The sequence below is a fragment of the Ahaetulla prasina genome, chromosome 4, assembly GCF_028640845.1.
Source record: "Ahaetulla prasina isolate Xishuangbanna chromosome 4, ASM2864084v1, whole genome shotgun sequence".
In the NCBI taxonomy this organism is placed as follows: domain Eukaryota; kingdom Metazoa; phylum Chordata; class Lepidosauria; order Squamata; family Colubridae; genus Ahaetulla; species Ahaetulla prasina.
The window spans coordinates 28,945,561-29,083,654 of record NC_080542.1 but is presented as its reverse complement, the minus strand read 5'-3'; the positions used below and the strand labels follow the sequence as shown (position 1 = coordinate 29,083,654).

Genomic DNA, 138,094 nt, shown 5'->3' with positions numbered 1-138,094 from the left:
ACAGTTTGTAGAAGTTTACAAAATTCTCTGATCAGTTTAAATCTCTAAATACTGAATATTAGGGACCATATTAATATATGCATGCCTTCTCTTATCCTGATCACTCCTTCAAATACTAGAATAGACGTTGTGTTTATGTCATAATTCTCTAATGACAACATACTGCTGTGCCAGATTAACTAATTGTAAACATATGGAAAATGGAATTGCTACCATTTCAAAGCTAGAATTCCTTATAGAATTGCTAAAGAAAACATGTTTATCATGTCTGAACAATTTTTTTTTTATTGTAACCTCTTGAGAAAGAAATCATTTTTTCTGTGAATGGTCCAAAAACAAAGGTAACCAGCTATACAGGTAGTCAACTTACAACAGTTCATTTAGTGACTCTTCATAGTTACAACGGCACTGAAAAAAGTCACTTATGATCATTTCTCACACTTATGACCATTACAGTATCCCCATGGTCACGTGATCAAAATTCAAATGATTGGCAACTAGTTCATATTTATGATAGTTGCAGTGTCACAGGATCAGGTGATCTGCTTTTGGAACCTTCTGACAAGAAGAGTCAATGGGGAAGCCAGGTTCATTTAACAACAATAATGCATTTTATCACAGGAGTTTTCTGATTTCAAACATGCTTTGCAGAAATCTAGGGAGTGAGAGTTGAATTATCCTAAATTCTAGGAAATTCTTCTAAACATACATACAATGTTCTTTTGTAAGGCAGCACTTGCCCCTTCCACTCTGTTCCAATGTAATGGTTATCCATTATAAAACTACGGACCATTTTTACTATAATCCTCAAACTTTAGAAGATTGTTGTATCTTCTAGTAGATACAACAATCTACTAAAGATACTGTTTGATGGGACTTTTCTTATTGTCACATCTCACATCCACATTTTTTAAATTTCTTTTTGTCACAACAGTATACACAAACAATTGTCATAGATAAAACAACATATATTGAAGATATATATATATATATATATATATATATATATATATATATATATATATATATATATATATATATATAGGTCTTTGGTTATTCGGGTTTTCTCCCGCGTAAAATTGGAAGTGTCTTGGCGACGTTTCGACGAAGTCTCATTCGTCATCTTCAGGCTTCAGCTTCGTGCTTCTGGGAGCAATGTGTGATTGCAGCTGTTTCTTCCTTTTTAACTGCTAGTGGGGGTTTGAACTGATTGGCTGGGAGCTTGGCTGTGCTCTGATTGGATGGGATTTTTTTGTGCTCTGATTGGCTGGGGGTGTGTCCTGTTTGGGTGGGGGCTTGGTTGTGCTCAGATTAGTCTGAGTTGCAGGGGGATTTGAGCTGGTGAGCTGCACTGCTGCTGTTTGGAATTCGTGGTCGTGGTCATGCTACATCTTCATAGTGGGTGTCAGTCTGCTGCATGTATGGATTGGAGGGGTTTGAAATGGCTAATGTTGCAGCTGCGGTCCAGCAGCAGTGCAGCTCACCAGCTCAAATCCCCCTGCAACTCAGACTAATCTGAGCACAACCAAGCCCCCACCCAAACAGGACACACCCCCAGCCAATCAGAGCACAAAAAAAACCCTCATCCAATCAGAGCACAGCCAAGCTCCCACCCAATCAGTTCAAACCCCCACTAGCAGTTAAAAAGGAAGAAACAGCTGCAATCACACATTGCTCCCAGAAGCACGAAGCTGAAGCCTGAAGATGACGAATGAGACTTCAAACGCCGGCAAGACACTTCCAATTTTACGTGGAGAAAACCCAATAACCAAAGACCTACATACAAACACCCGTGAAAACCTCAGAATATATATATATATATATATATATATATATATATATATATATATATATATATATATATATATATATATATATATATATATATATATATATATATATATATATATATATATATATATATATTTGCTTTGCTTTCCAGGTTTATTTCTCTTATTTATTTATATAAATACAATCATATATTATTTATTTATATAAATACAATCAGTTCAAACCCCACTAGCAGTTAAAAGGAAGAAATAGCTGCGATCACACATTGCTCCCAGAAGCACGGTTGAAGCCTGAAGATGACGAATGAGACTTCGTCAAACGCCGGCAAGACACTTCCAATTTTACGTGGAGAAAACCCAATAACCAAAGACCTACATACATACACCGCTGAATACCTCAGAATATATATATATATATATATATATATATATATATATATATATATATATATATATATATATATATATATATATATATATATATATATATATATATATATATATATATATATATTTGCTTTGCTTTCCAGGTTTATTTCTCTTATTTATTTATATAAATACAATCATATATTATTTATTTATATAAATACAATCAGTTCAAACCCCCACTAGCAGTTAAAAGGAAGAAATAGCTGCGATCACACATTGCTCCCAGAAGCACGAAGCTGAAGCCTGAAGATGACGAATGAGACTTCGTCGAAACGTCGCCAAGACACTTCCAATTTTACACGGGAGAAAACCCGAACAACCAAAGACCTATATACAAACACCCGTGAAAACCTCAGAAAACAAATATATATATATATATATATATATATATATATATATATATATATATATATATATATGCATATATATATATGTAAAAAAATATGCAACAATTATATTAATTTGATATAATGAAGAGAACAATAGGACAGGAACAGTAGGCACTTTTGTGCATGCATGCCCCTTATAGTGCTCTTAGGAATGGGTTGAAGTCAATAGTAGACAGTTTTTGGTCGAAGATTTTGGGATTTTGAGTAGAGACTATGGAGTCAGGTAATGAGTTCCAAGCATTAACAACTCTATTACAGAAGTCATATTTTCTGCAATCAAATTTGAAGTGGTTGACATTTAGCTTGAATCTATTTTTTGCCCTTGTAATATTGTGATTGAAGCTGAAGTAGTCTTTTATAGGAAGGATATTGCAATAGATGATTTTATGTGTTAAACACAGGTCATGTCGAAGTCGATGGAGTTGTAAGTTTTCTAATCCCAGGATTTCAAGTCTGTTGGTATAAGGTATTTTGTTGTTTTTGGAGGAGTAAAATATTTCTGGACTTGTTCTATTGTATTTATGTCAGAGATGTGGTATGGGTTCCAGACGGATGAGCAGTATTCAAGAATAGGTCTGGCAAATGTTTTGTATGCTCTAGTTAGTAGTGTAGAGTTTTTAGAAAAGAAGCTGCATAAAATTAGGTTTACAACTCTTAGGGCCTTTTTTGCTATATAGTTGCAATGGGCTTTGGCATTAAGGTCATTTGATATGAGAACTCCAAGATCTTTAACAGGGTGAGGGTCGTCAGTTAGGTAATGTCCATCAAATTTGTACTTGATGTTAGGGTTCTTTTTTCCAATATGTATTTCTTTAGTCCCACTAAACCTGGCTGAAATTTGGTCCCTGTCCACCCTAGCAGCTTCTTTATATCATTGTTATTGTCTTTTACACCTCTGGGGAAAGAAATAATAGCAATAGCAATGGCACTTTGATTTATATGCTACTCTATAGTGCTTTACAGCACTCTCTAAGTAATTTACAGAATCAGTATACTGTCCCCTAAAATCTGGACCATGTTTTACTGATTTAGGAAGAATGGAATGCTGACTCAACATCGAACCAGGACGATCAAACTCTAGCAGTGGGCAGAGTTGACCTGGAATACAACATTCTGACCACTGGGCCACCATGGGTATAGTGGTTAGAACCAAGGGTTGATTCTAGCCACATAAATATTTGTTCCCATGAACTTACTAGAGCCCAATATAGAATTCAGTAATAAAGAAAAAGTAAATTAATATTTAAATTATAAAATAAAGGTAAAAGTTCCCCTCACACATATGTGCTAGTCGTTGCCGACTCTAGGGGGCGGTGCTCATCTCCGTTTCAAAGCCGAAGAGCCAGCGTTGTCCGAAGACGTCTCCATGGTCATGTGGCCAGCATAACTCAATGCCAAAGGCACATGGAATGCTGTTACTTTCCCACCAAGGTGGTCCCTATTTTTTCTACATTCTGCATTTTTACGTGCTTTCGAAACTGCTAGGTTGGCAGAAGCTGGGACAAGTAACAGGAGCTCACCCCGTTACACAGCAGCACTAGGGATTCGAACCACTGAGCTGCTGACCTTTCAATCGGCAAGCTCAACATCCTAACCCCTGAGCCACCGCATCCCTTTAAATTAAATTAAATTAAATTAAATTAAAGTATAATTTAAAGTATAATAAGCAATGATATTGATATCAAGTCCAGAAATGAATACTCTGGAAAAATCAGGTAAGATACATGAATTAAAGAAGTTAAGGAAGCTTGCCTGTTAATAAAGCTGCAGAAGAAGTTTATTGAATAGAGGAGAGAGAGAGGAGACACGTCTTGTTGAACTGGTTTGGGATGAGTTTGACCCTGTGGCTCCCGAGGACGTGGACAGGTTGTTGGGGAGGCTTCACGCCACGACATGTTTACTGGACCCGTGTCCTTCCTGGCTGGTACTGGCCACTCAGGAGGTGACACGAGGCTGGCTCCAGAGGATTATCAACGCTTCCTTGTTGGAAGGGGTTTTCCCTGCCGCCTTGAAAAAGGCGGTGGTGAGACCCCTCCTCAAGAAGCCCTCCCTGGACCCAGCTATTTTGGGTAACTATCGTCCAGTCTCCAACCTTCGCTTCGTTGCGAAGGTTGTAGAGAGTGCTGTGGCACGACAGCTACCCCAATACCTGGATGAAGCCGTCTATCTAGACCCGTTCCAGTCCGGCTTTCGACCCGGATACAGCACGGAAACAGCTTTGGTCGCATTGGTGGATGATCTCTGGCGGGCCAGGGACAGGGGGTACTCCTCTGCCCTGGTCCTATTAGATCTCTCAGCGGCTTTTGATACCATCGACCATGGTATCTTGCTGCGCCAGTTGGGGGGATTGGGAGTGGGAGGCACCGTGTATTGGTGGTTCTCCTCCTATCTCTCCGACCGGTCGCAGACGGTGTTGACAGGAGGGCAGAGGTCGGCCGCGAGGTGCCTCACTTGTGGGGTCCCGCAGGGGTCGATTCTCTCGCCCCTGCTGTTCAACATCTATATGAAGCCGCTGGGTGAGATCATCAGTGGCTTCGGGGTGAGATACCAACAGTACGCTGATGACACCCAGCTGTACTTTTCCACCCCGGGCCACCCCAATGAAGTTGTTGAAGTGCTGTCCCGGTGTTTGGAAGCCGTACGGGTCTGGATGGGGAGAAACAGGCTCAAGCTTAATCCATCCAAGACGGAGTGGCTGTGGATGCCGGCATCCCAATTCAGTCAACTGCAGCCGCGGTTGACTGTTGGAGGCGAGTTATTGGCCCCAAAGGATAGGGTGCGCAACTTAGGTGTCCTCCTGGATGACCGGCTGTCGTTTGAAGATCATTTGACGGCCGTCTCCAGGAGGGCCTTCCCCCAGGTCCGCCTGGTTCGGCAGTTGCGCCCCTTCCTTGATCGGGATGCCTTGTGCACAGTCACTCACGTGCTCGTTACCTCTCGCTTGGATTATTGTAATGCTCTCTACATGGGGCTCCCCTTGAAGTGCACTCAGAGGCTTCAGTTAGTCCAGAATGCAGCTGCGCGGGTGATAGAGGGAGCTTCGCGTAGCTCCCACGTAACACCGCTCCTGCGCAGACTGCACTGGCTACCTGTGGCCTTCCGAGTGCACTTTAAGGTGTTGGTTACGACCTTTAAAGCGCTCCATGGCTTAGGGCCTGGATACTTACGGGACCGCCTGCTGTTACCATATGCCTCCCACCGACCCGTACGCTCTCACAGAGAGGGACTTCTCAGGGTGCCGTCCGCCAAACAATGTCGGCTGGTGGCCCCCAGAGGAAGGGCCTTCTCTGTGGGGGCTCCCACACTTTGGAACGAGCTTCCCCCAGGCTTACGTCAAATACCTGACCTTCGGACTTTCCACCGCGAACTGAAGACATACCTTTTTATTCGCGCGGGGCTAGCCTAAATTTTAAATTTTATATTTTAAATTTTAAATTACATAAATTTTATTGATTTTAAATTTTCTACTAATTTTAAATGGGGTTTGGTCTTATAATTTTAAGGTTCTAGGCTAATTATAATAAGTTTTTTAATTCATATTTTAAAATTGTATATTGTGGTGTTTTGTATTTTATTGTTGCCTGTACACCGCCCTGAGTCCTTCGGGAGAAGGGCGGTATAAAAATCAAATAAATAAAAAATCAAATAAATAAATAAATAAATAGCAAGGGTTTTTCAAATTCTGGGTAGAACTTAAAACTGGATTTAAAGTTATGTAAAAAGGTATTACAGACAAGCCAATCAAAAACCATTTGGGGCATTATTTCTTTACATGGCAACCACTGCAAGGATTGACTGAATTAGCTGAGATGGGGCAATTAACTGCTTTCATTAGAGTTAATGAATTAGACAAATTTATAAGAGACTGGAAGTCATTTGTGGATTTTCTAAATGTTAAATATAATGACAAATAGTTTATAGAGGGTTTTGAAGATTAGTTTTATCTGTAGAGTAACCTGTTAATTTTTTTCTTTTACATATATATGTAAACAGATATCAGGTCAATTTGATTATTAAATAAATTGATTAATATATCTGGTATATTTGTGTATGTAATATAGTATTTTAGTTAAATATAGATGGGAAATTTATAAATATTTGTATATCTGTTATTTAATGGGAGGGGAATATATTAGATTTTTTATGTATTTTTCAGATTCAACCAAGGTGGATTTTTTCTTATATTTAATGTGAGATGTATTTGATATTTGGATGTTTTCCTTTTTTTTCATATTGTTCTTATTATTTTTATTAGTGTTGGATATTACTGTTTTCGTTCTTTTTCTTCATTTTGTATTCTATATTACTATTCTATAATACTATTATTAAATGTGATATGTCTCAAGAAATTAGGGAGCTAAAGTCAAATAAAAATGCAAATTGAAAAAGGTGCATATGAAAAAGTTTCTGCAAATCAAATCTCAAGGTTTCTTTTCAAATTTAAATAACATGGCTTCAATTATTCATTTAAAGCATATTTATTACTTAAATTAATGTCATAGTTTCCGTGTACTTGGCATAATTACTTTATACCAATGATAGTAAAAGTAAAGATAAGGTTCCGCTCACACATATATGCAGTCGTTTCCAACTCTAGGGGGTGGTGCTTATCTCTGTTTCAAAGCCGAAGAGCCAGCACTGTCCGAAGATATCTCTGTGGTCATGTGGCTAGCATGACTAAATGCCAAAGGTGAACAGAATGCTGTTATCTTCCCACCAAAAGGTGGTCCTTATTTTTCTATTTGCATTTTTTTATGTGTTTCAAACTGCTAGGTTGGCAGAAGCTGGGACAAGTAACAGGAGCTCACCCTGTTATGCAGCAATAGGGATTTGAACTGCTGAACTGCCAACCTTTCAATCGACAAACTCAGTGTCTTAGCCTCTGAGCCACCACATCCCTCATGCCAGTGATAACTACTAATTTATTTTAAAGTTTATCTTGATGTTGCATTGAATTCTGTCATGTGCAAGAGAAACACGTCCTCTGAGATTGTTAGATGTTAGATTATCAGAATGATGCAGTTAGGAATATCTTTTGAAAATCAAAACTTAATAGTCTATAAATTGTAATAGGGTCACATACATTATAAACTATCAGTTTTGTATATTAGGAACAAAGAGGAAGCACAAAGACCAGTAGGGGAATTTAGAAGATTGCATTAAATTGAAATAATTTCATGAGATGAAAAAGAAAAGTCATTATCAAGTTATACAATTAATCCTCAAGGACATGTATAATATATTACCTGCCAAAATGGCTGGTTTTGAATCTGTAGTCCATGATTCATTACTGTTTTGTATCTGAGTCCAGATGTAGACATGGCATGTAAAGCATAGGCAACTGCATAGACAGCATTGTAGACACTGTAGCTGTAGCCAGACATGGACATATCAAAAAAGAGGGCAGGGACTCTTTCCAGTTTCTCCTGCCCAGTGCAAATATTCTCCTCTTCTTTATTAATAAACGTACCTAGAAATCGGCAGTTGAAGACCTGCTCCCAAAAGCCTTTGAAAAATCCATCTCCTTTAGTAGTTTTGACTCTCAATAAACTGCTGAAATTCAGACACATCATTGGAATGGAATGCAAAACCTAAAGCTCCATGGAAAATTTCTAAATTCCAGTACCTTTGAAATCCAAAGGAAGCAATCTCCATTTGGGCTGTAGTAATCCATATTTTTTCTAGGAATTTCCTAGGTTTACTGTCTACATCTTCATCTGATAGATAAGATACAAATCTAAACAAGTCCAGGGAATGAGATTCAATATAGGCTAGTATCACTGCAACCTTTTTACTGATCAAAGCATCATAAATCTTCTCCCCTTTATGGAGCATCTCAAACACATCACTAATAAATGTTACAACAGGGATTTTTTGTATGAAAGCAAGACAGACACCCTTCTGAGAAAACATGGGAAACACAGTTTGCACAAATCTTTCTCCATTCTCATTATCCATAACCACCCCTCCAATCCATATCCATTTGAAGTATAGAAGCAGAGACAGAATCCCTTCATACTGAATCTCTTCCTTAGGAACCATCTGGTAGAAGGGAAGACCAGGAGATTTGTCCTTCATCACTGGAGTGGGACTATACGTGAGCTGTATAATATGGACAAATGGACAGTTGGAATTGAGAAGAAAAAAACTGAAATTGAAATAGAGTTGTATACAAAAGATACAAATATGGGCACATGGGAGTGCTGAAACTTGAAAACCAAGAACTATTTAAAAATTTGAGAAATAAAAATTAGAGTAATTTTTGTTAATCCCAATAAAAACATTTTCCAAATGTGGAGCTTGGATATTTTTCATGGACTAATTCAATTCTGTCATAATTAACAATACTATTTAATATAGAATATCAAAATATCATATCATATATCCCAAGCCAAAATAAAAGTTATAGACAACCATTACATTTTTAGCAAAATAATACTTTTACTGTTTAGAGATATATTAAACATAAACTGGTTAGCTACAACACACTTCAATTTTTAAAGTCTGCAGATTTAGAGAGAGTGCAATCCTCAGCTTCAGGCTGAACCAAAATTACAAGACTTAAATCTCTACTTTTGAAATTCTGTTTCTTGTTACCTCTTGGATATTTTGAAATATCTAGACTGATAAAAAGTGTGAGAAGGTCTCTCTATGAAATGCAACATATAAGAAAATTATAAGAAACACTTCAAAAAGAATGAAAATTTAGCATGAAGGCAGGAATTTTGAGAGGATGAAAATGCAGAGAAACTTTTGGTAAATGAATCATTTATTGATTTACTCGAAGTAAGAAACTAAAGAACTTTTCCTTATCTTGGAGATCACTTTATCTAACCTCATAAAGATCATATCAATAAATTTATTTATTTTTTTTATTTATTTTATTTGTCACAACAATATGTATAAGCATCACACAAAAAGATTGTATAGTATATAAACATATATATGAGGGAATATTAGGAGGTATAAGCATATATATATAACCAAAGACCTACATATATATATATATATATATATATATATATATATATATATATATATATATATATATATATATATATATATATATATATATATATATATATATATATATATATATATATAAAAGAAAAAGAATAGGACAGGAACGGTAGGCACCTTTGTGCTCTTATGCACGCCCCTTATGGTCCTCTTAGGAATGGGGTGAGGTCAATAGTAGAAAGTTTTTGGTTAAAGCTTTTGGGATAATGGGAAGAGATCACAGAGTCAGGTAAAGTGTTTCAAGCACTGATGATTCTGTTACAGAAGTCATATTTTCTGCAATCTAGATTAAAGCGGTTAACCTTAAGTTTAAATCATTGATTTACTCCAAGTAAGAAGCTAAAGAACATTTCCTTATTTTGGAGATCACATTCATCTAATCTGATGAATAGTTATTCAGACTCCAGAGTTATATCCAGTGGAAAAGGGAAAAAGTGAAGAAATGAGAACCCTCGGAAGCAATTCCTATCTGGGGAATCTTGTAAATCTCCAGAAGAGTCCTCATGCCAAGAGAAGTAAGGGAATCCAGTCCACCGATCACTCCAACCAGCTTCTTCTCCATGTTGCAATTATAGTTTGGAAAGAAATTCTCCAATGTATACAAAAGGAGCATAGTGGAATGATAGGTCCATTTTCCACTGTAGTAATTGTCAAAAATTTGGAATCCTAAAGTGATATTGGGAAGTATTTGAGGATTGTCATTAATCTTCTTTATTGCAAAGACCAAAGCCAGGATATGTTGATAATGCTTCGGAAGCATTCTGGAATAAATATTGTATTGCAGATCAAAGAAATAATTCATCCTATACTAGGACCTACCTAGTGGCACTGAGGGAAGCGAGGCGTTGCTACGCCTCCTCCCTCATTGCGTCGGCAGATAACCGCCCAGCCGCCCTGTTTCGGGTGACCCGTTTCCTCCTTCACCAGGGGGAGCGGGATGACCCGTTGCAGGGACGTGCTGAGGAGTTTAACGGTTATCTATACGATAAAATCATTCAGCTTCGGGACGGTCTGGACCAAAATTGCGGCGATTCAGATGGGGCGTCTGAGGGTGGTCTTGGTGATATTGTCTGGGATGAGTTTGACCCTGTGGCTCCCGAGGACATGGACAGGTTGTTGGGTAGGTTGAATGCCACCACGTGTTTACTGGACCGTGCCCCTCCTGGTTGGTGCTGGCCACTCAGGAGGTGACACGAGGCTGGCTCCAAGCGATTACGAGTGCTTCCTTGTTGGAGGGAGTCTTTCCGGCCGCCTTGAAAGAGGCGGTGGTGAGGCCCCTCCTCAAGAAGCCCTCCCTGGACCCGGCTGTTTTAGGTAATTATCGTCCGGTCTCCAACCTTCGCTTCGCGGCGAAGGTTGTAGAGAGTATGGTGGCATATCAGTTTCCCCTGCACCTGGATGAAACTGTCTATCTAGATCCGTTCCAGTCCAGTTTCCGGCCCGGTTACAGCACTGAGACGGCTTTGGTAGCGTTGGTGGATGATCTCTGGAGGGCCAGGGATAGGGGTTGTTCCTCTGCCCTGGTCCTATTAGACCTCTCAGCGGCTTTTGATACCATTGACCATGGTATCCTGCTGCACCGGTTGGAAGGATTGGGAGTGGGAGGCACCGTTTATCGGTGGTTCTCCTCCTATCTCTCCGACCGGTCGCAAACGGTGTTGACAGGGGGGCAGAGGTCGGCCCCGAGGCGCCTCACTTGTGGGGTGCCGCAGGGGTCGATTCTCTCGCCCCTTCTGTTCAACATCTATATGAAGCCGCTGGGTGAGATCATCAGTGGCTTCGGTGTGAGGTACCAGCTGTATGCTGATGACACCCAGCTGTACTTTTCCACCCCGGGCCACCCCAATGAAGCTATCGAAGTGCTGTCCTGGTGTTTGGAGGCCGTACGGGTCTGGATGGGGAGAAACAGGCTCAAGCTCAATCCCTCCAAGACAGAGTGGCTGTGGATGCCGGCATCCCGGTACAGTCAGCTGAGTCCACGGCTGACTGTTGGGGGCGAGTCATTGGCCCCGATGGAGAGGGTGCGCAACTTGGGCATCCTCCTGGATGAACGGCTGTCTTTTGAAGATCACCTGACGGCCGTCTCCAGGAGAGCTTTCCACCAGGTTCGCCTGGTGCGCCAGTTGCGCCCCTTTCTAGACCGGGATGCCTTATGCACGGTCACTCATGCCCTCGTGACGTCTCGTCTGGATTACTGCAATGCTCTCTACATGGGGCTCCCCTTGAGGGGCATCCGGAGGCTTCAGTTAGTCCAGAACGCGGCTGCGCGGGTGATAGAGGGAGCCCCTCGTGGCTCCCGCGTGACACCTATCCTGCGCAGACTGCACTGGCTACCTGTGGGCTTCCGGGTGCGCTTCAAGGTTTTGGTGACAATCTTTAAAGCGCTCCATGGCATAGGGCCGGGCTATTTACGGGACCGCCTACTGCTACTGAATACCTCTCACCGACCCGTGCGCTCTCACAGAGAGGGACTCCTCAGGGTGCCGTCAGCTAGGCAATGCCGTCTGGCGACACCCAGGGGAAGGGCCTTCTCTGTGGGGGCTCCCACCCTCTGGAATGAACTCCCTCCAGGACTTCGTCAACTTCTGGACCTCCGAACCTTCCGTTGCGAGCTTAAAACACACTTATTTATCTGCGCGGGACTGGATTAGATTTTAAATTTACTGGTTTTAAATGGGTTTTTATTATTTATACTGTTTTTAACAATTCGGCTATGGAATAAGTTTCTTACGTGCTATTTTAGTTTGTATTTATATGTATTTTAATTGCCTGTGAACCGCCCTGAGTCCCTAGGGAGATAGGGCGGTATATAAATGTGAAAAATAAAATAAAATAAATAAAAAATAAATACATCATAGTCAATATTTATCTTCAGATTATGATTTGCTACATCGTATTCATACTATAGTATTTTACAGTATTTACTATATCTTGTTTTTTAACAACAAATATTGTTTGTTTAACAACAATATTTAACAACAAATACCATATATTTATAATTTTATTGGAGATTAGAATTATTTATAATTACTTGTCAGAAAGACATATTTTAAATAAGGTCCAGAGTTGAAAAAAAGATGAAAAAATAAAATAGACCTTTCATTTTAAGAAAAACTCTTGGTTGCAATTATATTTTTTGAGCTGGGCAGCCACTTAGAGTCTACCATCTATGTACGCAAACAGCTGATTTGTTTGAAATAAGAGTAGCAATAGCAATAGCAAACTTATATACAGCTTCACAGTGCTTTACAGTCCTCTCTAACGGTTTACAGAGTCAGCATATTACCCCCAACAATTTGGGTCCTCATTTTACCCAAATACTCAGAAGGATCGAAGTTTGAGTCAACCTTGTAACTGAAAATGATAGGAAAGCAAAACAAGAAGCAGCAGAAGAATCATAAAGGAAATTGCTGTGATATAGATGTTGGAAGAACACAATAATCAGAAATATAATCTACCATGACCCATCCTGTTTGATAAACTCTTCGCAAAATATTATTTTAATATATTTTAAAGCTCCTCTATAGCTGAGGAGCCAAGCGAATTACATTTCTTAAAACCATATTTAGAAGAATTAAACTTATTCCAATATGGAATATTGCATTCAGTTTTGGTCGCCACGATGTAAAACAGATGCTGAGACTCTAGAAAGAGTGCAGAGAAGAGCAACAAAGATGATTAGGGGACTGGAGGCTAAAACATATGAAGAACGGTTGCAGGAACTCGGTATGTCTAGTTTAATGAAAAGAAGGACTAGGGGAGGCATGATAGCAGTGTTCCAATATCTCAGGGGTTGCCACAAAGAAGAGGCAGTCAAACTATTCTCCAAAGCACCTGAGGGTAGAATAAGAAGCAATGGGTGGAAACTAATCAAGGAGAGAAGCAACTTAGAACTAAGGAGAAATTTCCTGACAGTTAGAACAATCAATAAGTGGAACAACTTGCCTGCAGAAGTTGTGAATGCTCCAACACTGGAAATTTTTAAGAAAATGTTGGATAGCCATTTGTCTGAAATGGTGTAGGGTTTCCTGCCTCGGCAGGAGGTTGGACTATAAGACCTCCAAGGTCCCTTCCAACTCTGTTATTAGTTATGTTAAACACAACGCGATGTATACAAGTTTAAAATTCTACATAAAGACCCTTAAATTTCATTATTACACTAGCATTGTTTCTTCAGTATAAGGTGAACAACAGTGTTCACTACAAGATCAGTATAATTAGAGTATAGTATAAAAAATGAAAATGAATTTCTTACAGAAATTCTTCAGGCATTGTGGGTGGAGGTTTTGTTCTGAAATCTTTGGCATAAGAAATAAAAACTCCATGAGAGGCAATGCCACCAATGATGAGATCTCCAGCCTGACAATATTTATGAATTGGGTCCTCCAGATACTTGACACTGCATTTCACAGTGTCAGCTCTATGTGGCATATATGACAAAAGGATTAACCATAACAACACTTCTACTATTACTGACATTCTAAATTTAAAAAAGGAATAATTCCTTCCTTCAAATTTTTCTTTTTCTAACTAATATTTTGAGAACTATTATAAATAGTTCCCTAACCAATTTAAATCTCTAAGTATTAAACATTAGGGATCATACATGCTTCTCTGTTTCTTATCCTTCAAATATTATAGCAGATATTGTATTTAAGCCATAATTCAAATGAATGTCACATATTCATAAGTGACAACAATCAGCAGTGCCTGATCAGCTAACTGCAAAATAATTATATGGAAAATGGAATTGATACCATTTTAAAGCTAGAATTCCTTATAGAATTGCTAAAGAAAACATTTTTTTTTCACGTCTGAACAAAATTTCTATTGTATCTTTTTGAGAAAGAAACTATTTTTCTCCATGGTGCCGGGAACGATCATCCAGGAATGGGTAATGCTCTGCTTCTCTGCTTGGAGACCGAGTTAGTTTTTTCTTTAGCCACACCTCCCTTGCCTGGGTCCTCCCCACTTCGCTGTTATTCTGCCAGCTCTGGAGGTGGGGTCTTCAGTACCGACAAAGGGGAGGTCTTGTGCCTTAGAGGTTAATACAGCTGCCTAATATCTGAGCAGCCCGAATTTGACTCCCTCAAGGGTATATCTGAGCAGCCCGAATTTGACTCCCTCAAGGGTATAGTTTGCGGAGGAGATCCAGAGCTGGATAGCTGGAAATTGATCTATACTAGTTTCCATTTTTATTAGCCTCTCCTCCCTTCCTGTCCCTGTCCACAGCTACTAAGGGCAATCTTGCCACGGAGGATAGGAAAACAGTGGTGCCTCTTCTGGTGAACACCATCAGGCCAGAATGTCACAGTCTTTGTGATTAGGTATTATCAGCTTGGTGTCTACTGCCGGAATTGGGTTCTGCTGGTGCTCGGGATGCACAGGTCTTTGACCCTTTGTTGAATTGGGGCCCAGATTGTTCTGGGCGAGGTGATAACTCAATACATGGTTACAGTTGCCTGTACAGCACAGTGAAGCAGTATGTGGTTCCTGCCACTGGGTTTTCGGCTGAAGACACTCATGATATGGCACGATGGACGGCCATGTTCATAACTTGCCAGGTGATGGCAAGAGCTCTGTCTTGTTTTTTTGACAAAGGTTAGTGTTAGCAAATGGTTACTAGCAGTGAACAAGTGGACCCTTAAATGGTTCTACCCTCCTTGGAGTAAAATTTGACCTGGTCTTCACTGGTGGGCAAAGATACGTCCAGATCAACCTGGTACAGATGTGGTAGTCAGTTGCCTCCAGCGTGGGTATTTATTTTATTTATTTATTTATTATATTTGTATACCGCCCATCTCTCGAAGGACTCAGGGCGGTTCACAGTCAAAAACAACAGAAAAACATATAATACATAAAAAGCTAAAAGAATAGACAGTTAAATTCAATTGATGCTCTAACTTTTAAATACAAATTTAAAACCTCATTTAAACCCTTTTTTTTAAAATCCCAAGTTTAAAACTACGTTCAAGCTAGTCCTGCTCTTCGAAACAGCAGCGTCTTCAGCTCGCGGTGGAAGGACTTGAGATCGGGGAGTTGACGAAGCCCCAGAGGAAGCTCGTTCCAGAGGGTAGGGGCCCCCACAGAGAAGGCCCTCCCCCTAGAGGTCGCCAGCCGACATTGTTTAGCTGACGGTATCCGGAGGAGGCCTTCTCTGTGAGAGCGCACTGGTCGGTGAGAGGCTAATGGTGGCAGTAGGCGGTCCCGTAAATATCCCAGTCCTAGGCCATGGAGCGTTTTAAAGGTGATAACAAGTACCTTGAAGTGAACCCGGAAGACCACTGGGAGCCAGTGCAGATTACGCAGGAGGGGTGTCACATGGGAGCCAAAAGGTGCTCCCTCTATCACCCGCGCAGCCGCATTCTGGACCAGTTGGAGTCTCCGGGTACCCTTCAAGGGGAGCCCCATGTAGAGAGCATTACAGTAGTCCAGGCGGGATGTAACCAGGGCATGAGCAACCGTGCATAAATCAGCCATTCTTCCGCTCAGGCTTCAACAAGGGCTAGTATCAATTACATTACAAGTGGCGGTTTGCCAGGGACTTCCTTTTAGGGGTTCTCCCTTTTCCCTTTTTTTGCAGAACATGCTTGGACAGTCTGGATTGACATAAAGATCACCAGTGACCATGAGCCTGCCTGGTGCAGCCGTCCCTGTCATCCCTCACTTCCTTTTTCCTTGAGGGAAGTTATAGGACCCAGAGGGGAACTGGTTTGCGGTTTCCCTCATTTGATCCTCCAGCCAGATGACTGTGGCAGGGCAGTTTCGAGGCTTGATATCAGTACCTCTCTCAGGGTAGCAGTTCATATTAGGCTAGGAGCCTCAGCCCTTCATCGAGCATACTACCTACCAGTTTGTTGTGGATATGCACCTACAGGCTGATTGCTCCAAGGTTCCTTCCCCTATTCAAGATTTGCATGATCTTGGGGAACTCCGGGATAACCAGTTCGGGCATTCGACATCGCTTTGTCTTGCCTGGGCCCGGTAATCGTTGGTAGCTCACTTTCAGTGTGACCTTTATGGGACCTGCAGTACCTTTGGCTCCCCTCTACAGTCATCCTCTAGACATCTGGCATGATATGGATCGTGATCCATTTGTGGATTCCATGCGTGGGTATATCACTGAACAGGGCAGGTAGTTGGGCTTCCAGGCAGCCTTCCAGCTTGGGGGGGGTTGGTATCTGGGAAACCCTTGGCTAGGGTGGTGCCTTTTCCCCAGAGAAATCTTCAGGCTACTGCCTTTCTTTCCTCAGGGAAGTCCTCTGGCTTCTGGTTTCACACCGATCTAAGGCATGCTTCCCTGGCAGTCCATTGCAGGCAGTTTTCTGCTTGTCCATAGTCGACAAGGGGGGGCATGACCTTCCTACGCTGGGATTCCCTATGCAGGGGCGACTATTACCCGAGGTTGCTCTTCCTGGTTATTCCAGGAAGTTCTTTCATGGCTGTATTAGCCCTGTGTTCCCATAAGCAACAACCATAGGCTGGACAGGTGGACGTTTCCTGCCCTGTTACCTACAGGCATTCTTGTCCAACTTCTTAGTGGACCAGTAGCTACCAGAGTGTGATAATTTGGCTTAGGACTGGCACGTGCTCTAGCCCTGGCCTTGTCCACGGCTCCAACTCCCTGGTTCTTGGGGGAGGGTGTGCTATTAGTTTCTGGGACAAATAGGTCTGCCATGCTTTGTTTAGTGGTCTAATACTACCGACTCAGGGGGCCGGTTACAGTAGCCATTTCTGGTCCCTCCTGCAGCAACTAGTGTTTGCAGGCCAGAACAGGATCGGATCCAATGACACACTGCCCATGGTCAACTGCAAAGTCATTCTTGCAGGTCAACCACGAAATCGGCTGGGAATTCGGCCTGTCTGGGCTTCTGGTCCATTTGGGTCATTGAGCTCGGGCATTCTGCCCAGTGCTGCTGGTGGGTCATGTGCTGGGGTACTTCCCTTCCAGATACTCCTAGTCATCAAGGTCTTGAGATGTCCACTCCCACTGGCAGGTGTTGAGGTTTCCTGGATAGCCTTCACCAGAGAAATCCCACTTAGGACTTTCCCTGCACATAACCTATGGGGTTTAGGGCCTTCTTGGGTCCCCACATCATTCTACATATAGGAGGGGACTATGACAACTATGGTCTTCCTGTAAGTCTTCTATTCCCAGTGACCGCTCCTCTTTGATGTCTCAGAGTCAGTCTGTTCAAACATCCTTCTATGGCCCTTATTCAGCACGCCTGGTTATTGGTGTGGAGTTGGTCTCCTCCTAGACATCAACTCAGCCAGCGGGTTCCTGCAACTAATGTTTCCTCAGTAGGGACAGCCCTGCCAAAATACGACCCTCCTGATCGGGTTTCCACTGGTTCTGTCCTTATCTCCATTGGCTGTGTCAGAGGCTACAAAGTTTCCTCAGATTGAGCAACCTACCAAAACTTCACACCATCTGATCTGGTTTCCAGTGGCTTTTCCTCTTGTCTCCAGGGTTGGTTCCTGGGACTAAAGGGCGCACGACACCTCATCTGTCCTACAGGCTGCTGTGCCACCTGGCACAGTCTGCAACATTGTCTGGTGGAGCCTCCTCCTCCTTTTGGGAGCTGGGGTTCTTCCTTCTTGTTTCAGGTACCCTCCAGGAGCAGCATCATGGCCCAGTTCCTGTGGGAGGTTGCTGTTGAGCAGGCAGGACTTTTCAGGAGTCCTTTCATAAGGTTCGTGACATAATGCTTTACTGCCCTACTACCAACCATATGGCCTCGGCATGGCGTGTGACGCACAGTATTCTGTCGGTGATGTTGGTAGAGCCGTTTCGCCTCTCATTCAACTGCAAGAGTGGTGGGCAGGTAAGTGCTTGGGCGGCCTCGCATGGAGTGAGGACTATGGACCAGAGTACTGCCCTCCTGTATGACTGACCTGCTTTGGTAAGTCCAATTCCTGGATGATCTTTCCCGGCACCATGGAGAAGGCGCATTGGTCTTACCTGATAAGCTCCTTTTCAGTGTGCAGGGAAGATCATCCAGCCCAGGGGTGAAATCTAAAAATTTTCCCTATTGGTTCTGTGGGCGTGGCTTAATTGGTGGAAGTGGCTTGGTGGTCAGATGACTGGGTGGGCATGGCCAATAACAATAAATAATAAAAATAATAAACAAAGTATACGAAACAATAAGAGGTACCAAAAACCAACTTTCACACTTTACACACACACAACACAACACAACTGACTCACACACAATGTAAAAGCAGCTGCACTTCACCCAAAATGGCCCCTGCAACAAGCAGGAACCTCACACAGCCACTAAAAGCTCAAAAACCAACTTTCACACTTTACACACACACAACACAACTGACTCACACCCAATGTAAAAACAGCTGCACTTCACTCAAAATGGCCCCTGCAACAAGCAGGAACCTCACACATCCACTAAAAGCTCAAAAACCAACTTTCACACTTTACACACACACAACACCACTGACTCACACCCAATGTAAAAACAGCTGCACTTCACCCAAAATGGCCCCTGCAACAGCAGGAACCTCACACAGCCACAAAAAAACTCAAAAACCAACTTTCACACTTTACACACACACAAAACACAACACAACGGATTCACACATACACACACACAAAATGCCACATACAGCTTTGTGAGATTTTGTGTGTTTGTATAGTTAGAGTGAAACACTACAGAAACACACCAAATCTCAGAAAGCTGCACAAATATTTTATTTTATTAATTTATTTTATTTATATTTTTTAGATGAGGGGTCTCCAACCATAGTAACTTTAAGGTTTGTGGACTTCAACTCCCAGAGTTCTTCAGCCAGGAAAACTGGCTGAGGAACTCTGGGAGTTTAAGTCCACAAGCCTTAAAGTTACTAAGGTTGGAGACCCCTGTTTTAGATAAAAGCAGCTAAATTTAAAACTTCCTTAACTTTAAATTGCAGTCTGAAAAACAACAACTCCTTAATAAAATCCCAGTTAACTATTTTTTAAAGCTCCCCCCATTTACTTACTAATTGGAGGCAGGCAGATTGAGTTGCTCACCGAGGAAATGGATTGCAGGCAGGCAGATTCAGTTGCTAGCTGATGCAACTGATTGCATTGATTGAAAGCAAGGCTTTAGCGAGCCCGAAAGGAGCAGCAATAAGGCAAGTGGGGATGGGGCAATTGAATGGGCATGAATGGGGGCTGTTGTAAGAGATTGTTAAAAATGATTTTAAAAGCCTGTGATGATCAGGCAATTCATCTGGGATCGCCAGAGGAGCCTTTTAAAACCTTTTTTTTACAACTTCTTCGGCTGAAGAGGTTGTAAAAAAAAGGTTTTAAAAGGCTCCTCTGGCAATCCCAGATGAATTGCCTGATCATCACAGGCTTTTAAAATCATTTTTTAATGATTTAAAAAAAAGACTTTAAAGGTTCTGACAAGCCCAGCTGAGCCACGCGATCATCAAAGGCTTTTTTTTTTTTTACTTTTAAAGGCATATTTTCGGCTGAAGAAAAGATTCTTTTAAAAGTAAAAAAAAAAACCTCTGAAGATAGTGCAGCTCAGCAGGGGCAGGGGGTGGGCCAAGGGATTTTTGCTACTGGTTCTCTGAACCACCCGCCGCCATCACTACCAGATGGGATGAGCCGGTCCTAACCAGGAGCATTTCACCCTGGGGGCACGCACACGCTTTGGGCACTCGGCACCAAAAGGTTAACCATCACTATTACAGCACTTCCTAGAGCCCAAAACAAAACATAATTGTAGGGGAAAAAACTAAATTAATATTACATTAAATTATATAAAATATTTTTAATGACAATGTATTGATATCATGTCCAGAAATAACTACTCTGAGAAATCAGGTAAGATACATGTTTTGGTCAAGTCAAGGATGCTTGCCTGATAATAAAGAGATTGACTTCTGGGGGGTGGCTTTGTCCAAATCTTTTCTGGGACTGGATCTCTCTGAGTGGACAGGAAAGGTTGAAAGTTGTGGTGACCCACCAAGACCCAAATGATCCCTGAATATCAGGAGGAAGGAAAAATAGAAATAAGAGATCATGTTTATCTGTTCACTAAACACTTACAATCCAGACAACCTTTCAAAAAACTGAGACCAAAGTATGAAGCAAATAGTTTTGTGTTGATGTGCTGGAAACTCAGATTTCAACTGATTTTACTGAAACCAGTAGTATATTACAGGGGCAATGAATGCACTGGAACTGAAAGTCCAGTTTAGGAACACAGTGTAATGGAGAAAATGTATTAATGTGATTGCTAAGACTCAACAGCAATTTGATGGTAGTTGATCAGTCAATCAATACAATACAATACAATACAATACAATAATCAAAGAAATTTATAATTGCTGGTATAAATTAGTATTGGTTAATTCTTGTGTCCATATTTCAAAAGAGTCCTGCTTGATACCGGCTCTGCTACTGAATTATTTAGATTAGAATAACTTTATTTAGAATAACAATATTACTTAAATTGAACATAATGAAGAAATGTTTAGAGCCATGCAGTTGACTACAATTAGAAGAGTTTTAATTTAATTTTACTTATTTTCATTTTAACATAGTATTCTGAGGATACAAGGGGATTTGATCTCAGCAAAGAAAGGGTCTTCATTTAAAAAGTGAGAGTTTTTTTAAATCATCTTTGGAAATGTATAGAGACTAAGACATAGATAGACAGACCGTCTGACAGATAGATATTTTTGTGCAATCCTGAATCAATAATCATAAGATATATGGCTATATAAATTGATAAAAAAAGCAATGAGTTATACTTTAAAAATAATTTATAAATAAATTCTAATTCTGACTGCTATAGAGAAAATAATTTTACAGGATATGCAACAAATTATTAGACAAATATTAAGGTGTATTCTGCAATACAGGCAGAAAAAAACAAAAATTGTTCTGCATTGCAAATTGCTAAATAATAGAAAATAATTGAAAAACATTTATAACCCTTTCTTCTTCAGTTGCCTATTGTTCAGCTCTGGTCTCAACACAATAATATAGCATTTGGGGAAAAAGATGCAGATTAGCAGCCCAGCACTTGAAGCTAACATTGAGAAAATCTCCACAGCCACAGTGAATTTCTCCTTGGTGCTCAGGTAGGTTGGAACAAAGGATATCCAAACACTGCAGAAGACCAACATGCTGAAAGTGATGAATTTGGCTTCATTGAAACTATCAGGTAATTTCCTAGCAAAGAAAGCAACTATGAAACTAACTGTGGCCAGGAAGCCCATATAACACCTTGCAGAATAAAACATAATCATAGAACCTTCCTTACATTGTAAGACAATTTTTCCAGGCTCTGAGTGCAGGTCAGCATCTGGAAAAGGAGGAGAGATGGACAACCATAGAATGCAAATCCCAACCTGAATTAAGAAGCCTATTAAAACAAAAGCATAGCCCAATCTTTTCCCCACCCACTGGCTCATCCTGCTTCCTGGCTTGGTGGCCATGAAAGCCAGGACCACAGTCACAGTCTTGGCCAGAATACAGGAAATAGCCACAGAGAAGATGATGCTGAAACCAGTTTGTCGGAGAAGACATGCCACCTTATTGGGCTGACCAATGAATAGCAATGTACAAAGGAAGCAGAGCAGGAGGGTGAAAAGGAGAATATAGGTGATATCCCGGTTGCTGGCCTTGACGATCGGAGTGTTGTGATGCATCAAAAATGTCCTTAGTACCAGAACTGTGATTGTGGAACAGAAAAAAGAAAAACAGGCTAAGATGATCCCCATGGTTCTTTATATGACAAGAAACTTATATCTTTGGGAATGCAGGAATCCTGTTTTTTGTTGGGATAATTTTCATCTGTACAGCTGTAGCAGTCATTCCAATCTGATATGGAAAAGATATGGTCTGAGTCTCGAATGTATGCTTAAAACCTAGGAAGAGCATAATTTCTTATATACTGTACTGTAACTAAGTATTACATTGCAAAGAAAAACTTTGTATGAACTGTCTTTCAGTCATATCTAAAATTCAGACAACAAAATTAAACTCCCTTATGCAATGGATTTGAAACAAATACTTGTTTTGTTTAAATATTTAGGAGAGAGAGAAATATATGCATCCTTAACACTGCAGGGTCCATTTCAAATTACTGAATGCAACTGTCAGTTTTAGTTCTGCCTTAGGCATAAACGTTAGCTGGGTGACCGTTAGCTAGTCACTATCTCTGAGCCCCAATTACCCTCACACGAGTATTATTATGGAGAAAATGAGAAGAGGAAGGAATATTATGTATATTTGCCACTTTGAATTATTTATAAAGTAATAAGAGTGGGATAAAAAAAAATCTAATAAATAAATAAAATTTTAAAATGAGACTTTGCCAGATGCAAAAACTGGATTCAAGAGAATGCATGCATATTTGCAATCACAGTACTAGCATCTATTGGTTAAAGTAACACACGAGACATCTCAAAATATATTTATTTTTCCACCTTGACTATATAATGTTTGGTTTTACCTTTTAGATGTTAGATTAAAAAAAAGAAAACCCAAGGAAAACACACAATTTTTTATAAATAGTTTCTCTATTATTCCTGACTAATAAATAAAAATATTTATTTATTAGCTGAGACCCAGCTGATCAGAAGGAAATGGGAATTTTGCAGCAACCTTCCCTGGAAGGTGGGAATGGAGATTTTACAGTATCCTTCCCCTGCCACGCCCATCAAGTCATGTCCACCAAGCCATGCCATGCCATACCATGCCCACTAAGCCACACCTACAGAATTGGTAGTAAAAAAATTTGAAACCCACCATTGATTAAAATATGGCTTTATTTTGAATATATAAGAACTCCTAGGAAGGACCTATCTTTACTCTCTTCTCTCCCAAACTAGCTAAGCTTTGCTGCCTCTTGCTTCTCTGGAATGCATTGCTTTTCTTCTGGGAATCCAGATTACATTCCACCACAGAAGACTGCAACAAATGTGTGGGTAGCTATTAAAACCTCATCTGCATACTGAAAAATTTGCTCATGAAGAAACAACAGAATAAACTATGAGATAACTACATAGTTCAAACTCAGGAAATTAAAAAAAATGTATAATTTTTGTATATCATCATTTTTAGTTAATTTATATATATACCCTTTCATCCGAAATATTGGAGCCAAATAAATAGAAATTACAAATTAAAAGTGCTGGGACCTCAGATATTCTTATGATGTGACTTTGGCAATTGGAAATTCAAGGAATCTATTCCTAAGGATGAAAAGAGAAAGTGTGAATTCTACTAATATTAAAAATAAAAACAATAAAGCTGAGAGTGTGTTAATAACCAAGGACAACCCAGAAGAATCTGAGCTAGTCACTGTTTGTATATTACTAGCATTAAAATACAAATTGTTGGCATCTGTATCCATAAAATCTACAGAAAATATAAAGAAGCAATAAAATGTAACAGTGAAAATAAAGATATATATTGCCAATATCACGATCATCATTTTAACAGTTGTAATATTTTGCCTGTGAAAGTTGCATAGTCAAAAATGCTGAACAAAAAAAATTAGTATTGGAAAAAATTATTGGCAAAACTTTGAATCACAAGAAGAATTTGCCATTCACTACTAGATGAAATAAAACCAGACTACTCACTGGAAGCATTAACAGCAAAATAATTATAAAATATTTCAATATATAATGTGAAGGTACGAAACATATTAAGGTATGAAGAAGACCCTGATGCATGGAAAAAATGAAGGCAATCAAAAACATGTAGAGAGGAAGATGTGATTATATACTACCATGATTGACACAATTGTCAGCTTTCAAAAATTCAATAGAATTAGTTATCAGCAGACAATCCTTGAAAAATATAATGTTCATTTAGTCATGAAGAATTGGAATTCGCTAAGTGAATTTCCACCATCAAAACTGATACCAACCAGAACATAGAAAAACTCAAAGAAGCAGTGCAAGATTGGAAGACGTGGAGAGACCTGCCAAGAATTGGGACATGACATCATCAAGGAATTTTCATACCCTATATTTTAGTAGCCCTTCAGAAGCCAGACACAATTCCTAGATACACAAGAGTGTAAAGAGGAAGACTTACTACTGCAAATCCCAACAGCAAGACAGCAAGAAATAGTTATTGGGGAGAAAGAAATGTTACAGATCCCATCGTTAAGGAGGGCCATCTAGTGGGACCAAGAAAAAGGAGTCTTCTCTATGGTGGTCCATCATCCTTATGGAAATAAGATTGATCCCATCTAGATACTTTTCATAAGGCCCTGAAAACAGAGTTTTGGCAGGGGGCTTGGGGACCCCATGGGGATACAAGCCAATAAAGTGGTTTGTTTGATTGTTGTCACTAGAAAGGTGGGGGTTTATTGTGGTTTGTATTTGGGGTTTTATTTCTGAAAGCTGCCTGGAATCACTGTGACTTGGATGACCATATAAATTTCCTAAACTTTTTAATGTCTGTAGATTAAAACTTGACTAGGTAAAGTTAATTTCCAAGTTGAACAATCCAAAGTCAATCTGAAGATTAATTATGCCAAATCAAGGGAGAGATGAGATCACGATTAGTCCATAAACCAGAGTCGTAAATAACTATATTCTAAATGTCATGATACACAAGCCAGATGCTGGAATTACTTCTAGTAAGAGAGCAATATTTCTGTGTGACTTAAGTTCCTATCTTCTGAACATGCACAATTATGATTAAAACCTTGCAGGTAAGTTTGGCATCTTATTGCTTGCTCATAAGTTACAAGTCTGATAAAGTACAGAGATTCCAAGAAGAATTGCTGGGGAGAGTGAGGAGGAGCAAGTGAGTGTCTGTAGCAGCCTTCATTGCAACTGAATCAGACTCCATTATGGTAGCTGAACATTATTAGTCAATCCTTACCTTCTTTCTCAGAAATCTTCCCTTCTGGACATTTGATGCAAGAGTAGCAGCAAAATGGCTTCCCCTCTATCATCTGCTTCCAAGAACCTGGACAACATCTTGGTGTACACAGAGAAACTGGAACTGACTAATTCATAAAGCCAAAGCAAGAGAAGAAAGACATGAATAATTATGCAGCAGGGCATTTATTTATTTTTTTGAATTTTATTTTTTAAAACGGACAAATATAAAAGCATCTTCAATCCAATTACAGTGTGTTGGTGGGCTGGTTACAAATCTTTTGTACAGTTTCATTATATACACCTCTTTAATTTATCTATTCTTGCTATACATCCATCTGGTATCTATTTAAATATCTTAATCACTTAATCCTTTAGTTAACCAATGGCTATAACATTTCATTCTCTCCTTTCATGTGGATTTCCCCAAGTTAATATTTTATCTAATTACATCATTCATTCCATCATCATATATCTATTTGAGTCAATATATTCATATTTTCTTTTATATTAACCTTTCTCAAATATTTTCTAACGTATTCTTCCTTCTAGCCATTGATAGAATAAATCCCATACCTTGTAATATTATTTATCTTCCTGCTCTCTAATTTCAAATGTCAATTTACTCATTTTTGCACATTCCATCATTTTCCTAATAATCATAATCATTTTCATCTTGCAAAGGTAATTTCTCATTTTTCCAATTTTTAGCAAACACAATCCTAGCTGCTGTTATAACATTCACAATCAAATATCTGCAGCAGGGCATTTATGAACCCTATGTTTTTGGTAACTTGATTACCATGAATCTATATTTCCCAGCATGTCACCATGCTTAGATGGGACAACAATTGCAAGGTTTTGTTTTTCAAATATTGAATTTCCTAATCAGTTTCATTAACGACCCTTTCAAAAGTGAAAAGAGGAAAACGTGTTTCTGCAAAATATAGTATATAAAGTGACAGCTCAGAAATAATTTTTGATGCTTTTGCAAAGTTTTGCGATTTTTTTTTAATTTGAGATTTGAAATTTTGTTTTGAGAAAAACTTTGAGATTTGAAATTTTGTAAAGATGATAAACCAAATTTAAAAAATGGCTTTTTTGTCATGACTAATACTGATTTTATTCTTTTAGTTAACAATCACTTTAATATTTCCTATTCTAGATAGTTTATTGAATTCCTATCCAACAAAGAAAATGCAGGGTTCAATTTTTCTCATTTTTATTGATAGGACTACCGGTTCTCATTTTTATTGATAGGACTAAGATTCACTGCTCACATGCAGGTTGCCTCCAACTGCAACCAACCTGATTAAACCATTTGTTCCATTTTATGGTATCTTCCTGAATGATGAATGATTCGTCTGCAGGGGAATGTGAGTCAATCCTTCCAATTTTTACCCTTGTCTGGTTTTCAGAAAAAAATAGATTAATGATATCAAATCCAGCAATCATCTTCCCTTCCTGATCAAACAATATTCTGTCTCCAACACTGTTGTTAAATGTAACATATCTCAAAAAGTGATGCAGCTGAATGAAAAAAAAAAGACAAATATTGTAGACAAAATTATATATTAATGCACTTATCCAAAGAAACTATTTCAGTGTTGAGTCTCTATCATCCAAATACATAAGAGGGGGGAAATACCTGGCTCAGTATTTCCCCTGCCCTTTGTTAATTACTTAATTCCTAATAACCACAATCACAAAATGACATAGTTAGATTTGGACTGGGATAATCTTAATAGGCTTCTACACATTCTAGAAAGGAAGCTGTAGAAATTAGATAAATTGGAATCCATCTCAAATCCACCTGGATTTGAAAATAAAGACATTGAATTGCTATGGCTAGAGATTTAGGACTCAAGACTTTAAAGTGCATGATACCTTCCAAAATGGCTGATTAGGAACCCATAGCCCACCATCCTTTGTTGATCTGTGTTTGAGTCCTGATGTAAACATGGCATGTAAAGCATGGGCTATGGCAAAGGCAGCATTGTAGATACTGTAGCTGTGGCCAGACATGGATATTTCAAAAAGTGGGGCAGAGAGTTTATTTAGTTTCTCCTGGCCAGTGCAAATGTTCTCCTCTTCTTCATTGATAAGTGTACCTAGAAATCGACAGTTGAAGACATGCTCCCAAAAGCCTTTGAAAAAACCATCTCCTTTCGTAGTGAAAGGATTTCGACTCTCAATAAATTGCTGAAATCCAGACACATCATTGGAATGAAATGCAAGGGCTAAAGCTCCATGGAAAATTCCTAAATCCCAATACCTTTGAAATCCAAAAGAAGCAATCTCCATTTGGGCTGTGAAGATCCATAGCTTTCCTAGAGGTTTCCGATGTTTACTGTCTACATCTTCATCTGATTGATAAGAGAGAAATCTAAAAAACCCAAAGGAATTAGATTCACCAAAAGCAATTATCACTGTAGCCTTACTAGCTGTCAATGTATCATAAGTCTTCCTCCCTTTATTAAGTAACTCAAAGATATTAGTAATAAAAGTTATGCCAGGGATTTTTTCTATGAATGCAATACAGATACCCTTCTGAGGAAACATAGGTATCACTGTTCGTAAAACTCCTTCTCCACCATCGGTCTCCATAACCACCATTCCAACCCATATCCATCTGAAGTGCAGAAGTAGAGACAAAATCCCTTCATATTGAAGATCTTCCTTTGGAACCATTTGGTAGAAGGGAAGGCCAGAAGATTTGTCCTTCATCACTGGAGTGGTACTATAGCTAAGCTAAAGAGATCATGAAAAGAAGAAAATAACTACAGCAGTTATTATCATGTGCCATATATAAGAGTATGTGTTAAATTCAATTATTAGTATTGTCCATCTGCATATAAAGGTAAAGGTTCCCCTCGCACATACGTGCTAGTCATTGCCGACTCTAGGGGGCGGTGCTCATCTCCGTTTCAAAGCGAAGAGCCAATGCTGTCCGAAGACATCTCCATGGTCATGTGGCCAGCATGACTCAACACTAAAGGCGCACGGAACATTTTTACCTTCCCACCAAAGGTGGTCCCTATTTTTTCTACTTGCATTTTTATGTGCTTTTGAAACTGCTAGGTTGGCAGAAGCTGGGATAAGTAACAGGAGCTCACCCCATTACATAGCAGCACTAGGGATTCGAACCGCCGAGCTGCTGACCTTTCGATCAACAAGCTCAACGTCCTAGCCCCTGAGCCACCATGTCCCTCCATCTGCATATAATAATATATAATTCTAAATTTTATTTTTTCATTCAGTCCATAGATTATAAGATGCATACAGTTATCAAATGTATATATAATACATCTAACATAATATTAAATAAAATTTAGAATTAAACAAAATCTGATTTAAAAATGAGATTAACAGAGATAATCAGAGAATTAAATTTCTATGGCCTTTAACTTTATGTTGTTTTCTGTATTTGTAGATCACTCACCTTTTACTTCCTATATTTTGGGATACCTCTTTATGTATAACATGAATTTCAGACCAATATTCTTCATCTATTGAATTTATAAATTATATAAATTATTACAATACATCTATTTTTAACTGTTGCATAATAGTACAGAATATTGGCATTTTTAAAAACCTTGTTGATATAATAATTTTGGGGGGGGGGAAAGGCACAATATTCTTTGGCTATCCCAAAGGTGTTTTTTTCAAGAGGCAACTGGACTTTCTGGTTTTTCTTTGAAGACTTTTTGCTTCTCATCCAAGAAGATTCTTCAGCTCTGACTGGATGGTGGGATTTATACTCCTTGCAAACAGCTGATCATTGGCATTCTATTAGTGAGTTGTTAAGGCCACTTGGAGGTTTATCTGTGTCATCAGGGTCAGCTGAGTGGTGCAAATAGGTGTGGAGCCTTCTTGAAGCTGTTGAAAGGACTATGTTTTAGACTGTAGAGAAAATATGTCATATTCCTGCCCCTCTGTTGAGAGAGGGCTGTTCAATTTTGACCTAGTTGCCTCTTTGACTCCTCTTTCAAACCAGTGGTCCTCTCTGTCCAAAATGTGAGTCGTTGTCTTTTAAATGGAGATGGACTGCTGAATCTAATCCTAATGAGTTTGTTCTCCTATGTTTCTGGCTGTTTTATTCTTGGGGTGGACAAGCTTTGCCTTAGTGTATTATCAGGTTTGAAGTGACAATGTTGCTTTATTTATTGTTCTCTTTATTGTCTATTATGGAGGAGCTCCTATAAAGTCTTTTTTGAGATTTGATGGTTCAATTGAGATAGCCACATGTTTTGAGGGCTTCCTTGATGCATTTTAGTACTTTTTCTTTCCAATCTTTGCTGGTAGACAGGCCTTCAATTTGGTGGTATAGGGTTCTGACTCCCATTTTGAGCTCCAGTGGGTGGTTGGAATCAAAATGTAAATATTGATTTGTGTAGGAGAATTTCTGAAAACTTCAATGTTAAGATTCAGACTTCCTTAATGTGTAGTGCACAGTCCAGGAGTGATAGATTATTTTCCTTTACATCTTCCCTGGTGAATTTGATGTATATATCTAACTTTGGGACAAACATGACCTGGATGACTGAGAATCTCAATAACTAATAATAATAATAATAATAATAATAATAATAATAATAATAATAATAATAATAATAATAATAATAACAACAACAACAACAACAACAACAACAACAACAACAACAACAACAGAGTTGGAAGGGACCTTGGTGTCAAGGTTCCAGAAATACCTCTTCTGCGTAAAAGAAAACTCGGAGGCATTTCTTTTCCAGAGTTCTTTACTAGCATGAGGAGACTGGCACACGATGAGTGCAATTCCAAAACTGAAGTTCCGGATTCTTTTCCCAGTTATACAAACCCCAAGAGTCCCACCCCCCTGACCCCTCTGATGGTCACATGGTCCCACGTTCTTCCAGTTCATTCGAATATCTTCTTGCCACTCTTCCTGCAGATGTGAACACCATCCGACCTTGACCGCTTGAAGAATGTTACCATACCCCTCAACCCCCCTCCTCCCCTCAGGGGAAAAAATGTGGCAGCGTCTGGAACCCTAAAGTCTAATATGGTTTCCAGGCCTGACACTTGGAGATTTTCTAGTCCAAACCCCTGCCCAGGCAGGAAACCCTACACCATTTCAGACAAATGGTTATCCAACATTTTCTTAAAAATTTCCAGTGTTGGAGCATTTACAACTTCTGCAGGCAAGTTGTTCCACTGATTAATTGTTCTAACTGTCAGGAAATTTCTCCTTAGTTCTAAGTTGCATCTCTCCTTGATTAGTTTCCACCCATTGCTTCTTGTTCTATCCTCAGGTGCTTGTTCTACCCTCAGGTGCTATTCTTTGGCTAGTTTTGAACTTCAGCTGAACTCATTTCAATTTTTTTAATTTAGTCAAAATTTTTGACTTTTTTTGTTAATGATTGTCATTACTCCATTTCTTCTATGATTTTTTTTTTGTTCACAGAAGATCTGTTTGATCCAATTTCACCCATCTGAGTTCACTAATCTCCAGAATGTAGTCATTCTTGATATTTCTGTCCAACAATATCCAGCTTCCCTTGATTCATGGTTCTGACATGCAAAATTTTGTATCTATCTGTTATCTATCTGCTATCTATCTATCTATCTATCTATCTATCTATCTATCTATCTATCTATCTATCTATCTATCATCTATACCATCCATCCATCCATCCATCCATCCATCTATCTATCTATCTATCTATCTATCTATCTATCTATCTATCTATCTATCTAATATGAACATTTTTTCATACAAAAGACAAATAATTTCTGAATCAATCCTTCATGACTATATTTTAAACTGCAGAAATCCTTCCCTTTACCTTGAGTATCATTTAAATTGTTTCAGAAATATTTAAAGTGCAAAGATGTATACAGAAAAATGTGAAAGAAATTGCTAGCATTCATTGTCACAACTTACCTGGGGAATCTTGTAGATATCCAGCAGATTTGCCATATCAAGAGTAGTAACAGAATCTAAACCACCAATCACTGCAAGTAGCTTATTCTTTATGTTACAGTTGTAATTTGGGGAAAATCTTTCTAGTGTATATGTAAGGAGCATAGTGGAATAAAACGTCCATTTTGCATCGTAGTAATTGTCATAAATATGGAATCCCAAGGTTATATTGTGTAATATCTGAGGATTTTCATTTATTTCTTTTTCTGCAAAGGCCAAAGCCAGGATGTGCTGGTAATTCATTGAAAATATTCTAGAATGAATATTGCAAAGTGTATCAGATAATGATTCTCAGATAATTTATCTAGTATATTAGGTATCAGGTAATTTAGAATTCTAAAATTTAAAATTTAATTTAAGGAATTAGATTCATTCCTATTTAATATATGCATGACACCTGTATATTCCTCATATTGTAAAATATTATATGCTTACATTTTTATTTTTTATTATATGTAATAATTATTATCTCCAAAATGACTGTTTAAAATAAATATTGATGGAGGAAGTAAAATAAAATAGAATGAACCTCTGTTTATTGCAAAACTGAAGAGAATTGAATATTTGGATGTTGAATACTTTGTTCTTGTGAACTGAATGGTACTGCATTTTAAACCTGAAGGAAAAATTGTGTCCTGCTACACAGATAAATAAGTAAGAAATCTGTCTCAAGGAATAAGGATTAAGAATGAAAATAAACTGAATAGGTCAAGTAAATGCCAAAGGCAAAGGGAAAAAAATCATAATAAAAAATGTTATGTTCCAAAAATTAGGAGGAGAAATTATTACTATGATCTACCCTTGCCAATCTCCTCTGTGGTGAAAAATATTGTTTAAGCATACAATATCAGAGGCATTGGAGCAAATAGTGGTGAACATATATTTCCTCCATATATTTTTTTAAAAAACTAATTTTTTTTTCTGCACAGAGGAAAATGTAGCAATCAAATTTATGTGCAAATCTAAAAACCACAGCTCCCTGCATAGCCAAAGTTCCTTTAGTTATACTAATACAGTAGTGGCCAAAATTGTGGAAATGTGTGGAAAATACACTTTTCCACTTTTGGGGAAAGTGTATTTTCTAAAACTAACTATTAGCACCACTTTTTTTTGAGTAATACCATAAAATTATATATCAATGGAAATATAATTTAATCAAAAATGTAATGCAATAACTTTTATGAAGGATTCGCTATTAGAATAGCAATTACAGCATAAAGAAGAAAAGTGAAACAAGTAGAAAAAATTAGATATACAAAAATTATCACCATAGAAAAAACAAGATATACAAAAATTATCACTGTCATTAGCATGAATTACAGCCTTACAACATCTTCCCATGGAATAAACCAAGTCTTTTAATTCTGCAGCTGTTATAATGTGAATGATTGCTTTTATTAACTGGGTTTTATTGCTGGGCTGCTTCTGACTAACAAGTTTCTTTAGTCGGCTCCATAGATTTACAGATTTTAAGTTCTGGGCTATTCCCAGGCCATTCCAGCAGTGGAAGATGATTATCTTGAAACTCCAAAATGAAAGTGGTGTTATTAGCCATCAAACCTCAGAAATACACTTTTCCCAAAAGGTTTCCACAATTTTGGCCACTAATGTATATCTTCCTACAATGCACTTTGACAGCCCATTAAGGATAAAGAAGATAACAAAGAAAAATGAATTCCTTACGTAAGTTCTTCAGGCATGGCTGGTGGAGGTTCCTTTATGAAATCTTTGGCATAGGAGAGAAAGAGTCCATGAGATGTGATGCCACCAATGATGAGGTCTCCAGAATGATGATAGCTATAAAGTGGGTGTTTTGGATACCATACATTACATTTCACTGTATGAGCTTCATATGCTGGGTATGGAAGCAGAGTTAACAGGCATACTGTTCCTACCAACATCCTCAATTCAAGTGTTAAAATCTCTCTGCAGATTCTTCTCTCTATCAGCAAAGAGGTCATTAAAATGTCCATTAATTTAGCAGTATACGAGTAGAATGAATTATGCTTATTATTATTTGCATATTAAATGAATAGAGTTTTCTGGACTGTCTAAATCTCCAAATATTGGGTACAGGAAATCATATTTATGAATTTATATGTCATATTTTTAGACCACTTATCTCCCTCAAAGACAAACAAACACATACCCCTATCTCGAATGCCAGAGCTTATATTTATTCAATATTTCTTTGACTGTTTCTGAACATTGGTCTTTGCAATTTTACATCAGCTAATTTAATTATAGACATTACACTAATTAAGGGGATGGATATTGTTTCTTTTTAGAAGTGGAATTCCATGTGGAATATCTATATAGATATATCTTTATATTTCTATCTATTTTCTATATACTTTATAGAATAGAATAGAATAGAATAGAATAGAATAGAATAGAATAGAATAGAATAGAATAGAATAGAATAGAATTTTATTGGCCAAGTGTGATTGGACACACAAGGAATTTGTCTTGGTGCATATGCTCTCAGTGTACATAAAAGAAAAGATACGTTCATCAAGGTACAACATTTACAACACAATTGATGATCAATATATCAATATAAATCATAAGGATTGCCAGCAACAAGTTATAGTCATACAGTCATAAGTGGAAAGAGATTGGTGATGGGAACTATGAAACGATTAATAGTAGTGCAGATTCAGTAAATAGTCTGACAGTGTTGAGGGAATTATTTGTTTAGCAGAGTGATGGCCTTCGGGAAAAACTGTTCTTGTGTCTAGTTGTTCTGGTGTGCAGTGCTCTATAGCGTCGTTTTGAGGGTAGGAGTTGAAACAGTTTATGTCCAGGATGCGAGGGATCTGCAAATATTTTCACGGCCCTCTTCTTGATTCGTGCAGTATACAGGTCCTCAATGGAAGGCAAGTTGGTAGCAATTATTTTTTCTGCAGTTCTAATTATCCTCTGAAGTCTGTGTTTTTCTTGTTGGGTTGCAGAACCGAACCAGACAGTTATAGAGGTGCAAATGACAGACTCAATAATTCCTCTGTAGAATTGGATCAGCAGCTCCTTGGGCAGTTTGAGCTTACTGAGTTGGCGCAGAAAGAACATTCTTTGTTGTCCTTTTTTAATGATGTTTTTGATGTTAGCTGTCCATTTGAGATCTTGCGATATGATAGAATCCAGAAATTTGAAGGTTTCTACTGTTGATACTGTGTTGTCAAGTATTGTGAGAGGTGGAAGTATGGAAAGGTTTTTCCTAAAGTCTACCACCATTTCTACGGTTTTGAGTGTGTTCAGTTCCAGATTGTTTTGGTTGCACCACAAGGCTAGTCGTATCTAGCTTATCTTTCATTCTTCATCCATTCTTCAGAATGAATATTATATCCAAAGTTTTTTCTCCATTTTATCTAACAATTGTTAACTTGTTCATCCTCTGTTTTTATTTTCATTAAGAGTTCAATATATTTTAGCAATACTATGATTAAATTCTCCTTGAGACAAATTTAACAAATTGGCATAGGCTAATTTTTCTTGGTATTTTCTTGAACACTACTTAAAATTCTCCAAGGTTGTCCAAAACTGCATGCACTTTTGACAGTGATACTTTAATAAAAGGCCAAAACTACTAAATTTGTGCCCAAAACAATTTTCAGAGATTGTTCAGCTCCGATATCAAAATAATAATGTACATATGGGGGAACAGATACAATCTTAAGCCCAGCACTTGAGGATAACTGAATCAGTCTCCACAGTCATCATTTATGCAGGTAGATTGTAATAAATAATGAACAACCACGTAGTGAAAATTCCTACTTGAATTAAGAAGCCCTATTAAAATACAGAATAAGTCAGTCCTTTCTCTACTTGCTGCTTAATCTTCCTTCCTGGCTTGGTTGCTGTGAAAGCCAGAACCTCTATCATGGTTTTGGCCAGAACATAGGAAATAACCAAAAACAACAACAACAACAACAAAAAACCATTACATCCCAACTTTGATAGTTTTACTCGGAGGTTAGTATGGTCAATGATATTAGCAGGTATTGAAAGATCTATGAGGACTATGGGATCACACTACCCCTTTCTTTTTCTCATTGGGTACTAAATTGAACTGAAAGTTTACATACTGGGAAAATATTTATTCCTGTTAACATCTGATTGTGGATAATGTGTGGAGGACAAAATGCAGTTGATAAAGTGCTGTCAGAAACAGACTGGTAGGACAGTCATAAAATCCAAAGGATGAGAATCCTAAAGGGGTGTATTTTTTTGTGTGTGTGTGTGTTTTGTTTTTTTGTTGCTGTTTGAGAACTGAATGGCTATAAGCATCTGATTGCTCTGGTTAATTATGACTTGATCAGATGTGGGTTTCAGCAGGTTCTGGAGAACCAGTAGTGGAAATTTTGAGTAGTTCGGAGAACCGGTAGTAAAAATTCTGACTGGCCCCGGCCCCATCTCTTTTCTGCCTCCCAAGTCCCAGCTGATCAGGATCACAACAATACACAATACAGCAGATCAGGATCACAACAATACATGAGCACACAATAGATTTAAGCTTAATGTGAACCGCTCCAATCTTGATTGCAGAAAATATGACTTCAGTAACAGAGTTGTTAATGCCTGGAATGCACTACCAGACTCTGTGGTCTCTTCCCAAAATCCCCAAAGCTTTAACCAAAGACTATCTACTATTGACCTCACACCATTCCTAAGAGTTCTGTAAGGGGCGTGCATAAGAGCACCAACGTGCCTACCGTTCTTGTCCTAATGTTCCCTTTGATTGTATCCAATTTCATATAGTTATTACATACTTATGATTATATATATGCTTATATATCGTATAGTTATTTCATGCTTATGCTTATATATACTGTTGTGACAAATAAAATAAATAAAAAATAAAGTTTGCAGTAACCTTTTCCTGGAGTGGGGTGGGAATGGAAATTTTACAGTATCCTTCCCCTGCCACGTCCACCAAGCCATGCCATGCCCACCAAGCCACATCCACAGAACTGGTAGTAAAAATTTTGAAACCCACTATTCAAATCAGTTTTATTGCTGGGCTGCTTCTGACTAACAAGTTTCTTTAGTCGGCTCCATAGATTTTCAGATTTTAAGTTCTGGGCTATTCCCAGGCCATTCAGCAGTGGAAGATGATTATCTTGAAACTCCAAAATGAAAGTGGTGTTATTAGCCATCAAACCTCAGAAATACACTTTTCCCAAAAGGAAAATTATATATATGCTTATAGATTGTATAGTTATTTCATGCTTATGCTTATATATACTGTTGTGACAAATAAAATAAATAAAAAATACATTTTACAGTAACCTTCCCCTGGAGTGGGGTGGGAATGGAGATTTTACAGTATCCTTCCTCTGCCATGTCCACCAAGCCATGTCCACCAAGCCATGCCACGCCCACCAAGCCACGCCCACAGAACCGGTAGTAAAAAAATTTGAAACCCACTACTGGTCTTGACATGTCAGGAGATGTGATAAAAGGAGCAATAGATTTTTACCTGTGTTGTGATATAAAATCATCAAGAATCCAAAGCAGAAGGGATCAGAAGTTACAAACACCAAAATGCCCAACAGATTATTTTTATGGTAGTGTTTCAAAAGAAAGAAGGGTTCTCTTAGGTCAAATCTTTTTGAGTCCATATATAAGGATCATGTGGTTGAATGCATGCTTAGACAACAAAGTGATGCATGTGTCTCCCTATCCCTGAAGTCTATAACTGTCTACCAGAGAGAAAAAAGAGGAGAGAAAAGAGTAGTATTTAATAAACTATATCCATTTATTTAAAATTGCATATATGATAGATACTGTAGATAGGAGGGAGGGAGGGAGGGAGGGAGGGAGGGAGGGAGAGAGAGAGAGAGAGAGAGAGAGAGAGAGAGAGAGAGAGAGAGAGATTATCTGATACAAAATACAATGGCTTATGTGCGTAATGGTTTCACTCCTGCTATGGATCATCACTGGTAGGGCAGCTCTCTTTTTTTATACTACTTTTAAACTTCCTCAATTCATTAAGGACTATATAAAATTCCAATAGGATGTAACAGTTGGATATTTGTAACACCACATTTATCAGATAAATTTCCCCTTCCCCAACTGACCCTGGAGGAAAGGCCTGCAAAAGATCCACTTATCATGAGGAATGATGGGAGGCTCATGGAAGAAGGCAGTTCTACTTTTTTGGGATATCTTGTCTTCCAATGCAAGTCTCACTCTTATTCACATGGAACCGAAGATAAAGCATTTTTAGAATGAAAGTATATAATCATTCAGAATGAAAACAGGTATAGAAAAATGGATATTAAACACTAGGCTGAATTTATAACAAGGTTGTCGAAGTGCTTCTTCTAATACTTAGGAATCCTAACTTAGTTAGGGTAGCTAACTTAGTTCTCATAACTAACTAATGAAAACTCTGATTATGTAGGTCTGTCTGTGAGAGGATCTAGAGAATCATACTAGACAAAAGATAGAAAGTTTTTATAGGGAAAATAACAAACTTGGTGAACAATATTGTTGTTTTTCCCATACTCGTTTTGGATTGATGGTGCAAAATAAAATTTAATATTATGCTTTGAGAAGTACAGTTAAAAGGAAGACAATATTGTTAAGAGAATATATAAGAAATACTTTTAAAATGTGCATTTTTTCCCTCACCATCAGTATTTTTCTAATTAAATATTTATTCGTATTTTGTTCAGGCCTCAATATCAAAATGAAACATTTGCAAGTGGGGTGGGGGATACAACCTAGCAGTCCAATGCTGGAGGCTAAGATGGAAAAAATCTCCACAGCCACCATATATTTTCCTTTGGAACTCAGGTAAGTTGGAAAAAACGACAACCAAACACTGCAAAAGACTAACATACTAAAAGTAATTAACTTGGCTTCATTGAAACTGTCTGGTAAGTTCCTGGCAAAAAAGGCCTCAGTGAAGCTTACAATGGCCAATAATCCAAGATAGCCCATGACACAATAAAACATAGTCACAGATCCCTTACTACACTCCAGTACAATTTCTTCAGGCATTGACTGAAGTCAACATCTGGCAAAGGGGGAGAGTTGCCAGCCACACCATACTAATACCTGTTTGAATAAAGATATCAGGAAAAAACAATTTATTTATTTTATTTATTTATTTTTCAAATTTATATACCGCCCTATCTCCCTAAGGACTCAGGGCGGTTCACAGGCAGTTACTTGAGTTGGCCAAGTCTTTCTGCATCCACTTTCTCATCCTAGATCCAGGCCGAGCTGCCATGAAAGCTAAACTTACTGTTATAGTTTTGGCTGACACACAAGAAATGACTACAGAGAAGATGATGCCAAAAATGATTTGTCAAAGAAAACATATCACTTTCTGTGGATGACCAATGAATAACAATGCACTAAGAAAACACAACAGGACCGAGATGAGGAGAAGGTAGGTAAGTTTCCTATTATTGGCCTTGACAATGGGAGTGTGATGGTGTTTCATAAATGTTACAAACACCAGAGCTCTCACAAAAGAAAAGGAAAGAGCAAGAAAAGCTAAACAGATTCCTAAATATTCTCCATAAGATAAAAAGCTGATAATCTTGGGAATACAGAAATCCTGGGTTTTGCTTGGATATATTTTTTTTCAGTACACCTATGGCAGTCATTCATATCTGAAAAATAAAATATGCCAGCTTAAGTTCTCGCACATAGGCCACCATACACATTATTTATTTCTGTCACTTAAATGCATTATGTATTATGAGAAAGTTCTATGTATTTATGACATGTAGTTCTCATTTTGTGATCAGCAACTTCGTCATTAAAATGGTCACTAAGTGAAACCATAACTGGCTCAGGGTAGGGGTGGGGGGGTGGCGGTTGTGATTAGAGAGAGCCTAGAGCCGACGGAGACCACTGTACCTCAGATTGCCGGGTGCGAATCCCTCTTTGTGAGATGGGGCCATAGGTGTCAGATGGGCTTGCTGATCACGTACCTGGCTCCTTGCTGCGTGACAGCTGCCCTGCCCGAGCTCCTGGAGGTGCTGGCTGGGGTGGCAGTTGAGACCACCAGACTTTTAGTCATGGGGGACTTTAACTTGCCATCTTCCGGCTCATCATCGACGGCAGCTCAGGAGTTCACGGCTTCCATGACAGCCTTGGACCTGACCCAAGTAGTTGATGGCCCTACTCACATTGGGGGTGGCACTCTGGACTTGATTTTTCTCTCTGGTCAGTGGTTGAGAGATCTGGACTTGAAGGAAATAGTCATTGAACCTTTGTCATGGTCAGATCACTCTCTTCTTCGCCTGGACTTTCTGACCGCCATTCACCACCGCAGGGAGACGGAGCCGATACGTTGGTTCTGTCCCAGGCACCTGATGGACCCGGAGGGGTTCCGGACGGAGCTTGGGCCATTTCCTGAGGGTCTGGCTCGCGGCTCGGCTGAGGAACTTGTTGCGGCCTGGGAACGGGCCGCGGCGGGGGCCTTAGACCGTGTCGTGCCTTTGCGGCCTCTGACCCGGCGCAGGTCCCAACTGGCTCCTTGGTTCTCCGAGGAGCTGAGAGGGATGAAGCGCCGGAGAGGACGCCTAGAGAGTTCCTGGAGGTCTAGCCGTTCGGAAGCTGACCGGACACTAGTGAAGTCCTATACTAGGGCTTACCTAGTGGCACTGAGGGAAGCGAGGTGTAGCTACGCCTCCTCCCTCATTGCATCGGCAGATAACCGCCCAGCCGCCCTGTTTTGGGTGACTCGCTCCCTTCTCCACCAGGGGGAGCGGGATGACCCGTTGTAGGGACGTGCTGAGGAGTTTAACGGTTATCTATACGATAAAATCGTTCAGCTTCGGGATGGTCTGGACCAAAATTGCGGTGACGCGGGTGAGACGGCTGAGGGTGGTCTTGGTGACATTTTATGGGATGAGTTTGACCCTGTGGCTCCCGAGGACATGGACAGGTTGTTGTGTAGGTTGAATGCCACCACGTGTTTACTGGACCCGTGCCCCTCCTGGTTGGTGCTGGCCACTCAGGAGGTGACACGAGGCTGGCTCCAGGCAATTACGAGCGCTTCCTTGGTGGAGGGGGTCTTCCCGACCGCCTTGAAAGAGGCGGTGGTGAGACCCCTCCTCAAGAAGCCTTCCCTGGACCCGGCTGTTTTAGGTAATTATCGTCCGGTCTCCAACCTTCGCTTCGCGGCGAAGGTTGTAGAGAGTATGGTGGCATATCAGTTTCCCTTACACCTGGATGAAACTGTCTATCTAGACCCGTTCCAGTCCGGCTTCCGGCCCGGTTACAGCACTGAGACGGCTTTGGTCGCGTTGGTGGATGATCTCTGGAGGGCCAGGGATAGGGGATGTTCCTCTGCCCTGGTCCTATTAGACCTCTCAGCGGCTTTCGATACCATCGACCATGGTATCCTGCTGCGCCGGTTGGGGGGATTGGGAGTGGGAGGCACCATTTATCGGTGGTTCTCCTCCTATCTCTCCGATCGGTCGCAGACGGTGTTGACAGGGGGGCAGAGGTCGGCTCCGAGGCGCCTCACTTGTGGGGTGCCGCAGGGGTCGATCCTCTCGCCCCTTTTGTTCAACATCTATATGAAGCCGCTGGGTGAGATCATCAGTGGCTTAGGTGTGAGGTACCAGCTGTACGCTGATGACACCCAGCTGTACTTTTCCACACCGGGCCACCCCTACGAAGCTATCGAAGTGTTGTCCCGGTGCTTGGAGGCCGTACGGGTCTGGATGGGGAGAAACAGGCTCAAGCTCAATCCCTCCAAGACAGAGTGGCTGTGGATGCCGGCATCCCGGTACAGTCAGCTGAGTCCTCGGCTGACTGTTGGGCAGTCATTGGCCCCGATGGAAGGGTGCGCAACTTGGCGTCCTCCTGGATGAACGGCTGTCTTTGAAGATCATTTGACGGCCGTCTCCAGGAGAGCTTTCTACCAGGTTCGCCTGGTGCGCCAGTTGCGCCTTTCTAGACCGGGATGCCTATGCACGGTCACTCACGCCTCGTGACGTCTCGCCTGGATTACTGCAATGCTCTCTACATGGGGCTCCCTTGAAGGGCATCCGGAGGCTGCAGTTAGTTCAGAATGCGGCTGCGGGTTATAGAGGAGCCCTCGTGGCTCCGTGTGACACCAATCCTGCGCAGACTGCACTGGCTACCTGTGGCCTTCCGGGTGCGCTTCAAGGTTTTGGTAACCACCTTCAAAGCGCTCCATGGCATAGGGCCGGGTTATTTACGGGACCGCCTACTGCTACCGAATACCTCTCACCGACCCGTGCGCTCTCACAGAGAGGGACTCCTCAGGGTGCCGACAGCTAGGCAGTGTCGTCTGGCGACGCCCAGGGGAAGGGCCTTCTCTGTGGGGGCTCCCACCCTCTGGAACGAACTCCCCCCAGGACTCCGTCAACTTCCGGACCTCCGAACCTTCCGTCGCGAGCTCAAGACACATTTATTCATCTGTGCAGGACTGGCTTAGATTTTAAATTTATAGGGGTTTTTAAATTGGTTTTTTTAATATTCATATTTAGATCTTTTAATAATTGGGCATTAGAATAAGTTTTTTAATGATTATCTTAATTTGTATATAAATGTTTTTATGTGCCTGTGAACCGCCCTGAGTCCTTCGGGAGATAGGGCGGTATACAAATTTGAATAATAAATAAATAAATAAATAAATAAATAAATAAATACTATATCATTCCATTGCTTTACAGACCTGCAAAGATTATAAACGTGAGGATTGATCAGAAAGTTATTTTTCATCAAATCAAAAGGTCACTAAGTAAGGTAGTCACTACCTGTATGTATTTTTGTTCCTCACACTTATGACCATCTCTGGGTCTCCATGATCATCTGATCATCATTTGTGACCTTCTCAGTAATGTAATGGCAGTAATGGCATCATCCCGTTCACAGATCTCTCCTCTGCTCCCTCCATTACTTTATAGGTTATTTTATCAATCCTCTATTGAAATGTCCTTTTATATCTTAAGGTTTTAGTGGAAAATATAAATTATTAAATAGCAGATATGAGAATCTGTTGTTGTGCCTATATCTTGGCCATACGTATAAAAAATAGAAAGTATCATTGTTTTCTAATTTTCTATGTCAGTGATGGCTAACCCTTTCTGGGCCGAGTGCCCAAAGTGTGCATGTGCGAATGCACGCACGTAAACCCCCCAAATGCTATGCATACGCTGCCTCCCACATGCAACCCTCACAGGTATGGCAGAAACCCGAAGACCAACTGGCTGGCAGGAGGTGCGCGTGCATGTGCGGCAGAGCTGAACTGGGGCGACGGCTCATATGCCATCAGACTCTGGCATTTAATAACTGAAAGTATCAGTGATCAGAATCGATCCACCCTTGTTCCTAACCCCTGCCTATAACTCCTGAATGCTATATGAGATATATACTACCTTTCATAGTTTTGTTGTTCAGTTATTGTATGTTACCACCTGCAGCCACTCTACATAAGTGGTCTGGGTTTGGGCAAGCAGCAACATTAATTACAGTACTTCTGAAAATAAAGTTGAGGAATCCTCGAGGAATTGTGGAAAGGAGCATGTTTGTCAGATACAAACAGAAATTTTCTCTTTAACTTAGTTGGAAAACAGGAGACAAGAATTTTGAAGACCTTGGGATGAAATGTCAGTAAGTATGAATACATTCTTTATAATTGTTCAATTCCAGTAACAACTTAAATTGTTTGAATAAATTTATTTGAACTTTTTAATTTTATTTCATTTTTGAAAAAATATTTAAAAACTTAAAAAAATTATAAACAAGAATAAAAAACAAAAGAACACAACTAATATATCAATTATATATCAATTATGAAACACTATATGAAAGTTAAAATTAAACAAAGAATTAATTGTTTTAATTGTCATGTCATCCAGTCCAGAAACAGACAATATTTTTATTCACTTCACCAATGAAAAAATGGAAGAATACATCTGATTTTCTGAAATGTTTTTGAGAAGAGACAGAAACTGTCATTTTAAAATCACCTAAAAGAAATCTTCATTGAAGAGTTTCCAGCGGAGATAGGAAGTCAAGTTTAAAAGAAAAACTTTGGGCCACTTTCACACAAATCATAATCCACAAGAAGTTGAAATTTTTGTATGTCCTTGCACAGAGTAGCATTGATTCCTTTCAAAACTGAGTAGTGCAGAGTTACATTCGTGTTCCCTGATCTTCTGTGAGGGGAAGCTAGGCAAATATATCGGTAGCAGTTATTTTGTCAACTGAACACTTTCAGCAAAGAAGAGTTCTTTATCTTGTAGTCTTTATAGTTCATTATCGCTTCATTCCTTTAGTCTATCTTCATTCCTATGGCAACCCAGTATTATAAGGACTATTAAAAAAATAGGGAAACACCTCTGTTTCATATGCTCGTAATTACTATATAAGCAAATCATTGCACACTGAATTTCACAGAAATGTCTTTTTGTGTGTATTTTCAAATGCAAAGTATAACATATTATGTCTAGTCAAACAGTATAGATCAGGGTCCTCAATCTGTAGGCTGCGGCCCACTACCAGCAGTTCCATTTGTGCAGGCACACCCACCACTCACACAAATGACATTATGCACATGCACCTGCTTGTCACACAAAACCATTTCCTCTTCCCCACCCCACCCCCCACTGGGTGGCCAACCTAGAAAGGTTGGGGAACAGATTTAGCTTTCTGTGAAATTTCAGATTATTTTAGTGAGGCCTCTGTGGGACTCCAATATGGCTGCCATTCCTGGGAAGTTGATCTAAATTTACCCCCTCCTGATTCCTGAGCATGGAGAGTGGAGAGGAACAGTGCTCAGAAGTGACTCAGAAGAAGAACGCCCCACCCCTCTTCACAAGGGGACTGATACTTAAGGAGACACTTTGGGGATAATTCGTGGAGTTTTGTGTGCTGTTGTCAAACATCTGGAGTTCATTGAACTTCTTGCCTTCTCATTGCTTTGTTCCTTTGCTTTGTGGACTCATTGCCATGCTTCTTTCCTTTGTGGACTCATTGTTCTGCTCCTTTGCTTTGTGGACTCATTGTTCTGCTACTTTGCCTCGTGAACTCAATGCCTTGCTCTCTTGCCTCACTGGACTTCTTTTCTTGAAGCCATTGTGCTAACAGCGTTTTGCTGGACTACTTTGCAGCCAGAGGCAGCTGGAGGTGTGCACGCAAGTGTTTTGCTCTAGGACTTGCTGTAAACATGGGAGTGTTTGGGGGAAAGTTGGAGCAATAAAGGGAAGTTTGAACTACCAGCTGACTGTGTTGCCTCTGTGCCCCAGGTGATCACAATAAGATACAAAATACAAAAGTAAATAGGAAAGCAGTGAAGGGGAAAGGGAGAAGAAAAGTGAGGAAGAGCTAGGAAAAAGAAAAAGAAGCACTGACTTCCAACTCTCTCTTTTGGAAGTCAGTACTTCCAACAGAGAGAGTAAAGAAACAGTAAAATAAGGCATTAACATCAAACCACAACTTTTTGTTTTTTCATTATAATATAAATTAGCCATTTCTATAAGAATCTACCGATCTAATCGGTAAAACCCAAAATCAAAGTTTCATTCTTTTCCATTTCAAGCAGTCATACAGATTTGGCAAAGGTCCGTTTCCACAAACTGCAGCAAGCAATCTAGACAAATTCAGACATACTGTACCAAGTTTTGTTAATATATAATAATAGATATAATATTGATGATTAATGAAAGAAGCATAGTTATATTAGCAAAAGCAACTAAGGAACATCCATTGCTAGGGGTGGTTAGGTTTAGGGCATTAATGAAATTAGATTTTACTTCTGGAGCATGTCTCAAGATCCAACTAGTGTAGGCGCTAACTCGAATGTAAACACCAGGGCGTTTAGGGGCAGCACAGACACCTCCCCAGCTCACTACACCAGCCAAAACCCAATCTCCATTCCATGGACAAAGCAATGGTCCCCCTGAGTCTGCCTGTAAAATAAAGGAATAAAACATTACTTTTCAAGAATATAACATGAATCTTCTACTGTCAGAAAAGGTTCTTACATATGACCAGGGGTGGGCTGCTGGGAATTCACAGGGGTTTGGGAGAACCTCTGTGCAGTTTGGAGAACCCCCAAATCCCAGTCCTGGCTGGCCCTTCCCACCCCACCCACCCCTTCCCAGGAGTCCCCACAGGACCCATTTTGGATGCAGGTAAGTGCAGGGTGTGTGCAGAGGCTCGGGGACACAAAAAAGGGGCGTACCGGAAGTTTGGGGAGCCAGGACTATTTCCAGCCTCCAGATGGTCTCTGGAGCCTGGGCGGATCATTTTTTTTTAAATTTACATTTATATCCCACCCTTCTCCGAAGACTCAGGGCGGCTTACATTGTGTAAGGCAATAGTCTCATTCTATTTGTATATTTATATACAAAGTCAACTTATTGCCCCCCCAACAATCTGGGTCCTCATTTTACCTACCTTATAAAGGATGGAAGGCTGAGTCAACCTTGGGCCTGGTGGGACTTGAACCTGCAGTAATTGCAGGCAGCTGTGTTTAATAATAGGCTATCTTAAAGCCTGAGCCACACCGCGGCCCATTTTTGCCCTCCTGGGGGTTCAAAGAAAGAGTCCGGAACCCAGGAGGGCAAAAATCCCCCCTGCTGTGGTACAGGAGGCCAACTAGGCCATGCCCATCATGGTCATGCCCACCAAGCAATCCAGCAGAGAACCCCTTGCTAAAATTTTTGAAGCCTACCCCTGCATACGACTGATAGGTGAATCTTATTTCAACCTTAGATATATGATTGTATATACTACCCAAAGGCTTTGAGCAAGACAGTTTGGGTTGGACAAAATGCTCTGTATTCTAAGAAAAGAAAATGATGAGAGGGTTCAGAAGGAATATTTCACTGATTTCCACTCATGGTTCACAGCGTGGGAAAATTGCCTCTCTCCAACCAATGGTAAACTGACCTTGTTCAATCAGTATAATTTTAACAAAAGCAAATATTAAAAACCCAAATTTCAGTTGCTTTTTAAAAAAGCAGTTGCTTTTTAAAAAAGCACCTTTGGGACAACCATGAACTAACTGACTGAGAATCTCCATAGACAAATATCAAAAGGAAGTAAATCTTGCTCAGGAAAATTGATGTATAGAAACAAAATACCTCTTACAATAATAATTAATAACAACTTCATTAGCAGATGTCTTCTTCATTAGCAGATGTCTTTGCAATAAATGGAAATAGCTCACATTAAAAGGCATATTAAAATGCATGAGGTCATTTTATGCTTATTTCATGCTTATTTTGTTGTTTAGTACATATTATGAACTGGTGCTACATTGCAGAAATACTTGCTACATTGCAATACATTGCAGAAATACTAGCGAAGTAGTATTATTTCACGATTCGCCTATGTTATTCGGTACAGGAACTCTTGCGCCTGTGAGGTGCCCCCGCCTCGCAGGAATGGCCCGTTTTATTACCAAGGGCCGGCCTCAATGACGGATCTTGGGATCCACAGAGGTGGCATGCGAAGAGGAAGAGCCTTTGGGGGTTTTTAGATAGGGCATTTTTAAGGGGTGGGAGGGGTAGGGCGGGTGTTGGGGGAAACCCGCCGGGTGGGGTATCAGTTCCTGCGCATGCTCGTGGCGGTGAGCTAATAGGTCCGAAGGTTATGGGGGGAGTTCAGGTTCCATTGGTGGAGGGTGGCGTTATTTGCACGGTTTGGGGGAGGGGCAGATTTGGCGGAAGCGGGGGCTCGGATCGTGTTAAGGGGCGCGCTCGATATTTGCAGGCGATCGCGCCCGAGCCCCCAGACTTCTCCGTTCCCGGATAGCCAAGACCCTCAGAGCCTGGGCCTTGGCTGATGTTATGTAATGCATGGTCCGTGGCCAATAAGGCCCCTAATTTACGACCTTATTCAGGGGTGCGCGGACTTTATAGGCATTACGGAAACCTGGTTGGGCGCAGAAGGCGTGCCCTGGTGCAGATGTGCCCACCAGGTTTCCGTGCATTCATCAGCCGAGAGCCCAGGGTAGGGGTGGGGGTGGCGGTTGTGATTAGAGAGTCTGGAGCCGAGGAGACCACTGTACCTCAGATTGTCGGTGTGAATCCTCCTTGTGAAGTGGGGCCATAGATGTCAGATGGGCTTGCTGGTGGCGTACCTGGCTCCTTGCTACGTGACAGCTGCCCTGCCCGAGCTCCTGGAGGTGCTTGCTGGGGTGGCAGTTGAAACCCCAGACTTTTAGTCATGGGGACTTTAACTTGCCTTCTTCCGCTCGTCATCGACAGCAGCTCGGGAGTTCATGGCTTCCATGACGGCCTTAGACCTGGCGCAAGTAGTTGATGGCCCTACCCACACGGGGTGGTACACTCGATTTGATTTTGTCTCTGGTCAGTGGTCGAGAGATCTGGACTTAAAGGAAATAGTCACGAACCTTTGTCATGGTCAGATCACTCTCTCCTTCGCCTAGACTTTCTGACCGCCACCCAACACCGCAGGGAGGCGGAGCCGATCGTTGGTTCCGTCCCAGGCGCCTGATGGACCCGGAGAGGTTCGGACGGAGCTTGGGCCATTCCTGAGGGTCTGGCTCACGGCACGTCTGAGGAACTTGTTGCGGCCTGGGAACGGGCCGGGCGGGGCCTTAGATCGTGTCGTGCCTTTGCGGCCTCTGACCCGGCGCAGGTCCCAACCGGCTCCTGGTTCTCCGAGGAGCTGAGGGGATGAAGCGCGGAGAAGGCGCCTAGAGAGTTCCTGGAGGTCTAGCCGTTCAGAGGCTGATCGGACACTAGTGAAGTCCTATACAAGGACTTACCTAGTGGCATTGAGGAAGCGAGGCGTTGCTACGCCTCCTCCCTCATTGCGTCGGCAGATAACCGCCCAGCCGCCCTGTTTGGGTGACTCGTTCCCTTCTTCACCAGGGGGAACGGGATGACCCGCTGCAGGGACGTGCTGAGGAGTTTAACGGTTATCTATACGATAAAATCGTTCAGCTCCGGGACGGGTTGGACCAAGATTGCAGTGACTCAGGTGAGGCGTCCGAGGGTGGTCTTGGTGACATTGTCTGGGATGAGTTTGACCCTGTGGCTCCCGAGGACATGGACAGGTTGTTGAGTAGACTGAATGCCACCACGTGTTTACTGGACCCGTGCCCCTCCTGGCTGGTGCTGGCCACTCAGGAGGTGACACGAGGCTGGCTCCAGGCGATTACGATCGCTTCTTTGGTGGAGGGTGTCTTTCCGGCCGCCTTGAAAGAGGCGGTGGTGAGACCCTCCTTAAGAAGCCTTCCTGGACCCGGCTGTTTTAGGTAATTATCGTCCAGTCTCCAACCCGCCGCGGCGAAGGTTGTAGAAATATGGTGGCATATCAGTTTCCCCTGCACCTGGATGAAACCGTCTATCTAGACCCGTTCCAGTCCGGTTTCCGGCCGGTTACAGCACAGAGACGGCTTTGGTCGCGTTGGTGGATGATCTCTGGAGGGCCAGGGATAGGGGTTGTTCCTCTGCCCTGGTCCTATTAGACCTCTCAGCGGCTTCGATACCATCGACCATGGTATCCTGCTGCGCCGGCTGGAGGATTGGGAGTGGGAGGCACCGTTTATCGGTGGTTCTCCTCCTATCTCTCCGACCGGTCGCAGTCGGTGTTGACAGGGGCAGAGGTCGGCCCGAGGCGCCTCACTTGTGGGGTGCCGCAGGGGTCGATCCTCTCGCCTTCTGTTTAACATCTACATGAAGCCGCTGGGTGAGATCATCAGTGGTTTCGCGTGAGGTATCAGCTGTATCGGATGACACCCAGCTGTACCTTTCCACGCGGACCACCCCAACGAAGCTATCAAGTGCTGTCCCGGTGTCTGGAGGCTGTACGGGTCTGGATGGGGAGAAACAGGCTCAAGCTCAATCCTCCAAGACAGAGTGGCTGTGGATGCGGCATCCCGGTACAGTCAGCTAAATCCGCGTCTGACCATCGGTGGCGAGTCATTGGCCCCGATGGAGGGTGCGCAACTTAGGCGTCCTCCTGGATGAGCGGCTGTCTTTGGAAGATCATTTGACGGCCGTCTCCAGGAGAGCGTTTACCAGGTTCGCCTGGTGCGCCAGTTGCGCCTTTCTGGACCGGGATGCCCTGTGCACAGTCACCCACGCACTCGTGACGTCTCGCCTGGATTACTGCAATGCTCTCTACATGGGGCTCCCTTGAAGGGCATCCGGAGGCTGCAGTTAGTCAGAATGCGGCTGCGCGGGTGATAGAGGAGCCCTCGTGGCTCCCGTATAACACCATCCTGCGCAGACTGCACTGGCTGCCTGTGGCCTTCGGTGCGCTTCAAGGTTTTGGTGACCACCTTTAAAGCGCTCCATGGCATAGGGCCGGGTTATCTCTGGGACCGCCTGCTGCTACCGAATACCTCTCACCGACCCGTGCGCTCTCACAGAGGGACTCCTCAGGGTGCCGTCAGCGAGGCAATGTCGTCTGGCGACGCCCAGGAAGGGCCTTCTCTGTGGGGCTCCCACCCTCTGGAATGAACTGCCCCAGGACTTCGTCAGCTTCGGACCTTGGACCTTCCGCATGAGCTTAAAACATATCTATTTAATTGCGCAGGACTGAGTTAGATTTTAGTTTATGGGTTTTATCTTGGGTTTTAATTTTTATATTTTTAATTAAGGCTTTTGAATAAGTTTTTTAATTGTTTTTAGAATTGTATTTATTGTATTTCTTGCTTTTAAATGCCTGTAAACCGCCCTGAGTCCTTTGGGAGATAGGGCGGTATATAAATATAAACAATAAATAAATAAATAAATAAATAAATAACATCCTAGAATTTATGAATAATTTAGTAATGTAGCAATTCCCCAATATTTAGTAATTTAGTAATGAACAGTCCTTAATATTAACTTTGGAAATCATGATTAGACCAAATTCTTATCAATAAATTAGGCAGGAGGGAAAAACCTATCTATTTAGGAGCCAATCTCATTCGAGGAAAATGATGTTCCAGAGGGCAAGTGCCATGGCATATATTATTTCTGGAACCCATCAAATGAAGCTCCTTGGCTAATGAGACTCCATACATACTAGAAGGGCAAAGAGTCCCCATTCTTATGGTAACAATTTTCCTGTCCTATCTTCAGACCAATTATCACCTTGCAGCCTAAACTATATTAAAATATTGTTGCCTGCTATGTATATGGCTATATGGTTCAGGGTTAAGATGATGGGCTTGTTGGTTGGAAAGACCTGAGACATGAGCTGCACATGTTGGGGTGGGTTCCTGTCCTCACTCCAGCACCTGTCAACCTAGCAGTTTGAAAGCATTCAAATGCAAGTAGAAAAATAGGTAGCACTTTGGTGGGAAGATAACAGGGCTCCGTAACATCGTGATGGCTACATGGCCATGGAAATGTCTTTGGACAGTGCTAGCTCAATGGTCTTGAAAAAGAGATGAGTACTGCCCCCCAATAGTTGGCAATGACTAGCAGAATAAAATCCCCAGGGACTCATTTCCCTTTACTTTTATGTATAATTGGGAGGAAAACTGCAATATGCTTAGAATGAATAAAAAGAATGTTAGATTCTGTAATGGTTAGGATACTGGGCCGACAAACCAAGAGACTGTGAATTCTAGCCCAACCCTACGCACAAAACCAGTTGGGTTGTCTTGGTCAAGTAATTCTCTCTTATCCCTAAGAAGAAGCCAAGGGCAAGCTACTTTCCACAAAATCTTGCAAAGAAAAGGGACTTGGCAGGTAATCTACAGAAGTTAACAATGACTCAAAGGCACATGCACACAAAAGATTATTACCTGGCAAGCATCCTTCCCTCCTTCCATGTAGCCTGCGCATATCATGTCATCTTTTATTATGGTCGCCATCCCAGGTTCTTTAAAGTCACTGTAAAGAACCTCACAGGTAGCCCTGTCAATAAGGGGAAGAAGCACTTCCTGCAAAATCTCAGGTTCAGGAAGTGGGACTGACAAAAAGAGAAAAGAAATCTATTTCTTCAAATTCCATCAAAGGAGAAAGCAGAACATCTATATAAAAGTACAAATTTCAGCAAACTGAACATATTGTCAGTGTATTTATTGTTGCTGAAATTTAAACAAATGTAAATAATTATTCATCAAATGTTATACTTGCTCTTCTTTAAACAATTATTTAAATTACACCAATTCTAAACAATGATTAAATGTGCATAAGCCCCATTTTCTGTTGCATTTATCCAAGCAGTTATTAAAATCTTTGATAACTTAATTCTATTTTTACTCATTGTTTTTCCTCCAGAAAAAATATTAATTTATGTTAGTCTTCACAAATCCATCTCAAAATGTTACCCCATTTCAACAGAGCCAATTAGTAGTTGGGGCAGGATAAGGTTCTAAGTGTGTGTGTGTGTGTGTGTGTATGTGTGTGTGTGTGTGTGTGTGTAAGATTTTGTGCTTAACTTGTTTCTGGCTTGTATTTAAGATATAAGCAATGTAAAGAAAAAAAGATATACAAAAGATATACAAAAAAAGATATACAATTGGATAAAATAGGTTCACACCTATGACAATATAATTTGTTTAATGACTTTAGTGACTCACTTCACAACCATCATAAAAATGGTTGTAGAATCAAGGCTGGTCATGTGGTGCCTTGACTTACAACCACAATAACTTAAAATCAAACTTCTGATTCCAATTTTGATTGTAAGGACTACCTGTATTTCTACTAATCGTTTGGAAAATATTTACTTATGAGTAGCTATAAACCCCAAAAGAGATGGAACTTCATATAGATATATATGATAGCAAGATAGCTAGATAGCTAGATTAGATAGCTAGATCAGATAGCTAGATGACCACATTGACTCTCCCTCAACTCAACGTGGTCATATCCTACATTCAGTGGTGGGATTCAAGTAATTTAACAACCGGTTCTCTGTCCTAATGATTTCTTCCAACAACCAGTTTGCCAAACTGCTCAGAAAGTTAACAACTGGTTCTCCTGAAGTGGTGCGAACTGGCTGAATCCCACCACTGCCTACATTGCATGTAGCTAGATTGATAGATATATATTTTTTTGATAGATAGATATAGATAGATAGATAGATAGATAGATAGATAGATAGATAGATAGATGGTAGATAGATAGATAGTGTTGTGTCTTGCCCGCTCTCACCGCAGCCAGGGTCTTCTTATCTGCTTCTGAACGCTGAGGAATGTCCTAGTATGCCTCCCGGCCCCAGCCCTGGCTCCATGCCCAGACAGGCTGAGGAGGAGGGGGCACCTCCTGGCCCCAGCCCTGGCTCCATGCCCAGACAGGCTGTGGAGGAGGGAGCACCTCCCGGCCCCAGCCCTGGCTCCATGCCCAGGCAAATGGAGCAACTAGACCCCTCCCCCTCCCCCACAGCATGTGAGCCTGAGGGAGGTCAATTACCAACAGCTGCCGACTGGAGTGACCCTCGCTTCAGAAGAATTGATAGGCAGCGGCATCAGAAGGAAGGGAGGGGCAGGCCTGGATAAGTGCTGATTCATGGAGCCAGGGCTGGGGCCGGGAGGTGCCCCCTCCTCCTCAGCCTGTCTGGGCATGGAGCCAGGGCTGGGGCCAGGAGACATACTAGGACATTCCTCAGCGTTCGGAAGCAGATAAGAAGACCCCGGCTGCGGTGAGAGCGGGCAAGACACAACAGATAGATAGATAGATAGATAGATGATAGATAGATAGATAGATAGATAGATAGATAGATAGATAGATAGATAGATAGATAGACAGACAGACAGACAGACAGACAGATAGCTGATAGATAGATATCAGATACATGGATAGAGGAGTAGAAGGACAAAGGGACCAGTTCGCCCAAACTGGTTGTTCCAATTCTGTATGGTTCGGAGAACCAGCAAATCGGACCACTGGCTGCTCTTCCCCCACCCATTTTTCAGGCCATTTTTCAGGCCAAAATCAGCCTGAAAACAGCTTGAAAACAGCCTCAAAAAAGCCTGAAAACAACCAAAAAAATCTGGCTGTGAGAGGAAAAGATGTGTCACGGGCCCCCTCGTCCCAGAAGCAGCAATCTTGCACTCTTCCCTGCTTTGCTAGCTCCCTTCTTTGCATGGGATCACTCAGAAATGGAACAGAAAAGGAGAAGGGGGCGGCGTTTCTGTATGCTTTTGTTTCTGTGTGGCACTGTCCCCTCAATGCTAGCAGCTGCCACTGTCCCCTTCTCCCTCTTCGTCCCTGCTGCTGGGTGATCCCATGCAAAGAAGGGGGTTAGCAGAGAGGGGAAAGTGCGAGATTGCTGTTTTTGGGTTGAGGGGTCCCAGGAAGTATTTGGATCCAAATTACCCAGTTTCTCTTCCTCTCGCAGCCAGCTTTCTCAGTCTAGCTTAGTCTTAGTCTCTCTCTCTCTCTCTCTCTCTCTCTCTCTCTCTCTCTCTCACACACACACACACAGACACACACACACACACACACACACACCCCACACACACACACACATACACACACACACACATACACACACAGGTTGGATCTTTTTTTCCTCCCGTCCCCACCCCACTGGAGACCCCTGGATTCCCTTCCCAACTCTGCCTGTCCCATACAGGTACCATCCACACAGAGTTGGCCATGCCCACTCAGTCACATGACCTCTTAGCCATACACACCCAGCCAGTCATTAGGGCCGAGAACCAGTCATTAAAAAATGTGAAGCCCACCACTAATCACACATAATATAGAAATATATCTGATAGCCTCACCTTCTGGTTTAATGTCCCCCCAGCCTGCAACCCAACAACCCAATCTGGGAGGGAAGACGATGGAAGATCCTGGTAAACATGCAGGGTGGATACGCTGGGTGAAATTCACAGGGATTTCGAGTTCTATAAGTGCAATATCATTGCCTTTTATGAGCTCAGTGTAGTTGGAGTGCATGATAATTTGCTTCACATTTATTAGTACTGACTCTGGTCCAGGATTGGAGAGATTGTAGGATCCCAAAAGAATGGCAAATCGAGAGGGATCTGGGTGTCTGTAAACAGAGAAATCGGCTAATAAAACATAAATAGGAATATGGCAGTGAAAACAGATACATTGTTTAAAATTCAGCTACAAAGAGGAGGATGATGAAATTAGGTAGTTAAGACAAAGTTGAAGAAGTATTTTAATTGTAGTTGGGAAACAGGAAAATAAATCTTGTAAGGAGATTGGGCTTTAACCCTCAAAGAAACATGATAGAATTTACTAGACAAAGTGTAACTGAAAACTCACTTCCTTAGGAATGGGAGAACATGAGTCATGGCCAACAATAGCTAATAGCTTGGCTGTATGGTTTCTCCATGAAAGAATGGTAGAAACCTATCACCAGGATGCCAGATTTCTTGGGAAAGGAAATGAAGTTTTATAAATTAGTTTCAGAAGTCAGAGAATCAACCTTGTGAGGGTTTGTATGAGAGGAGTGAAGTTTGAAAACTGATCTCACCTGGAAAAGCAATGTGCTGCTGTTAGAACCCAGCGCGAGGCAATGAGAGTTCCCCCACAGTGATGTGACTCAAAATTCTGTATACTGGCCAGCCATGGCCATGAACCCACCTCAGCATCTGAACCTCCTGCTATTCGGGAAGAGGGGATAAATCGGCCACAAGCTGTGGGGAGAGCAAGATTGGCAGATTAGTGTCTGGGCCTTGAGTTCCCTGCAACTGAAATCCATGGAAAATTTTATTCACCTGGAGGTGGCTGGGCCTCTGTAATGCCTGTGAAGAAAAGAAGAGAAATATCAAAAGAGACTGAATGGACTGAACAGGATAGCCAAAGATAAAACAAAAGAAGGCATATAAATAATCTATAAATTATATACTACATTAAGATCATTTTAGATCAACAATTCTATCATTACATGAAAGATACATTTTGAATTAATTATTCATTAATTAATAATTAATTAACATGTGACTTGGAACTTTAAAAATGTGCTGTGTCATTCAAAAATGACCATACTCAGTACAGTACGTATCACTACTTCGTGATAAAACTACTACTTTTATTTCTGGTAAAGACACAGATCTGAAGGAACTTTTGACCCAACGTTATCCAAAGAGTTTCAGAGCTTGGGAGGATTTGTATGAGATAAAAGGAGGGCATCATCCTCAGCATTTTTCTTAACATTGCCTCTATACCTTACTGTCCTCTCCCTTTTTAAAATCAAGTTGAAAGGTTAGTTTAATTTAAAAAAAATAAGATAAAGAGGATGAGATACTTGTAAAATTCTGTTTTTACTTCATCATTATGGAGTACTGAGTATAAATTAATGTGAGAAAAAAATGAATTTTAACAAATATACTGTCGAATCAGGCTGCAGCATAACAAAATTGACAAAAGTGAAGAGGGTCTGAATACTGTCTTAGTACACACACACACACACACACACACACACACACACGTACATACTTATATTCACTATATGATGCACTATAATTAGAGTACGGTAGTCAAATCAATCAAACAACTAACAGATAGACAGAAGATGTGAATTTTCCTCTTTTGTTACATATTTCTGAATTTATAATTAAGCCTTTCCACCTTTAAACTTTTCTACATTAATGTTAAGTTTTCTTGCTTATATGCTATATTATCATACATACCATATTGATTCTGAAATTACAAATGTAATTAATAATTGCATTCAATGCATTCAAAAAGGCATTTTTGTAATGGCAGTAAGCAAATGAAAATGATATTTCCAATTATACCATAGAATATTAGAGATAGCTGATATATAATTTTTGGCTCTACTTCCTACAGATCTGAATCATGTGGATTGGAATCCAGAAGTGCATTGGGTTGCCTTCTCCTGATGTAAATAATTTTTAATATTTATCTAATATTTATTTAGATTAATCTGGAAACCACTTAGTCCTAAAGGTAAATTTAACTCGGCTGTATGTCTCAGCCCGTGGTGAGTTAAACAATACCATGAGCTTCCTCCTGTAGTGCCTGTTAGGAGCCTGTTAGGAGCTAGATGGGGAGCAACAAGTTGAAACTGAACCCTGGCAAGACCGAGTGTCTCTGGGTTTGGGGTTCTTTGGCCCATTGAAGAATAGCAACCTTTGGTATTGGATGAAGTGGTACTGCCCCAAACAGATCCTGTTCATAATCTGGGGCTTTTCCTAGATTTAAAGAGCAGATGGCAGTTATGGCCAGGAAGGCCTTTGCATAACTGTGGGTTGTGTACCAGTTATGCCCTTTCCTAGACCAACAAACCCTACTCATGCCCTAATCATCTCCTGTCTTGACTATTGCAATGTGTTCTATATGAGAAGCATCTGGAAACTTCAGTTGGTGCAACTAGAGCATGGTTTTGTGTAGATCTTGATGTGCACATGTATCGCCTCTCCTGTAGGAGCTGCATCAGTTGCCAATTCACTTCCAGGTGCAATTCAAGGCACTGGGTGTAGTCTTTAAAACTTCTCATGGCTTGGGTCCAGATTACCTGAGGAACCATCTCTTGACAGTCACATCTACCTGACTTACTAGAGTGGCGAGCAGTGGTGGGTTTGTACCGGTTCGCCCCGGTTTGGGCGAACTGGTAGCGGCGGTGGTGGGAGGCTCTTCCCACCAGCCCAGACATCATCAAAAATGCTCTGTGCATGCACAGAAGCTTCTGTGCATGCGCAGAAGCTCCGCACACTCGCAAAGTGAGTGTGCATGCCTGCACACTACTGATAGTGAACCAGAAGCACCGGGATTTGAAACCCACTATTGGTGGGAAAGCAAGCAATGCTTTGGGTCCTGTCCCCCAAAAAATACATTTGATAGGACTCAGAAGAAGGGCCTTCTCTGTGGTGGCTCCCTCCCTCTCAAACATCTTTCCTCCAGAAATTAGACTGGCCTCCACTCTTTTGGAAAGCACTGAAAATGTGATTCTGCCAGTGGGCCTGGGGAACCCAGAGCAGGATGTACAGTAGTCCATTAAATGTGGGGTATGAATGTGTGTTGTCACCTTGGTGAAGGGGGGGTGTTATTATTTTATTTTCTTTATTTTTTATTATTTTTATTTCTTTTATATTGTGCTTTTATGTTCTGAGTTGCCATGTGAAAGTAGGAGGCAATATAAATTTTCTAAATTATTAAATACATTTTAAAGAGAGAGAAATAAGGCATCTGTAATGTAAACCTCAGGAAATATTACATCAACAAAAGTATGATTCAAGAATAATCACAGCTGAATAAATCCTACCAATCCAAACATTGGGAAAATTAAACAGATTTCTAAAATTTCTAATAAAACAAAACAAATCCTTTCTCAGAATCCAAATAATAAATTCAAATTATTTTAAGTAAACAAAAGGAACATTAATTTAAAATCTGCTATTTAACAGCCTTGTATAAATCCAGTCTCAGCTAGATATACAAGAGTTGGAAGAATGCCCTGGAATCTATGAATCAAAGTAACTATTATACTCTTGTTATCCACATTTATCAAAGAAATGCATGTATAATTCGAACACCCAGTAGATTCTTTCCTGCCTTCAGGATTTTCTTTCCTTAAAAATAAAGGACTTCTTTAAAAAATTGTTTCAATTAAAATAGGAAAGAAATACATAATATATTTTCAAACCATTCTACTATCAGGTCTAGGGTCTTAGCCAATTTCATTAATTTAAAGTAGAGATTATTTCTAAAATCAAAACAAGTAAAATAAAATTAGTAACCTGCCCTGGATTAAATAGGCTAAACTTTACCTTTTGTAAAAAAAAAAAGGGGGGGGGGGTTTGTCTCATCATCTATTGATGTTTGTGTTTAATTTTTCAAAATAAAATAATTGGGTGCCTAGTAAATGAGAGAGGAGGGATGAACCTCTTTGTATTTTATACACCCACCTGTTTTGGAAAAAAAATAAGTGCCTAAATATATTTATATATATATATATATATTCTCTTACCCATCAGAAGAAAGAGGAGAGCCAGACTTTCAATCCCAAGAAATCTCACCATTTTTGTTTATGAATCTATCTCGATTTAAGTCAAGCAATAAAAGAAGGAAAAAGTTAACAGGTAGACGAAGCATAAAATAGTGTTACTGTACTCTGACCTCCTTTTATAAACTTTATGCTCCCTATATAACTCCTCCTAGCATCTTAAAGGAAACAGTTTGTTGTTTTTGTTCAAATAATGTATTTGAGATTGATTTCTCCAAGTGGATTGAGAGTTGACTCCTTCCCCGGGTAGGGTGGAGCCTTTTTAATTGTATTAATCAAAGAAAGGAGTAGGACTGTAAGAACTCAGATAAATCAAAGACCAGTCAGGTATTTACAAAGCACTTAGTACACAAAGGCAACTGTGTTATGTGACTGTTCATTCCAGAGTACCATGTTTCCAAAGAATAGTGTATTTGGACATACTATGTGCATTTAAGTTTTCTTTACAGATTTGTAGGACTGTCCATGTCCTACTGATCCCACTGATTGGAGCTTCTGGATATAGTCTAATGATTGTGGAGGGCACCACATCTGTAAAAGATCACGTCTGTTCTTGGAAAAGCAAATATTTGAGATGGAGTCAGCAGCAATGGACCCACTGTAGGCCCGACGGCTTGGTTCTGCCTCAGTAAAGTTCTTTGTCCCACAGAAACTGTGAAGTCCTTTTTTTCTGTCTAAGAAGATAACATGAATCATACACTGAAATATACTATACGCCTATACGTCTTATATTCTGTCTATTCAAATATCATATAGTTAAGTATTGTTCAAGTCAGATTCAGCTTTTGATGACTTCATGGACACATTTATTTGTTTATTTTATTTTTATTCATTTTTATCCCAACTTTATTATTGCTATAAATAACTCAAGGTGGGGAATAAACCCAATACTTGCTCCTCCATGCAGGCTTCTTAGTCACAGTATGAAAATACTTTGTCTTTGTGTTCTGCTGTGGAAAAATATCCATTGGAAGATCTGTTCCTAGCTAAGTCCAAATGAACCAGGCACAATGACAAAGTTGAGTTTTAGTAAAACAAATTCTTATACAAAAAGATGCCTCTAGCTAAAGGGATCCAGAAGAAAGAGTTTGAAATCATTATTATTATTATTATTATTATTATTATTATTATTATTATTATTATTATTATTATTATTTTGATTTTTATACCGCCCTTCTCCCAAAGGACTCAGGGCGGTGTACAGGCAAAAATAAAAACAGGCAATACAATGTACAATTTAAAATGCAAATTAAAAAACTTATTTTATAATTAGCCTAACAAGTTTAAAATATATAATAAACTAAAACCCCATTTAAAATTATTAATAGAAAATTTAAAATTGATAAAATTTAAGCCAGCCCCGCGCGAATGAAAAGATGTGTCTTCAGTTCGCGACGGAAGGTCCGAAGGTCAGGTATTTGGCGTAAACCCGGGGGAAGCTCGTTCCAGAGTGTGGGAGCCCCCACAGAGAAGGACCTCCCCCTGGGGGCCGCCAGCCGACATTGCTTGGCGGACGGCACCCTGAGAAGTCCCTCTCTGTGAGAGCGTACGGGTCGGTGGGAGGCATGCGGTAACAGCAGGCGGTCCCGTAAGTACCCAGGCCCTAAGCCATGGAGCGCTTTAAAGGTCGTAACCAAAACCTTAAAGTGCACTCGAAAGGCCACAGGTAGCCAGTGCAGTCTGCGCAGGAGCAGTGTTACGTGGGAGCTATGCGTAGCTCCCTCTATCACCCGCGCAGCTGCATTCTGGACTAACTGAAGCCTCCGAGTGCACCTCAAGGGGAGCCCCATGTAGAGAGCATTACAATAATCCAAGCGAGAGGTAACGAGCGCATGAGTGACCGTGCACAAGGCATCCCGATCAAGGAAGGGGCGCAACTGCCGAAACAGGCGAACCTGGTGGAAGGCCCTCCTGGAGATGGCCATCAAATGTTTGTTTGTTTGTTTGTTTGTTTACATTTATACCCCGCCCTTCTCCGAAGACTCAGGGCGGCTTACAGTGTATAAGGCAATAGTCTCATTCTATTTGTATATTATTATTTTTTTTACAAAGTCAACTTATTGCCCCCCCAACAATCTGGGTCCTCATTTTACCTACCTTATAAAGGATGGAAGGCTGAGTCAACCTTGGGCCGGGCTCGAACCTACAGTAATTGCAGGCTTTGTGTTCTTAATAACAGGCCTTACCAGCCTGAGCTAAACCGGCCCTTAAATGATCCTCAAACGACAGCCGTTCATCCAGGAGGACACCTAAATTGCGCACCCTATCCTTTGGGGCCAATAACTCGCCTCCAACAGTCAGACGCAGCTGCAGCTGACTGAATCGGGATGCCGGCATCCACAGCCACTCCGTCTTGAAGGGATTAAGCTTGAGCCTGTTTCTCCCCATCCAGACCCGTACGGCTTCCAAACACCGGGACAGCACTTCAACAACTTCATATGTATTATATACACAATACATTTATGTGACAATTTCCACAGCAATATGTGAAGTACATACAAGACGTTAAAGCTCACCTGGATATTTTCAACATTCTCTTATCTTATTCTACATTTCTATTAGAGTTTTACTATCTAAATTAAATTGTATACTAATGGCACTTATAGCATCCTTTCTAACTCCAGGAATAAACAATTCAGCATTCATGAATAAAGGTTTGCCTGGCATCTATAGCTCATCTCTCGGTCAATCCATTCTTTCCTCTTTTTATCTGCTTCTAATTATTATTATTATTTACTTTATTCATTAAAAATGAAACTCAGTCAATTGAACATTCAAAAAGGCATAACAAATACCATTGACTTGTGCTAATGGTTGATACAGGTTGCTGTCAGCGCCCTAGGTATCAACCAAGTACCTTCTTAAAATGTACAATGTTCCAAGTAGTTCAGTTTTTCACAGTTCTGCTGGTGTTATTGCAGGAAGCTGCAATTTGTTGATGTATCTTATAAAATTCTTGGACATGGTCCAGTTCTTTTTCTTTGGCTCTGGCATCTCCTGGTACCAGGATGTCAATAAATTGTACATTTCAGTTTTCGACAACTGTGATATCTGGTGTGTTGTGTTCCAAGTAACAATCCATCTGTATTTGAAAGTCCCACATGATCATTATTATTATTATTATTATTATTATTATTATTATTATTATTATTATTACTACTACTACTACTACTACTACTACTACTACTACTACTACTATTAAATAACATGTTTAATATAGTGGACAAGGTTCCAGACTAGGAACTGGGAGACTGTGATTTCTAGTCCCAGCTTTGTACAAAACCAGCTCAATGGCCTTGGGCTAGGCACACAGTTTCTCTCAGTGCTAGGAAGAAGGTAGACATTCTGTTTCCAAAATCTTATCAAGAAAACTCCAGAGACTAATCCAGGCAGCTCCAGAAGTCAACAACAACAACTCAAAGGCATACCTTTCCCCTGCCCCCCAAAAGCCAAACTATCTTTATAGTGATTAGATAAATTAGATAAACAAACAAACAAACATTATTTCCCATCATCTAGAACTGATGTAGCAAATTTAGAGAAAATAAAGAAACTTCTTTTAAAAAGCTTTTATTATTTATTGTCACATTTTCTACTACATTCTCCTACTGGTATCTTATGATTGCATTACTTTGTTGTTTGCATGTATATTGAAAGTTTATGCACCAGAGACAAACAAAATAAAGTTGGCCAGGTATGAATATTCTCATCTAAAATACATCTGGTGCACTTTTATTCATTTATTACACAGTCTCTCGCCCACCCTCTCTCTCTCTCTCTCTCTCTCTCTCTCTCTCTCTCTCTCTCTCTCTCTCCCTCCCTCCCTCCCTCCCTCTCTCTCCCTCTCCCTATCTTTCTCTTTCTCTCTCTCCAAGCAAAAATACATTAAGAATTAATGTATTGCAATTCCTGAACACCAAAATAAAAAATAAGAAAAATCACATATAAAGACAGGGAAGGGGGGGAAAAGTACAACCCATAGAAAAATTTATAAAAAGGAGTGTAGTCACCACCAGATGGCAATGTTAACACAACGTTTTCATTTTCTCACACATGCACAAACTTATAGCTAGTATGTAAATTTTCTCTTTGTCTAATTGTGTTGAATAACAGATTAAAGATACAGTAAACTTTCCAGTAAATTTAGTTTATAAAATAACAATAATTTTAAACATAAGATATCTATTCTCTATTCAAGATACCAACGTTGACTTCCAATAATTTATAATAAGGCAATTTTCCCAATTTTGTACTTGTCTTACATCAAACTGAGTTTTTGGTATGTGTGTGTGTGTGTGTGTGTGTGTGTGTGTGTGTGTGTGTGTGTGTGTGTATGTATGTATTATATACAAATAATCCTCAATTTATGACCATAATGGAGCCTGGCCTTATGGTCGTAAATCAAGATGGCTGTAAAATGATTGCCATATGACTGGAGCTGGTTGTTAAGTGAGTGTGATGGTCATAAAGTGAACCCATTGTTACTATAGGGTGGTTTTTCTCCAGAAACAGGAAGTAAATGTTGGTTTCCAGCAAAAACATCATAAACCATCATCATGTGTATAATGGGAACATACTCAAACTCTGCAGCTCACTTGGCTCATTTCATTTATTGTGCTAAATCATGGTTTGCTTCATAACAGGTTACATAAATCTAGGTTTTATACTTTGTTAAATCATAAAGGTGATTGAATCAGGGATATCATCTGAATCATGTCATGGATTTAATTTGAACTGTTGAATTGCTCTGATTCTATTGTTCCAATTTGATTTGGAAAGTCAGATCTGTTCAATGTTCAGAATTGATTCGTGGAGAAAAACATTTAACATGTGATTTGTTGAAGCAGCCAAAGGATTCAGCCGGATCTTTTCATTCTATTTTAAAGTTGGCTTGATTTTGTGCCTTTTTTTGAGCTTTTAATTAAATCTCTGTTTGAAATCCACAGCCCTGCAATTCAAGATTTAAGAGTTTGTTATATGTAGATTTAGTTGTTGGGACTTATTCAAGAAACTTTAGCCTAAAAGAAACCATGGTGTAGCATGATGTTTAAATTCCTTGTCATCATTGATCTTGTTAAAAAAAAATTACAGAAGCCAAGTTAATAGGGAAATAGCTGAGTTATATGTATATTAGATATAATACAGTTTCTGATGGATTAAAAAGAACATAACTTCTTATCCAACAGCACACGATTCACACATATTAACCATCATTTCATTTATGTGATCTTACCTGAGTGGATGTGGGAAACACCACACATTGTGGTTTATGCACAATCATTTGCTGCTTAATGATGAATGCTTCTCTTAGTTCACAGAACATCATTTGACAGTGATGAAAAATGACACTACAGTTTCCTGCCATTTTGAGGTGAGAAATCTATAGACATTGTGATATGTTTTTCTTAATTTATAATTCCTATATATCTTTTTGAACGTCTTTTGAGATCTCTTATGGTTCAGCTTTTGCTTTTCAAATTAATATGCACATTGTAGACTAAATTGCATATTCAGACTTGTATTCCATATTACATCATATTAACTATTTCAAGAAATTTGAATCCCAACAATATATTTAAGCAGGATACCCAGTTAATATTTTTTGAGAGTTCCCACATTATTTTCAGCTTTAAATTAATAAAACAGGCAAAATTTTGCCTAATATAAGTAAGAAGTGTGTTAACACCCACCTAACTGCAAGTCAATACTTAGCATATTGAAGAAGAACAATTTCAACTGCATGTGAAGAAAATCATATTTGGCCTATAATGGCAGCACAGCTATAGAGGTTTTTGCATTTTTATAAAACTGATTATCTAGCTGGCTTTTAACAGAGCACATATGACAGCCCTATTTTAAAAGTCTTGTGATTTTTTTTTTTGTCTTTTAATATGCATATTAAGTTTAGTCAAAGCTTCCTCTTCATAATGGGAGATTGGAACAATGATAGATATAAGAACATGGAAAGTTATATACAGTAAAACTTTGTAGTTCCAGGTCCTAAGTATTTATTTATTTTTTATTTATTTATGTATTTATTTGTCAAACACAAATATATATAAGTATAAGCATGAAATAACCATACAAATTGGATACAGCCAAAGGGAACATCAGGACAGAAACAGTAGGCACGCTGGTGCTCTTATGCACGCCCCTTACAGACCTCTTAGGAATGGGGTGAGGTCAACAGTAGATAGTCTTTGGTTAAAGCTTTGGGGATTTTGGGAAGAGACCACAGAGTCAGGTAGTACATTCCAGACATTAAAAACTCTGTTACTGAAGTCATATTTTCTGCAATCAAGATTGGAGCGGTTCACATTAAGCTTAAATCTATTGTGTGCTCGTGTATTGTTGTGGTTGAAGCTGAAGTAGTCTTTGACAGGAAGAACATTGTAGTAGATGATTTTATGAGTTATACTCAAGTCATGTCGAAGGCGGTGGAGTTCTAAATTTTCTAAACCCAGGATTTCAAGTCTGGTGGCATAAGGTATTTTGTTGCGATCAGAGGAGTAAAATATAAATATTGTAAAATATTTATGGACACGCTCAATTGTATTATTGTCCGAAATGAGGGGTGGGCTCCAGACAGGCGAGCTGTAATCGAGAATTGGTCTAGCAAATGTTTTGTATGCTCCGATTAGTAGTGTAATCTTTCTGGAGAAGAAGCTACTTTTTGTATTGTAAAATAAACTTTACAGAAAAACTGGAAAAGTGCTAGGCAGTCCTATGTACGGTGTAAAAATCTGGACAACCCTTATATGGAAGTAGAGAGTTATTTTTTATACTTTCTTGGTATCCAGTAGTACCTATATTTTTGGAACCAAAATATGCTGGGCCTGCTATAAGGATTTTCAATGATCTGCAGGGGTCTCCAACCCTGGCAATTTTGCAACCTGTGGACTTCAATTCCCAGAATTACTCTTCAACTTCCGGAAAGCTATACTGGCTGAGGAATTCTGGGAGTTAAAGAGGAATTCTGGGAGTTGAAGTCCACAAGTCATAAGGTTGCCAAAGTTGGAGACCCCTGCCATAGAGTCTCACAGAGATACTGTAGCTTGCCCAATTCTGATCTTTTAAGCACAGTATAAACACATCGCAGTATTTAAATATCTTTTTGAAGACCTTCATGGCTGCTCTAAATAATTCAATTAATTACTCTGGCATCTCCTTCAGCATTGTCCAGATTATCAAAATTTCTGCATGCTGCCTTCTCCTTCCCCCCACCCCAAAGGAGATACAAGAAACTCTACACTACTTTACACTAACTACAAAACTCTACACTACTAACTAGAGCATACAAAACATTTGCCAGACCTATTCTTGAATACAGCTCATCCGTCTGGAACCCATACCACATCTCTGACATAAACACAATAGAATGAGTCCAGAAATATTTTACTAGAAGAGTTCTTCACTCCTCCGAAAATAACAAAATACCTTATACCGACATACTTGAAATCCTGGAATTAGAAAACTTACAACTCCGTCGACTTCGACATGACCTGTGTTTAATACACAAAATTATCTATTGCAATATCCTTCCTATAAAAGACTACTTCAGCTTCAATTGCAATATTACAAGAGCAAAAAATAGATTCAAGCTAAATGTCAATCGCTTCAAACTTGATTGCAGAAAATATGACTTCTGTAACAGAGTTGTTAATGCTTGGAACTCATTGCCTGACTCCATAGTCTCTACTCAAAATCCCAAAATCTTCAACTAAAACCTGTCTACTATTGACCTCACCCCATTCCTGAGAGGACTATAAGGGGCGTGCATAAGAGCACAGATGTGCCTGCCGTTCCTGTCTTATTGTTCCCTTCATTATATCCAATTACTATAGTTGATGCATAATTTTAATTTTATATATATATATATATATATATATATATATATATATATATATATATATATATATATATATATATATATATATATATAAATATATATATATATATATATATATATATATATATATATATATATATATATTCTGTTTTATCTATGACATTTGTTTGTGTATACTGTTGTGACAAAATAATTAAATAAATAAATAAAAGAGGACCATAAGGGGCGTGCATAAGCGCACAAACATGCCTACCGTTCCTGTCCTATTGTTTTTCTTTTCTTCTTTATATATATATTTGTTTTCTGAGGTTTTCGTGGGTGTTTGTATGTAGGTCTTTAGTTATTCGGGTTTTCTCCCGCGTATATATATTTGTTTTCTGAGGTTTTCGTGGGTGTTTGTATGTAGGTCTTTGGTTATTCGGGTTTTCTCCCGTGTAAAATTGGAAGTGTCTTGAAGACGTTTCAACGAAGTCTCATTCGTCATCTTCAGGCTTCAGCTTTGTGCTTCTGGGAGCAATGTGTGATTGTAGCTGAAACATATATATTCAATATATATATGCTTATACCTCCTTATATTTACTCATATATGTGTTTATATACTATATAATCTTTTTGTATGATACCTACATATATTGTTGTGACAAAATAAAATAAATAAAATAAAATAAAATAAAATAAACAATCCCCTCTCTTTGTTTTTGTTTTTTTATAAAGGGGCTTGCAGTGTGTTTTCCGCCTTCCACTTTTCTTCCACTTCTGTCTGTCAATTTGCAACTCCAAGTTCAAACATTACTAGGTGACTAGTCAATTTACTGATTATAACCACTTTGCAGGAATTTGAGATTAAGAAACTGGTTAAAAAAAAAGAAAGAAGAAAACTTAAAAAAAAAAAAACCTCAGTTCAATCCCATGTGCGTGTATTCCAGCATGCCTGTTCGCACAGAAGGGACGAAAATGGCTATACATGAATGTTCTTCCAACACTGCACGCCAGGAAAAAACTATGCAAGCTTCAGGACGGAACAGAATTCCTCCTCAGAAACGCGTTCACCTTTTTAGTACGGATTCTTCTCCTCCTCCTCCTCCCTTAAACGGTTCTTTACTCTCCTCCCACGCGTCGTCTTTCCATTAAACTTGAGACTTTGCTGGACCAATCCGCGCCACCTTCTTCATCTCCCTCCAGCAAAGGGAAGTAGCTATGCCTTCTGCCTCCAATATGCTGTTTTTCACTTTCGCTTTTGACTCCTTTGCCCCAAGCTTTACAGAGCCTGGCCCGGTACAGGTAAGATAGCAAAGGGTGGGATCGACTTCTTTTAAGGACTTTTGTTTTTTCCCCGTCCCTTCTGCCTCCCTGATTCGCCTTTATCTCTGAGTTAAGCTCAGCTGGCCAAGAAAAAAAGGGTCGCGCGTCGTGGTTTTGCCTCATGAAACGCCACCTGTCTCCTGTCATTTGGCGATATTTAATGGCATTCACGATCAGCTCGCGTTTCCGAGCTTCACTTCGACAAGGAGAGAACTCGGAGAAGTTGGGAGGGGAAAAGAAAACGATATCTCACTTTTCTGCTCGCTAGAGAGTATTTGGATTCTGCCAATGAAGGATCAGAGAAAAAGTGGCAGCGAGCGAGAAGTGGGGGTAGGATACCCATCAGGCGCGGTTTTCGAATAGTTTCCTCTGCTGTTTCACCAAACAACAATAACAATAAAAAGGAAAGATTTCAGAGGAAAATCCAGTTGTCTTACTGGAACTACGGGAGCTGGCGGTTTTTGCTTGCATCACCGGTAATAAAAAGGTGAAAGGGGACATAACAAAGATGATTATTTTTATTTTTTTCCTACAAGTTGCCCTTCAGAACAAAGATAAGGAAGGATGATTAAAATAGAACACGGAGTTAAGGAGCGGCAGATAAGGTGCTTTACAGCTTCAAATAAAAATGGAGGTTGGGGCAAAGCTTGTTTTCAAATCCTGCACGTGTCAGATTAGTAATAAGGGCTAGGCAGGCTGGATTAGACCTACAGAAAATCTGTGGGACAAATTGCTATTCCAGTTTACTGGTTATTGTAGCATAGCCAACTTCTTCCAAAAGGAACAGAGATGCCATATGTGCGCCATATAAATTTGATTAAATAAATAAATAGCAAGTAGTCTCACCCAAAAATTTCTTCAGCAGTGTCGTTGTTGTTGTTAGTCACGAAGTCGTGTCCAACCCATTGCAACCCCATGGACAACGTTCCTGCAGGCCTCCCTGTCCTCTACCATCCCCAGAGTCCATTTACGCTCATTTACACTCACATCAATTTCTTCAGTGACTCCATCCATCCACCTCATTCTCTGCCTGTTTCCTTCTTCTTTTGCCCTCAATCGTTCCCAGCATTAGGCTCTTCTCCAGTAAATCCTGCCTTCTCATTAGGTGGCCAAAGTATCATTAGTTATTAATAAATTATTTTGTCAGCTCCAAAGCAGTCTTTCCCAGGAGAGTGTTCTCCAAATTGTTGGACTTCAAAATCCCAAATTTATGAATCAGTAAAATAGCTGCGAATTCTGACACATGAAGTCCAATAGATGCCGTGGTGCCAGGTTTAAGAAAGCTACTTTGAAGTGGGATTGCAAGACTATACAGAGATTGCAACTATACGGTTGTCTTCCTTGGTGTAAGACCTTAGATTAATTTGATTAATTCTTCATTCTGGAGAATTCTTGAAATTGCCCATTTCTTAACTCATATGGATCAAGTTCAAATCTTGGCATTTCTTAAAACCAGGTCTTAATTTTTCAAATCTCATAGTTTTCTACACCTCTTTTTGGAGATTCTTTTTCAACTTCCCAGTCTAGCCTATGGCTCCTTTATTTCCTGGTGGTGTCTCATTAAACAGGCAAAACTTTGATTAACTGTTTAAAGATCAGCCATGGTCATTTAGATGCTTTCACCTAGCTTGATCTACCCTAAAAGTGTAGGTTTGTTAGCCTAGAAGTGTTACTAATGGTAAGTAAGTACCACTACTGGATTAGCAGTCAGAATTGCCTGCAAGAACAAAAAGATAATGTAAGAAAATTCTCACTGGAGGGAACCAAGTCTTCCTAATAGCAATTATATTATTCATATTCTGCTTTATCACAAAAGGACAAAAACGTCTTCTATTCTTTGTTCTAATCTTTGCTATCTGGAGGTACCTATCCACTAAGAATCCCCCCCCCTTTTTTTAAACTCCAACTATCTTTTAGGGATATATCTTATGGAATAGAATAGAATAGAATAGGATTTTATTGGCCAAGTGTGATTGGACACACAAGGAATTTGTCTTGGTGCATATGCTCTCAGTGTACATCATCTCAGTGTACATTATCGTATCAACACAACACATCATAACACAACGAACATGACACAACACAACACAATACAACACAACACACCATAACATAACATAACATAACATAACATATAATTAATACAGCATTGTTAACTAATTGCTTTTTGCCTCAATATTAATGTGCAATAATGTGCAATTAATGTGCAATATTAGTGTGCAGGTTTTTATAAGTTAATTGAACTAAAATAATATGGTTTGATGTCACATGCTTCAATGGGGACTTCAAAATGAAAATGTGAAGAGGAACATGTGAAAGTCATATTATTTCCTGGCAGGCTTTTCTTGCTTGGCTGGCTTTTCTTATGTCCCCACCCTTGCTAATCACACTTAAATGCATTAAAAAAAAGTGCCTAACATTAAGACATTCAGGAACAGAATCAGAAACTATGGATATGGTTGAGTACAGCCAGCCCTGAAATAGTGGGTCGATGATGTTACAGAAATAGAAGATGAAATCTATTACAAAACTCTTTGTCTCTAGCAGTAGGAAACAAGGGCAGATGTTCAGAAGAGTGGAAGAATCAATTTTCTTCTCTCTCTAATTTGCATGGTACTGAAAGCTACAGTGTTCTAAAAACAAAAGGCAATATAATTTAACATTTGCTCTTTAGCTTCCTCAACTTGTTTTTGAGTTCACTAAGTATTAGAAAGATCGCATTTAAGAAGCCACTGTCAAAGACTGAAATAAAAATATATAATATTTGGAGACCTTTCTTACAAAAAGACTTTGTGCTATAAAGACTTTGCATTTCTCACTTCAAACCCAACCATCAAGAACAGGCATTTTTTTTCTTTGTTATGACGTGGATGAATGGCAGGGATGAACAATGGCAACTCACTCTAAGCTAATGGTTGAAACCATATAAACTGAAATAAGCTTCCTCCAGAAATAATATTCATAATTCTAAATCTATCTTGCAAGTTTAATGTGTAATGACCAAATTAACAAATTCCATAAGCCTTTTTTAGCTTGTTATCCCCTAGATAATTTGGACTATAACTTCTGTTATCTACAGCTCAGCTTAAGGTAATTTATCTATTCCGTCTCGCAGGACTGGCTTGAATTTTAATTTTGTAGGTGATTTTATGGGTTTTAATTTTTATTAATTTTATAGGGTTTGATTGTATTTTAAAATTGGGCCAAATTTAATAAGTTTTTTAACGTCTGTTTTTAGTATTGTATGTGTTTCCATTGTATTTTATCTTGGCTGTAAACCGCCCTGAGTCCTTCGGGAGAAGGGCGGTATACAAATTAAACTATTATTATTATTATTATTATTATTATTATTATTATTATTATTATTATTATTATTATTATTATTATTATTATTATTATTATTATTATTATTATTATTATTGAACTTGTAATCCCTTGCATCAGGGTGAAGTTGGGTGACTGAACAGAGCTTGAGTATTTACTGGCCAGGTGTCCTTCCTGATGCCTGTGGGGAGTTCACAGCAGACAGCTACTCATTGCACCTAGATAGAGAAACATTTGCCATACGTAGGATCAAACTCACAGCCTCCTGATTGGGAGGAGAGCACTTCTAGGCAACTATGCTGCTCTATCAATAGCCCATTTAACCCATTATAATACTCTAAACTTAAAATTAAGTCACTCTCTACCTTGCAGAGTTATTGTTGTGGGGAAAATAGAAGGAGGAAGATGTGTTGCATATGTTCACTGCTTTGAGTTATCTGTAAAAACAATAAAGGTGAAATACAAATATATAAATAAAACACAATAGGATTTTCTAATTAAACAGGCTGACTGAAATTAGAAGAAAGGTCTTTTTGTCTGCACTCAGCTGGGTAACTAACTCTAACCTTCTTTGCCTGATTTTGACAATTTAAGCAGAGTTTGTACTCAGATAGAAAACCACAAGGAAACCCCAAGTCCAAATGTTAGACTGGAAAATTGAACAATTACAGCAACAAATCACTAAAGCAATGGTAAACTATTATTGTATTATTTCTTTTTCATAGATGTAACTTAGATGTGCTCATAAAATCACCAGAAATCAAGTTGTCACCTTTATCAGGGAACAAATAGGCATGACAACTTTAATGAGAATGTCCTGTTCCTTTCCTTCTATTAATCGAGTTTCTAGAACAAATCTTTACACATGATCAGAACTGTAAATTCTTTTCAGTGAGCTTATGTTCTAAATCTTCCCTGGATGGTGGACGGAGGATATGTTCAAATATTAAAAAAATCCTTAAGAAAAAAATTCCAAGGTCCTATATGTTGCCTTTACTCCAGTGGTGAGTTTCAAAAAATTTTTTACTACCGGTTCTGTGGGTGCGGCTTGGTGGGCATGGAATGGCTTGGTGAGTGAGGCAGGGGAAGGATACTGTAAAATCTCCATTCCCACCCCACTCCAGGGGAAGGATACTGCAAAATCCCCATTTCTTCCCAATCGGCTGGGACTTGGGAGGCAGAGAATAGATGGGGGCGGGGCCACTCAGAATTTTTACTACCAGTTCTTCGAACTACTCAAAGTTTTTGCTACCAGTTCTCCAGAACTGGTCAGAATCTGCTGAAACCCATCTGTGGTTTACTCCTACTGTACCCCATAATAAAACCTTCTAGGATTTCCTACAAGGTCCCTTATATATTTATCCCATTTCACTGTTACAAAGCTTTTTAAAAAAAAGTTTGAAGCTTCTGTTCTGTACATTGGCATTTCCCAATTTAGCCGATTCCTAATATTTTGGATTACAGTCCCCATCATATCCAGTTTTATTTTATTTTATTTATTTATTTATTTATTTATTTTGTCAAACACAACAATATATATAAGTATAAGCATGAAATAACCACACGAAGTGAATACAACCAAAGGGAACATTAGGACAGGAACGGTAGGCACACTGGTGCTCTTATGCACGCCCCTTACAGACCTCTTAGGAATGGGGTGAGGTCAACAGTAGACAGTCTTAGGTTAAAATTTTGGGGATTTTGGGATGAGACCACGGAGTCAGGTAGTGCATTCCAGGCATAAACATTTGCTAGACCAATTCTTGAATACAGCTCGCCTGTCTGGAACCCATACCTCATTTCGGACATTAATACAATTAAGCATGTCCAGAAATATTTTACAAGAAGAGTTCTCTACTCCTCTGATTACAACAAAATACCTTATGCCACCAGACTTGAAATGCTGGGTTTAGAAAATTTAGAACTCCACCGCCTTCGACATGACCTGAGTTTAACTCATAAAATCATCTGTTACAACGTCCTTCCTGTTGAAGAATACTTCAGCTTCAATCACAACAATACACGAGCACACAATAGATTTAAGCTTAATGTGAACTACTCCAATCTTGATTGCAGAAAATATGACTTCAGTAACAGAATTGTTAATGCCTGGAATGCACTACCTGACTCTGTTGTCTCTTTTCAAAATCCCCAAAGCTTTAACCAAAGACTATCTACTATTGACCTCACCCCATTCCTAACAGGTCTGTAAGAGCACCAACGTGCCTACCGTTCCTGTCCTAATGTTCCCTTTGATTGTATCCAATTTCATATAGTTATTACATACGTATGATTATATTTATGCTTATATATCGTATAGTTATTTCATGCTTATATTAAAGTGACCAGATTTCAGCGATGGCAAAGCGGGACACCATTAACGGGGGGGGGGCAGGGGCGGGAGGGGCTGCACATGCACGCTGAGTCTTGCCACCTGCCTGAAGGAGGAGGACTGGCTGCTGCTTCTCCGCTCTTCCAGGCAGACTTAGCTTTCCTTGGCTCTCCTCTCCGCTCTTCTCTTCCTCTCAGGTGAAGTCAAGTGGCGTCTCTCCTCCCTCTCATGCCCCCTTCTCCACCACTCCCCCTTCTCTGCCTCCTCCTCTTGTGTTGCCGCCTCCCATTTTCAGAATGGGAGTGAAACAAAAAAAAAATCGGGACTTTTTGGAATTGCAGCGGGACGCGGGACAATTAAAAAGCGGGACTGTCCCGCCAAAAGCGGGACGTCTGGTCACTATAGCTTATATATACTGTTGTGACAAATAAATAAATAATAAATAAATAAATAGACCTAGTTGTTAAGGCACGAAACCAGAATGCAGGAGTCCATGAGTTCAATTCCAGCCTTAGCCATGAAAGCCAGCTGAGTGACTTTCATCTAGTCACTCTCTCTTAGTCTAACACAGCCAGCAGGATTGCTTTTTTTAAATATATATATATATATATATATATATATATATATATATATTATATATATTTATATATATATATATATATATATATATATATATATATTTTTGTTTTCTGAGGTTTTCACGGGTGTTTGTATATAGGTCTTTGGTTGTTCGGGTTTTCTCCCGTGTAAAATTGGAAGTGTCTTGGCGACGTTTCGACGAAGTCTCATTCGTCATCTTCAGGCTTCAGCTTCGTGCTTCTGGGAGCAATGTGTGATCGCAGCTGTTTCTTCCTTTTAACTGCTAGTGGGGTTTGAACTGATTGGGTGGGAGCTTGGCTGTGCTCTGATTGGATGGGTTTTTTCTGTGCTCTGATTGGATGGGGGTGTGTCCTGTGTTGGTGGGGGCTTGGTTGTGCTCAGTCTAGTCTGTGCTGCAGGGGGATTTGAGCTGGTGAGCTGCATAGCTGTTGTTTGGCTTTGTGGTCGTGCTACATCTTCATAGTGGGTGTCAGTCTGCTGCATGAATGGATTGGAGGGGTTTGAAATGGCTAATGTTGCAGCTGCGGTCTGGCTTCTGGTCCTTGGTCGTGCTTCATGATCAGTGTGGGTTTGGGTCTGCTTTCTGGGTGGATGTGCGGTGGTGACATCCTGTGTGGACCTTGTGAGTGTGGGTCTGGTGTCATTCCTCGTGTTAGGGACTCGTTTGTCAATAAGGGCGGGTTTCCAAATGGCTGGTAGGCGGAGGTGTCATCTCGTTTGTTCATGCTGTGTGGGCGTTTTCTATCTCAATGGCTTCTCTGATTATTCTGTTGTTAAAGTGTTCAGTTTTGGCGATAGTTCTGGTCTTTTAAAGTCAATATCATGTCCTGTGACTTTAAAGTGTTGGACCAGGGAAGAAGTTGGTTCCTCTTTTGAATGAGTTCTTGTGTTCTTCAATGCGTGCACTTATTCTTCTGTTGGTTTGTCCAATGTATGTGGTGGGGCAGGCGGTGCATGGGATTTCATATACTCCTTGATTTTCTAACTCAATTTTGTCTTTGGGGTTTCTTAGGATGGTGGATATTTTTCTGTTTGTGCAGAATGCTGTCTTGATGTTGTGTTTGTGGAGGATCTTGCTGATTCTGTCTGTGGTGCCTTTTATATATGGGAGGAGGGCTGTGCCGTTTTCTTGTTCTCTGTCTTGGATTTTAGTGGGGGGTTCTTTTTGGATTAGCTTGGTAATCTTATTTGTTTGGAATCCATTGGATGTTAGTACGTTAGTGAGAGTGTCTAGTTCGGGTTTTAGGTGTTGTTCATCAGCTAAGCATTTTGTTCTGGAGATGAGTGTCTTGGCTACGGAGTTGATCTGTGCTGGGTGGTGGTGTGAGAGTGCGTGCAGATAGCGGTTTGTGTGTGTTTTCTTCTGGTAGATGGTGTGTCCTAGGGAGCCATTGGGGTTTCTGTAGACTAAGACATCCAGGAAGGAAGTTGGTTATTAACTTCTGTTTCCATGGTGAACTGTATTTTGGGGTGTAGGCTATTGAGGTGTGTGAGGAAGTTGTCAAGTTTTTCTTTCCCGTGTGGCCAGATTATGAAGGTGTCGTCTACATATCTGAGCCAGAGTTTGGGTTTGTGATCAGATTTTTCTAGAGCTTGGGTTTCAAAGTGTTCCATGTAGAGATTGGCAATGACAGGTGAGAGGGGTGATCCCATGGGTGCTCCTTCTACTTGTTTGTATTTTTGTCCATTATAGATGAAGTATGTGTTGGATAGGCAGTGGTTGGTCAGATCTAGGATGTGCTTATTTGTTTTGGATAGCTGTCAAGGCTTCTTTGATTGGCACTTGGGTGAAGAGGATATGACATCAAAGCTCACGAGTAGGTCGCTGGGCTGTAAGTTTTGTTTCTTTATGATATCTATGAACTGGAATGAGATTTTACATGTGAGGTGATGGATTGTGCATAGGGCTGTAGTTGTTTGGCGAGAAATTTGGCTAGGTTTTGTAGAGGTGAGCCTATGGAGCTGACTATGGGTCTGAGTGGGGGTTCCTTCTTTGTGTATCTTGGGGAGGCCATAGAGCTTAGGGCATCTGGATGATTTCTCTCTGGGAATGATTCTTTGTTGGATTTCTTCGCTGATGGGGGAGGCTTTTATTTTGGATCTAGTGGTTTTTTCTAGGTAGGTGGTGGGGTCTGTGTTTAGGGGCTTGTATGCAGGGTCTTGGAGTAGGTTGGTTAATTTGGTTTGGTAGTCAGATGTGTTCATAACCACCGTGGCGTTGCCCTTGTCTGCTGGTAGGATTATTATGCTGGTATCTTTTTTCAGGTTAAGTAGTGCTGTCTGTTCCTCTTTGGGTAAGTTGCTTTTGGGTGGCTTGCTGGTGCAGAGGATGTTGGAGATCTCGAGTCTGATATATATATATATATATATATATATTGTACGCAAACAACAACATACAATATATCTTTTCTGAACAAAATATCAGCCAGGTACATGTTTATATCCAGTTTAGTTTTTTCCAACACTTCTTATATGCTTTCATCGATATATTTCCCTTCCTTTATTTTTTTATTTCCCTATTTGCATTTCTCTTAAAAATCTAATCTAACCCTCCATCCCCAAATTTAATCTTTGATCAAATTTATTCCTCTTTTTCTCCCCTTTCTCTTTTCCCATTTATGTTGAACCCTTATATCCCCATTTATTAATTTCTTTCTTTTCAATCTCCTGTATAGAATCAACATCAATCATATCTTTACATTTCATTGACTGTTTTTAAATTGTTATCCATAATTCTATAAAGAATATAAAAAACAAGTCAAACTCTATTTTTTTTCAAATTAGCTTCTACATTATTCTTAATAAAAACATAATAACCTTCAAACATTTCCATCATTTCAAAAAGTCCAATATTTATGTAATCCCATCTTTTTAATATTTCAACCTATAATTTATTTCAGTTCTCTTCTTTTCTTTTTCTTTTTAAAAATTCCTTACTCTCTTTGCTTGTCCTATGTTTCTATCCATTCTCTTTTTCTTCCCTTCTCCCATTTTTTGTTTTTCTCCATTAGTCCCTATGTAATCCTTTGATTTTGTGCTTTTTCCCTTCCTTTCTTTCTTTCCTTGTCTCTTCCTTCCCTCCTTATTCTATTTTTTCCCTTCTTGCTTTCAGTGTTTTCTCATTTATTTTCCTCAATTTCTTTATGCTATTTCCCTTTTTGTTTCCCCTTTTTCTGGGAATCTCTTTACCTCTCCCCTTAAACTGTTTTAAAGTTTCACAATCATTTAATAGTTCATCATCATTATTTTTTTCTTTATCTTCTAATGCCCTCTCTTGCTTCATGGATTCTTTGTTTCCTGTCAGTTCCGATGCAGTTCTTATTTCTTCTGGTTCCTGCTTTCCATACGGTCTTGTAATTATTTCTTTTATTTCTTGCTTAAAAGTCATGTGCGTCTTGCTCATCATTTCAATTATTCTCTATGCCAATTTTTTTAGGGTTGTAGTTCTTGTTTTTATCAAAGTCAGACAGTTTGTTGACAAAATCCTCCCTTTCGGTTCTCACCAGCCTTATCACAACAGTAAAGAAGTTTTCCACAGCAAACATTAGTCAGTAATTTTCTCTTTTGCCTGAGGGTGTAACTTTCCAATCCACAGTTCTAATCAACAATTAGCGAAGGTATCCATTTTGTTTCTTTTACTTACTTTTGTTTCTTTTACTTCTTTTATCTTGTTTTGTTTCAATTTTTTATTTCTTCCAGTTAGCACCATTTAAAATCTATAATCCAATTTACTTAATTCCAATTCATAGAGGAAAAAGAAAATCAGAGAAATTCCACCAGATTGTAATTTTAAATCCTCTGATTTTTTTCCCTTTTTTTCCCCTTTTTGTATTCTGCAACAAATTTTAAAAGTCTCCAAATTTTCCAGTTTTAATTAAGGATTGCCTTATTTTTTCTTTATTGTTTTAGGGGTCTCTGCTTCAATTTTAAAAGTCAAATTTCTCTCAGGTCTTTGGGTGCTGCTTCTTTGTTTTTTGTTCTCTAAAGTCCTTCTTAATTTAGCCCCTATTCCACCGCCAAAGAATATTTTGCAAATATCAAGTTTTAAAATGCTTCTCTGTGAGTTGGTATTCACTCACCCAGCTTCGATATTTCATCCAAATCACTGTTCCTGCTCAAAAACTTGGTTCGGTTGCCCCAGCTTAGTGATGGCTGCCATAGCCGTCTCCCCCGCCATTGGGTCGAAGAGTTCTCCTCCAACCTCTGAGGAACTTGCCGGTTCTTTTCAGTCGTCTGAGGCAACTCTCCTTCTTCACTGTCCCTACAGGACAGTTCTGGTCCAAAGACCCCTCAAATGGCGGTTTGTCGGCCCGGGGATTTGCAGAGCTCGGATTTGCAGAGCTCGGCGGAGCTTGCTTTCCCCTGTCTGTCTCACCACAATGCTTCTGGTCGAATCAGCCAGCATGTTTGTTGTTGTGAACAAAATAGGAGACAGAAGCAGTGGTGGGTTTCTACCCGGTTCGGGTGAACTGGTTATGGCAGCGGCGGGAGGCTCCACCCAGCTGCCCGGACATCATCACAGATGCTCTGCATATGCGTAGAAGGTTCTGCGCATACATAGAAGTGCCATGTGCGAGCATCCACATGTGCATGCTCCTGGTTCCAAACTGGTAGCGAAGGTAAGAGGAACCCAGTACTGGACGGAAGGTATGTTGGATATGTTTATTGCCTTGATTTATTTATAAAATAATAAAAGCAGATAATAAATAAATAAATAATAAGGAAAAAAGGAGGTGAGTCTGCTTAGCAATGTGATCTTCTCTATTCTAGAAAGGAGGACTTTGGAATCCAATAGAATCTTGGTCACCACAGAATGGGAAACAAAAATAGTGCTAAACCGTGAGTTGGTTCTTTATTTTCCAAAGAAAAATATTTGGGGAAATAATGCTGAAAGAATTAATGTAATAACTTGATCTAACTTCTATGTTCTCATCATCTTCACCATGACCATCTCTACTTTGATTTATTGGAATATCGGTAAAAATTGTAACTTCCTAGCAACAAAGAATCATACATTTTTTAAAAATGGTTGAGTACCAAGAAATTAAGATTCTGTGAGATGTGGCTATTTATTTATTTATTGATAAAAATTATGCTATTTCTGTGAATTTTTATTTTACTTATTTATTTTTATCAAAACATTTCCAGTCATTTCAGAAATCATTGCAACTTTTGTATTTTTCTGTATTTAGTATTACTGTATTTTTATTTATTCTTGTGATCAATTTGGAATTCTGTGAGAAATCGATGTAATCTAAACACTTTAAATAATTTGTAAGCCCTTTCTACAGTGAAGAATGACAGCTTTAAGAATTCAAATCAGCTAAAAGAAAAACCAGAAACAGAAATCAGTGTTATCTAAGTCCACCTATGATTTATTGATCAGTTAACCCTGATTATCTTTTCAAACACTAAGCATTTTATTTGTTTACTTTTGATGAGTCATTTTCTCAAGAAGTAATAAAGGAAAGGCAATCATGTCACCTAGATTTCATTTTTGCACTTAAACCATAAAATGTAATGTTGCAAAGTTAATTTTCCCACCATAAAAAAAAGGTTGCCACAAAGGGATATGACAAATATAAAAATAAGCCAAAATACTATGTATTATTATGTAATTGTTTTGGACTGCGGAATGCAGTCTTTTCACTTTTACTCTTTGGAGACAAACAGAGATCACAGGCCAGGATAAAGACAGTCCATTTTTTGTTCTGTCAGAATAACACTCATTGGAAATGGATTTTAGGAGGAATTGAAGTCACTGATTTTTTTCATTTAATATTACCTTTTTCTCTATATAATCTTTTGAATGATACTTATATATATTGTTGTGACAAAATAAAAATAAAATAAATAAAATAAATAAACATTCCTTTTTCTCTGGTTTTTAATCTCCCACCCCCATCATTACCTCCTCCTCCTCCTTGCATACTGCCAGCCTCTGACTTGGGTAAATAACATAATCAGATTTAATTCCTATGAACTACCTACCGTATTTTTCAGAGTATAAGACACACCTTTTCCACCAAAAAACAGGGTGAAAATCTGGGTGTGACTTATACTCTGAATGTAGCCCGCCCAGCTTCTCAAACAGAGGTTTCAGAGGCTGAAAAAAGCCCCAAATGGAGCTTAGAAAAAAAGCCCCAAACAGAGCTTCAGAAAAGAAGCTCCAAACAGAGCTTCAGAGGCTTTTTTTCTGAAGCTCTGTTTCGGAGACTTTCAGAGGCAAATGGAGCAGAAAAAAAAACAAGGCACAGAGCTCACAACCAAGGAACCTGTTGCTAAAATTCACCTCTGGGAACAGCTGATTGGGGGTATTCCAGGAGGCCGATCCACCTGCCAATTAGCTTTTTTCTTATTTTCCTCCAAAACATTAAGATGCGTCTTATACTCCGGCTCATCTTATACTCTGAAAAATAGGGTATACACTTGGTCTGCAGACAGTGATATAGTTCGGCATTCTCTCCATTTCAGTCATGATGCTCATCCTTCAAGATGTGGCTTCTGGATTTCTGAACAGCACTTTGGTCCTACAATATCACATGAAGCAAAACTAGAGTTATAAATGGGAGTCCTGGCCTCCCATGGTTTGATTTCAGTCCTTTTTCTTTGCCTCTTTCAGACCAACTTCCTCAACAGTCCCTACATCGAAGTCTGTAGGAGGCATGATCCAGGATCTTCAGGAAGACATCAAATGTTCCATTTGTTTGGATTCCTTAAATAACCCTGTCTCCATAGATTGTGGGCATAATTTCTGTCAAGAATGTCTGTTTGTTCACTTGAATAATTCTCCACAGTCTGAGTACAATTGCCCTGAATGCCGCCATCTCTGCCACCCTGAACACATGAAGCCAGATGCACGGCTGAAAAGTTTGGTGGAAAAAATTTCACAGTTTCCTCACCTGGAGGAGGTCAACAAGGTGAGATTGCATCTAGATGGAACTAAGAAGCTTTTACTGGATTTCATCAGGGGTAAAATGCTCCCAGTTTGGACCGGATCATGTGATCCAGTAGCGATCTTGGCTGGTAGTTCGGAGAACTGGTAGCAATCGCAGTGCGAGGCTCCACCCTATTGTAACAGCTATTGTTACTTCCTGGTTTTAACCAGGAAGTAATGTGTTTTGTACCCTTTACGCATGCGCAGAAAGGTTTTGTGCATGTGCAGAAAGTGTGCGTGCAAATGTGACGCATGGCACTTCCAAACCGGTAAGAAGGCAAATAGATTTCACCTCTGGATTGCATATCAGGATAGAATTCAAAAGCACTACAGGTTTACTTCATGCTACCTAGACACAAGTGTCTGATATACTAATGTTAAAGACAAATTGGTTGGGTCAATGGATTTTAAGGGAGACTTAGGTCTTTTATGGGGATGTAGCGATTCCAAACTGATGATGCATTTATTCCTCTCTCGGCTCAATGTGGTCATCTCCTACATTGCATGTAGTTAGATTGATAATGATAGATAGATAGATAGATAGATAGATAGATAGATAGATAGATAGATAGATAGATAAATGTATGTATGTATGTTTAATTCAAAGATAGATTGATCTGATTCACTAAGCAGGTGAATACAGGAAAAAGCAGCCTTGCATATGACCAGATTCAGAGCCACACAGGACCATAAAAGTGACAACCAGAATCTTGGCTTGCAAATGTAAGACAAGGTACAGCCAGCTCAGCTGCCAAAACTGAGTGGACTCCCAAGTATAACAGGAAATATTCTTGTTTCCTGTTATAATTGGAAACATTCATCATAGTTCAGGGCTGCCACATTTATATTAGCTTTAGCTTCCAAATGCTTTATAGGTGCAGCCAAATGTAGATCATGTTATAGTTATCCAGACAAGAGATGACTAGGGCTTGGATGAATGGGAGCAAGGTTTCCCAACCCCAAAATGGTTGCATTAGTGCATTAGATGTAACTATTCAAAAGTCCATCTTGCCGCAAGTGTCGCCTATCTGAAGAAGAGCTATAAATCAAGAAGTATCCCAAGTTCTGGACCACTTTGAACCAATGCGTATAATTCTCCATAGAGTTATGGGACAGCACTTATGGTTTGGAGTTGAAATATTATTACTGTTGATACATGACTGTGCTGGTGGTTGACTCTTCCAATGGTTTCATATAGATGCGAAGATAACCTGGACCACTCCATGAAATAGAGGTCTCTGAGCAGAGCTGCCATCTGCTCCTCTGCTGAGAACCACCCTTTAGGAAGAGAAAGAATTATTGAAAGACAATATGTCAGTGTTAATTGATTTCTTCATTTCCCACTCAAAGTTATTCAGTCCCTTTCCAATAAAAGCTCACAAATAGCAAGTTCCTTACCACTCCTGTCAATCTGGCATGGCCATCACAGTTGAGTTGCCCTAGTTTCTTCTATCTTGGCTCTCTTCAGACCTGAGACCTGTTTCCAACGGAATAACCATAAAAGTTGTACACAACTTATTTTTACCTAATTGTCTCCCTTTTCAGAAGATGCCAACAGCTTCATTGGAATTGGGGCAGCCAGTACAGCTAGTAGGTTTGGATGAAAATGGGGATCTCTACTTGGATGCGGAGGCCCTGAGTAGTTGCTTAGAGCAGGAAGAGGTGAAAGATACTCCCATCTGCTTGATTTCCATAGTTGGGGAACAGCGACAGGGTAAATCTTTCTTGTTAAATTTCCTCCTACGGAGACTTAAAAACTTGGTAAGTCTGAGAATAAGTGTTTATTTTATTAGAGTTTTAACATGATTTCAATTGGTAATGACCTTATAGTGTTGTGTAGATTTTATTCAAGAAATAAAGCATGCAGAATGTGTTTATTTGGGTTATATTTTGCACATGTTGAACTTTCTAAAGACTATGAGGAGAAGGGAAAATGTATAAGGCATACATTCCTTGTCTGAAAAAACAAATGTAACAGTTTAATAGGAGGTAGAACAGTATCTCATATCTCACCAGTATCTCACTGGCAGAATACAAATGACTCTCAAGGGGTTTCTAAATTCCCAGGAGATTTATGCCATAAATAAATCATAGAAGATAATTAAAAATAAATAATAAAATGAAGAATAAAAGAAAAACATGCATTTCACTAAAAGGCAAATCGATGAACTTTGCAGAAATTAGGAGCAAAATAGAGAACATTTCTTGGCCAAGTAATTTTTGACATATTGTGAAAGATGTGTCATTTGACTAACCATGCTATTGCAAAAGCTGCATGTTTCTTATCTAATTTATTTCTTCCTTGATGACAGGCTGTTACAGATAACTCTTGGCTGGGCCAAGAAGATGAGCCATTGACAGGTTTTGAGTGGCATCCAGGAACTAAGAGTATCACCAAAGGGATATGGATATGGAATCAGCCATTTTTGGTCCCTGATGAAAATGGAAAGGTAAATGTTTGAGTTCAATCCAGGAAGTAATTTCCCTCTTTTTTTCTGCCTTTTGTTTTCTTCTTTGTATTCTCTATGCCAGGTTTTTCAACAATTTTCTGAATTTAATGCATTTCTCACCTCCTATACATCACAACAATCTCCAAACTAACAAAGATTTCATTGTTGTTGTTAGTTGCAAAGTCGTATCCGACCCATCGCGACCCCATGGACAAGATTTCATTAATGCTACCCAAAAGGTTGATACTATGATAGAAAACATAGATCTTGCCAAAAACAATGTTGCTTGGTCAAGCTGGAGGTTGATCTAACTGAGATATTGGCATGATTGATTTGTTGATTGATTGATTGATTGATTGATTGATTTGTTGATGATATGCTATCAAGTCAATGTTGACTTCTACCAACCAAATGGATAGTTTTCTTCACAATTATCTCTCCTAACCTGGTCCTTCAGATCTTCCAATGTGTACCTATCATTGTTGTAATTGTATTTATTCACCTTGCTGAGTGTCCTCTTCTCTTTCCTTCCACTTTTCCCATCATTAAAATCTTCTGTAGAGAGCTAGTGCTTCATATAATACATTAGTCCACCTATGATTTATTGATCAGTTAACTCTGATTATCTTTTCAAACACTAATCATTTTATTTGTTTACTTTTGATTAGTCACTTTCCCAAGAAGAAATAAAGGAAAGGCAATCATGTCACCTAGATTTCATTTTCCCACTTAAACCATAAAACGTAATGTTGCAAAGTTAACTTTCCCACCACAAAAAAAGGTTGCCACAAAGGGATATGACAAATATAAAAATAAGCCAAAATATTATGCATTATTAGTGTAATTGTTTTGGACTGAGGAATACAGTCTTTTCACTTTCACTCCTTGGAGACAAACAGAGATCACAGGCCAGGATAAAGGCAGTCCATTTTTTGTTCTGTGAGAATAATACTCATTGGAAATGGATTTTAGGAGGAATTGAAGTCACTGATTTTCTTCAATTAATATTTCCTTTTTCTCTTCACTTAACGTTCCTTTTTCTCTGGTTTTTAATCTTTTGTATCGTCCTTTTGATTTTTTTAAAAATGTCAAGAATGCTGGGAGTTGTAGTTTAACCAGGACAGAATCTAAAAGATTTACCATTTCTGCTAAGAGCATATAATATACTTTTGAAATGAATTTCAAAAGTAAGCCTACAATAAGCCTACAAACTTGAAATTTGCCATGTATGTTCCTCTTGCCTTCTAGGTGCTCACTAAGAAAGTATTTTTCAAAATGACCATCACAGCATTAATATTTCCTATATTATTATAACATGCTCTGATGCTAATTAGTTAGACGTACTGTTCCCCCTCCCAACTTGAAAATAACTCTAGAGAGAATGGGATAGATAGAAAGAGGCATCTGTGAGGCAAGCCTCGTGGAGAGAAGGGGCTACAAAGTCTGAAGAGAGAAGGGGATAGGATAGGAGACTTTTCTGTGGGGCAAGCCTGAGGGAGAGAAGGGGAGAGGAGAGGATCTATGGGGCTAGCCTGCGAGAGAGAGAAGGGGAGAGGAGAGGATCTATAGGGCCATTGAGGGAGAGAAGGGGGTAGGATAAGAGAGGCTTCTGTAGAGCCAGCCTGACAGAGAGATGAGGAGAGGCTTCTGTGGGGACAGCCTGAGGAAGAGAAGGGGGGAGGAGAGGGTGTATGGGGTCAGCCTGAGGAAGAGAAGAGGAGAGTAGAGGCCGATAGTAACTACTCATTAATTTTCAAACTCTTAAGTGTCGATTTATCAAGCCCAATCACATATTTTGTAGCGGAGCTTATTCAGCTAGTAAGAATCTAAATGAAAAGGATAGATTCATATTATATTTATCCACTTATTTCTCTTCTTTGTTCCATCTCCAGGTAGCCTTGTTTTTGATTGACACCGAGGGCTCAATGGATATAGAGAGAAGCAAGGATAATGGTGTCAAGCTTTCAGCTTTCTCCATGCTGTTAAGCTCCTATCAGGTGGAGTTCTAGAAACCAAATCATCTTTTTTTCCTCTAGGCTGTAAAAATAGCATATACGTATTACATCTTTTTTGTGTTTCTTAATTATCTTTTAGATTCTCAATTTATCCCATAAGATGAAGGATCCAGACTTGGAATACATGGAAGTGAGTTGGGTTTTAAATATTAAAAAGAGGTCCTTTTCCAAGGTGGGAGGTGGGAGACAATGCAACATTATCAGGTAGAGGCAATATAAAAAATATTGCTAAAAGAAGATGGCATAAACCAAAGCCCAGACTTCTTGTATCCTTTGATTCAGGTAACCAAGTTGGAAAGATCCTAGATTATTTTACTTGGTTACCTTGACTGAAATGCAAGAGTCTGCCAGCTGTGATACCCAAGCAGTTTGAATTAGTTTCAGCACCCTACATGTAGACAATCAATGCCTTTGCAAAAGACTCCATAAGCAGTAGGGTTATGCAGTACTTCGGATCCCTTTACAGAAGAAGCTGAGCAGGATGAAAAAATGGTAAATGTAATACCCTTTAAAGCACCTGTATCTTTTTCTAGGATATTTGGCAGCTACAGAAAAACCAAGCTAACCTCAGAAAAGATGTGCCTATTTTAAGAGTTTTGATAGGTGTTACAATCATACTCCAAAGAATATTTTCCAAAGTGTTCCCAAAGTTTTGCCAAGTCTCATTGTGGAATAAATATTAACAGGAATGTCAAACGACCAAGTCAGATTGCAAAAAAGGCCATTTAATTTATTAAGCACGATTAGGCACATCCACCTGCCAGGACAAACTGATTTCAAGACAGCTTGATTAATCTTTGTTCCAATGGAAAACATGGGCACCTAGTAGTTATTATAAGATCCTTATCACTCTTGCCCCAGTGTGTGCATATGCGACCTACTCTCTCTTCCGTTTCCACAATGAAGACATCAAAATAGATCAGGAAAACCCAGTAAGGAAATTTACAAATTTACATGGTTGACTCAGCCATGAATACGATCACTGAGCAAAGCTTGGATCCCCACAGCATGTTGATCTTAGGTACGAAATTAACCCATTGTCTGAATCTTCCCATCTATTGAATCATTAACTTACCTCTGGTGCTTGGTTCATGCAATTCACTGTGTCACAAAAACACTCCAATTTTACAATTTGGCATGTTGTACAAATGCAACTGATAAGTCTTTAACTGATCTGAATAAGTTGGTTGTCTCAATAACATTAGAAGTATTAGCTGGAAAACTAATATTGCTTTGTCTTTGTTTAAAAGCAATATGTTAAGTAGTTTAGGGTGATTACTGTATTACATTTTAAAGGGGGGAATAGATATAACCCCCATCAGCTTAAATATAGTACTATATTTAAGTATATCGTTCTAAATTCTCTGAAATAGGTCAGAATACAAATGTGATAAAAGAAAAATTTGTAAATTTAAATAAGTATTATTGTAGTCTTACAATAATGATGATGATGATGATGATGATGTAAAAGAAGAAAAATGAAGTTTGAATGATTATGTGAACCAAAGTACATAAAAGTTGCTGCAGGCTGTGAAAACAGAGAACGTTATAAAAACAACAGAAACAAAGGCAGAATATAAGGAAAAACAGCTGGATGACAGTTTAAAAAGATGGAAAACCAAAGCTCTGCATGGACAACACTTGAAAAACATTGAAGGAAAATGTGATGACAACTTTACATGGGCATGGCTTAAGATGGGAACAATCAAGAAAGAAGCGGAAAGTTTAATACTCGCTGCTCAAGAACAAGCACTACAAACTAATGCCATGAAAGCAAAGATACAAAAATCCACTGACAATCCAAACTGCTGACTTAGCAACAACAAAGTCAAAACTGTTTCACATTTAATATGTGAATGCAGCAAAATCGCACAAACTGATGACAAAGATAGACATGACCGAGTGTCTAAATTAATCCACTGGTCATTATGTAAAAAATATGACTTACCTATATTCAGAAAGTCATGGGAACATAAAGTGGAAAAAGTTATAGAAAATGAGAAGGTGATGATCTTGTGGGACTTTAGAATACAGACGGATCGTCACTTGGAACACAACATGCCAGATAACACAGTTGTGGAAAACCGAAACATACAATTTATTGACATTGCGGTACCAGGAGATGCCAGAGTCGAAGAAAAAGAACTGGAAAATATCATGAAATATTGTGACCTGGCCATCGGAACTACACAGCTATGGATGAAACATGTAACAGAGATACCCATTGTCATTGGGGCACTTGGTAACATGTCCAAAAAATTTATGATACATCAACAAATTGCAGCTTCCTGCAATAACACCAGCAAAACTGCAAAAAACTGCACTACTTGGGACATCATATATCTTAAGAAGGTACTTGGTTGATACCTAGGACATTGGCAGCAACCCGTATCAACCATTCGCACCAGTCAGTGGTATCTGTGATGCATTTTTGAATGTTCAGTTGACTGAGTTTCATGTTTAATGAATAAAGTAATAATAATAATAATAATAATAATAATAATAATAATAATAATAATAATAATAATAATAATAATAATAATAATAATAATAATAATAATAATACCATCACCACTATCACAAAATGACAACCTCTGCCTATCCTGTGTCTTGGGGAAGGACTCAATAGGAGGATAAAAATGCCAAATCCAATTTAAACATCTGGTTAGCTGTGCAATGAACCATTATTATATCATTTCTAAAAATATAATTTGTATGTGTCTCTTTATCTTTCCTGTCATCAGACACTCAAGGTAGCCAACAATAAAAACAATATCTCACAAAATCATTTATTTTCTCAATCACATTTTAGTTTTTTATGTCTGCCATTGAGTGAACAGACAATTAATTTCAATGAAATTAAATCACCTAATTTAATAGTTGCCTACTTCTTTTATCCAACAGATGTTTTTGTACATAGCGAAGACTTTGGGCCATCAATTCAAGCTGAAGCCTGTTCAGGTACAGAGACCCATCTTTTTCCTTCTTTCTTTTTACATGTAATGTATATTTTTTTCCCCTTCTTCCACTGACACCATTCCCTCAGGACTGTTGCCCTTATACATGGTCAAAGAGGCCCTTTGTTCCTGAATTCCTGTTCATAGCAAACGCCTCTTCATCTCTGTTTTCTTCTGCCTGGTACTCGCATCTCTCTTTCCTTTTCTTTCGTTGTGAATACCAATGAACTTTTTTTTTTACCCACTGCTATTTGAAAATGCATTATTTATCTCTATAATGTATTCATTTTTCATCTTGAGAAAGGGCAATAATCTCTGAATAATGCTTTTTTTAAAGAAAAAATCAAAAATTGGATAGAGAGGAATATTTCCACTATATTCATAAAATTAGGACAGGTTGAGTAGGATGACTTATTTTTCCAAAGCACACACCCCATCCTTCCCTTACTGTGCTGTTGCTTTAAGAAAGTTTCTCTCTGCTTGATTTGAATGTCAGAACCTAATCAGGCAGTGAGAAAGTTAGTACAGCAAGATGAGATTTTCATCAAAAGCATGGATTGTACTACCTCAGGTCCTGAGGCTTCAACTTCCATTTTACAGCAATAAGATATTCTGTTCAGAATTATTTTTACAAATAGATGTTGTAAGCCATTAAAAGTCCAAAATTCATATCTATCCAAAATGAGAAAAAAACAACCCAAATGTTGCTATGATTCCCTTGGTCACAATAGCAGTAGCAATAGCACTAAGATTTATATACCGCTTCATAGTGCTTTTTCAGCCCTCTCTAAGTGGTTTAGAGTCAGCCTATTGCCCCCAACAATCTGGGTCCTCATTTTACCCACCTCGGAAGGAGGGAAGGCTGAGTCAAGCTTGAACCGGTGGGACTTGAACTGCCAAACTGTTGACAACCAGCAGACAGGAGAAGTAGCTTGCAGTACTGCACTCTAATCACTGCAACACCACATAGTATCATCAGCCCTACCTGTTATGATCTTTGGAAATTGAAAAGGGGGAGGTTGTTAAAAAGAAACAGGAACAGCCTAATTGGAATGGGAATGTCACTTACTTAACAAATGTTTCACTTAGCAACATAAACAAGGGAAAGCATTGTCTTATTTTCACTGTAATTATGCTTAGTAAATAAAATGAAAACCAATCTTTAAAAGTAGGACTGGCCTCAGAGAGTTGTCAGAACTATACCTCTAGGGAGAACAGATTCTTTTCATTATTATTCTCCTGCCCTCTATAAGTGAAGAGATGAGACAGCTTTGGTGCCCCTCGGCTGCATAGCCTGGGACCAAAAGGAAGAATAAGTGAATAAACTGAGTAAGAAAGAATCTGACAAAGTAGGAAAACCCTTAGAAGGTACAGATAGTCCTCGAGTTATGACCACAATTGAGCTCAAAATGTATGTTGTTCAGTGAAACATTTGTTAAATGAGTTTGCCCCATTTTATAACATTTCTTGCCACAGTTGTTAAGTGAATCATTGCATTTCTTAAGCTAGTAACCCAGTTGTTAATTGAACCTGGCTTCCTCATTGACTTTGTTTATTAAAAAGTTCCCAAAAGATGATCATATAACCCCAGGACACTGCTACATCATAAATATGAATCATTTGCCAAGCATCTGAATTTTGATCATGTGACCATGGGAATGCTGCAGCGGTTGTAGGTGTGAAAAATGGTCATAACCAGTGGTGGGATTCAAAAAATTTTACTACCGGTTCTCTGGGCATGGCTTGGTGGGCATGGCATGGCATGGTTTGGTGGGCATGGCATGGCTTGGTGGGTGAGGCTCGGTGGGCGTGGCAGGGGAAGGATATTGCAAAATCCCCATTTCCTCCTGATCAGCTGGGACTCAGGAGGCAGAGAATAGATGGGGCCAGGGCCAGTCAAAGGTGGTATTTACCGGTTCTCCGAACTACTCAAAATATCCGCTACTAGTTCTCCAGAACTGGTCAGAATCTGATGAATTCTGACCAGTTATAAGGGTCATAAGTCCCTTTTTTTCAGTGTGCCATTGTAACTTTGAATGGTCACTAAATGAACTGTTATAAATCGAAGACTACCTATATTTCATCCAGGGCCTAAAAGTCAGCTATCTTTAATAGGGAATAATCCTAGTTTTGCAGCGGTATGTATTATTCATCTATCTCTCTGTTTTGGCAGCATTGATGGACATGCCAGATGCATCCTTTTGGCAGGAGAAGGCAATAAGGTTGAAAATACTTCCTGTGGTTCTTTGTAATGGTAGAATCAGCCCCATAATTTTCCATCCATATGTATAATCTACTTTCTAACTCACCTTTGCTACCGTGCAGAGTAGGTTTGTTGCTTCCATGCATCCAGTGAATATGCAGTGGGACCAGAATAGGAAGGAAGGAAGTCAAATGCAGATTCTCTTGCTTTTTTGTTGCAGCATCTTGATATCTTGGTTCGTGACTGGTTCTATCCCCCCACCTATGGATTCGAGGGTGGAAAAAATTATCTCCATGACATCATCCAGGTAAACCTATTATAGAAATTATAGAAAGATATCCTGTGTTGATAATGAAGAGATTCCACAGGAGTCCATCTAAAGAAGAGAAACAGAGTGACTGTGAAATGGTGTTACAATGGTTGCATCTTCTCCCTTCTATTTGATGATTTAACCTCAGAAGCTGGAAGGTCAACCCAACCGGTATTCACAATCCCTGGAAACATTCAAAAGCACCAACACTTCTTGTTACCTGATGCCCTTCCCTGGCAAGGCATTGGTGATGGGAACTGAAGGCACCATAGCAGGTAAGATCCTCTTTCTTTCCATTATACCTTCTTCCTGTTCCTCCCACAAGTCTATTCATCTGGCATTTGCATGAAATTTAAGAAGGGATAAGCACAATGACTCTGTTCTATCAGAAGGAGGAACATTAATACCATAAATCCTTTCTGATTAGCGATGGAGTTTCAAAAAAATTAAATCAATTCATTCTATGGCTTGAAATGGAACTGTTTGTTTCTTTCATTGGGTTGAGATGTGGGGAAAAAAAACTATGGAACAGGGGTGTTTTTGTTTTTTGTTTTTTGCTATTATCATTGTTTAAACATTGTATCTCTATCCAAAAGCCAGTGTAAAATAACTCTGGTGAAGCCAACAAGATTTTCCACTTTCCCAGAGTATTTTTTTAAGAAATAAATTCTTATTGTGCAAATAATTGCCATGACCAAAAATTCACCGAAAACTTTCTTATTATGCTATTTGATCTTTGTGGCTAATAGCAAAATATGCCTTTTTCCGAAAGAGCTCCTTATCCCTCCCTTAGCACTACTCACAATTGAGAGAATCAACTTTGTAAGCCCTCAGCTGCACTCATTTTCCCCATAACTTATAAGATTACTAAAAGTGTACAAAGTCTGAGTCTGGGAGATATTAAAAATATTCTAAAATACAGGGGTGAAATCCAGCAGGTTCTGACAGGTTCTGGCGAACCGGTAGCAGAAATTTTGAGTAGTTCGGAGAACTGGCAAATACCACCTCTGGCTGACCCCAGAGTGGGGTGAGAATGGAGAATTTGCAATATCCTTCTCCCAGGAGTGGGGAGGGAATGGGAATTTTGCAGTATCCTTGCCCTGCCATGCCCACCAAGCCATGACATGCCCACCAAGCCATGCCCACAGAACCAGTAGAAAAAGAATTTGGATTTCACCACTGCTAAAATAACAATTTCATTTCTCCAACCACCAGCACCTAAACACACTGCATATAAGACATATATACTGAAGCCTACATATTTATCAGATAGGATAGTTCCCCCAACACTCTGTTGCATTTTGGAATCTTGGGCTAAATTGGGTTGTATTCAGATATTTTTAACCATTATCTCCAGAAAAAGTTTTTTTAAAAAATACCTTGTGCTGGCCAGAACAGTCTGAATTGTTTTTTGCAGGTATGGATGAGGATTTTAGGGGATTCCTAAAGGATTATGGGAATCATATTGCCAAATCAGCTGGAATGCACGTACAGAGAAATCAGGAGAACAAACCTCTCACCGGGACTGAACTTGCTGATAAGATAAAGGTGAGAGTTATGGGAATCAAATGCCTTTGTATTTGTGTTTGGCATATAGAGATTTCTATTATATCCAAAAGAGATCAGTTTCTTGAAGTGTTTCTCAACCTCAAGAATTTTAAGATGTGTGGACTTTAATTCCTAGAAGTCCCAGAAGTATTGGCTAGGGCAGGGGTATCCAACCTTGGCAACTTTACAGCTTGTGGACTTCAACTCCCAGAATTCCGCAGCCAGCGCATGGGAGTTGAAGTCCACAAGTTGTGAATAGAATAGAATAGAATAGAATAGAATAGAATAGAATAGAATAGAATAGAATAGAATAGAATAGAATAGAATACGTTATTGGCCAAGTGTGATTGGACACACAAGGAATTTATCTTGGTGTCTATGCTCTCAAATGTACATAAAAGAAAAAATATGTTCATCAAGAATTATAAGGTATGACACTTAATGATAGTCATAGGATACAAATAAGCAATCAGGAAACAATCAATATCAATATAAAGTTGCCAAGATTGGAGACCCCTGGGCTAGGGAATTCTGAGAGTTGAAGTCTACAAATCTTAAAGTTGTCAAGTTCGAAAAACATTAATACAATTATTCCTTCTCTAATAAAATTACGTATATAATATTATTTATTACAATTACATCTATGCTGTAATCTGTACTGTACAACACTGTATCTCAACCTCAGCAAGGATTTTAACTCACAAAATTCCCTAATTGGTGTGCTGTAAAACATACAGAATTTATCCATTACTATCTACCAAACACTGATGTCTTCTTATATACAGGCAATCCATAACTGAACCCAGTGAGACATTTGTTAAGTTAGGTTTGTTAGGTGGAGCTGTGGCCTAGAGGTGGAGCTTTTGCCTCATGATCAGGAGGTTGTGAGTCTGATCCTAGGTAGAAGCAAATGTAGGGTCTCCCGCTTGGGTAGGGGATTGGACTAGATGACCTGCAAGGTCCCTTCCAACTCTGTTAATCTGTTAAAGGGAACTTTACCCCATCTTACAATGTTTCTTTCCACAGTTGTTAAGTGAATTGCTGCAGTTGTTAAGTTAGCAACATAGTTGTTAAATGAATCTGGCTTCCCCATTGATTTTTGCTTGTCTGAGGGTTGCAAAAACTCACATGAACCTCGGAATACAGCAACCGTCATAAATGTGAGTCAAATTGCCAAGTATCTGAATTTTGATCGCCATTGGGAATGTTGCATCAGCTGTAAGTGTGAAAAATTGTCATAAGTCACTTTTTTCAATGCTGCTGTAAATTTGAATGATCACTAAATGAACTGTTGTAAATCAGGGACTATCTGTAGTCTATTCTGACTCTTTCCCCCTCCTTTCTGGAAATTAAAAGTGTTGTCACTTTTAACAGCCAGCAGGTGGAGCACTTACACTTTTCTAAATTATCCTGTTTCTTTCTGTACATTTGTTTTCACTGTCCACTCCTTCCAAAGGAAAAACAACAACTTGTTTTTTTGCTGCTGATGGCAGCAGAAAACATACATCTCCTATCCTCCATATCACACCTATGGCAAGGCTGCTACTTTATTGGCAACTCTGCTACCCTAGTGCTAGAGGAAAGGTTCAAATGAGAGGGAAAGGAAGGAGTGCAGAGAGCTGAAGCCAGCAAGTGCAATCTTGTGAGATGCCCTATTCTGGATAGATAAAAAATGGTTATATGGAGCGGGACCCTATAATCCACAATTTGGAGTAAAGTTTGGACTAAAATTGTATGTGTGAATTGACAGGCAAACAGGAAAAGTCCAGTGGTGCCTGTTCAAAACATGATTTCACAGAATTCAGAGTTAAAATCCCTGCTTATTTCAAAAATCTAATTAAAAACATCCAGGCAAATGAGCATTGAAATACCACTTAAACATGTTAAGCAAAGGGTAATTTAACTCCACTTCTGCTTGGCTCTGTTTATAGCCAGTGGATAGGTACCACATCAAGGTGGTTGTTCTGAATCTCACTGAGAGCTTTAGTCCCAGATTCAATTGTTGTCTGACTTGGTTTGAGCTTTGTTACTACAGACTCTGAGGGAGAGGAACATGTTGTCTCCATTCTTTTATCCAGTTATTAATGGGAGAAATCATATGATATGCTTTGGCTTGACTTAGCACAATGATGCAATTGATGTTCCCTCATAGCATGTCCAAAATTAATGCAAGTCTAATGAAATCTAGTGAATGATGACACACACACACACACACACACTGGCCTGCCTTGGCACATTTGTGAATCTTTTCAGCAGTTGACATATGTGTTCCATGTGGGAGTAATTGTGTATTTGTTTGTGGACGGTATGCATCTTCCTCACTCTCCTGGGTCTTCTGCCAGGGGCCTTGGAATTTGAGGGTTCTGAGTAGAATCTTAGCTGATGCTAGTTTGCATTCGATTAGAAAGAGAACTATGTTAGAGGCACTCTCCCAGCTTAGGAGTCACAGCCCCACATGTTGTTACCACAGCATTTACTTTTCACATCTTCCTTAGTTCCTCCATCCGGCTTGATACTTCTCTAGCTTCTCATATTGATATTGCTATGGCACCACTACATCTATCACCACTGTTGTCTTCTGGTCCTTTTTTACTGTCACAACACTAATAGTAGTACTACCTACTTTGATAACATATAATTTTATTCAAGATTTTTATGAAAATATACCATGAAGTGTTGAAAAAAACCCCTGCAAAGTACAATATAGACGAGGGATGTCAAACTCAATTTCATTGAGGGCTGCATTAGGGTTATGTTTGACCTTAGGGAGCAGGGGGGCATGGCCAGTTCAACATCACTCACATTGGGAATGCCTATGGTGGCCTGAGCACTCTGCCAGCGAAAACAGGCTCCCAAGCTCCATTTTTTACTTTTCTTGCTCTATATCAATGACTTATATAATCAACTTAAAAGCAATTGCATCCTTTTGGCTGATGATGTAAAATTATTCAATACTATAGATCATTCTGTTGTTTTGCAAAGTGATCTTGATTACCGTATATACTCGAATATAAGCCGATCCGAGTATAAGCCGAGGTCCCCAATTTTACCCCAAAAACTGGGGTAAACTGGGGACTCGAGTATAAGCCGAGGGTGGGAAATGAGGCACCTACCGGTCGGCGAAACCCTCCCTCCCTCGGCCGAGAAGGCTGGCGGCTCCCCCGCCCCGCCCTCTCACTGCACCGGCAGGGCTTCCCCGCGCTAAAGCAAAAGCCCGCCAAGTTCGCGCCGGCCGGTATAATGTGAAAAAAACGAAAAAAAAAAAAAACTCGAGTATAAGCCGTATATACTCGAGTATAAGCCGAGGGGACGTTTTTCAGCACAAAAAACGTGCTGAAAAACTCGGCTTATACTCGAGTATATACGGTATGTGTCTGAATGGTCATCTATTTGGCAACTTCAAATTTTGATTAATAAATGCTCTGTCTTACATATTGGTGAGCATAATCAGAATATCAAGTATAAGCTAGGTGGCACTGATCTAGCAGATGACCCTCAGTTTGTCAGGGACCTACGTGTACTTATCTCTGACGACCTATGTTCCAAAGTTCACTGTAACAGTGTTGCTAAAAAAGCATTAAGCATTGTAAATGTAATTTTGCGAAGCTTTTTTTCTGGAAACATTGTATTGCTAATTATAATTATAATTTTTATAATATAATTATAAAATTTATGCTAGACCAATCTGAAAGAGTATTGTTTGGAATCCTCACCATATATCTGACATCAGTACAATCAAGTGGGTTCAGAAATATTTCACAAGAAAAGTTTTGCACTCTTCTGTACACAATAGAATTCGCTATGCTTTGTTGTTGTTAGTTGCGAAGTCGTGTCCGACCCATCGCGACCCCATGGACAACATTCCTCCAGGCCTTCCAAAATTCTCAGTTTGGATAACTTAGAACTGCATTGCTTGTGGTCAGACCTAGGTATTGCATTCAAAATTAATAGTAGTAATGCTTTACCTGTAAATGACTTTTTCTGTTTTAATCGCAATAATACACGTGTGAACAACTGCTTTAAACTCAGTGTAAATAATCTAAACTTGACTGTAAAAAATATGATTTCAATAATAGAGTTGTCAATGTCTGAAATGCTCTACCTGATCCACTTGTCTCAGTTACAAATTTTCACAGTTTCAGTCACAAATTGACTTCTGTGGATCTTACTTCATACTTAAGTGGTTAGTAGAGTGGGCGTGCATAAGTGCACTAACGTGCCTATCGCCCCGGGCATTGTATTTTTTTTATTTTATTCTTATTCTCGTTTTTGTTTGATGCAGTCTAATAAATAAATAAAATAAATAAATGATATGGGGAAAATACTCTGCGTTGATCTATCCATATAGTCTGTGTGCAGGTGGTTTATAAATTGACTCTACATATCTGGAAGTATTCTGAATAGCCATCTAGGAGAGTCTTTTGTTAATTTATTTTTACATGTTAAATCCTCCCCTCCCCACTTTTTTTTTTTTTTTATTCTTTCAGGCTTTGTCAGAACTCATGAAACAATATCACAGTGGTTTTTCCTCACCAACAGAGGTACTGACTTCTCCATTTTCCTTCTGTATCTTTCCCCGGTATACACTTATAACTAGTTTGCACTTTTTAAAAAGAAAAACATCTTTCAGATCAAGCTCCGCATTTAAATAGAATTCTATTGGCCAAGTATGATTGCTGATTCCATGAACACATCCAGGTTGTTTTCTGGGCAGCTGTGTAGAAATGGTTTGTGTTCACCCTTTCCTGTTTCATTTTGCTTTAATCTTAGCCTAACTTACAATTCTAATATTGCTGGGTGGGTTCCCAACAAGGAATTAAAAGGGCCTGATAAACACAATGGGGTGGGAAGAAGAGCAAAGGAATCTTGCTGAAGCTAAATTGGACTGGGCCTAGTTAGCATTTGGATGGAAGAACATTTTATTTTTATTTTATTTATTTATTTTTGTCACAACAATATATGTAGGTATCATACAAAAAGATTATATAGTATATAAACATCCATTTATTGAATTCTATAGAGGTGGAAAATAGGATAAGCCCATCATAAATAACTTGTCAGATATAGCTTTGGAGGTCCATAGTAGGAAATCCTATTTCTGATAGTGATAGATTAACCAGTGGAAGAAATTGACTTCAGAAGTTGTGATACTTCATCACTGGAGGTATTTAAGAAGAGACTGGACACCACTTGCCTCAAATTGTATAGAGTCTCCTATTTGAGCAGGGAGCTGGACTAGAAGATCTACAAGATCCCTTCCAGCTCTGTTCTGATTGGTTGGATTCTGCAGTTGTAACCATTTCCATTAAAAAGGAGCAGATATGAAGCTAAATAACTGATATGGATTGACCTGCTACACAATCCAACTTTTCTCTTTATTACTTTCCTTATCTCTTCTGGGATGTGAGAGAATTCAAGGAAAGATTAAAATTTTCTGTACCCACATCTGCTAATAATTACTTTTTCCTCCTGGTCAGATGGCCTATACCTTCAACCAGAACAACAATAAAATGTTCCAGATGAAATTTAAAAAGTTCATCCAAAAGCAGGTAGGAAAAGTCCAGTTTTATTATAGTTTTAATGTTTTAAAAGGCAAAAAATGAGGATTCTGAAAATGCAAATACTTGGAATGTGTTAGAGAGAGAACAAATTTCTATGGTTTGCCTACTGTAAATTGGCGTGTAGTGAAGGGGAAAGGATTGGCATTTGGTCAGAGAAGGGTAGACTAGAATCAATGGTGTAATAGAAACCAGAGGACTAAGCTTTTAAAGTTCAAGTGCAGATAAGGACCAGAATTTTGGTTGCTAAACGATGTGGTCATTAAGTATTAAATCATCCCGTGATCAGATCCCTATTTTACAAACGTTTTTCCACAGTTGTTAAGCAAAATACCATAATTAAGCCAATGAATTGTTAAGTGAATTATGTGGTCATTAAGTGAATCTGGGTTCCCCCACTGACTTTGTTGAAAACTAACTAGATCACAAATTGCAGTCATGTGATAATAGGATGCTGCAACTGTTGTAAACGCAAGCTGGTTGCTGAGGTTCCAAATCATCACTTAAATTCAACAACAAGTTGTAACTCACTTTTTTCCAAAGCTGTCGTAACCCTAAACTATCATTAAATGAACAGTCATAAATTGAGGACTACCTGTAGTGGTGTTAGTGAGTATTTAAATACAGGAAAAGGAAATCAAATGATTTTTGATTGATATTGTCTGATGATGGACTGTGTTTTGCAAAAGTTAGTAGATAAACCATTGATTCCTGATAGTGCAGTGGTTAGATACAGTATTGCAGGCTAACTCTGCCCATAACTTGGAGTTCAATACTGAGAGGGCTCAAGTTTTGACTCAGCCTTCCACCTTTCTGAGGTCAGTAAAATAAGGACCCAGATTGTTGGGGCCAATATGCTGAAATTGTAAACCTCTCAGAGAGTGTTGTAAAACCAGTGCTAAAATCCAATTTTTTTTTACTACCGGTTCTGTGGGTGTGGCTTGGTGGGTGTGGCAGGGGAAGGATACTGCAAAATCCCCATTCCCACCCCACTCCAGGGGAAGGGTACTGCAAAATCCCCAATCCCACCCTAGTCTGGGGCCAGCCAGAGGTGGTATTTGCCAGTTCTCTGAACTACTCAAAATTTCTGCTACCGGTTCTCCAGTACCTGTCAGAACCTGTCAGAACCTGTGTAAAACACTATGAAGTGGTATATAAGTCTAAGTGCTTATAGTGCTTCCTAGACCCATAAAATAAGTTAAAATATTTTGGCAGTTCAAAAGCTTATCACACAGGTATGGGTTTCTTTGTTTGTTTGTTTGTTTCACCTTAATTGACCAGAAAAGACTATTGGGAATATAAAATGGTGAATATAAAAAAATATGAGGGTCTTAGATATAATGGCAGATTAAGCATATGATAAATAGTGGGATAATAAGAAGCGGCATTGTTATGAATAATGAGATGATTAATATTTTCAGGGGTTTTTTTCTATTTCTGTACTACCCTTCCATCTTCAATCTTAGGATAAATTCTCACGCTCAGTGTTGGCAAGCCTACGAGTGTCCCCAAATTCGATGGCTAAGCGCTTGAAGGAGAAGCAAAAGAAACTGCTCCAAGAGTTCCAAGACTCATTCCAGGGTGACGAGCTACATCGGACCGAATTTTTAACTTGCCTGGAGTCATACCAGGAGTGTGAAGCTAGTGACTTCTTGGAAGATTATAGACGCCGCTTCAAATCCTCTGCTATCAAAGCTGGAGTAGCCATCGGGGTGGGTGCTGTGGGGTTAGCTGGTGGAGCTGTTGGAGCTGGTATAGCAGCAGCCTTGTTGGCAGGTGAAGCCATCATGCTGGGCACTGGTGTTACTTTTGCAATTGGGACTGTGGCTGGGGCAAGCACATTTGGACTTGTTGGGGGAGGAGTGGGAGCTGGTGTGGGGAGCCGCATGGGGGATTCTAAGAGCAATGATAACAAGAAAGAGGCTAAAGATGATAATAAGACAGAAGAGGAAGAGGAGGAGGAGGAAAATATGTCAGATGAGAAAAGTCTTATTAGCTGATGAGGTTAATCTTAAGAATTGAAGCCCCACACTTCATTAAAGAACAAATCCCTGCTATAAAGACACAAATTTCAAGAGACTGGTCTCATGTGCACAGAATTAGTTATTCTGTGACCATTCTGGGATAGCCATAAAATAGCATAGTTCCAGCACAAAGATTTGGACTTGCAAGTGACAATATAAGACAAAGGCAAATGCTTCATCTATCAGCAATTAAAAGAATAATTATTTCCGCTGAATCTACCCCTCCTACTGGGGGAGAGTGGGCTGCAATGAATTACCAAGCCTTTTACAGTAGCATGTTTCTCCTGCTCTAGCATCTATTCCCATGATGGCAAACCTATAGCATGCATGCCACAGGTGACATTCAGAGCCATATCTGTGAGCACGGGAGCATTTCCCTAGGTCAGCTCCAGCACGCATGTGTGTGCCAGCCAGCTGATTTTCAGGCCTTCCAGGCCCACTGGAAGTCAGGAAATGGGTTGTTTCTGGCCTCTGAGGGAGTAGGGAAGGCTGTTTTCACCCTCCCAAGGCTCCCAGAAAGATCCTGGAGCCTGGGGAGGGCAAAAAAAGGGCCTACCTGATCCACCGTACCAAAAGCGGGGAAGCAGGGGGGAGAGCGCATGCATGGGTGCGTTGAATTATGGGTGTGGGCATGCATCTGACACCACCCCCCCATGCTCCCCACGCTTTTGGCACGCAGCAGTAAAAAGGTTAGCCATCACTGACCTATTCTAAAGGAGAAAAGGAAATTATATCTACAGCATTAGCTGTAAACATGGAGCTACTTGATGATATCCATTCTGCAATAGTTTGCCTTGGATCAAAATCTAGAACAGACTGAAGTGGGCTTTGTTGTCATCTCAAAATTTATTACAAGAGGCAATTCCTTCACCCTTCACAGAAGAATTGTAACACCTCCCAGATGGAGCTGCATCAAAATTTAAATGTGTGATTTATGTTGTGTCATAGTTACAACCTTTCCTGAACAGGGAAGCCCTTCACTTGATTTTTCATGCCCCAGTCATCTCCTGTCTGGATTATCGCAATGCACTCCACATGGGGCTACCATTAAAAATTATTCAGACTCTTCAGTTATGTGAGCTGATTGGGTTCTGGTTTATTTCCATATCCAATATAAGGTGCTGGTTACGACCTTTAAATTCCTATATGACATAAGGCCAGATTACCTGTGCAATTGTCTTTATCCCATTACATTGATCTGCCCCCACCTGGTCAGGCAAAGAAGGTATGCTGCAGAACCCATTAAGTAAAGAATTTTGACTGATGGGCTAAAGGAAGAGAGCTTTCTCTGCCATTGCCCTCATTCTTTGGACAGTCTCCCCCAGCGGTGAAGCAGGCCCCCACTCTCCTAGCTTTTCATAAATGCTTGAAGACTTGGCTCTGTTGATCCAGTTGGGACCCACAGATGAGCACACAACCATGGGGCTGGCTAGCACCCCAAAGCCTCTCCCTGCCTTTTTAATCTTGAACTTTAACTATTCTGTTCCTGTTTTTAATTCTTTTTATTATAATATGTATAGCTTTTATGGTTTTATAATCTTTTTATACCTTGCCCAGAATCCCCTCCCACGAGGGAGTTGGGCAGTTTGTAAATATGATATAAGATATATATTATATCATGTAATATATATGACATATTACATGATATAATATGATTCAAGATTCTGGTGATCATCTTAAAAGCAGTATATGGCCAAGACCAAGTCAATTGATGGCCCAGTGAGAACAAGACCTGTTAAAGGTCCCTGTACTGAGAGAATATCATGTTCATGGTTCCCATTCCTAAACTTGAGTTCCCAATCTGAGGCCATAGCCCATTCCAGTCCGCAGCCTATTTGCAATGATTGCATGAGTAACCTGGTGCATGCACATGTGCGAATGTTCACTGCCCTACTTGCATGAGCATTGGGGCTTGCGGTCCCACTCATGTGAGCAACAGGTGCTTGCACACGCCCACGCCCACGCCCTGCTTTTACCATAAAACAATCACCTCTTTTCCTCCCCACCCCCCACCGGCTGCCACCCTGGAAAGGCTAGGGAACTTTGCCTAAGCTTTTTCAGTGGTAGCAACCTCTTTTGCAAATATCTTTCCCAAAACATACATTCCCAATAAATTTTCAGAGAATTTTAAAGACTCTTTTGGAAGATATTTAGGAGAGAGATGAAATGCTGGGATCATAGGATGTTCTTTGTGATTCCATGTTTTTAAGTTGTACTACTATAATAGATTGTTGATAATGATGGATTGATGATAACTGATGGATAACAAGCTAAACATTTTTTTTTTACAATAATGTAAATACTTTGGCTGTATTGGCTGCACATTTACCAAAAACTTTCCTTACTAAGCTTATGATGTACTGAATCTTATGACGTTACCGGAATAATAATAAAAAAATTCAATTTTTTTTAACATTGACGGTTTGTATTTTAAAGGCTTATTTTTATATGTGTATTGTTTTCATGTAATTATACTACACCACCCAGATCATTTTGTGTTAGATGGGCAGCTCTATAAAGTTATTTAATAAATAAATCCTAGGTCTTTAACCGGAACCTGAATTTCCAAAGAACGCCAATCAAATAAAGATTTTGTTTGTTATTTGTATTGTGTTATAGGAAACTAGATGGGAGAATGAGTAAAAGGACTTAATTTTTCCCAGAAAGGAAAGGAAACCCAATTCCTACCAGCTTCCTTTATTGTGTTCTGTTGCCTTAAACAAAATTTCTCTTAGCTTGCCTGGATGCCAGAAGCAAACCAAGGTAATTTGTTACAGGACAGTTTAATTGACATACTTTCAAGTTCCTGGTTATTCAAGGAGCAGACCAGAGGTGGGTTTCAGCAGATTCTGACCAGTTCTGGAAAATCGGTAGCGGAAATTTTGAGTAGTTCGGAGAAAAGGTAGTAAAATGCTGACAGGCTCCATCCCCATCTATCCTCTGCCTCCCAGCTGATGGGGAGGAAATAGGGATTTTTCAGTATCCTTCCCCTGGATTGGGGAGGGAATGAAGATTTTATCCTTCCCCTGCCACGCCCACCAAGCAATGCCATGCCCACCAAGCCACACCCACAGAACCAGTAGTAAAAAAAATTGAAACCCAGCACTGGAGCAGACCTCCAAAATCTTTCTTAAAACAATGAGAATCTGTGTTCAGGATGACAAATTTTCTCTGTTCAGCCAGAATATTAAAGACATTTCATGTTTCTCTACACCAAATGAAGATCACCAAGAAATTTGGTCCCACTGCTTCTGTTGTCACTATAGTATCACCATCCTAATCCAGAAGATCCCTTGAACGCTTTAGTAGAAGTAAAAAAAAAATTAAAAGAATCATTTATAATTACTCCCCCTCTGCCAGGCTACAAAAGAAAAGAAGCTTTCCTGAAAAAAGAGGAAAATTGCTTTGCAGATTCATGGGTGATCTGAAATTAGAAGTTTGGGCAGCTATTTGTTTAAGGAGTTGTGAAGATTTCTGCTGTGATTGGGGCTTGGACTAAAGGCTCTCATACAATGATTCTATAATTCTATTTTGTCCAGGATCTTCCCAGACAAGCCAGATGTAATTCCCATAACAGCTCAAGATTGTAGGATTACAAATATTTTTCTAGAGGTTCTTTTCATTGGGCTAATCAGCCCTTTGCCTTTGCTGCCATATGCACAGTTTTGTTTCTAGGTTACCTTTGGAAGGATTTGCAGAAGGTCTGCCAGATCCCTCAATTGACCCATGGTTTTGGAAGCTACCAAGCAGAGAGCACATTTGTTGCTATCATCCTTCCAGAGGGTCTGTAGTGGGAGGAAAGCAGTGGGAATGGAGTTTCTCTTATCTCTGTTTCAACATCACAGTCTCTCGGAAAGTAACTAGATCATCTCAGGCACATATGGGATAGTGAGGAGGACAGAATTCCCCCAACCCCCAAGATAGGTGGGCAATTAATTTTCCCAAGGGGCCACAGGAGAAATTGGAGCTGAAACTGTTGTGTTCTAAGTCCTCTCTGGGGTCCGTTCCCCTAGTGGAGAACAATAGGCCGTGGTGGCTCAGGCTGTAAGAAGCCTGTTATTAAAACACAGCAGACTGAAATTACTGTAGGTTCAAGCCCCACCAGGCCCAAGGCTGACTCAGCCTTCCATCCTTTATAAGGTAGGTAAAATGAGGACCCAGATTGTTGGGGGGGCAATAAGTTGACTTTGTATATAAATATACAAATAGAATGAGACTATTGCCTTACACACTGTAAGCCGCCCTGAGTCTTCGGAGAAGGGTGGGATATAAATGTAAATAAATAAATAAATAAAAAATAGAATCATGCCTCTGTGCTGATTGGCTAAGGCGTTTGACAGCGAGTATATAAAAAGCTGTCAAACAGGCGCAGCCGTGGTTGTTGTTGGAATGTTAGCACGGTTAAATAAACAAGTTACCTGTTAAGGCGAGTCTCGCCTCAGTCAATGCCCAGCCGCACGAGCCCAAATGAAACAGAAACTATACAATCTGATTTGAAATCCTCAAACTCCATCACTTTAGCTCCACAAGGTTGCTTTAGGTGAGGGGTGATGCTGCATAGCTGCAGAAAAATACTTTCTCTCCTTGTCCTCTTGCAGCTGCCAGTCAATTGTAAGAGCACACTGGGACTGCACAGAGCCACACTCAGCTTGGCTTCTTCTTCTTCCCCCTGTTGTTGCACTTATTTACGTTTGATTTCTAATTTCCGATTTACCTCATGTGGGCTAGACAGGAACAACCAGAGCTGGATGTGGCCCAAGAGCCATAAAATTCCCCTTGGTTTGCCTCAAGACATCATTCAGATAAACATGTTGCAGATAGCATGAAAAGCTGATATCCTGTGTTCAGAATAGGAACTTGATGTTTGAGTCCATCTTCTCCCTATGTGATGGTTTTACAATGGCTGCACATTGTTCCCTCTATTCCCTCTGTTCCCTCTATTCATCCATTAATTCAGGAGCCTCTGAGGCCCTCAAAAGCAGCGATAAGATGGCCTTCCCTAGCAAGAAATAAGTAATGAAACTCAGGGTACCTCAGTCAGGAGGCATTCTTTTCATTATAATCCTTCTTATTTTTCCCATTTACTTGTATGCCCATTATTAGCATAAATTCGCAGAAAGAAAAATAGGATTGCTGCATTCTATCACTAAAGGGAGCTTTGGTGCTATAAATTCACAATTTTAATCTTTGGTGGACTCCAAAAAAAGATTTAGAGTAGACTAATTCTCTTGCCAGAAATGAAAGTGGGAAGCTTTGGAGGAGGAGGAGGAGGAAGAGGAAGCTTGGAGGGAGGAGTTCTCACCAGTTTTGCGTTGCCTCTGGTTTGGACCGGTTCTATAGCTCCACCCACTGACCCGAACGTCATTAAAAGTGATCTGCAGAATGTGCAGATCGGGTGCACATGTGAGAGCGGGCACGATGCGAACTGGTAGCAAAAGTAAGTAGAAGCCACCCCTGGTTCTCACCAAAAAGAATATAACAAATAGAAGACTTTTGTAGAACTATAAAAAAGCAGTGATATTTAATCTTTCCAGTGAAGATTTAGGATGTTTTTAATTTGAATTTATTCTCAAGAGAACTATGAATATGTCTTGATTACCTTCCTTCAAACTATTTTCACAATATCAGTAGCAGTCATTTTGCAGGCCAGTGAAAAAGAAATGATAAGAATTCAGTACGTATTTATTTTAATCTTGCTTTTATTATTTTATAATAATAACTCAGGGTGGCAAACATATCCAACAAATTTTTCTCCTATTTTTCCCCACAAGAAGCAGGTAAGCAGCTGCCTTTCATGGCTAAGGCAGGATTTGAACTCACAGTCTCCTGGTTTCTAGCCTAGAACCTTAACCACTAGACTAAACTGGTTCTTCATTGGACTAATATGGGAGAAGACAATTATTTAAAGTAAACTGAACTGAACTGAACTAAACCTGCAAAGAAAAATGTTTCTGCAGGGGGACAAAGATGCTAACCCCACTTTGCTGATTTAACCATTAATTTTATATTTTCATTTCATTTAATTAATTAAAATATGATTATATATTTTACCAAGAACTTTATGATATTGAAATAATTCCTTCTTTTTTTGTCTTTTCAATCCTTACACTCTGTTCTCTTTATTGTAATGTCTTACTGAAATTCCCACAATTCTGAAATTCTGTGGAAAAGCATGTCATATTCTTCTATGAACATATTCATTACTACAGAAACTACTAATTCTGAACAGATTAACGTACAAGACTGGACATCAATACTTATTTTTGCTTTGCTTTGCTATCCCAAATTTGTAATACATTTTTTCTTAGGTTGAGAGATTTATATTTTCCTATCCTTGCATTATCCACTCTGGCCAGCAGGAGGTGCAGCATCTCCGTATAGGTGGTATTCTGAATTTTGTCAGATGGCTCTGAATTATTTCTTCCAGTCTTCATTGAGGTTTTAAAGGACACTTACGAGATTGTGGGACTGATATTGTCAAATCAGATGGAATCACAATCAAGTGATTGGAGGGTGCTGTAATGGCTACAGTTTCAAGGGCTGGCCACACATCTCCTTTTTTAGTACCTTTCTAAATTTGAGTTACTGAACAAGTGCTACCTTAATGGAGATAAGCATGCATTTAATCTCTTCTTCTCAAACATGCATATTAAAGAGATACATTTTAAATTTCTGTGTGCCTAGAATAGAGATCTGGAAATAGATTTACAGGAATCATGCTGAATATATGAAGTAGAAGCAAGCTTTTGTGGCTGAGGAAACATACTTGGTATGTATGAAAAACAGGAGAACAATTACAAAAAGACTAGATAAGAAGACAACCGCGTGGCTAAAGTAGACTTTATATTGACCAGAATGTTCAACTAAGGATAATAAGAAATAAGTTTTGTGGGATGTAGGTGGGTGAAAAAAAACCCAAAGATTACTTTGGATTGATATTGTCTGAGATATGATTGTAAAACTGTAAAAAAAAATGCATATTTCAGAAATAATGTTAGTTGAGGTTCTGTGATGTTTAGAAGCTGAAATCTTACCCCAGATATACTTTGATTAACATTTTCAGTTAGCTCCAAAATTTTAGCTCACCAATTAGTTTGGTAAACTAACCTAACAGAGTATGGATTTTTTTTTAACTTCAACCGACCTCAGATGGTAATTCTGAACTTGAAATGGGGTTGGGGAAAACCTGGTCATACAAGAATGACAAGAACAGCAATGAAATCCTCTGAAGTCTGCTACCGGTTTTATAAGTCTGCCCGCACAGCACTAAAAAAGGAACATTTTGAAGCCTTCTGAGTCTGCAAAGGTAAGTAGAACAGCAATGGGGGGGGGGATCCGCTGTGCCATGCAATTTAGATTAGCTAGAAAGCAGGAAATCCAGTTATTCTAGCAAATATAAACCGCACATCACAGCTGATTGTCACCCAGCTGATCATCGGAAATACTGGTTCACCTGAACCAGTAACATTTTTTACTACTGATTCACCCAAACTGGTCTGAACCGGTAGCATTTCACCCCTGGATAAGAGGAGGAGGAAAAGGAAGAGCTTAAATTGTTGACTTGTAACTTGATTAATACCTCCCTTTCCCCCTTCCTCAGCCACTTCTATGCTGCTTCCACTTCTTCCCTCCGTTTGTGAACCCAAGAGAAACATCCATCCCTATGACTCAGCTCCTTCTGAAGAAGCAGCAAAAGCTAGTCCAAGAATGCAATGAGTCACATCAAGGTGGTGAGCCAATTCGGACAAGTTTCACCTCATTATTGGAATCCCAACTGCAAGATGAGGCTGAAGGTTTTCTGAAAAACACATCCATCATTACCAAACTATTTGCTTTAAAGACATTTTGTTGAATGCTGGTAATTTACCACTGGGATTATGGGAGGTGCAAGCACCTTTGCACTGTTGGAGAAAGAATGGGAGCTACCGTAAGCATTAGGAAACTCAGACTCAGAAGACTGAGAATGAGGTTAAATAATATTGCAAGGTTGGTAGGGGGAGACTTTTTCTGAGATGGTATATATCTTAAGGGTTGGAAAAATCTGAAGCCTATAACTTCCTCTGCTTTAGCTCTCTTTTTTTGGCCATGGATATCCCAAAGGATAGGTTACGCATGAATTTCTCTATCCTAAAAACTATGAAAAAAGCCAATCCTTTATTATAGCACCATTAAGGAATAACAACAGAATGACATACTTGCCAGCATCAAAATTTTGATTTGCTGGTAATGATAAAAACTAGGGCAACATGCTCTCTAGTGGTAAAGAAAGACATAAAGCTTTCACTGTGTCTCTCCCTCCTTTCTTTGATAAACCCTTGATGAATTGCCCATTCTTTTTCATTACATGTATCTTTGTTCTAACAGCTATCCTAACGTAATAAGCAAAATTGAGGGAAATAGCAATGAAATAGCAACTTAGACTTATGTACCACTTCACAGTGCTTTTACAGCCTTAAGTGGTTTACAGAATCAGCATATTGCCCCCAACAATCTGGGTCCTCATTTTATCCACCTCGGAAGGATGGAAGGCTGAGTCAACCTTGAACCTGGTGAGATTCAATCTGTCAAACTGCTGGCAGCCAGTGATCAGCGGAAGTAGCACTGCATTCTAACCACTGTGCCACCGGGGCTCTCTGGGGTGATAAAATGGGGAATACCATCCTTGGCTGGCTTCTAGACTCAACATAGACCTGGAACTGTATGTCCATGTGAAATCCACTCTGGGATTGCTTTGGATGCAAAACTAAAGCAGTACATAGTGGGCATAGCTATCATATCTTAAACTACGCTATAAGAAACTCCTTTATTCTTTGTGGAAAAGAGATGAAATATGAAATAAAGAAATCAGAAAGATTCTAAAAGTGTGGAATTTGGTTCTTCTAGCTCCCTCTCTGTACTCTTTTCATCTTTTTTTCAAATAGTCAATAAAATTCAAATGGCACTACTGATTTTCTTCAGTTACCTAAAGATTTAGTCTTTCAGTTACAGAACATGGGGGAAACTATGCAGTTCCCAATTCTGTTTAAACAGCACCATGGTGTGCTAAGAAATTTATAGTGACTTAGGAAATCAAAGCCCCTTATCTCATCCTCAAGGAAGCTCACTTTCAAATAGAATATATGTAGCTCAGGGTGGACTAAGTACACTAAAAGTCTTCTTTCCTTTATATTCTCAGCAAACTATTTCATTGTGCCCCACAAAAAAGGAAGGCATCCCTTTCTAAGATTTCAAATGCTTCTGTTTTCTCCAATACATTCATTGTCTTAATTTGCATGGTTGCTAATGACTTGTTCTTACCTCTTGTATAGTCTTTCCAGAAATTAATTACTTTAACCTTTTGGTTTGGATTTTCTACATCCCCTTTTCACAGACTACAGATCCAAACTTTCACTGTTGTAGGTCTAACCACCAATTTATCACTCTCTCCCACAACATGCTTTTGCAAGATCCAAACTGATTTCTTTGGAACATGCAAAAGAACATCAGGTTTTCTGGGATCTCTGCCCATTTCAGTACTGTAGCCTCAGGTGTCCTATAAACTTAATTGCTGAAAACAGAATCCAGATGTTGAACAGGCTGTAGTCAAAACAAGTCTTTTGGCAAGATACAAGAGCAGGCTAGAAGGAGGATTTTCATCTTCAGATTTTTACTTTAGAACTTGGACCATGTCACTGTCCAGACAGATGCTGTACAAACAGTTTAATGATAGGGTAGATGTATGGGGGTGGGATTTGGCCCAGAAAGGGTGGCCTTAAAAGCCTTTGTATTGTTAATAGTTTCACTGGTCTCTCAATTGTCCATATTTGGAGAACAAACTTTCATTTCATTTCACTTTTTTTAAAAGCAGGATAATTGCTATCACCTTTGGGAACCTTTTCCCTGACCCTCACAATACTTGTTCCCATCTGCCAGAAACTTCCAACTGGATGTGTCTTCTCTGATCATTCTTAATTTTTTTCCTACATTTTGTCTTAAATTGTCTGGTCCTTGTAGTTCTGAATATTACAAATCCTTTGTTGTATTTATTATCTTGGACTGGAAAATGGGTAAAGCAGGAACATGGCTTAGATTAACCATTCTTCCAGTTCTGCCAATTCATTTTATCTCATTTTTATTCGTTGAGGCAGGGAGATTAACCTGGAACTCTGCTGTAACCTCTATAGCCTCCTCCATTTTTCCTTTCCTACTGGGCTGCTGAAGAGGAGCAGTCAGCTAGAAGCGATGGGGTTTATTTCTGCTTTGTTCCCAATGTCTACATTTTTGATTTGGGACATTGAAATGGCAGGTAGAACCCATGACTAGTAATATTGATGTTGGTGAAACAAACCAACATCAAGTTTCCTGGAAGAGCAGGGATGTTGGCAGCTACAAAAACTGTGGTGATTAGCAGGATAGGGCACTGGCAATTATCTAGTTGTGTTGGATCTCAGTAATGCAGGGCCTGAGAAATGGATATCTTTATTGAGAGTTGTGTTCTCTGAGGAATAATTTGGTGCAGGCTGCATGCTAAAGGAAGGAAAACAGAGTAATGAAATACATTAATAATTGGGAACTCAGTCTACATTAAGATTCAAGTGGCCTCTAGAGTAGAAGAATGGGAAAAGCCACCAGTTGCCTTGGATCTCAAACACGACGTATTTTCATCTCACTTCTCTTGAGGGAATAGTAGAAGCCTTTCCACTGGAACCAGTTAATGCCATTGGCATAAGACAGATGTGGTCCACCAAGGTAGAAGCCATTGAGGTTGGAAAAATGGCAGCTCTTGAACCACCAGGCACCTGATGACAGAGCTGCACAGTTCTGCACATAGAGATCTTGGTCACGGTCAAATGTGGAGAATTTCTGGCCACTGTGATAAGACAACGAATCACCTGGTGGGAACATCAAGTGAAATAATGGTAAAAATGAAAGTTCACGAAGCTGGTAAGAATAAGGAGCAGTGTTCTTGCTTGTATATTTCAGAGTAGATCCATTGGAGCCTAAGTATACTGGCCTAAGTGCTGGAATGTTTTCATGCACATCTCATAACTTATGTTTCAAGATTGGATGGTACATGCTATAAAAATCTTTTAAATGACTTCTAATTTCCCCATAACATACTCTGATCCCATATACCAAGATACAGAGTAAAACATCTGTCTCAGGGAAAGAAAAATTGCTGGATGCTGTAGACATCTTGTTAACTCATATATGAATACTTCAGCTTCAACCAAAACAATACAAGAGCACACAATAGATACAAACACACGGTAAACTGATCCAAACTAGACTGCAGAAAATATGACTTCAGTAACGGAATTGTCAATGCCTGGAATGCACAACCTGACGTTGTGGTTTCTTCCCCAAATCCCCAAAACTTTAACCTAAGACTGTCTACTTTTGACCTCACCCCATTCCTAACAGGGGCGTGTAAGGGCATGCAATAAGTGCACCAGCATGCCTATCATCCCTGTCCTAATGTTTTCTTTTATTCATATCCTTTTCATGTGTTTATAATTATGTTTATATTGTATCTGTCATAAAATACATGCTTGATGAAAATAAAAATAATAAAAATAAATATGGGTTTATGTTAGTATTTGGACACCCCTGGCTCAGAAGTGTTTTGGAAATTATAGACTCACTTGATCAGGACAACAAACTGAGGATGACTGATTGATATACTAGACTGAGGACAAACATAATCCTAGTATTCATGATAATACACAAATCCAAATTGATCTTACCTAAATGTCTGATTACCAAGTTTGAAACAAGACCACACTTTCCATCTTTTAAAAAAAGACAGCTGCAAATGTGTCACAACTACAATAGGGTTTCTTATCCTCGTTTTAAGACTCAGACTTACTCCATTTGGTACTCAAATGGGATTGGGAACCTTGGTCTCTTACCTGCCCCTCCATCAGTAAACCCAGATACATGGAGTGTGTAGCCATCCTCTTCTGCACTGATTGCATTTGGGGAAAGGGAGAAGTCAGCATATTTGGCAAAGGCGGTATTATTCTCAAAGTCATCCAGCTCCACACGTAGCTCATACTTTTGCTTCAGGGTGAGAAGATGGATATTTTGCAGTCCTAGGCCAGGTGGGAATAGAAAATTGTTTGTGGGCACATTGTTAGGTTGCCTTGCAAAGAAGTCCAAAGCACCTCCATTTATTTTCCTACCCTTTGGGGATGAACCCCATTCTCTTAACAAAAAAGTGCTGGTGAGACAGAAAAGCAAGACAATTCTTGGCTGAGCTTGCTGGCCTAGATTCCTAATAAACAGACCAATTGCACTTCATGATGTAGTTTTCTGGCTTAGGTTTCAGCTGCTTAGGGGAGAAACCCAAACATTTTACATTCCAAACGTTTCTGGCAAAAGGAGATGTCTGGATCAAGAGATGCATAAAATTATGAGACTGGGGAGAAGCCAGTGAGGGAAAGGGTGGGAAAAATCAAGGGCTCTTGGCAGAGGCTGTTCAGAGAGGAGAAGAAAAAGGACAAAGAAAAGAAGGAGGAGGAGGAGGAGAAGAAAAAGAAATATTCTTTATCCCTTCATACTTACCCAGCCAATATTCACCATCTGCTTTGCCAAAGCCAAATCTGTAGTCATTCCATCCCCGAAAGAAACTGATTGACCCATTGAAGCGTTTCTGGAAAACCTACAACATATAAGAGTTTTGAGGAAAGACAATTGTTAAATTAACATCAATTTGTCAACAGTTACTCTGAAGCTGCATTCCTGTCAACACCATGGAAAAGAAATAATCAAGGAGATTATACATTATGCTAAAACATGATTAACTGGATAAGCCAAAATGATTAATATACTAGGTTAAGCCTTAATCTTAACAGCCTTGGTTTAAGCATACACACAATTCATCCCCCTCCTATTTTAAATGTGTATTTGTTTGTTTGATTTCTGGTCTTTTTATCCCACTTTTCCATGCTGGACACTATTTCACTTCTACATTGGCTAAGAAGACAAGGAAAAGTACTAAATATTGATTATATCTGTTGAAGGATAGTGTTCTTTGTGATTTTTGTGGCCTACATCCACAAACAGGAGGACACCACACAAAAACAGAGGGATGGAATCAAGATCACATGAAGTGTTAATACCACTTTATAATGCCTCGATAAGGCCACACTTGGAATATTTCATTCACTTTTGATCACCACAATGTAAAAAAGATGTTGAGACTCTAGAAAGAGTGCAGAGAAGGGCAACAAAGATGATTAGGGGACTGGAGGTTAAAACATATGAAGAATGGTTGCAGGAACTGGGTATGTCTAGTAGTTTAATGAAAAGAAGGACTAGGGAAGCAGTGTTCCAATATCTCGGGGGTTGCCACAAAGAAGAGGAAGTCAAATTATTCTCCAAAGCACCTGAGGGTAGAACAAGAAGCAATGGGTGGAAACTAATCAAGGACAGAAGCAACTCAGAAGTAAGGAGAAATTTCCTGAAAGTTAGAACAATTAATCAGTGGAACAACTTGCCTGCAGAAGTTGTGGCTGCTCCAACACTGGAAATTTTTAAGAAGATGTTGGACAACCATTTGTCTGAAGTGGTGTAGGGTTCCCTGCCTGGGCAGGGGGTTGGATTAGAAGACTCCAAGGTCCCTTCCAACTTTGTTGTTGTTGTTCTTGTTGTTATTATTAGTGTATGTTCCTGATTAATCCTAAATGTTCTGATGTTCAAATTAAGGAGTGAAAAGATTCACACGAGACACAGATAACTTGGCGCCATGAAAAAGAGTAATGTAGGACCTGAACTGGAAAGATCCAGAGTCATAGCCCCATTTGACATTAGAACTCAATGAATTATTTTTGCAAATTCCTCTCTTCTGGTCCAATTTATCTGAGAGGGGTCTATGGCGATAAAATGACACACCCTTCCATATTTGTTGTCTTGAACTCCCAGGGAAAAATGCTTGCAATATAAATACTACAAGTTTCTTAAAGCTTTATATAGAGCAATATCAGCACCATAAAATGCTCGCAATATAAATACTACAAGTTTCTTAAAGCTTTATATAGAGCAATATCAGCCCCATAAATGAATTGAAACTATAACTGGAGAACAGGCCAAGATCAAAGAAATCAAAGTTATGAGAATTTCCATCAAACTAGCACCAATGGTGGGATTCAGCCAGTGTGAGTCAGTTCGGGTGAACCAGTAATTAAATTGCTGGGTGGTCCCTTGCCTCCCAGCCCTGCCCCTTCCAGAAGCCCCCACGTGCCCCATTTTGGTTCCTAGGTAAATTCAGGGAGGCTCCTAGGCCCAAAACTGGCACAGAGGAGGTGATGTGGCCCCCCGTGGCCCATTTTTGCTCCCAGGAGGCTGCAGAGAGACCTACTAGGCCCAAAACAGGATGCAGGAGTACAGCACAGGCCCCCAGTGACCCATCTGTGCTCTCAGGAGGCTGCAGACAGGGCTACTGGCTGAAAACCAGGGCACAAGGGGTAGCACATCCCCCCTGCAGCCCATTTTTGTTCCCAGGAGAGTGCAGGAGGCCAAGTGCTGCCTGTCACACCCCTTGGCCATGCCCACCTTGGTCATGTTCACCCAGCTGTCATTAGGACAGATAACCAGTTGTTAAATTATTTGAATCCCACCACCGACTAGCACTAAACAGCCACTACTAATCTAACCCAATCCTAGGATCTCTTGTGCTTCCATAGGATACACTTTCCTATCTTGGATCCATCCCAGGGATTTCATTACCGTCCACTTTCCATCATCAGTGGTCATGTCACAGTACACGGGGACAGGGACACTGGGTCCTGCTGGAAAAATGAGGTATACGCCATCTGTGTCTGAACCTTGATCGTATATGTCCTCACAGTCGAGTGGAAAGGAATCTTCTCCACAGGGTTGAGGTTGCTGAGCTGTCCCAGTTTGAGGAAAAACATATTACTTTAAATTTAAATAAACCATCAAGCATATGACATTACTTTGGTTTCTGATTGACCATTTTGCTTTACAACAGAGAATTAGTAGTCCAAGACAATAATTATAAATCTGTTGCTGTTATTATTTTACAAATATCACAATTCTTTTGTTCAAGATCATCTTCTATTTGGGCAAAGTGAGAATATCTTAAAAAGCTAAGAAATAAATAAAAGTACTGTTAATCAAAATTTTGATTTTTTTTTCTTCAAACTTTATATTAAAATTTATATATATTTCAGTACATATTTGTCCAAATTTATACATATTTTTGACATTCACCCAATGCAAATAGATTATATGAATAATTTTCCTTACTGATTTTTAGGGGGATATTACTTTAATAAATATATGCATTTCAATGCAGTATTTGCTGTCACATACAGTACATGTATATTAATTTTGGAAATTTGGGGGCAATTGTAAAATTTTGGAAGTGCTAACTTTTAATGTGCAATGCAGTTTTGTTACCCCAAAAATATAAAATTAGATTGTTTTATCACTCAGAAATGATCTGAATGAATTTGTATGTGATCTGCTTGATATTTGTTCAAGGGAGGTTAATGATTACTTTTAGATAGCTTGAACCTATAAAGTTTCTAAGTTGTATATATCCAGATTTTCCAAATCTTTCCAAACAAAGATTATAAAATATGCCCAAGCCTACCTAAATACACATCCCAAACCCTTAGTCCGAATTTCTCATGCTAATCATACTGTGATTAAGTCACTAATCAGATAAATTTCAATGTCACCGATTTCTCTAGGCACCTGCATAAGGGATAACCATTTTCATTTCTGGATAGATTTCAGATCTATACCAAATTTTTTGGAGTATAAAACGCTCCAGAGTATAAGATGCACATTAATTTTTGGGAAGGAAAGCAAGAAAAAAAATTCTGCCTCTGCCTACCAGCATCCATCAGTATTCATCTGGCTAGAGTTATTGCAGCAAGTAGCAAACAGCCTGGTCAGCTTCAGCATATTATTGCAGCCTGATTCAACATGAGCAGCTGATTGGCAGATGGATCCTATTAAGTTTGTCGTTAGTGGGTACAGAATGAGTCCACACAGAGGTTGTAATGAACACAACCTTTATTCAACTCTGCCGAGGCTAACGTAAGTATCGTGAGGAACAGTAACAAGCGAAGACTCCTTTGACAGCCCTTAAATACTCACAGCCTCAGAAGCTTCTCCAATGACAGGGCTCTAAAACTCCTGCTTTTTATCCAGGCGCGTCTAAACAAATCAGAGACCGCCTGGCTGTTGTTAAGGCTTAATCAGGTCGTAACCGCAAGGACTTTGTCAGAGCCTACAAACATAACAGATCCGCCACCTGGAATCCCCCCAATCAGCTGTTTCCAGCTGCAAAGATTGCCACAGACTATCACCACCTCTGTGCCTCATACTTTTGGCCTCCAAACGCTCCATTTTACACCCGTTCCAGACTGTGGGGATCGCTCCAGCACATTGCCATGGATTGCTGCCGCTGCATGTCGCGTTTTTAGCCTCTGCGCATTGTGTTTTTGGGGTTGCCTGGAACCACCTGAAAATGCAATGTGTGGAGGCCAAAAATGGGGCAAGTTGAGGCCAAAAATGTGATGAATGGAGGCAGCGATCGGTGTCGATGTGCTGGGGCAGTCCCCGCAGCCTGGAATGGGTGTAAAATGGAGCATTCAGAGGCCAAAAACAAGACACAGTGTTGTGTCTTGTCCGCTCTCACCGCAGCCGGGGTCTGCTTATCTGCTCCCGAACACGGAGGAATGTATGCCTCCCGGCCCCAGTCCTGGCTCCATGCCCAGACAAGCTGCAGAGGAGGGGGCACCTCCCGGTCCCAGCCCTGGCTCCATGCCCAAGCAGGCTGCAGAGGAGGGAGCATCCCCCAGCCCCAGCCCTGGCTCTATGCCCAGGCAAACAGAGCAGCTAGACCCCTCCCCCTCCTCCACAGCATGTGAGCCTGAGGAAAGTTTACTTCCAACAGCTGATTGGAGTGACCCTTGCATCAGAAGATTGGATAGGCGGAGGCAACAGAAGGAAGGGAGGGGCAGGCCTTAATGAGTGCTGAGTCATGGAGCCACACCCCATGGCCTATATAAAGGATCTGCTTTCTGGCAGTCTCTGAGTCAGGCAAAGTCGAACTTATCTTGCTGAAGTCACTTACTAGTCTCCTGGCTGCTCTGAGGACTTTGCTAGGACTTTGGGCAGAGCTGCAGAGGCAAGCCTGATTCGGATTTCCCTGACCCGGCCGTCAGCGGAGGAGTGGGACACGACACAAATGGACCAAAAACGTGAAGCACAGAGGCGGCGATGGTCTGTGGCAATCCTGAATCCTAGAACAGATCTGAAACAGTGACATGTGGAGCCTGAAAATGGCCGACGGGTGGGGGCCAGCGGGTGGGCGGGGCTACATTCGGTGTATAAGATGCACCCAAATTTTCACTCTCTTTTAGGGGAAAAGTGTGTCTTATACTCCGAAAAGTAGGGTACTTATTTCTCTTTATTCCTCATTGAAACAGGTGTTTATAGGATGTGGGGATTGTGGATATGTGCCTGTAACTAAAAGACATCAAGCATGAAAAGCATGCTTTACATTCATATAAGCAAGCATCTTCTAGCCAAGAGTCCTATTAAGGAATTGTTTTAGTTATTATCTCTGTCAAAAGCCACTTGTGAAGGAGTGCAGGGAAAGCAAACAGTGATCTTTATACTGTAGTAACTGCCATTAATTAAGACTTTTCTAGACATTCTTCCATACAGGGCAAGCTATTTGTTCAGCCTTCCACTACAATTTAAACAATATATGTGGAGCAGAAAAATCAACTAACAGATAGAAAATCATTAAAGAGACATCCAATCTAGAACTAAGGAGAAATTTCCTGACAGTGAGAACAAATAATTGATGGAATGGCTTACCTCTGGAAGTTGTGATTGCTCCACCACTGAAGATTTTCAAGAAGAGATTGGACAGCCATTTGTCCAAAATGACACAGGGTCTCCTGCTTAAGCAGGGGGTTATTATTCTATGTTCTATGAAATATTCTGCCTATTATAGTAGGATCATCTGACATTACTTGAGACTCACAAACACATTTCATTCTCTGACAAATAACATTACTAATAGAATGGTTATTGTGAAAGAAGAAAACAGTGGACAGCAATATCCTAAAAGAGCAGGCTGGTCAATCGTAAACCTATGATATTTTGTTACAAAGGAAGGAGTGTGATAAAATGCCACAAAGGTTAGATGTTGTCAACTTCATTCAAATTTTATTCTTCTTTCAATGATATATATGGAATACTTTGATTTATTATCCCAACAGATTACTGATGATGTGAATTTGGATAATAATGACAGAGATTTTTCACTGCATCTGGTATGTGAGAATTATCTTAGGAGGCCAAGAAAAAAAGATTCTGCCTAGTGAATGGTCAGAAAAGAGAGAGCATAGCCTACAGCTCCATAATAGGAAGAGTAAGAGGCTGAGAAGGGATCCTTCCTAAGTTATCAGGCTGTAATAGAGATGGCAAGAGAATTGTACTTTCATATTTCTGTTAATGTAGCTTTACAATAAAGTAGAATTAGCTTATCCAGTTTTGTTTCTTCTCTGGTCCACTTGGTAAGGTTGACTCCATCACACCAGGATGGGATTTTTCCATTCTTGTAGATTAATGCACCTGAGCAACCAGATCAATATTTATGATCCCTTCACCATCTGAGGTATGAAGGCACTAAACAGCAAGAAAGTTCTTTCTATCGTAGGACTAGATACTCTAGAGTCTTCTTCAAGCAGACCTCTCTCTGACTCTATAATTAGTGCCACTCATCAGTCAGAAACAGGATCTTCTAAAAGACTTTCAGATAAATGCAAACACATAGCTTAAATCTCTTCGGGTTTTTTTGTTTGTTTGTTTTTTTCCATAAACTTTTCCAAACCCAAGACAGATTTGTGTGTTTCTTTTGAAATAATTATTGAGTTGGTGAATTAACATTGTTCTGCAGTATTGATTAGGAATCTTTCAGATATAAAGATATGATATTTATATTGTAACATATAAAGTAAACTGAGCAAAGGATTAATATGGAAGTAAGGGAACAGGACAATCACAGCTCAGTCAATTAATATTTGTATTGCATGGAAGAAAGATCCTGTCGGAACACTTCAGCATTTCTCCAGTTCAGGCAGCATATGATCAGCATAGTCTCCCCTTGGAAACCTGGAACACTGCTTTCAAAGTAGCCATTTCTGGACTAGATGGACAACAGACCTGACACTTCTTGCATATTTCAAGATTTTCTATGCTGCATTGTAAAATTAAAGAGACATCCCATCCAAGAAACATTATTGTTGTATATATCTGTGGTGGTGCAATAGTTAGATTGCAGTGTTGCAAGCTAGTTCTGCTGACTGTTGGCAGTTCGATTCACACCAGCTAACCTTCCATCCTCCCGAGGTCAGAAAAATGAGGATCCAGATTGTTGGGGGAAATATGCTGACTCTGTAAACCGCTTAGAGAGGGCTGTAAAGTACTATGCAGCAGTGTATAAGTCTAAGTGCTCTTCCTATTTTGGATATTCCAGAACAGTGTCTTTAATAATGGTGAAATGATCTGATGATTAAAAAGGCAAAAGATGCAATAATGTAAACCAGGCTGGGCAAGCTGCAAGCCACAAATGACCTCCCAACATGAGACTTTCTGGCTAACTGGAAGCAGTGTATTTTTCTGTCCAATTTGATTGCAAACAGCTGTTCAGAAGCTGAAAATATAATTTAAATGCTTGTTTGTGTCTTTTGTGCTTGCTTGAACATGGACTATGTTTTGATGTTCTTCATTTATTGTTAAATGGCTCAGTCTGCTCGGCAAGCTAATGCTGGCCCAGATTTTTTTAGGAAAAAAAAATATGTATGCAAAGAGCAGCTCTGGCAGCAAAAGTTTATCTGTCTAGAAATATTTTAACAAATGGACTTGGCTGATCTCAGAAGCCATGTAGGGTCAACCCTGATTAGTATTTGGATCTGGAGGATTATGAAAGGCCATGTCTGTTAGCTAGATTAGGAAATAAAAGAAACCACAAAGCAACAGCAAACCTTCATAATGCTGCCAAAAAAGCTTCACTGTCAGAATCACCAAGAGTTAAGCTTGACTTGAGAGTTTCTTTACTTTTTAGCACAAATGATCTATTTAATAGTAGAGGAAGATGCTTTATACTGAGTTGTGCCAATGACATTAATATACTGAGACAGTGAAAATGGCCATAGTTTTAAGACTCTTAGTTGAATCTATAATCTTTAGAAAACAAATGTGGTTGTTGTAGAGCTGACATACAACCATAAGAGCCCTGTTGGCACAGTGGTTAGAATGCAGTGTTGCAAGCTACTTCTGCTTACTGCCAGCTGCCAACAGTTTGGCAGTTCACGTCTCACTGGCTCAGCATTGACTCAGCCTTCCATCCTTCTGAGGTCGATAAAATGAAGACTCAGATTGTTGGGGGAAATATGCTGACTCTCTTAACCCACTTAGAAAGGGCTGTAAAAGCACTCTGAAGTAGTATATAGGAGAACTCCTGAGCTGCTGCCCTTTCTCCCTGACAAAAGCTTGTGTATGCAAAGCCCAAGCACTGGAACACATGAAACCCTGAAGTCTTCAACTCAGTAGTCGGCTCCACTTACCTTTGCTATCGGTTTGGAACTGGGAAAACACACACGTGTGCACACACCCACTTTGCTCACATGCAGCAGTTTTGTGCATGCACACAGCATCCATGATGATGTTCAGTGGGTTAACAGAGTCTCCTGCTGCCACCATTACTGGTTCACACAAATCAGGGCAAACTGGTAGAAATCATCACTGCTTCAACTGATGAGTCAAGTTGGAATGGAGACCCAGTTTGGTATAGTGATTAAAGCATCAGATTAAAATCCAGGAGACCATGAATTCTAGTCTGCCTTAGGGAAAAAGCTAGTAAGGTGATCTTGGGCCAGTCATTTTCTCTTATTCTTAGGAAGTAGACAATGGTAAACCATTTCTAAAACCTTGCCAAGAGAACTGAAGGAACTTTCTAGTCAGTCGCTAATATAGACTTGAAGGCACAAAAAATAAGTTAATGTATGAAGAGGCATTTGAGAGGCTTGTTTTGGAGTTTAGAGAATTCTACTTATGCCTCGAGGCATAACAAGCTCTGTATTTCCTATATTGACAAGCAGATTTTCATGGTCTTAGATAAGAATTCTTTCCTGTCCAACCTAAAGATGGCTAAAATTACTTTATCGAAAGCTGCTGCCACTGCCTTCTTTCAGGTGACATAATGTGGAATGAGCATGTAGAGGATGCCATAAATCGGTCTCAAGAGCACTTACCTGAGTTGATGGCCTGTCCTTGCAATGTTGGCAGCTGAAGAAGTAAAAGGAGGAACAGAGAGATGGGCAAAAATGAGGAGGCCTGAGAAAACTAAAAAAAAAAGCATGACTTGTCATCCATGGTACATAGTGAGGAAAGAGGCAACTTATTATTAATAATAATATAATTATCATTGTACTATAAAGATCTGCAAATAGAAGTAGAATGAATGTGGCAAAGGAAAACAAAGATAGGAAACTTGAATGCAATTCCAAAATATCTGGAACATTACTTGAACACTATCAGCATTGACATAATCACCATCAGTCAATTGCAGAAGGCAGCTTTACTTGGAGCAACTTAAATATTGTTACAATATCTTCATTATTACTATCCTTACTATTCTTGGGAAGGGCTTAATGGATGGATATAAATGCCAAACCTAGTCTAAACGTCTGTCTGACTGTGTGACCAACCTAATTATAATATAGAGTATATACTGCCCAATTCCCACCAACTCTTTCTGGCTTGGAAAGACGCTGTCCTAATTCATTTGGCATTGTCTACCAAGAAAAATAAAAATAGAAATCTGGGTCATGTGTGCTCAGTTTGCCCAGGGCTTATTTATGTTGAACCTTCCTTTTGGTCATTTTTGCATTAAATATTACAATGGCAAAAGATAAAAATCAGACTTTGTTGTTTCAAATGAAAAATGTGAATGGACATTTTCTTGGGTTCAGAAGCTTGTCGAGGGCCTAACAAACTTCTTTGCTAATGATAAATATGCTCAAAGTTTTATACCAATATATGGTAAGAAGAAAAAGAAAGAAATGGACTCACTGATTGAAAATAGAAAAATATTTGTCAGAGATGGAAATATATCACAACATAAGCCTGGTAGTTGAAACTTGAAAAGTTGCCTACATATTTATTAGTCAAAGCCTCTTGTGGCTCAGACTGTTAAGACAATCTGTTATTAACACAGCTGCTTGCAATTACTGCAGGTTCTATTCCCACCAGGCCCAAGGTTGACTCAGCCTTCCATCCTTTATAAGGTAGGTAAAATGAGGACCCAGATTATTGGGGGCAATAAGTTGACTTTGTATATAAATATACAAATGGATGAAGACTATTGCTTAACACTGTGTAAGCCACCCTGAGTCTTCGGAGAAGGGCGGGATATAAATGTAAAAAAAAAAAAAAGCAATGCCTGTAGAAGGAGCAAAATCAGATTGATGTAAGTGCCTTGTCTTGCTGTAATACCAACCCTGCTCCTTTTGTAAATATGTTGCAATCTTGCATGCCTGCTCCACAGGGAAAGATCTTACAGTATGGTGCTGGAATGCGGTTTTTGTCATTGTGAAGCAAGCAGCAAAAAAACGTGGATGTGGTGGAGAACATGATTTAGAGACATTAGCTCATAACTGGCCTAATGTTTAGGTCACAAGAAGCCTTAAATATTAAGATTCAGAAACTGGCAAATAGATATTCTTCCATCTGATCCAACATTAATTAATATTTGTTAGTTCCCAAAGTGGGAGAATTAGAAGGAAAACTCTAAAGTTCATCTACCATTATTCATTTTCTCCCTAACTTTGATAATATATCAACAATCTGCATGGCAGACACAAATTTAGGTAGAAACTTTTGTGTACTCTGTTGTTTTTCTTGGCCTCAGAATTTACTTTTGGCCTGCGGCCTACCAGCGAGGGGAAAAAAGCATCACAGGAACATTTTAACCAGATTTGCCAATTTGTTGAATGTGTTCATGTCCCAGTTACTTATTTTTTAAATAAAATGTTTATATAATCTGGTCTGCTGCTGTTATTATTGTTGTCTGTTTTGTTTTAAAGTTTGTGAATTTGCATCTAGGTATCTATCTGCTTTTCTGGAAATATACACTGTATTCTTACTGAATGAAGAACCAATGAAGAAGAAAGCGGAGAAAAAAATGAAAAAAATACATATAGTTAATTTGCATTTATACTTTTATTTGAAGCTCTGACTTATAGTGGATAGGTAGTCCTTAACTTATGACCACAGTTGAACTCACAATTTATGTTACTAAGTGAGAAATTTGTTAAGTGAATTATGCCTCACTTTATGATTTTTATTGCCATGTTTCTTAAGTGAATCACTGCAGTTGTTAAATTAGTAACACAGTTATGATGTGATCATGCCACATCAGTCTGGTTTCCCCATTGTCTTTGCTTGTCATAAGGTTGCAAAAGGGGATCACGTGACCTCCAGACATTGCAACTGTCATAAATGTGAGTCAATTGTCAAGCATCCAAATATAAATCAGGTGACCATGGGGATGCTGCAACTGTCATAGGTGTGAAAAAAGGTCATAAGTCACTTTTTCAATGCCATTATAACCTTGAATGGTCATTAAATGTTACAACTGTTGTAAGTTGAGGACTACCTGCATAGCAGTGTTTCTCAACCATAGCAACTTGAAGAAGTGTGGATTTCAACTCTTAGAATTCCCCAGCCAATTGAAGTCCACACATCTTTAAGTTGCCAAGTGTAGGTGACACTGTTGCATAGTGTTGCTCACTCTTTCATTAATGTATTTAAGATTGCAGCCAAGCCCTTAAAGAAATTAGGTGGAAATCATAGCTCATCCCTAGCATACTTGCAGTAACATTTGCAAACAAGCAAAGAGCATATGGAAAATGTGAAGAAGTCCTTTCTGTTTCCACATCGTGTCCCCTAGCTATCCCTCCAAGCACTTCATATTTAGGGCATCACACGTTGACTAGGAAGCATAACAAGTAGGCAACATTGAGTTTGATTCTGGCATGGATATAGGAAAGCTGCCTGCAATAAGCGGTATTCTATTTGAAACTGCCCCAAAATAAGCATCAGGTCTTATTTTCAGGGGATATCATATCTGCTTACCTTAGGACCATTGCAGCCATGCCTCCTGTGCCTTGACACTTGTCTCGCCAGTGCCACCATGAGCAGCAGGAGGCTACATGGTGTGTTGTGCTATTGCATGTGTGACAGGTGGCACCAGTGCGACGAGTCTTGTATTGTTCTGCCATAAGCAGCAGCACCAGGTAGCATCCACTGCAAGGGGCTGCAGAAGTCAAGCAGGTATCTGAGCATGGGGGCCCTGGCTGCGGAGGTCCTAAGGTTAAGCGGGTGCGGGGAGCATGAGGTAGCTCCACCCCGCCCATCCCCACCCTGGCTTGATTTTTACATCTGCACCTCACCCCACCTTGTACAACCAGATGGTGGGTGGGGCTTAACTAGGGCTTATTTTGTGGGTAGGGTTTATATTAGGTGTGTGAAAATTGGGCTAGGGTTTGTTTTCAGTGTTAGTTGTATTTTTGGATATATATATATATATATATATATATGTATATATATATATGTATATATATATAAAACTGCTCGATTTTTGTATTGTAACAAATTTTTGTATTGTAACAAATTGTTTTCCTTCATATCCAAGATAGAGGAATTATAAGTGCTAATTGATCTAACTGAGTCAGATGTGCTCCTTGCTGATCCCTAGTATATCTCTGTTCATGTACCTTCAGATAGATAGATAGATGAGAGAGAGAGAGAGAGTTATAATACATATAGTTATAGAAAGATAGAGATAGAGATAGAGATAGAGATATCCATAGTGTAGTTCATACAATCATCTTGGCTTATCTTCATTTTTTAAAATAACCTGCACCTTCTCATTCTGCCCATTTCTTGTTGATCATTTTTCTCTGTGAAAATTAATATTCCCTTATATCTTTTCACATGTAGGGAATCAGGGCTGTTTTCCTCACCACCTCTCCCATTAATTTTGCAAAGCATTTTGTATGAAATGGTTCACTTCATAGAATCATATAAGATACTCATTAGATAAGGTTTACCTTGCTCAATTAGCCCTTGTAATTCTACTATCTCAGATATGCAATGAAAACCATTTCTCTCCTTTGTTACAGAACAAATATAAAGTAGCTAAGCAGTCCATGGTTCAAGGTGTCTTTGTTTGGAAAGCAATCCCTTAATAGTATTACAGATAGAGAAAGTAAACATACCTTTGTTTAAAGAATCAACTTCATGATAGGGAAAACAAATGCCAGGATTTAAGAAAACAAGGAAAACCAGCCATATCAAAAGAAAAGTCTATTTCATTTAGCATTTTACTTCCCTACAATAGCCAAACAGAATTCTTCAAGAATCTTTTAGCGAAATCTTTGTCACATCTACCACACATTGTATTGGGAGGATAGCTTTATTGTTGTGTTAATTTTATATCCTTCCAGCAATACAGGGCACCTCACAGAAGAATCTTCCTCCATTTAATGTTCATAGCTATAACTTGGTGTGGTAGGCTGGGCCCAGAGAAAGGGACTGGCCAAAAGTTACCCTTTGATGGCTGAAGATAGACATGAATCTCCCAAGTCTTAATCTTAGCCAAACACCTTAACCACTCCACTTTGCTGGGTCTCAGTTTACCACATTCAGCCATCATACCTAAAAGTTACCGAAGCTGGCTTTCACCATTTCTTATAACTGCAAATTCCATTCATCACATACAACATTGAAATAGAACATTACAAACATTAATTTGATTGAGAGTTAGGAGAGAACGCAAAAATCCAACTGAAAAAAAAAATCAAACCTTATTTCAAAGCCTAATTCACCTCCCCTCCAAAAACATCTGTTGCTCCAAACCTTCAGATTCTTCATGACTTACTGTACCTTCATGTTGTTCTGTGGTTCCTGAGCTATCACTCCTGTTGCTCTCTGTATAGGACTTTCTGTTTTCTTTTGAAGCTGCTTTTTTCAGTCTCCTTTGCAGGCCTTTAGCTATACACCTCCCACCCACACTGCTGCCTGCCCACTAACTTACCCCAAGCCAAGGAACAGAAAGGATGTGTAAATCCTGGATTTATAGCCCAAAGAGAAGTCACAGGGTTGGAAAGAGAAGGGGGGGGCAAGAATGTGTTATAGAAAAGCAAGGCAGGAAATGAAAAATTGGAGAGAAGAGGGGAAACACAGAACAAGCCAAGAGCTAGATGTTTTCCAGGACTCTTGGCATAAACATAATGCTGTTATATGCCATTCTCACGTATGTGCAAGAAAGGCTCCCCCTTTCTCTGTCTCTGTGTTTGTGGGATCATATTGGAAAATGTGTTAAATTTTAACTGTAGTTGGGAGAAAATATTATTCAGGGCCAGAACATTTGGGTGTATTCTGTGAAGTCCCAAAGAGGGACTTCCAGTGAAATAAAAAATGATGGTCTTGAAATTAGGATTTTTGCCTACTGTGGAAGAAGGGTGTGACCTAGTAACAGCTCAAAACCTGGAGTTCTTGCCCACAGACACATTAAATGGAGCTAGTAGAAAAATAAATTGGCATAAAAGTGTGTTGCTCCCACTGGTGATTCACAATCTCACAGATGCACAATAATAGCAAATGTTGCTTCCTTATTTTCAGAGTCCAATGGATGCACCAGGTTTTGATTTCTTCAACTCTCAGCAAATGTTATTATTAGTAGAAAAACGCCCATCAATCACTCTCTCTATGTAGGCTGACACAAGTGAAGGACCTGAATTTTAACAGATGTCTATAGCAGTAACTTTGTCAAAAACTGCACTGGATGTCCACAAGAAACAAGTCACTTGTTATAGCATTCCTCTAGAAGAGAGATACCACAAACTCACATTGAAAAGTGATACCATTGGTTATCAATTAATGTCAGAAAAGCACTAAAACTTGTTATACTGTGAAGAAGCAGACAATCACCTCTTTTCTCCCCCTTCGCTTCTCTCTCTCCCTCCCACCCTCCCTCCCTCTCTCTCTCTTACTTCACTACTGCCAGTCATTAACTCTCAAAACGTATTCAGATCTCCTACCCAGAGTTTGTCTGGAATCATCAGCCATGTAGCAGGGTGGGGTTGAGATTGAGACAGAATAGAAGGGCCTTGGAAAATATTGCCATGGGATTGGAAGGAGAGGAGTTATCTCACACCAGCCTAATGTGATTGCATACCAACATAACATAAGCCAGACTGTCCCCACCTATAAGACTCATCAAGTGTAGTCCTAAGAAAATGGTAGTGCATGGTGCTTTTGCATACTGTAAGTCAATCAGGACAAAGATACAAACACTAATGCTGGTACAATTAACTGACAAATGTGTGACAAATAAATAAAATAAATAAATAAATAAAAATCTCCAGAGAATAAGACAATAGTCCTCTTCTTCACATCAAAATCCCAAAGTGATTTAACTGATTAAGGAGTTGTTGAAGCACAATGTATTTTGCAAATCAAAACCAGTCAATCAGAAGTGAGCAGCAGTATTTATTTATTTATTTATTTATTTATTTATTTATTTATTTTGTCACAACAATATATGTAGGTATCATACAAAAGATTATATAGTATATAAACACATATATGAGTAAATATAAGGAGGTATAAGCATATATATAGGAAGAAGAAAAGAAAAACAATAGGACAGGAACGGTAGGCACGTTTGTGCATTTATGCACGCCCCTTATGGTCCTCTTAGGAATGGGGTGAGGTCAATAGTAGAAAGTTTTTGGATAAAACTTTTAGGATTATGGGAAGAGACCACAGAGTCAGGTAAAGTATTCCAAGCACTGATGATTCTGTTACAGAAGTCACATTTTCTGCAATCTAGATTAAAGCAGTTGATTAAGTTTAAATCTATTAGTTGCTCTAGTATTATTGCAATTAAAGCTGAAGTAGTCTTTAACAGGAAGGACATTACAATAGATGATTCTGTGAGTTAAGCTTAGGTCTTGTCGAAGGTGACAGAGTTCCATGTTTTCTAAGCCTAGGATTTCAAGTCTGAAGTACATTCATTAGAGTTTATTTCCAATGAACTGCATAAGGTTGCAATCATGCTGTTCTTGTTACTTGCTACTTTGTGTGTTGTTGTGTATATAAAGTAGTCCTCCACTTATGATCACAGTTGAGCTCCAAATTTCTGTTGCTAAGTGAGATTTGTTAAGTACCCCATTTTACAATCTTTCTTGATGCAATTATTAAGTGAATCTCCACAGTGGTTAAATTAGTAATATGGTTATTAAGTAAATCTGTCTTCCCAACTTTGCTTCTCAAAAGGTCATAAAAAGCAATCACATGACCCAGGATATTGCAAACGTCATAAATATGAGTCAATTACCAAGCATCTGAATTTTGATCATGTGACCATGGGGATGTTGCAATGGTCATAAGCTGAAAAATGGTCATGTCATATTTTTCACTATTGCTGTAACTTTGAATGCTCACTAAATGAGTCAAGAACTACCTGTAAACACATACTATTACCATGAGTTCCTGAATTCCATAATATGCAATAAATGTATATTGTGTTTTTTTTCGCTAGTTCTTTTCTAAAAGCCCCGTTCAGGTGTATGTCAGAACCTAATGACTCACTGATTTTTATTTACAACCATTACACTGAAAGAAACACTTGCTAGCTGGCTGAAGTCACAGAAATCTGGGATTCCTCAGGACTTCCACAGGTTCCAAGAGAAGCTATCATCTTATTTTCAGAAGAAATGTATTTTACAGTAATGTTCCCGTCACTGAAATATATTGTTTACAACTGACATTCATAAGGCATCAATTTCAGATCTAAGTTGGAAAGACAGCCTAGCTAGCACATCCCACCTTTGGATTGCTCCACATTTTCCATTTGCTTATAACATTTATTTACTTAAAAAGCTCTTCTCCCACTTACCACATGCTTTTACAGGCGTCCAATAAATATAAAAATGACAGAGCTGTCATAAATTGGCTGTTTTTGCAGCTATTATGATTCTTGAAGTTCTGGACATTCACTGCTTATCAAATAAGTGGTAGGCTTGTAGTCCATGAGCTTTCTTATTATTTGGGGTGGGGGGAGAGAAGAAATTACAAGCAAAGTAGTAGGGTTAGCCTTATGGTACTTGAAATTGTTCTAAATTTTCAAGGAGCAAAAAAATGAGGAGAAATATATGAACCCACATTTTAATAATGTTTCCACATCAGTTCCTTCTCTCCTATGGAGAAGAGGGGAAAGTGTAACCCCTGAATGTATAAAGATTGTATATTTCATTGTAAGCAACACTGAATTCATTAGGTTTATATAACAAGGAAAGCAATAAATTGTGCTTTACAAACAACTGAACCAATTAAGTCAGATCAAACCAGGTGCATAGGATAGATCCCTGAGCATGAAACAGTTTCTGACATTCCTCAAAAATTAAGTGGCAGTGAGCACAGTAGATTTCTTTGCAGGTAAGAAATGCTTTGTATGGAATGGCAAGTAATTGTTTGTAAGATTTCCCTACTTATTTACTTAGAATACCTCTGTCTTGCTTTGAAAACAATGCCATCCCTGATGGCTTTCATAGGCATTCTCAAGAGGGAGGCAAGTGAGGAAATACCATGATGCAAATTCCATTTAGTTTCTGACATTTTTGCAATCTTTATTTTTCTTATTTTTGTTTCTTATTGCATTTTTTAAAAAACTGTTTTTGTGAGTCTCCCAGAATCATTGGGAGTCAGCAGCATACACTTTTGATAGAGAAACACACGAACAAATAGCAACTTAAAAATATGTGGCCTTCAGCTTCCAGTATTCCTTAGTTAGCAACAGTATGATTGGTAATATAGGTAAACACAATGCACTTCATTACAAGTGTCCAAACCAGTTCATTTATTTTGCTGAAAAAGACAAAGGGGTGTTCAACTTTTTTTTTACATAAATAAATATTGAGGCATTCAAGGCAAAGATACACATTTCAATTTTGTTTCTACAAATGGAATGAGCTGGATGGTTTAATGGGTAATGGGTATAGAAATGTGTTTTCACCCATATTTATAGGGATGTCAACATTTACCGGGAACTTGGCAATTGCTAATACAAATGCTTTCTATTCTTAAGTATATTCTAAATTAAAACAGATAATTAGGGACTGCCACAAAGAAGAGGGGGGCTGCCATAAAGAAGAGGCAGTCAACCCATTCTGAACCCAAAGTGTTTGCCACAAAGAAGAGGGGAGTCAACCTATTCTCCAAAGCACTTGAAGGCAGGACAAAGCAATGGATGGAAACTAATCAAGGAGAGAAGCAACTTAGAACTAAAGAGAAATTTCTGACAGTTAGAACAATTAATCAGTGGAACGACTTGCCTCCAGAAATTGTGGTTTCTCCAACACTGGAGGTTTTTAAGAAGAGATTGGAAAATCATTTGTTTGAAACGGTATAGAATTTTCTGCTTGAGCAGAGAGTTGGACTAAAAAACCCACCAAGCTCACTTCCAATTATGTTATTCTGTTATTACAATAATCTATTACAGCATTTGAAAGATACCAACAACTCAGACAGAACTATTCCCATCACTAGAAAATCTAAGATTTTCTGAACCTTGGTGGACTATTTCTAGAACTTTGTACATAGGTATTATAGGGTATTAATCTGTTCTCTCTTTTTGAGAGAAATCAAAGGGATCTGCTATAAAATTCTCCACCACTGATACATATTACATCCTAAAATAAATATTTTTTATGATCCGTTTGAAACTGCAAAAATGACATTTTTAACAAGTGACAATTATATTTAGCTTAGTGTACCATTATGGCCACTTCGTTATTCTTTCTTGATGCCTTATTGTGTCATTTGTTCTATCTTTTTAATGTTTTGCTTTTATCTGCTTGCAAACTGCAGTAATTTGTCAGTACATCAATATAATAAGAATCAGTAAATGAACAAGGCTAGATTAAGAAGAAATGCAATCTTTTGACTCCTTTTGATACACAAATTTCATTTATCAATTTCTTTCCTGGGTGGTTGGTTGTTTCATTTCAGTACAACTCCATCACAGCACTTTCTTCTATAGCATTTTCATCTATAGAAATTCCTTAACCTTTCCCAACATAATACTGTCCAGATTCGTTGGAGAACATTCTAAAACTTCCACCATCTCCAGCCAGCATGGCTGTTTCCATAATCTTCTGCCAATGGAAATTGGTTATGGGGCTGGAAGAACAGGATTCAATTTCCAACACATCTGGTGGGCATCAGGCTCTATATTCTATGTAGGGAAACATATGTGCCTGGCAAGGGAAAGAATTAAATCTTAATAAAGATAGATTCCAAGATGTTTTTCTTTTCTTTTTCTTTTTCTTTTAGCCTTTTCTTTTCTAAAAATGAAACTGTTTCTCAATAAACTTTTAAAGCCAAACGCCTATCTCTGAAATCTCTACGTGCATACTAGGCTAGATAAATATAACATAATGGTGGAAACTGTTGTGTTATATTTGTCTAGGCTAGCATGCATGTAAAGATTATTCCAGTATTTCAGAGAAGTTACATCAGAGTGAAGAAAAAGATGGAAATGATCCAAATGATTTTGCAAAGATGTGTTTCATTTCCCACCCCCCCAAATAGGGACCGTCCATTGATTTATTCAAACTTTATTTTAAAACTTGTAAGATGTGCCCAATTGAAATATAGCTCAGATTCCAAAATACAAAACTTCCATTGTGTCAGCTTTTGAATTCAATTTTCATGGAAAAGAATAAATTGATATAACAGGCATTAACAAAAATTTTATATAAAGATGTATACGTACAGATCAGATTTTGTTTTGTCTCGTTTTAATGGAAGAAGAGACTCCTGCGAGTCCCTTGGACTGCAAGGCGAACAAATAAGTCAGTCTCTAGAGGATATCAACCCTGACTGCTCTTTAGAAGGCCAGATCCTGAAGATGAAACTGAAATACTTTGACCACCTAATGAGAAGGAAGGACTCACTGGAGAAGAGCCGAATGCTGGGAAAGACTGAGGGCAAAAGAAGAAAGGGACAACAGAGAACGAGGTGGCTGGATGGAGTCACTGAAGCAGTAGGTGTGAGCTTAAATGGACTCTAGAGGATGGTAGAGGATAGGAAGGCCTGGAGGAACATTGTCCATGGGGTCGCGGTGGGTTGGACACGACTTCACAACTAATAACAAAATGGAAGAAGAAGAGTTCAGAAGAAATAATCAGCCAGAAAACAATTGTATTTCTACTTATATTGGAAGAATATAACTTTTAATTAGATTTGTGGCCTTAAAATAAAAATGCTTCAAATCTAAGAGAAACTACAGATAATCCTCAATTTATGATTTATTGGTCTATAACCTGGGACCAGAAAGTCCCATACTAAGCAAGACCATTGTTAAGTGACCCATGCCTGATTTTACAGTTTTAATAGTTATTAAGTGAATCATGCAGTCATTAATCTAACCCAATCTCCCCTCATTGACTTTGCTTGTCGGAAAACTGGCTAGGAAGGTTGCAAATGGTGATCACATGATTCCGAGATACTGAAACCATCATAAATATATGGCAGTTGCTAAGCACCTGAATTTTGATCACGTAACTGTGGAACTACTGCAATATTCGTAAGTACAAGAACCTGTTGTAAATCTGCTTTTTTCAGTGCTGTAACTTTGAATGAACACTAAACCAATGACTGTAAGTCAAGGAATATCTGTATAGTACCAGTAATAAACTAAACTAATGCTTTTAAGTCAAGAACTATCTGTATAGTAATTACATACATTTGGACTCTCAACAAAAGCTGAGCTAATGCTGAAAATAGAAGTGGACTTCCCTTAGGCGCATAAGAAAGCTTGCTGGCATCTTTCTCATTCATAATCCATCAGGTAAATACTGTTTCACTGTATATTAATTCTACAAAAGTCAATAGACACAACTTTAATATCCATAAGCTATAGTATGTCAGGAACTATGGTCAGGCAAGTTATTTCTGCTGCCACTTATGTGATTTATCACTATTGGGCCTTTGATAAATTCAGTATTTGGAATACAGCCATGGATCCACATTTTTGTAATATGTGAGATAACTGGAGATACCAGGATGTTTCCCAAGAGCACATCCCTCACCCAGACTAATAATACTAGCCAAAACCAATGACTGATCCACCAAATATACCATAGGACCGTGATGGTGAACCTACGGCATGTGTGTCAGAGCTGGCATGCAGAGCCCTCTCTGTGGGCATGTGCGCAGCAGCCAGCTGTTCTTCTGGGTTTCATCATGTGCGTGTGCACCAGCCAGCTGCTGTCTTCTGGGTTCCAGCACATGCATGCCCACAGAACCTGGAACCCAGAAGAGAGTAGCTGGCCAGATCACATGAGCATGGCAGAACCCAGAAAAACAGCTGGCCGCCACATGCATGTGTAGAGTTCTAGTGCTCCAGTGTGTACACTCACTCCAATTTTGGCACTCAGTGCCAAAAAGGTTAGCTATCACTGCCATAAGACCTTCAGAATCACCTTGTGAACCAGGGAGGGGCGTGGCAATGTCACGGCAGGATGGTGGTCCCTGGGGCTCCAGAGGAAATGCCGATATCCCAGCCATTTGGGGGTTCTTTATAGACCATAGCTGTCTTGTAGAGACAGTGAAGAAGGGAGGCACAGATCGGTGCAAACAGGGAAGTTGCAAATTCCCTGGAGCACCAACGTTAGCCTTCAACTCAATAGCATGGGAAGACAGCCATTAGAGCTGTCAAAAGCTGGAGTGGCCACACAAAGAGATTTGAGCAGGAGCAGTTATTGAATGGAGTATTGTTACTGGGTGAGTGATTGGCCAACTCACAGGTAAGAAGAAAATTTATTAAAGCTTAAAAGAAGTTTTCAACTTGAAATTAGCGACTGATTGGCACTCAGAAATATAAAGCAAAGAAAGTAAAAAGCAAAGCAGAACTTTGTGATTAAAGCCCCAAAAAGGAAACTTTCCATCTGAATTTATTTATTTATTTATTTATTTATTAATCATATTTATATACCGCCCTATCTCCCGAAGGACTCAGGGCGGTTTACAGGCACTTAAAAAACACATAAACACATAAATACAATATAAAAACAATTAAAAAACTTATTCTATAAGCCCGTTATTAAAATATAAAACAAAAACCCAATTAAAACCCATAAATTTAAAATCTAGCCCAGTCCTGCACAATTAAATAGGTATGTTTTAAGCCCGCGGCGGAAGGTCCGAAGGTCCGAAAGCTGACGAAGTCCGGGGGGTAGTTCGTTCCAGAGGGTGGGAGCCCCCACAGAGAAGGCCCTTCCCCTGGGCGCCGCCAGGCGACATTGCCTCGCTGACGGCACCCTGAGGAGACCCTCTCTATGAGAGCGCACGGGTTGGTGAGAGGTATTCGGTAGCAGTAGGCGGTCCCGTAAATAACCCGGCCCAATGCCATGGAGCGCTTTAAAGGTGGTCACCAAAACCTTGAAGCGCACCCGGAAGGCCACAGGTAGCCAGTGCAGTCTGCGCAGGATGGGTGTCATGCGGGAGCCACGAGGGGCTCCATCTATCACCCGCGCAGCCGCATTCTGGACTAACTGCAGCCTCCGGATGCCCTTCAAGGGGAGCCCCATGTAGAGAGCATTGCAGTAATCCAGGCGAGACGTCACGAGTGCGTGGGTGACCGTGCATAGGGCATCCCGGTCCAGAAAGGGGCGCAACTGGCGTACCAGGCGAACCTGGTAGAACGCTCTCCTGGAGACGGCCGTCAAATGATCTTCTAGAGACAGCCGTTCATCCAGGAGGACGCCTAAGTTGCGAACCCTCTCCATCGGGGCCACTGACTCGCCACCGATGGTCAGCCGCGGATTTAGCTGACTGTACCGGGATGCCGGCATCCACAGCCACTCTGTCTTGGCGGGATTGAGCTTGAGCCTGTTTCTCCCCATCCAGACCCGTACGGCCTCCAGACACCGGGACAGCACTTCGATAGCTTCGTTGGGGTGGTCCGGTGTAGAAAAGTACAGCTGGGTGTCATCCGCATACAGCTGGTACTTCACACCGAAACCACTGATGATCTCACCCAGCGGCTTCATGTAGATGTTAAACAGTAGGGGCGAGAGGATCGACCCCTGCGGCACCCCACAAGTGAGGCGCCTCGGGGCCGACCTCTGCCCCCCTGTCAACACCGACTGCGACCGGTCGGAGAGATAGGAGGAGAACCACCGATAAACGGTGCCTCCCACTCCCAATCCCTCCAACCGGCGCAGCAGGATACCATGGTCGATGGTATCGAAAGCCGCTGAGAGGTCTAATAGGACCAGGGCAGAGGAACAACCCCTATCCCTGGCCCTCCAGAGATCATCCACCAACGCGACCAAAGCCGTCTCCGTGCTGTAACCGGGCCGGAAACCGGACTGGAACGGGTCTAGATAGACAGTTTCATCCAGGTGTAAGGGAAACTGATATGCCACCATATTCTCTACAACCTTCGCCAAGCGGGTTGGAGACCGACGATAATTACCTAAAACAGCCGGGTCCAGGAAGGCTTCTTAAGGAGGGCCTCACCACCGCCTCTTTCAAGGCGGCCGGAAGACGCCCACCAAAGAAGCGATCGTAATCGCCTGGAGCCAGCCTCGTGTCACCTCCCGAGTGGCCAGCACCAGCCAGGAGGGGCACGGGTCCAGTAAACACGTGGTGGCATTCAGCCTACCCAACAACCTGTCCATGTCCTCGGGAGCCACAGGGTCAAACTCATCCCAAACAATATCGCCAAGACCACCCTCGAGCATCTCACCCGCGTCACCGCAATCTTGGTCCAGACCATCCCGAAGCTGAACGATTTTATCGTATAGATAACCGTTAAACTCCTCAGCACGTCCCTGCAACGGGTCATCCCGCTCCCCCTGGTGTAGGAGGGAGCGAGTCACCCGGAACAGGGCGGCTGGGCTGTTATCTGCCGATGCAATGAGGGAGGAGGCGTAGCTATGCCTCGCTTCCCTCAATGCCACTAGGTAAGTCCTAGTATAGGACTTCACTAGTGTCCGATCAGCTTCCGAACGGCTAGACCTCCAGGAACTCTCTAGGCGTCTTCTGCCGCGCTTCCTCCTCTCAGCTCCTCGGAGAACCAAGGAGCCGGTTGGGACCTGCGCCGGGTCAGAGGCCGCAAAGGCACGACACGGTCTAAGGCCCCCGCCGCGGCCCGTTCCCAGGCCGCAACAAGTTCCTCAACCGAGCCGTGAGCCAGTCCCTCAGGAAATGGCCCAAGCTCCATCCGGAACCCATCCGGGTCCATCAGGCGCCTGGGACGGAACCAACGTATCGGCTCCGTCTCCCTGCGGTGGTGAATGGCGGTCAGAAAGTCCAGGCGAAGAAGAGAGTGATCTGACCATGACAAAGGTTCAGTGACTATTTCCTTTAAGTCCAGATCTCTCAACCACTGACCAGAGAGAAAAATCAGGTCCAGAGTGCCACCCCCAATGTGAGTAGGGCCATCAACTACTTGGGTCAGGTCCAAGGCCGTCATGGAAGCCATGAACTCCCGAGCTGCCGTCGATGACGAGCCGGAAGATGGCAAGTTAAAGTCCCCCATGACTAAAAGTCTGGGGGTCTCAACTGCCACCCCAGCAAGCACCTCCAGGAGCTCGGGCAGGGCAGCTGTCACGCAGCAAGGAGCCAGGTACGCGACCAGCAAGCCCATCTGACATCTATGACCCCATCTCACAAAGAGGGATTCACACCCGGCAATCTGAGGTACAGTGGTCTCCTCGGCTCCAGACTCTCTAATCACAACCGCCACCCCACCACCCCTACCCTGGCCTCGGCTGATGGAATGCCCGGAAACCCGCGGGCACATTTGAACAAGGGCACGCCTTCTGTGCCCAACCAGGTCTCTGTAACGCCCATAAGGTCCGCGGCACCCCCCTGGATAAGATCGTAAATCAGGGGGGCCTTATTGACCACGGACCGTGCGTTGCACAACATCAGCCGAAGACCAGGGCTCTGAGGGTCCTGACCATCCGGGGAACGGGAGAAGTTTGAGGGCTCGGGACGCGCGATCGCCTGCAAACATCGAGCACGCGTCCCCATAACACGATATGAGCCCCCACTTCCGCCATATCTGCCCCTCCCCCTTACCATGGAAATAGCACCACCCTCAACCGATGGAACACAAACACCCCCCGTGACCCTCGGACCTATTAACTTACCGTCACGAGCATGCGCAGGAACTGGATCCCCACCCCACCGGTTTCCCCAACACCGCCTTTCCTCCCACCCCTTAAGAATGCCCTATCTAAAACCCCAAAGGCTCTTCCTCTTCGCATGCCACCTCTGTGGGTCCCAAAACTCATAGAGGCCGGCCCTCGGTAACGAAGCGGGCCATTCCTGCGAGGCGGGGGCACCTCGCAGGCGCAAGAGTTCTTGTGCAGCGTAACGCATAGAAAAGTACGAATCGGTGAAGGATGATAAGATGGCAAAATCCCAGGTGGTAGGACATTGGGAGATGGTAAAGCCTCCAAGGGATGTCCAGATGTCAAGTAGGACAAATAAAAGCCGGAACTGGATAATAAGGATGATACAGCCAAATAGGTAGCACAAAGGCCTCCATGATTAAACCTATGGATAAAGTCCCTACAAAAGGTCTTAACAAGGCAGAAACTACCATCCATAGTCACAGTCTGTGGTCCAGTCCAAAATCCCATAAGATGAAAATAGATGGCATCACAATCCCCCACCATCGGTGTCCGTTGTCGGTTTCTCCACCGGGCCCATCATATCACCCCCCCCAACTCCTCCGAGAATGGGCTGCGGACTACTGAGGCCCAAACCCGCCCACGGCCACTACTGACTCCAGAAAGCCACAGGCCCCAACGTGGTAGGGGTCAGCAGGGCCAGCTCGGATAGATGATACCAGGGGGAGAGGGCAAATGAAGGCCAGGAAAACCTTCACCCCTTCAATGATCGAAAAGTCAAGGGCGGACAGCCATAGGCTAGGGAACAATCCTTCGCCCCTTCGATGGTCAGAAGTCCGATGTTCGCAAAAAAGTCCGATGGGGGGGAAGAAAGGCAGACCAACAATAGGGGACCAGATGGAAACATGATGTAAAGTGCCAAAAGGGGGAACAAACCGTAGCCACATCTCAGGCCTCGCCTCAGGCCTCGTCTCCCACTGCGGCCTCACCACGCCCACCTCCGATGGAACCGTGGATCCGAGGGCGCCGCTGAAGAAGAAGACGCCTCGCGGCCCGCCCAGGCCTCGCCCAGCCTCGCCCGGCGCAACAAAA

The 138,094-nt window shown here is 40.0% G+C and overlaps 3 protein-coding genes and 1 pseudogene across 14 annotated transcripts; 1 reads left to right on the top strand and 3 right to left on the bottom strand.

The window, feature by feature from the left end:
- Positions 1–21,571: 21,571 nt before the first annotated feature.
- Positions 21,572–33,361, bottom strand: LOC131198104 (extracellular calcium-sensing receptor-like; annotated as a pseudogene).
- Positions 33,362–43,150: 9,789 nt separating this feature from the next.
- Positions 43,151–90,517, bottom strand: LOC131196778 (serine protease 27-like). Of its 7 annotated transcripts, XM_058180060.1 has the most exons (9): positions 76,931–77,048; positions 71,175–71,246; positions 58,758–59,008; positions 58,299–58,364; positions 55,084–55,110; positions 54,840–55,002; positions 54,118–54,389; positions 51,184–51,350; positions 43,151–45,373 (listed from the first exon to the last, which is right to left on the bottom strand). In XM_058180060.1, exons 4-9 carry the CDS (start codon positions 58,348–58,350, stop codon positions 45,089–45,091), a joined length of 966 nt encoding a protein of 321 aa, XP_058036043.1. In that variant the 5' UTR covers positions 58,351–58,364; positions 58,758–59,008; positions 71,175–71,246; positions 76,931–77,048; the 3' UTR covers positions 43,151–45,088. The 7 variants fall into 7 exon arrangements, with proteins under 7 accessions (XP_058036043.1, XP_058036046.1, XP_058036042.1 ...); XM_058180063.1 differs by lacking the exons at positions 71,175–71,246; positions 76,931–77,048 and adding an exon at positions 88,946–90,517 and having other exon boundaries at positions 58,758–59,004; XM_058180059.1 differs by lacking the exon at positions 58,758–59,008.
- On the top strand, positions 67,127–102,162 carry RNF112 (ring finger protein 112). Of its 6 annotated transcripts, none has more exons than XM_058180053.1 (15): positions 67,127–67,464; positions 71,702–71,813; positions 78,512–78,580; positions 80,364–80,661; positions 82,224–82,439; positions 82,991–83,128; positions 85,021–85,125; positions 85,223–85,273; positions 88,048–88,104; positions 90,524–90,610; positions 90,762–90,888; positions 92,031–92,161; positions 96,649–96,702; positions 97,639–97,710; positions 99,186–102,162. In XM_058180053.1, the coding sequence occupies exons 3-15, from the start codon at positions 78,555–78,557 to the stop codon at positions 99,717–99,719; spliced, it is 1,896 nt and encodes a 631-aa protein (XP_058036036.1). In that variant the 5' UTR covers positions 67,127–67,464; positions 71,702–71,813; positions 78,512–78,554; the 3' UTR covers positions 99,720–102,162. The 6 variants fall into 6 exon arrangements, with proteins under 6 accessions (XP_058036036.1, XP_058036034.1, XP_058036032.1 ...); XM_058180051.1 differs by having other exon boundaries at positions 78,170–78,580; XM_058180049.1 differs by lacking the exon at positions 71,702–71,813 and having other exon boundaries at positions 67,128–67,464.
- Positions 102,163–109,367: 7,205 nt separating this feature from the next.
- MFAP4 (microfibril associated protein 4) lies at positions 109,368–126,014 on the bottom strand. Its single transcript, XM_058180066.1, has 6 exons — positions 125,730–126,014; positions 121,034–121,124; positions 114,453–114,616; positions 112,290–112,386; positions 111,635–111,817; positions 109,368–110,614 (listed from the first exon to the last, which is right to left on the bottom strand). The coding sequence occupies exons 1-6, from the start codon at positions 125,733–125,735 to the stop codon at positions 110,367–110,369; spliced, it is 789 nt and encodes a 262-aa protein (XP_058036049.1). The 5' UTR covers positions 125,736–126,014; the 3' UTR covers positions 109,368–110,366.
- Positions 126,015–138,094: the final 12,080 nt, after the last annotated feature.

Coding starts and splice junctions, on each gene's coding strand:
- LOC131196778 (XM_058180063.1), bottom strand. CDS start 58,350: ATGGTGAGATTTCTTGGGATTGAAAGTCTGGCTCTCCTCTTTCTTCTG. Junction 55,111..58,298: donor TCTCCTCTTTCTTCTGATGG/GTAAGAGAATAT, acceptor TTTTCTTCACAG/GCATTACAGAGGCCCAGCCA. Junction 55,003..55,083: donor AGAGGCCCAGCCACCTCCAG/GTGAATAAAATT, acceptor CTCTCCCCACAG/CTTGTGGCCGATTTATCCCC.
- RNF112 (XM_058180053.1), top strand. CDS start 78,555: ATGGGAAACAAAAATAGTGCTAAACC. Junction 85,126..85,222: donor TGCTGTTAAGCTCCTATCAG/GTGGAGTTCTAG, acceptor ATTATCTTTTAG/ATTCTCAATTTATCCCATAA. Junction 85,274..88,047: donor CAGACTTGGAATACATGGAA/GTGAGTTGGGTT, acceptor TTTATCCAACAG/ATGTTTTTGTACATAGCGAA.
- MFAP4 (XM_058180066.1), bottom strand. Junction 114,617..121,033: donor AGGACAGGCCATCAACTCAG/GTAAGTGCTCTT, acceptor AAACTGGGACAG/CTCAGCAACCTCAACCCTGT. Junction 110,615..111,634: donor GTTTACTGATGGAGGGGCAG/GTAAGAGACCAA, acceptor TGTTCCCACCAG/GTGATTCGTTGTCTTATCAC.